At 41.4% G+C, this 144,179-nt stretch overlaps 1 protein-coding gene across 1 annotated transcript; it reads left to right on the forward strand.

Annotated features, from left to right (window-relative positions):
* Positions 1-20,977: 20,977 nt before the first annotated feature.
* On the forward strand, positions 20,978-116,390 carry LOC129782587 (microtubule-associated protein 1B-like). Its single transcript, XM_055792592.1, has 7 exons — positions 20,978-21,813; positions 27,403-27,504; positions 93,014-93,096; positions 97,433-97,573; positions 102,612-108,855; positions 111,096-111,334; positions 112,058-116,390. Exons 1-7 carry the CDS (start codon positions 21,162-21,164, stop codon positions 112,211-112,213), a joined length of 7,617 nt encoding a protein of 2,538 aa, XP_055648567.1. The 5' UTR covers positions 20,978-21,161; the 3' UTR covers positions 112,214-116,390.
* Positions 116,391-144,179: the final 27,789 nt, after the last annotated feature.

Below are 144,179 nucleotides of genomic sequence, written 5' to 3' on the forward strand. Positions count from 1 at the left end.
TCTGTACTATTCCTTAAACGCCTGTGACTGTGGACAAAGGGAATGTGGCTGGGTTCTATTACTTTGTGGCATATGTAAACTTGTATGGTGGGTCTCTGTATATACCTTGCGAACGGGTTTAGGGTGTTTACAGTGTAAATGGAAAGTTAGAGAGAGGAATCCTTTTTGGGAATTGCGAAAAGGGATTAGAGGAGACCACCGGTTTGCCCGAGATCTGTTTGCCCTGTTTGAAGCTACTGAAAACGCGACTCGAGCACAGTGGCAGTAGCGGGTTTGCAGATATTTGGACGGACTCAGGCTACTACGCCAGACTAAAATTATAAGTAGGGAGTGTGGTAAAGGTATTCTTATACCTCGACAATATGCTGTCCCTGCCAAAAAGTGGGGGAAGGCCCAGAATGAGTGGGCAAAGAGAGTGCACAGAAAGTAACGTTTCTGTAAGATTAAACATGGTCAAATAGTGGATTCGGTTTATGGTCTTGATGAATATGTTACCTGTTGGCCAAGGTATTTTTAACATCCTGCCTAGGACAAACATATGGGTGACATGGGCGAATATTACAGGGGTAACAGACTTTTGTTTAGGTTTGCAGCAAGCAGACAATCCCTTTAGAACTTGCTTAATTGGTATTCCCCTGCAAGAGAATGAAACAGATTTTGATGTTTTTTTGAAATGTTAAAACAGTGGATCTGACTTCCAATCAGAAAGGTACATGCCTGAGTCCGAATGGGAAATTTGTTTGGCCTTCTACGCATAATGCAGCGTGGCAGAAAACGGTTATTGAGAATTTGAATCGACCATATCATTTGCCATTGCAGGAGTTAGACCTATTAGGTAGCATTACGCCCGTTAAATACGTTAACATGACTGCAACGGGAATGCCAGAATGCGAGGACACGGTACCACCACTTCAACCTCTAAATGGCCACTGGTTTGGTGAACAGTGGCGATTGTGGCTAGCATGACAAGGTGAATGGGAGTTTGATACAAGGCTTCAAAATTTAACCGGTTCGCCTAATTGGGGTGAACTGAAAGCTGGAGGCTTACATGTAAATGTATCAGGGGGCTATCAGTTGCCACCGGGAGTCTTTTTGATATGTGGAGATAGAGCATGGTCAGGGATTCCTTTGAATCCTGTTGGTGGACCATGTTATTTAGGGTGTTTGACTTTGTTTGCTCCACGTATGAAAGACTTATTGAAAATGACTCCACAATTTCATAGATCACGGAGGGCACTGCACACCATTGATGAAACATGTAATGACCAAGTCGATCTGCAGTCTGTAATAACAAATGTCTTAGCCTCCATATTTATGCCAGGAGCAATCACTGCATTAAACGCTAAGAATATACGAAGGTTAGCGTGTTGGGGAGAGGAGCAATTTAATCTTACATCGCAGATTTTAAGTTAATTATTGCACGACGTAGATAGTGTTAGGCATGCTACATTACAAAATAGAGCTGCAGTACATTTTTTTGTTATTAGCACATGGACACGGCTGTGAGGATTTTGAAGGGATGTGTTGTGTGAACCTTTCTGATCATTCCACATCTATCCACAAGAAGTTGTCACAACTGCAGGGAAACATGAAGCATATTCTTGTTGATAATAATCCCTTTGATGAATGGTTGAGAGGATTGGGCATAACAGGTTGGTTAAAGACGTTATTGATGGAAGGAATACGCTTTTTTATAATCATTATTGTAATGCTTTTAGTTTTTAGCTGTGCTTTTTCTTGTTTAAAGAGAGTAGTTTTTAACATAACCAATCAGGCCTGGCTTGTGCAAAAGAAAAAAGGGGAAATTGTAGAAGAATGGCTGCAGAAGTGTGGCCTTAGAGTCTCTGAAGATCTGCACAATCCAGGCCTGGTATTAGAATAGGCCTCTAATTAGTATTGTACTGAAGTTGCTGTGCTGAAGTTAACAAGAAAGGTAGCCTTGAGCTATTCTTGAATCCTGAGACCAAGTAATTATGTTGTGCCAACAGTCCGTGGCTGTAACAAGATACAGCTGCTGGGAAAGCAGGTGCAGGGCCAAGAAAGATAGGGACCGGTATGGGAAAATAGGGAGTAACAAACTACAAGGCTGAAGCACAGCAACACAATTAGCTACATGGATAGAATGCTTATTTTAGTCATGATAATTAGGGGTGTGAGAACCGCGTGTGTTTAGAGACTACTAACCAATTATATTTCTGCTTTACGAATATGCATGTGTATCGGTTCTATATAAGTAGTGTTAGAATCTAATAAAGTTGAGCAAGATGCATAACTCATATTGAGCATCTTCTTGACTCCGGCGAACCCTTCTTCCAACAGATATTCAGTATCTTCTAGGAATCAATGCCCTTTTGATTTGTCATCAGCTGAGCACCCAAAACTAGCCTTCATTCAAAATTAAATCAGTCACTTTCCATGCACAATGTAACATTTTAACATTATAATATTAAGTTACCACAGTTACTTTTTTAGGCATCTAATCTAATGGCCTGAATTTGAAGGTTCATATTCTTCAGTCCCCATTGCAATGAGCAGAGAGGAAAAGCAGCAGTCTTGCAGAGTGCTGTTCACAGCACCCCAGTTAGGCTCCTGCTCTGAACACCATCTCATCCTCTTCTGACGATACAGGGAGCAGACAGACATTTCCTTCCTTACCTGGAAACCCAAGTTTGGTGTCTTTCTTAGAGAGAATGACTATTCCAAATATTCACAACGCAGTTTTCAAACAGCTTGTAATTGTTATTGTTGGGAAATCCTAATGTTGTTACCGAAATCTCGGAATGAAGAACTTATCGACACCAATGTGATGTAGATAAGCAGACACTTCTTTATTGATGGCCGGGTGCGTGAGCGAGTCCTCTCACGATCAACGCACGCCAGGTCTCAAAATCAGACACCATATATAAAACTTATTCATACATATTCATTAAGTATTCATGAATAACCATGATATTTCCCATAAATCATTAACATATTCTCCTCCTATATCCGATTCTGCGCAGTAGAGCTTAGAAAGGTCCAGAAATGGGTCTGGGGTACGATTTGGGTAGGTGGTATATGAGTTGGTGGTCGCGATCTCCCCCTGCCGGAATTGCCTTTTACTAAAGTTCACAGTTTCTTGGCAGGTAACTACAAGCTGTTCCAGTCGATTCTCCCCAGTTTCCATTAATCTCATATTCTGACATTTCAATACACTTCTACATACAGAAGACTGGTCAAATACAAAAAAACCTTTCAACCCTAAAGTTATTACCTAAGTTTTAACAATGGTTCCAGCCCCTTCTTCTAGCCTTGGTACAGGACATACAGATGATCTCATAGCAGCTTTTACTGTGCAACTATAAGTTTTGCGACGAGCGAGGGGAAGCAAGCAGCCGACTCAATGTGAGTGATAAAGCAAGCTCCGGTTTATTACGGCGCGATTATGTCTTTTATACAATTCCAGTTAATTATGCCTACTAGTCATATGTTGATTGGCTAAGCCCTAAAGGTTACATTTTCATACGACCTCCTACTTGCGGTTTCTGCGGTTAACTTGTCACGTAGCTCAGCTCCGTGCTCTACGTGACTTCCTCAAAGTTAGTTGCTACATCTTCTGCAAGCTCAGCATGACCTTTTCCTTCTGCAAGCTCAGCATGACCTTTTCCTTATCTTCCTTGTCCATTGTCCATTAACTCAGTAATTTTTTCTCTGCGGCCTAGTCTGGTTCACTCCAAACTCATGTCAAATGCTGTGTCACACAGTCCTTCCATGGATCCGTGGCCGTTTTCTCTCATCCATTCTGCAACAAAGTTTCATTAAAAATATTTCTTATCCTTCTATTTTTCAATTTTATAAAATGATTTTATAAAATCAATTAATCAATCAAATAAAGTCAATCAATCTTAACTTATTAACAAATCAATAACATTTCCCCCCTTTGAAAGTGTTGAAAATCATTATTTCAATACTTTCACATTATTCATATATCTTTTGTTTCAACATATTTTGGTGGTGGGCTATATCTTGGTGGACTAGTAGGTACTTCTCTCATAATCATACGATTGACTGCAATCCTATTGGTAAACTGCTTCTTCAAACATACATATACTAACATGATCATCAAAAAGACAATAACAAAAACAAAGTTTTGATTATGGATTGTATCCAAGAGCTCAAGTTCCATCCTAATTTGTTAAAAAATTTTCCAAGCCAATCTTCTGACATATCCTTTTAAATTGTTTCAGTTTCTTTTTCAATTTTCCTAATAGGTCTAGATCATGTTCCACATCCTGAGTGACATTTTGAATGTGGATACAACAGTGGTCCAGTTTATCCTTGAGATATCCACATACTCCATGTTCTTTAAGTAGGAGCATATCTAGTGCCATTCTATTTTATAAAGTCATTCTGGAGGTCGCCTGTAATTGTATGTTCAATTCCTTAAACCCCTTTTTGGTAACGTTTGCTAATTTTTCCACTTGACCAGTTAACTGATAGAGCCATGCTCTGTTTCTGTATAAAGCTGTAAGATTTAAAAGTGATTCAAGTGCCCAACCAGTTTTCACTCCTATAAATGGTTCATTCCAAATATCATCATTTATCTCAGATCTCTTTATTTGTTTCAATTCTAAATTCTCTAAGGTTCCTTTAAATGGTGATTTCTTCCAAATTGGACACAATGTTGACATGCCTAAAATAATTTGTTTCACTTTACCATCTAATGGTAGATAAGTTGTCCAGGTTCCATCACTCAATGCCCAAATTAAATGTCCAGGACTTTGAATAGTAGCTTTTCTGCAACTAAACAAAGTTCCTCTTCTGACTGTAAAAGTGCTGGTTAAATTGAGAGTATTCTTAAGACCTCGACAAAAACAACCATATTTCAAAGCAGCAGCCAACAGAGGAATTCTTTGGATTACTAAGTCTGCGTTACTACAATCATACACTTTTTCACATTTCCACCATGGTACTATTTTATTCTCTTTTTCTCCTAATGAAGTTGTTCTGTCATTGACCCAGGGTAATACTAAAAACACTTTTCCCTCCCATGTAAAACACCAAGGAGTTTTTGCCATATACTAAAAATGGGAATATAAGGTCATAGACCAAACTGAATCCCAAACTATTTCCTTTTCCTGTAGGGTTCAATGCTTTTTCTCACATCTTGTCTCAGTTACCCATACACTGGTGTTTGTTGTAGCCATTTTAGGATAATAACACCATCCCTTGTTCCCTAAATCTCCCTCTAATCCCGGTTTAGCTACAAATCGTCCTTTACATTCCCACATGGTTGAATATACTGGTGATTCTTCTCCAACTTTAACCTTTTACAATTTCCAAATTTTCCTAGGTTCTTGTTTACAATCCATCGTCTCATTTTCATATTCTAATTTGGTCAAATTCATGGTTAAGATTCCCCATGGAATAGATTCACCTACTGCCCTCGGTATTGGTAAACAAGCAGTGATCTGCATGACGTTTTGTAAATTGGCAAATCCTTTAATCAATCCTACCATCAAATTTTCCTCAGCCATTTGTTTGGGAATGTCAATCACTTGTTCTGTTTCTACTTGTCTTTTGTTCCTGTCCACCAAGTCAGCCCATGATCCCACCAACACTACCAACCAAAAAAAATCCAAAAACCAATCATAACCTGATATGCAAAATTAAACATATTTCGAAGTCAATTTTTAAGTCTCTGAGTTACGTTTCACAATCTTCCACGGAATAGGTATTTTCTTCACGGTGCTTTCTTCACTCGAATATAATGTATCCAAGCATCCGATTCTGCAATTCTGATAGCTGTAAAAGTGGTTAACAATATCTGGAAGGTCCTCTCCAGTGCTCCTGCAAAGGTTCGGAGGTCCAGGTCTTCACATAGACATAGTCTCCTGGTTGGAAATCATGCACTGAATTTTCCTGGAATAAAGGTCTATTCCAAATTACTGCACTCCAAATTGCAGCCAAAGTTTTCCTTAGAAAAAGCAAATAGTTATACACATCTTGTTTTCCTTTTACATATATGTTTAGATTTGGTTCTGGAGACTCATATGTTTTTCCATATAATAATTCATAAGGACTGACTGAGGTTCCACTCTTTGACTGTACCCTGATTCATAATAATGCCAATGGAAGCGCCTGAGGCCACTTTAGACTGGTTTCTTGACAAATTTTACTTATTTGTCATTTCAAAGTTTGATTCATCCTTTCCACTTTCCCACTAGATTGTGGCCTCCAAGACGCATGTAAATCCCAATTAATACCCAATACTTTGCTAACACTTTGGACTACTTCAGCAACAAAGTGTGGACCTCTGTCAGAGAAAATTCCAATAGGGACTCCAAATCTCGGAATTATTTCTTGTAATAACCACTTCACCACTTCTTTTGCTTGTGTAGTGTGACAGGGAAGGGCTTCTGGCCATCCTGTAAAAGTATCAACCCCTACCAGGATGTACCAGTACCCATTTTGTCTGGGTAATTCTGAAAAATCTACTTGCCAATAATTTCCAGGTTCTACACCAGATTTCAGTCTACCCATTTGAACCTTTTTCTTAATCATTGGATTATTTTTCAAACATACTTCACACTTTGCAGTTACTATTTTAGCTATTCCCAACATCTTAACTGATACCACTTGTTTTCGTAAGGATGTTACTAAAGCTTCTGCCCCCCCAGTGACATTCTTGGTGCTTTGTTTGAATTATCTCTCTCATTAAAAGAGGTGGAATTAATACCTGTCCATTAGGAGTTATCCACCATCCAGCTAAGTTTTTCTTAGCATTTAATAACTGACCCAATTTGTCATCTTCCTCTAAATATCTCGGTTTTTCCCTAGGAAGGGTTACTGTTTTAGAAGGAATTATTGCCATTTGCAATGCTTGTTTCTTTGCTACCTTTTTTGCTGTTTTATCAGCCAAATTATTTCCAACTATTATTTTTATATTTCCAATCTGATGTGCTTTACAGTGCATGATTGCTACTTGATCCGGCTTTTGAACTGCTTGCAATAATCGTAAAATTTCTGTTTGATGTTTAATGTTTGATCCTTGAGAGGACAATAGCCCCCTCTCTTTCCACAAGGCTCCATGGACATGCACTACCCCAAAGGCATATTTTGAATCTGTCCAGATATTCACTTTCTTTTCTGTACTTAATTCTAAGGCTCGAATCAAAGCAATAAGTTCTGCCTTTTGGGCTGATGTGGTACTATCCAATGCTCCTGCTTCTATAACTGTAGTGTCTGTTGTTACCGCATATCCGGCGTATCTGACTCCTTGTTCCATGAAGCTGCTTCCATCAGTATACAATTCCCAGTCTGGTCGCTCCAATGGTACATCCTTCAGATCCTCACGACTGGAATAAACATACTCGATGGTAGCCAAACAATCATGTTCCAGTTGTCCTTCTTCCTGTATAGAACTTAAAAATACTGCAGGATTTACCAGGTTAGTTGTTTTTAGAATCACATCATCCTGTTCAGTCAATACCACCTGGTACTTCATCATTCGGCTGGGAGACAGCCAATGTCCCCCCTTCTGTTCTAAGACAGTTATCACCATGTGTGGAACATAGACTGTTATTGTTCTTCCCAAAGTCAATTTCCGAGCTTCTTGTATGAGCATCACTGTTGCGGCCACTGCTCAAAGGCAGTTTGGCCACCCTTTACTCACTGTGTCCAGTTGTTTAGAGGAATATCCGACTGGTCGTTTCCAGCTTCTTATCCTCTGGGTTAACACGCCCAGTGCAAGGTGTTGTCTTTCATGTACAAACAGCTGGAAAACTTTGGTTAGATCCGGCAGTCCCAAAGCAGGTGCAGACATTAAGGCACGTTTCAACTCTACAAAAGCCTTTTTTTGTTGTGGGCCCCATACAAAGGGAGAGTTCTTTTGGGCCTCATACAGCGGTTTAGCTATTAGCCCATAGTTCATGATCCAAAGGCGACACCACCCAGTCATTCCCAAAAATGCTCTGAGTTCATGAATATTTCTCGGCTCAGGTATACCACAAATAGCTTCTTTGCGATTTTTTCCTAATTGTCGTTGTCCTTTTAAAATCTCAAAGCCGAGATATATCACAGTCTGGCAGGCTATTTGGGCTTTCTTCCTGGATACCTTATACCCATTTAGTCCCAAGAAATTCAAAAGGTCAATAGTCACCTGTATACAAATAAATCTTTCTTCTATAACAATCAATATATCATCCACATATTGTAAAAATAAATGTCCAGGTCTTGGTTTGTCCTGTTTCCAGATTTCAAATTCCTTTGCTAAATGATTTCCAAAAATAGTTGGACTGTTTTTAAATCCTTGGGGTAATCTAGTCCATGTCAGCTGCATCCCTCGCCCGGTTTGAGGATTTTCCCATTCAAAAGCAAACAGTTTTCTGGTTTCCTTTTCCAAATGTATACAAAAGAAAGCATCTTTTAAATCAAGCACTGTAAACCACTGATAATTCTCCCTCAATGCTGTTAACAGTGTATAAGGGTTTGCTACTACAGGATAAATATCCTTAACTATTTGATTTACTGCTCTCAAGTCTTGTACCAGTCTATATTCACCCGAAGGTTTTCTGACTGGTAAAATAGGAGTATTATACTCAGATTCACATTCTTCCAAAATTTTATACTCCAAAAATTTATCAATCAATTTCTTCAATTCCCATCTCACTTCCGGTTTGATTGGATATTGTTTAATTCTCACTGTTCCTGCGCCTTCCTTCAAATCTATTTTAACAGGTTCTGCTAGTTTCAATTTACCAGGAATATTTGTTTCCCATACAGTAGGGATCACTGCCAAATCCACCTCCGGTGGAATTTCTTGTTCCTTTACTCTTTCTTGTATCATCAGGATTTCTCCTGTTTTTGACTCAGGTATTTTCAAGAAAAGTTCTCCTTCGTCAAAAACAATCTGTGCATTTAATTTGGATAACAAATCTCTTCCTAAGAAGGGTATCGGACATTCTGGTACATACAAAAATTCATGTGTAATTATCTTATTTCCAAATTTCAAATCCAGGGGTGTCAGGAATGGCCTGTTTTTGTTCCAGTTTTTCCTTTACAGGTATTTAATAAAAAAATGTTGCTCCTGTATCCACTCCCAACCTCACAATTTAAACAACATTTTTTTTTCCACTTTCTTATTATCAGCAGTTATAGCCATTACCAAATTATCTCTAATAGTTAGCTTACATTCATCCTGCCAATCCTTTCTTTGTCTTAAGTAAAAAAAACAAATCCACATCTGGCATTTTATTCCATTTCCCTTCTCTTTTACAATACAGCATTAACTGCAAAATAGTGTTATAATTCAGTGTCCCATTCATGGGCCACTTTTCCTGATCATCCAGTATATACAAAGGCCACCAATTATTACAATACTCAAATTATTACAATACTCAATCATCTGGCTCTTTTGCAGATCATCCTGTAAATTTCCCCAATGTGCCAATAAACATCCCCACAAAGAATTTTTCGGGATTTTGTCATTTACAGCAAGATTACCCATGCTTTTACTTTTAAACAACCCAGTTAACTTAGTTGCCATGGTGTAATTACTCACAGTACAATACACAATTATTCAACTCTGTCACTCCGATCCGCGGATCCACACTCCACACTCGCTTTCGTTCTCAATTACACGTCTCACCCTTACAGCCACACTCACACTTTCCCACAGTTACTTTAAACAAACATATAACACAATATTATACCTCTTAATTTTCTTCTTAATACACAAGCTCACAAAACAACAAAGAACACCAAAAACTTCTTCTAACTTCTTGTTAGAGGCACTACCTTAGAGAACACTATAGCATATAGTTTCTCTTGTCTACACTTTTGTCCAACCCTGCAATAGCTTTCGCTTATGTCTTACGGGCAGACGCCTAGGCTTCCACTTCCACAAGGATCCTTTTAGTCCAACCCTGCAATAGCTTTCGCTTATGCCTTACAGGCAGACTCCTAGTCCTACCCTGCGCAGCTCTTTCACCGCGTCTGACAGGTAGACTTACTCAGTGGGACTCCAACCCACTGGTGGGACTCTATCCCACTCTTTCCCATACAATTATTATAGTGCACTTACTTACTACAATTAAAAAAAGAAGTGTCTTACCCAAAAATCCAGGGAACGTCGCGAAGAGCCTTACGGATCGGGGATCGATGGGTGTCCCCGAGAAATCCTCGGTGCCGGCCGGAACCGATCAGGTCCCCGACTCCTCCGGTCTCCTTCAGCGAGGTCCCATCTGGGTTGCCAAAACTGTTACCGAAATCTCGGAATGAAGAATTTATCGACACCAATGTGATGTAGATAAGCAGACACTTCTTTATTGACGGCCGGGTGCGTGAGCGAGTCCTCTCACGATCAACGCACACCAAGTCTCAAAATCAGACACCATATATAAAACTTATTCATACATATTCATTAAATATTCATGCATAATCATAATATTTACCATAAATCATTAACATATTCTCCTTCCATATCCGATTCTGCGCAGTAAAGCTTAAAAAGGTCCAGAAATGGGTCTGGGGTACGATTTGGGTAGGTGGTATATGAGTCGGTGGTCGCGATCTCCCCCTGCCGGAATTACCTTTTACTAAAGTTCACGGTTTCTTGGCAGGTAACTACAAGTTGTTTCAGTCAACTCTCTCCAGTTCCCATTAATCCTACATTCTGACATCTCAATAAACTTTCTATATACAGAAGACTGGTTAGATACAAAGAAACCTTTCAAACCCTAAATTATTACTTAAGTTTCAACAATGATTCCAACCCATTCTTCTGGCCTTAGTACAAGATGTACAAAGGGTCTCATAACTGCTTTTACTAAATAATCATAAATTTCTTCAAAATATATTTTTATCCTCCTATATTTCTATTCTATAAAATAACTCTATAAAATCAAATAATCAAACAAATAAAATCAATCAATCTTAACTTTTTAACAAATCGACAACAATCTCACCTCTAGAAGATAAGGAAACAGTGTGAACAGCAGAGAGTAGCCTATAGGGGACAGCAGCTGGGCATGTGGACAGTAGAGTTTGACCAATAGTAAAGCTTTTAGCAGTGCATGTACAGAGTATTTACTTATAAAAGCTGTAACTAACTAACAATAAAGGTATTTGCTTCAATGTCCTTGCAAAGTCTGTGCCTCGTACACCACACAAGTTGGAGATAGGTTAGATACTCCTGATTAGTCCTTGTACGCTTGTTGCTGGTGCAGTGGTGGATGGACAGGCCAAACCTTCAGTGGCATGATGCAGAGAGGGAGGCAGGGGTCTGCAAGCAATCTTGAGAATTTTCTCCCCAAAGGAGTGGAGTTCAGAGAGAACACAGTAAACTCAGTCTGGAAAATGCTTACTCATGGGAGCATCCCATTAGCTTTCAGACTTGGAGTCAAAGTATGTTGGCACTACTTGAAAAGAAGTTGAAGAGCAGCACGCTGTATAGCAATCCTGTGATGTGATGTGGTGTTCCTGCTTTGGATAAACAGTCCTGTTGATTACAGCAGAGTTTTTTAGTGTGGTCTGTAAGTCCACGGAAATCTGTAGGTGCCCTCTCAGGGGCCATGGAAGGCAGCTCGGAAAATCTAGTCTGTTGTCAATAGGTTTAAATTCTCAGTGTGGTGATCTGCATCTCCACAAGACAGTCCATACATCTGATAAAAGCTGAAATGGCATTAAAATCATAAGGAGCTGTTTGATCAGTCTTACAATCCAGGAGGCAGTTAATGAGTGCAGTATATACTGGTCACCTTTCATAAGTTCCCAGAGGGGAAAATGAGAGCTGTTGCAGGGATCCTGAGAGTCGGGAGCTTGTGGAGGTGCTGACTGCATTGCCAGTGCTCTGCTCCATTGGGGAAGCAAAGGACTGCTGCTGCAAGAAATCATTCTGTTTTTCTGAGGGGATGAAGCGACTCTTTCGGGCAGTGACCACCTTGATTTACCTTTTGTGTGGTCCCTTGTATTTTGCAGGGTTGAGGCAGAAGGGGGATTGTACCAGAATCAACTCTCTCCCCTTTTTTTTTCCCAAATGATGAATTCCCATCCTATATCTGGGACACCGAATCTCCTGAGGAGAGAGCATGGGAAGAGATCAGCTTTAATGTTTGTTTAGATCCCTACTACATCTGTCCAAATCTCTTTCTACAGGTTCTTATCTTTTATTTATGCAATTACTTTCCAAATTCTATTCACAATGCCATAGCCCTCTTGCTATTGATCTCTTTCTTTACTTTTCCCCCAGTGCCCACAGCCTGAGAACAGCTATTATCACAGAAAGATGCACACTATCTGGGCATCTTTATTAGCCAAGCTAAACATGGCTTTTTCTTGATTTCATGTTGTTCTTAGTCAGAAACTTTTCCTTTTTATAATATTTCATAATCGTTAGTGTTTATCCATTTTCTGTGCTGATGGAACATGAGCTTTGCCAGTCAGCAATGCCTTTCAGAGCCAGACCAGCATGCTAGCCACCACTTGACCTTCTGAAAATACAATAGCAAAAAAGCTTATCAACCCTGATCATGCTTGGATCATAAATCCAAACCCCAGACTTCATAGAACTTTTCTGAGAGAGAAAATACCTCTTTGTCTATTTTGTTATAACTTCACCAATGTCCTTTGTATTGTTTCTCCCAGTCTTTTCTTCTTCTGTAAGGGCCCTTTATGAGAAAAGGCTTTGTTCATTGTCTGGATGCCAGGTTGCAGAGTGATTATACCTTAAAATGTAGTGAGGAGACAACTAACACTAAATCTGGCTCTCTGAACTCACCTGCAAATCAATTCTGTAAACACCTGTCTGCAATGAGGAGCATGCCCAAAGCCTCCCACATCTTAAATATCGGGGAAGAAGAGATCTCTTCAGATGAGTATGGGGGGAGTAAACAGCTTGGTGGAGTTTGAGCTGGTTGCAAAGGCGCTTTGTTGCATATAGGTACATTCTGGGGCAGAACTTGGGTGGATAAGCAATTGTATATAACCACCACTTATTTATGCAATAAAGGATCTCACTTGGGGGCCTGTGCCTTCATATGCCATGTTCTTCTATTCATGACTCTTCTCAGTACTTTGAACTGTAAGCTTGTTTTAGCAGTTTTCTTCTAGATACACTTTTACTGATCCTTCTGTCATGGTCTTACTTTTCCATAAAAGTGGCCATGGGCAACTGATTAATACTACCCACTGAGGTGTTTTTAATATCAAAGGGTATTGAGATACTAATTGAACCCGAGGAAAATGCTGTGGTCAAACTAGAAGCCTGAACCTAGAGCTTTGAGATGTAAAATGCAAAGGTAATTAGAGACTCCTCAAAACTTTTAATTGAATGAATTCTCTGAAATTATTTTACTGTTGTTAAAAAAAAGAATGTGTGAATGCAGGAATATAACAATGAACTATTCTGTGGTCCATGCATCATAAGGAATTGTTTGGGTGCTTTTTCTCGATGATGACAAAAGCTACTGTAACTGAACTTACCTAGTGCAAATCCTCCAAAGAAAGCATGCAGTGATTGTGATAAGGATGTCCAAATAAATAATACTGTTCCCTTAATTAGTGAACCTATTTCCTATTAGAATACTGACATATTATGGTTTGTGGAATTGGGATTTTCTCAGTGATATGTGAAAACACAGCTCTGACCATGTGTTGCTAAAATCTGGAGCCTTTGTATTACCCAAAAATGGGGGTTACATTCTGCCTGTGCAATGTAATTCTATGATTTTGCTTGGAAAGGATATATTTCTTCATGTCTTTTCACAAAACTAAGTGCAACTGCAGCATAGTGTGTTTTATCTCTGAAATAGCAGCATTTCAGTGCTGGACAAAATTATTCCTGTATGTAGAAAGTTGTAATTGCAGAATTGCTGGGAGGAGAAAGAGACTTTACATATATCATGTACATCATATGTACAAATACATATTATTGTGCTACATAATGACAATATGATAGCTGCTATCTCAAAAGTGTGTATATAGAGTGATTGAAGTAAAATAAATCAGATCTGGCTAGTTTAAATCTTACCTTCCCTGAGTTTTTGAAGACTACGCTATGACCTTTTAAATGTGGAATTTAAAAAGTTGTTGGAATAAAAAAAAAACACCAAATAAAAAGTTCAAGCTATCTTGTGTAAAACTATGAAATATTTGGAAAAGATCATTAAAATAATGCTCCTTTTCTGCATTTGTGGAGCTATATTTTTGTATTGCAAATCATACTTCTCAGTAACAGCTCTAACATTGTCACTCTACTGCATTTGCAAAGAAGAAAAAAACTTTCCATATTTCAGAAATATGACATCAGGACTCAGGCATTACCCAAACAAGTTTTAATGCAATGTCTGGCAAATGGGATACCTAACAAAAATCAGGACAATTCTTCGGGAGAAATTGTAGAGGACCCTTGCCCATCCCCTGGCATGGTTCCAGCTCCACAAGGGCTCCTGGGGCACTGCCATGGCAGGACCAGTAGAGACTTCCATGGGTGCAAGGCAAATACTGACTGTGACCCCCTGTATATCAGAATGCACAGTGGTGGTCTCTGCCCATTCCCAAAATAGGGACCCTTAAGCAAAATGCTCTGCTTGCTGCTCTTTCTGGGTAGCCCTGCTGCATGCCTTCTACTCAGGCCATTGAATAAATTCTGTAGTGTGACCCTTAGTCAGCAAATCCCAGCCTACTGAAAAATAAAGATGACAAGGAATGACTTATTAAAGAGCAGATAAAGTAGAAAGAAAGAAAAGACAGAGGAAAACCATCCTTAAATCATCTTTACTTTGTATGAGCCTATTGGAGTGCATGGAACAGACAGATAAATAGACAGAAACCAAAGGGAAGCCAAAACCAAGCCAAAATGATACTGCAAAATTGTACTGATAGTAATGTTGCTATTAAGCCACAATAGAAAGTGCAAGAAGATGGAAAGGAAGCAGATGGTCAGTCTTGTAGGTGGTCTGAATGAACAACGCTAGTGTTTTGTTTTGAGAGACATGTAAGAGGAAGTTAACCATTCCTCCTCTCTATTCTGTAAGTGTATCAAGTTCTATGGAAAAAGTACAAGGGTTTTTTTTAGTTGCCATGGTTAAAGAACTGGATTACTGTGGTAGTAAGACTAAAGGGTACATTTGTAGAATGACTAAAACCTGTTTAGGCAATATCAGAGTCACAAATTATTCTCATGGGAATAGGCCATGTTTCATTGTAACTTACTACGCATCCTTAAGTGAAATCCAGAGTCACTGAAAGAGAATTAGAATGAAAGGCCACATCAAGACCCCTGCAGGAATGTAGTTTGCATGCATAAAAAGTCGTGGGCAAGGGCGCAGAATAATGCACTACCCTGGCCGCAGCTACAGATTATGTGAAGTCACTGTGGCCTTGAAGAACTGGGACGTTCCCAGTGCAGGACCATGATCTGCTGGACCTGTGCAGTAGGCAGATCCAGCAGTTCCCCAGTTTTCATGTTCATAAGCCTGTCAGTGCACTCTATGAAATAATGCTTGCCTGGATTTCTTTCTTCCTATTCTCTATGCAGTAGCAATATAGCATTTCTATTGTAGCGTGCTCAAGACAACATGAGAATAGACCCTTGTAAAATAATTAGTTCTAAATCTTACAAAACTAGCAGAGCTAGGCAACCTCTGCAAAGTATTTTAAAGCAGATCTTAAAGCTAGATGAGAATATCATGTAAAATATCTACTTGCTATTGGGTCCCCAGAAGCAGCTTTAGATGATTCAGCCTGGGAGGAAAACCAAAAAACCCACCCTTTTCTCTAGAGCACCTCCATGTGCCTTTGCCAACCAAGTAGCTAGGATACAGCGTGACTGAAAGCTAATAGATATTTTTCTTCTTTGTGCCTGCAGTGAGTTACAAGACTAACACCTGACATACAAGACAGCTGATGGTCTTCCAATGGGGCCACTGATAGGGTGTGCTACAAGGGCAGATGGGTTTCAAGCAGCCTGTGCCTAGGCTGAATGTAGGCTGTATGGTGGCCAACACCACCTTGCAGGAACTCTCAGCTTCTAGCCATCCTGATAATTAAGCATATGATAGTATAAATGTAGCAATTGAAACCCCATGGATTGATTTATCTCCCTCTTGAGTGAGCTCTAAAACTGGCTTGAAAAGAAGCATATGTTCAGCCTCTGCACAGCAGTGCTCCTCAGGCTGGTGTGATAGGAGAGAAATTATATTTTGTCCCTAGAAGCCAAATATAATTCTGTAACTTGTAGTCCTTCAACAAGAATTAAAAAACAATAGAACCCACTGCCTTAAACCCAAACTATATTCCATATCAACAGACCATTACTCTCTCTCTTGTTCAGAAGGGTTCAAAACTGCTCAATGGAAACTCAAAACTACTGCCTGATGTTTCACAGTCTTTTGCCATTAGTTTTGTTGATGATGATGTTTTAATTATACATCCAGCTTTGCAGTACAATGGATATCATTGCTTTCAATGTCTTTATTATCATTTATCACTGATTTCTAAGTGTCATCCCAATTAGAAAACAGGATCTAATTACTTAAAACTGCTCTATTTTCTCTCCAACAGTGGAGAAGAAATATTTTTATTTTCATGTAAAACTATGTGTTTTGCATAACAAATTTCAGGATAAATTTATTCAAAATAATTAATTTCGAATTTGTCTTTTTTTAATAGTCAAGAGGAAATTCCCTTTTTTTATCCATTTCATATTCACTAAAGTGAAAGAAAGTATTTTTCCATTTTCCTCCTTTTTTTACTTCTAACTTTTTTTTCACTGAACAAAAAGGGAGAAATTACTCTGAAAAAAAATATTAACTTTTTCCATTAAAAACTAAAGCAAAATATTGCTTGGTGTTATTTTTATCTCACTTTGAGAAAGTTGAAAGTGAAAGAAAATGCTATTTTTAAAAGCAATAGTGTTGCTTTATTTTTTTAAAAAATATTTAACTCCCCCTTTTCTATGGGGGAAGTGGGAGGAGTAGGAAACAGCAGAAATACCAAATGGAATGGATATTTCACCACAAGCAAAAAAACCCTTTGCTTTTGTTGTTTAAAAATAGCCATTAAAATTGAAGTAATATAATTTAAAATACTTGAAATGAATGTCAGCCAAGTAATTTTTATTTAGCATGTAGTTAAACATAAACCTTGCCATCTTTAAAAAGTAAAGTAGGTATTTCCCCTCTTAAAATGTCTTTCCCTGAGTCTGAGTCCCTTGCTGCTCACTGAGGTACAGCACTCTCATGCTCCTGGCTTTTGCTATATTACTGCTGCAGGAGGAGCTCCTCCAGCAGTGCCAGCTTGAGGATACTTTTGTTAGGGATGAGGATATCTCCCTGTCTAAAAATATGGGGGAAGGGAAGAGGAGTTGTCTTTATGAACCACACGTCTTGGCTCTTGCAGGGATATACAGGGCTCCTGACTAATGTCACGGTCAGTGGCTGCAGAATGACACATCTGCTCTGCTAGGGTCAGGATGACATGCTGATTGGCCCTCTGTGCCTGTGCTGCTGCTGCGTGCTCTGCTGAGTTGTCATAAAGGAGCAACACAAGGAGGTGAGTCTGGGAGGTAAAGGCTGAACCATGTGGGGATGGTAGAGTTGCTGACTGCAGGAAATGAGGAGTCTAGGGCCACATATGAGGGAGTGGGAGTACTGAGAGTAATGATAGGTCACACTGGGAAGACATCAGGTGAGGTACAAAATGGTATTGTATTTGCTATAATATTGGTTGCATATTCTTGACTTCATCATGCTACAGGAACACTTTTTTACTGTGAGAGTGACCAAGCACTGGCACAGGTTGCCCAGAGAGGTTGTGGAGTCTCCCTCCTTGGAGATATTCAAAAGCCATCTAGACATGGTCCTGGGCAACCTGCTCTAAGTGGCCCTGCTTGAGCAGGGGAGTTGGACCAGATGACCTCCAGAGGTCCCTTCCAACCTCAGCTATTATGTGATTCTGTGATCTCTGGTGTAGGATGACAAAGCTTCGTCTCTAAAATGTTATGTCTTATTGCCTTGCCTTATGAAAATCTACTTACTTCATGAACTCACTTCATGACTCATTGTGCAGTCTTCAGATTAACATTTCACTCAGTGAAGACAGACTATGTAAGAACCTTCTGAACCACTTTGCTGTCATTAAAGTTCTTAAATTGGTCTGAAGTAATGCACATGGATATGTATTTCTTTTATGCTAGGAGTGACATCTTGCCTTGGACAAAGGGCCAGCCTAAGGGTTTGTGCATCACTGAAACCTCATTTAAAACTTGAAGATAGGACTTGAATAAAACCTGAGTATTAGTAGGTAACAAATGGCACACACCATCAGGAAGTACGTTCTAGTTTTAGACTTCAAGCACTTTATTTAAAATTTCCTATTTACTTTAAAAAAATACCAGATCTGGAAGAAAAATACAGCTCTATGTGTAATATTTGACTATTTTAAATTGTGGGATACCAATTTGGTATTAAACATACTAAAAGAACAAAACCAAACCAAACCAAAGCAAACAGAAATCCAGACAGTAGTGGGTATCAATCATTGTCTCTTTAAAACAGAAAGACATATTCCATAGTCCATATGTGTTTTGCTATTTTATCGACTGAAGTGGCATATCTATGTGATTTAGCTGCAGCTAGGAAGCTGGTATCACTTTCAAACATTGAGGGTCACGTGACACTGAGTCAGTTTTATACAGCATATCTCCACATTTCACCCAGTAGCGGATCTGTTGATATGCTCCATATTGCAGAATAAAAATGGGTTTCCAGATACAGAAAGATGATGACAAACAAAACTACTGGAGTGAGACTCCAACAGAGCAAGTTATAGTGTCAACACTGACCATGGAGCTGGGAACCTACAGCTTTCTCAGAGACACATCCATGAGGTTAAAGCATCTTTTCTTGTCTGACTTCCATCTCAGATGAAGCAGCATATGCTTGTGAATACATGAGAGCAGAGGTCTGCTTCCCTTAAAGACTGTAGCACAAGACCATTTTCTTCCAAAGGCAGCTTCTTGTCCTTAGGGTTTTAATGTGTGAAATGTCTCCCGTCACAATACAGTTTGACTGTAACAGTTCCCCTTTTATCATACCGTGTTCTAGCTGCATATTCTTATACAGAGCAATATAAAATAGAGGACTACCTCAGCAGGCTATTTCAAGTATATTTGTATTACCTACCTGTATGTAAGCATTTTATTCTTTGACACAATACATTCATTTCACCTTTTACTTTTCAAATCCACAGACAATTTTCCAGTTATGTATGTATTCATTCTTTCTTAAAATAAGTGCTAAAAAGCACATATAATGCATTTTGTATACTGGCATGAGTTACTCAGAGTAATGCATTTAACTTGCTGTGCTTGTAAGGCAAGTAATTTTTTTACCTTTATGTCCGGGAACCACTACCAGTCTATTCTATAACCAGTTAGCAAGTCTCCTTGGAAAGTCCCTTCCACACTCCAGAGACCAGATGCTCTTGTTGGTGATTGAAATAAAGGCATATCCCAAAGCTATGTATTGCAGTGGGAGAAGCCAGAAGCTGGCTTCCTCCAGTGGGCACCATGTGGCAAGTCTTGAGGGTATCTATAATTAGAATACAGACTATTAGGGCGGGGGTCATATATAGGACATGGCCACAGAGGAGTGGACATTATTTCTAGGTAGACATCTATACTATCTCATGGAAACTGCCAGGCTCAGTGAAGAAACGAAACACCAGTCACAGCTGGGCTCAGACAAATGGGGGTACCCAAAGAGCAACACTATACCCATGAATGCCTTGCCAACTTTAGAACCGCTACTAGTTCTTCTGCATCTATGCCATTACATTTGTTCTATTAGCACTGTCAGCTCTAGTGAAGAATGAGCACAACTGCTCTTTATCACTGTGTCATCTCAGCCACCTGACCTGGCTGTAAAAATGTTTGTCTGCAGTCTACAACCTTCAGTGTAATGGCAGCTCAGAAAAATATTCTACTTTGGATGCAACATCCAAATACATCACACTATTAGTTAAGGCTCTAAATGCTGTATTTACACAGAGGAACTATTCATATTAAAACCACTAGGTGCTATAGGCAGATATAACATTATATAATATTAACCAGCACCTACAACAATGGGGTTTCAATCTTTGTAGGTTCCTCTAGATAAATAAGACATGTTAATTAGAGTAAGTCCAGTATGCCCTGAAACAAAATACATATCCTAAGAAAACAGGACTGATGTATTGGTTCATCCAGGCAAGTGCTCTGTGTTTCTCAGGAGCAGGCAGGGAATTTGAGCAGTCAGTACTGGAAGGAGTTGTACACAGAGAAAGTGGGACCAGAGGTTATCTTAAAAAACAGGCTATAAAAGTTTATATCCTTTCCTAGGTCACATTGAAATTTCTCCCACAGCACTTTAGCCATATAAACAAGATGCTTAGTGTAAACCAGTGCCTAGTTTCTGTCAGTAAAGCAAGAGGAACACTTTAAAGAGGTTGATTTATCTCAGACTGCTCTATCCCATTTTAGGGGAGGATAAAACACTTTTAGGAGGTGATTGAATTTCTCTCTTGAGTGGGTCTCTGAGTATTGGGGAGCAGATATCTAACTTTTATGTGGTAATCAAAAGGAAATCAAGCCTTTCTTTTGGTAATTGTAGATGTTTTCTGATACCATTGCTCCCTGGAGTTGCTTGAGCCTGGTCAAAATTAGTTATTTAAAGCCCTTCGAACTTCTGGAGCCTTCAAAGTATGGATTTTAGCAGCTTGTCCAGAAACAGTGCTTTTCTGGGGTAAATCATATATCCACGGGCCTTGAATACGTGCAGAAAACCTATGTTTGAATTATTAAATGAACTGCTTTCAAACAAAAAAAAAAAGGTAACGAATATTTAGATTGCTAGTTCAGAGGGGGGGAAACATGGCTCAAATTTGGCTGCAGTGCTACAGCAAGATGCAGATTGGACTCTTGGCCTTGGATAGTGGAGCTGCTTTTTACATCCAGCATCAGTGGTACAGCTGTAGCCCTGATGCTGGCTTTTCCCAGATGAGCTCACCAGGTTTGCCAAGGTATCACCTGCAGCTCCTCATGGCACAGCCACCATGCTTCAAGGCTGAAACCCTGGGAGGGCCTTGAGGAGCGGGAGATGGCTAAGCCAGCAGAATGAGGCCCTGGGGAAACAAAGGACATGGGCCGACCAAACCAGCAGGGTAAGACAGCAGGAGGGCACAGGAGAAGGGCGTGTGTGAGGGCCGCGGGGGCAGCGCCGGCCGGGGTAGCGCGAGCGGAGAGATCACACCAGCGGTCCAGAGCGCACCCTGAAGCCGCCCTCTCGGCGGCCCTCGGAGCATTGTCGGCCACCAGCGTCCTTCCTGCTTCTGGGGGCCGCTGCGGGGAGGATTTGCCGCAGATGACATCAGCTGTGGATGCTGGAAAAGTGGCTGTGCGGGGATGCGCCGGCTTCCCCTCCTCCTCCTTTTCTTCTTTTTCCTGCTGCTGCTGCTGCTCCTCCTCCTGGTGCTCCTCCTCCTCGCCAGGCCCCTGCCCTGCACCGTCTCCGTATAAAAGGGATGCCGCCTCCTCACCCCCCGCCTCTAGCGGACCCACCATCGAGCTGCCCTTCTTCCCTCCCCAGCGCCCCGGAGCCGCGGGGAGGAGCAGGGCGCCCGCCATGGCCACCGTGGTGGTGGTGGAAGTGGACTCGGAACCATCCTGTAGCATCCTCAACCCTACTTCCCTCTCGCATCGCTTCCTGGACAGCAAATTTTACCTGCTGGTGGTCATCGGCGAGCTGGTGACCGAGGAGCGCCTGCGGCGGGCTATCGCCAACATCGAGCGAGGTGAGGCGGTGGGGAGCGGGGCCACCGCAGGCAGCGCCGCAGCCCCCCGGAGCCCCCACCCCGCCGACGCCTTCCCCTCGGCAGCGGCCGCGGCGGGGCGCCGCGGAGGGCAGGCAGCCGCCCCCCTTTTCTTCCCTTTCCGCGCGGGGCGAGTGGGGGCGCTGTCCGGGCTCGGCCGGCGAGGCGGAGAGCCCGGCCGCCCCTTGCTCATGATCTGGGCGATACAGATACATATACATACATACACACACACACGAGCTGCGATGTTGTGGTTTCTTTTTATTTTACGAGGGGCTAGTCGTCCCGTCTGCGCGCACGCCCCTCCCGCCCCACCGAACTCGGAGCCCCTCCGTCGGGTGGGAGCGCCGGAGAGCCGCCCGCAGCGGTCAGCGGCTGCGGACCGGGCCCCGTGCAGCGTCTGGCGGCGGCGGCTTCCTGCTGTCGCCCGCACAAAGATCCGCAGTCAGCTCGGCGCGTACTGCGCACCGCTGTTCATCCCCAGGAGCGTCTTCCCCGCCGCTAGTAGCGGGGAATGGGGCAAGCCCCCTCCTCACCATTGTTGGTGCGGAGGGGCTGCGGCAGAAGCCGAGCGCCCGCAGCGCCGCTGAGCCCGTCTGCCCGGAGACAGCGGCGGGTGGGCGTGGCGCAGTCCGCACTGCGGTCCCTATGGCAGCCCAGAGCGGACAAAGGGCAGCTGCGTCGCCGAGAAAAACCTGCGTCTGAGGCTGGGGCAGCCGGGCTGGGGGGCGGCTGTTCGGCGTTTCCCTCTGTTCCCCATCAAACCCTTTACCCCCACCGCGAAACCAAACCAGCGGGATTCGAGGCGTTTTCTTTCTCAGTGGCAAAGACTCCCTGAGCAGGAATGCAGCTGTGCCTATTGTGTCTAACTTTCGACAACGAGTCTTTTCTCTTGGCTGGAAAATTTTTCAGGACCTAAGTTTTATATGCATATATATATTTCAATAAAGAAAAAGATATGGGTAATAAGACTAATACCTGAGTGCTCAGCCTCATTATTGTCCAGCTACGGGATGCTATAACCCACTGTTTATTTGTCCTTTTCCTAAGATGGCAATACAGGAAGTTATCACAAGTGAAATGAGTTTTATAAATTCTTGATGTGGTTTCTGATACAATAGATTGCAGTGTACATGGAGAGGGGGGGGAAAAGCATCGTTGCCATAATAGTTGTATGAAGCACAAAGAAAATTATTGCTGGGCCCTATAGCTTGTTAAACTCAATTGATACATGATTTTGTAATATATTTTTGTTCTGGGCTGGGCTGGTGAAAACAGAAACCTGCCGTTGTTAGAAGGGAGAAAAAGACCTTGGAAAGGGGAATTGGTAGCAGCCTTGCCATGTAGGTGTGGTTCAGCAGTCCAGCTAGGACTTAATTCACCTCTATTGTTGTTTTCTCAACTAATGTTGCTTTAGTTGGCTATTTCTCTTGATTCTTTTTTCCTGACTGTTTGTGGTAAAGGGCTGCCTTGTCACAGCTAACTAGCTTCACTGTGACCTGTTCATCTTTATTGCTACCATTGTCTCCTAGGGAGAACAACTGAGACAGATGCTTTGTCATTCAAAGCCTCTTCAGCATTGCGCTTTGCTAATGCTATTTATTTTTTGGTTGCATCATAAGTAAATTGGCTGCATTTAATTAAATTATTAAAATTTATGGAGCAATTAGATAACTTATGCCTTCAAGATATTTGATGTCATCCTTCCTCTGAAGAAATGCTCTTCAGTCTCTTCTTGAAGCTTCTATTGTACAGTTGCTGCTGCATAGCTCTGTTGCTGCTACCTCCTGCCACTAAGCATAACACCCACTTACAGTTTTAGATGTTCAGAGGGAATGCTTTGACCTTTTTATTTATCATTTTGGATTAGAAGTCACCTCACTGCTCCTGGTGTCAGACAATCTGATTAGGATTTTGCCTGCTAGGAAAAAACCTTAGATCAAATTTTGAGGTGCATTGTTCTGGATGAGTATGCTGGGAATCTGAAGCTCGATCTGTACGAGGCAAATATGGGCTTGACTAATCTCCTTCTCATTGAAAAGTATGCTGTGGTTTGGAAAAAATGGATTATTTTAGCATTTATTCTCAACAAAGCCTTAAATGTGTTTAGGGTTCTTGATAACTCTGCCTCACAGTCTTCTCTGGTACATCTCCTAAGTACCATCACTGAAAAGTGTGGATTCATGCGCTAAACTGCAGCACAACATGTCAAAGAAAACATCTGCTGGTAACACATCAGTGGTGTGATGCTATGAAACCTGGTGGAATGCAGAATCATTTCTTAATATATCATGAAGAGGGAATGGTGTGGCAAGCTGCATTTTCAGTAATTACGTTTAGGATGTCACTTTGCTAAGGGAACATCTAACCCACTGTCCACCAAAAAAGGAGAGAGTGAAGCTTCAAGATTTTTCCACTGATTCAGCAGATGCCACTGGGTGTGCCCTGTCTGCCAAGTCCTGTATCTGGTGGCATTGCACTCCTAAGCATGCAGAAAGAAATAGTTCAAGTTCAGTCATACTTCCAGTAGTTACTTCCATGCTGTTAATGATAGATCATTGGATTGACCTTGGATTTTAATTCCAGAATTACCTCTGTTCTACCCAAACCTGATTTGGTTATATAATAAATTATACTACATTATAATGTATATGCATAATTTTTGCATCCAGACTGCTGAATCATGCAGCTGCAGATTTGGGATATTCTATTCAAATCCCAACTTCAGCTTCTAGGACTACTGTGTGCATGGTATGTCTAGGCTTTTTCTGGTTGTTATTTTAATTATTTCACATTGAGTCCTGTATTTTGGATATTGTCTGGATCAGCAGTCTGATTATGCCTAATTAGAATCTTAAACCTACTGCAAATTTGGATTCACGACAAAAGCAGCTAGAGATGGATGCTGGACAGATCTTATCATTAGCAGTATTGCTGAATCATATAGTCCATGTTACTTAATTGACCTCTGGAAAGCTTTGTAGTCTGCCCACACAAGCTTGCTGTCAGAGGCCAGTGAGCTGTTTATCTTCTAGCTTCTTGAAGTTCAGCACTCGTTCATTCAATGCACTTCACCTTTGTGATGAATGTCAGTTTACTAGTCATAGTTTTCATATGTGCTGCACATATGTGGTATTATATCATCTTTACTTTCTTGCTCTCAAATATTCCAACACCTGGATAATGTTAAAGCCTGCTGAGCTATATTTGCCTGCCAAAACTATGCTCTAAAAATGCACCATATGGCCAATCGATTTTTGATAAATTAAAATAAGGAGACTTACAGAAGAGGCTCACTGCTTATGCCTCTGAACAATGATGCATAAAGTGGGAAGTGTAAGTGGCTGGTTATAGTTCAGGGTTTGGTTTTTTTCTCGAGTGGTTATGAAACACACAGGCAATACTGTATTTCCAAATGTATTTAGTTTCAAATGGCATCTACTTAATAGCTGGTACCATATCCCAGTAAGAAGCATGCTCCTGCCTGTCAGAAGGATGCTGACAGGGAAAAGCCCTGGATGAATTCTCCCTGAACATGCTCTTGAAATACAGATGTTCATATTTGCATGGAGAACCTACCTAGAGCTGCAATGCAAGACTAGCAGCACAGATCTGGTTTCTCTGTTCTTCCCCCTCTTTTTCCTCCTCATCCTTAAGCCCTACAACATGGCTTCTTCCAGTTCGAGGCTTGACATTACTGCTACCTTGAAAGAGAATAAAGCATGAGAGGCAGCACTGGCAGTAAAGTTCACAGCCTGAAATCTTGACAGAGTTACCAGCAGAAGTCTTAGTGCAAGTCTCATGGTAAGGGATTGGCCACACGCCTCTTCCAAAAGGTACCAAACCCCAAAGTGATTTAACTCAACATTTTCATGCAAAGATGTGGTCAGACATGTGAGGACAGGCCACTAGACACTTCCTCATCTCCAATCCCTTCTGCATTTGCAAGCTAATTTGTGTAAGTGCAATGATATTCCTTTAGGAAACCACCCCACCCACCCCCAATCACCATAAATGTCAAATCATAGAATGGTTTGGGTTGGAAGGGACCTTAAAGATCATCCAGTTCCAACCCCCCTGCTATGGGCAGGGACCTCCCACTAGACCAGGTTGCTCAAAGCCCTGTCCAACCTGGCCTTGAGCACTTCCAGGGATGGGGCATCCACAACTTCCCAGGGCAACCTGTGCTGGTGTCTCACCACTCTCACAAGTAAAGAATTTCTTCCTAATATCTAATCTAGATCTACCCTTTTTCAGTTTAAATCCATTCCCCCTTGTCCTATCACCACATGCCCTTGTAGAAAGTCCCTCTCCAGCTTTCCTGTAGGCCCCCTTTAGGTATTGGAAGGCTGCTGGAAGGTTTCCCCAGAGCCTTCTCTTTTCCAGGCTGAACAACCTCAACTCTCTCAGCCTGTCTTTCCAGGAGAGGTGTTCCAGCCCTCTCATCCTCTTCATGGCCCTCTGGATTCACTCCAACAGGTCCATGACCTGTTGTTGGGGGCCCCAGAGCTGGATGTAGTACTCCAGGTGGGGTGTCATGAGAGCGGAGGTGGAGAATCACCTCCCTTGACCTGTTGGCTATGCTTCTTTTTGATGCAGTGTGTTGGTGTTAAAAATCACAGCAGTACCTGGACTTACCAGTAGTGCAACTGCCTGATCGTTATTTTCGAATCAAAGCAAGAAAACTATAGAAAAATCTTGCAACATGTTCTACTTTTAATTTGTTTTGGGCTTTTTGTGGTTTTGTATTGTTGTTTTTTTTTAAAATTTAGTCATCAAAATCTTATGGTAGGAAACTATAAATTTGTCTTGGCTGCTATGGTATTTTTTTTTCCTGGTCAGATTTCAATCCTTAAAAATATATTTTGGAATAATACATTTTATGATCATGTACGTGTCAAGCGTCTCACCTTCTAAGTAGCTGGGAGGAAAAATGGTAGGGAATAGTGATGTGATTTTTTTTTTTTTAAAGGTCAAGCATAGCATTTTAAAATCTCAAAACTAGAATTTTGATATTTCATAAATAACAGATCACTTAAATTTTAATTTAAAATATGGGATGCTTCAAAGCTTTTGAATGAAGAAGTCATCAGTTTAATAGTTAGTATTTAAATATTAATTTGGAACATATTATGTGATTCTGTCTTTTTTTCCTTGGACGGACAAATACAATGGTGTTGTAATAGAGCTAATGTATCCCTGGAGTGATTCACTCTTTTCAGTTTTATAAATCAGTGTATTGCTATTTTAAATTCAATTCCAGGGCATCAATAACTTCCCATAACATGACTGCTAGGATGTGGGAACCAGCAGTCCTAAAGCAGAGGCCTTAAAGGATTGTTACCTTTTGGAAAGGCAGATTTCCTCTTGCTTGTGACTGATCCCTGTCCAGAGTGCTTCTTCTGAGTAATCAGCACCTTGCAAAGGATAGCTGCATGGCTTAAAGGGAAAGTAGGCTGATTTTGGAATTTAGAAATATGCAAATAACATTAATGTCAATGGAGAAATAATCAATTAAAACTTCCAGTGTTCATATATCAAGCTAGATGTGTTTTGCATTTTGAATTTTAGGAATCCGATCATGGGACACAAACTTGACTGAATGCAACTTGGATCAAGAACTGAAACTTTTTGTGTCTCGCCATTCAGCTCGATTCTCTCCTGAAATTCGAGGTGAGTTTTTGAAAGTGTTTGGCAGTTTTGTTTTGTATGTATTTTTTAAGAGTAGCATTAATAAATACTTGCAGGTATTGGATGGCCCACTTCCATTTGTGATTCTTTACAATGAATACTTTTTTCTATTTTTAAAAATATGGCTTGAAAATAATAGTTTATTTTAACTTTCTGACAACAGGAAATGTCTGAAACTTTAAAATAATCAGACTTTTAGGTTAGCTTCATGTTTACTTTTATTACCATGATTACTTTGGCAATAGATGTTAGTTTTAGGGCCCCATTAAAATTAAGTGAAACTCTCACTTTTTGACTGAACAGTTTGTTCATGTAGCACCAATCTAGTAGTCCTGGAGACTGAAGCTGTTCCTCACTGTGGTAGGTAGAACACATACAGAAATTAACCTGAAAGGTTAGCTCTACAGTTTGATAGAGTCAGAAATGGTGTCACGGCTGTTGTACGAGTGTGGCTCAAGCCCGTTATTTGTTCCCAAAGGGCTTGGACTCTTTCTTGGTATGAAAAAGCTGAGGAGTGGAGAGTGTACTTTGACTCACAGGAACTTTCTTTGGCTTGTATGAAGATATTAGAATTTTACAGGGCTCATGAGACTAAATCTTCTCTTCTGGTGGCTTTTCAAGCCTGTTAAAGGAAAAATTCACACAGATGTGGGTAATGCTAGGCTTGCTTTAATCACAACTCAGATTTGGGCCACCACCTCAGTGAGTGGCAGAGAACAAAGGGATACAGCACAGTTTATATACACTTATCAAATCATTAGTCAATGTCTGAAGTTTTTAGAAGTTTCCTTTGGTCTTGTCAGTTCTGCAAATCCATCATCTGACCCAGTCCCAGTTGATTCATCTATTCAGTTCCAGTCTCTGCCTCGGTTCCAAGGTCCTCCTCAGATCATGATCTTCCTTCTGCCTGCTTTAACTCACACAATCCTTCAAGCACACTTAGTCTTTGAACAAGCAATTCCTATTCACATATACTACTTTTTTCTAGAAACACATGTGTTTCTGAGAGCACCTGTGTATACAAATTGATCATCTATTGTTTCTCTATTCCCCCACTGATTAACTGGACTGGGTTTTAAACCAGCCTTGGATTAGGGGTATACAAGGGCCGAAGCCAGGTTCTGCCATTTAGCAGCTTCAGCACTTTAGATTTCTTAATTCAAAATACTTTTTTTTTTTTAACAAAGCCTGTCTTTCCTTTAGAGGATTCATAAAGTAAATTAAAAAAAAAAACAACAAAATTTTGTGAAGTGTAAAAACTGATTTTATTCTGAGTGCATGGGAGTCAAGTATTTGGTAATTTTTCTAACATCTCATTACTTTAACACAAATGCTGAGTATGTGTGAAATTAATCTTGGTTTTCATGTAAAAATATATAGCCTTCTCCAAGGAGTATAGGTTGCTTTCATTGGTGAAATTATTGTGGCCATGTGCACATTGACTACTACAACCTAGTATTGATGAATGTTATAAATTCTGGCTTCAGGAACATCTCTTAAGTATGGTGGAAAGAGCTATGAAATGTTGTATCATACTACTGCATCACATTCCTGAGTTTAGTTATACACTGTTGACAAAGAGATCCTGACATCTTGCTAGCATGACATCATTCACCTGATCATCTTGAGTAATATACCAAAATGTCTTGTGTCTTCTTCTTCCTGCAGCACAGATTATAGCAGATTTTGCCATATCTCCCCATATATAGAGAGAGTAAAGCATTGCCAGATTTAAGAAAAAAATATACCTCTATGATTCTTCCCTTGGTTTGTAAAACAACAGAACCAATACAAGAATACTCAGTAGTTCCTGAATTACATAAAGTAAACTCAGGCCTAGAATACATATCTTTCATTTCAATTTAAATATCATGAAGCCAATTCAACTTCTCAGTGATATCAGTTGTCTCATTATACAGAGAGGGTATTCTGATAAGTGAAATTAGCAGAATTTATCTTTAAGTAATGCAATATGCAGTGCAACTTATTTTTAACGTGTATGTGTTTTATTTTTAAATGTCAGGAAAAAAAATCTTGTGCTTCTTGTTTAGCAAAAATATTCCAGTGTGTCTAGTTTTTTGGGGGTTTTTTTTGCTGTCTTGTTTAGATGATACCTCTTGATAGCATTGCATGAATTAAAATAAAGCAAATATTCTGCTTTCATATGATAAATGAAATAAAATTGTGCATCTCTTTTTTCAACAGGAAGATTATAGAATCTTCTAGGAAATTTCTAGGAATTTGGTTGTTTTTTCTTGTTTGTCTAGACTTGCCTATTTTTAGTCTGTCATTGTGTTGAACTGCAGCTTAATTGCATGTGATTGGAATTAATCAACATCTCTATGACAAGCAGTAATGACTGTGTTTTTCAGCACTGCTCAATCTTTAAACAATAAGCTTCTAAAATCTACTTTGAAAGAGTATTAAGGAAGCCTGAAACCAGGAAAGCAGGAACATCCAGGAATAAAACTAGCCCTCTTGACCAGTTTCATTTCTCAAATTTTGTGGAGAAGCTCATTGACACCTTCAGAATCCCACTGCACAAATGAGAGGACAATATTTTAATCTTTCTAGCCTCTGTGATTCTCTAATGCTGAATCTGCATGAGGCTCCTTTGTGTCTTCTCTACTGTTTGATAGGAAAGGAGGGTTTTTTCTTGCCATTTGTTTAAAAAAATTCAGAATGTTTCGTTTCTGTTCAACAAATGTTGAATTTTGAGTGTTTAACTAGGCAAACTGGCAACATTTATACTAAAGAGGATTGTAAGTACATATTCTATTATGGTCCCAAACTCAGAAATTCTCAGGAATTTGGGTAACTAGGTAACCTGTTGTTCAAGGAAAGTATTCATACAAGATGATGGGTTAGTCTGTGGGATTTAGTTAAACAGCCTTTTTTCCATCTTTTAAGACTGAACTCTTTGTGCAACTCAAACATAGGGACAATTTACTCTTGAAGAAGGGTAGAGTCATTTAGTGTGTCTGCACAGCTCCTAGTATAGTGAGGTATGACTACTGACTGAAGCTTTTTTGATTATAATGTTTATTATGGTAATTGCAGTGCCAATTCAGTACATGCTTGTATGCTTCTCAAAGCAGCTTGAGGAATACATGCAGCAGCAATGTGAAGGGTAGGACTCTTTCTCCAAAAGGAAGCTTGGTGGAAACAGGGCCAACCCTGTCTCCATGACATATGCCTGCACTGTTGAAGGGGAGACATGCAAGAGAAGGTCTGTCAAAGCCAAAGTATTCATGTGTTTTCACTTGAGGAATTTGAGGTCTAATCCTTTTCCATGTGTAGCAAATAGTAACGTACATATTGATATTGCAGGGAGCATGATCAGATCTCAACACTCTTTTTGTGCTCTTATCAAGGGATTGGATTGTCATAGTGGTATTTGTGCATTGTATATTCAGCTGCTGGGCAATTTAGGGATGATTTATGATTCCCTGAGAAACAGGATTCAGAATGGAAATTCCAGCAGATGTTTTCTGATACCTTGTAAAGCAACTGAGTTAGGAGACTCCTTAATAATATCAAATCTTGCAGACGTCGTCAGGTGCTGGTGAAAAATGAGTAACAGAGCTTATTAACTGGTTGCCAAGACAACAGGCAGCATGACTTAAAATTGGTACTCCAGCACTTGCCTCTGTTTTCTCTGTCATGTACTGTTGATAACTTCCATCTTATGTTAACCTTACAAGGACAAAAAAATCAAACAAGTTGTAACATGTACAAGCTGAAAAAGGAACTGTGTATCTGGTAGTGAGGCAGACCAAGTGGAGAGTCTTGGAAAGACCTCTGTTGAAATTGCAGCTGTTGCTACCAATCTTATTTTTAAAAAAAAATATGTTTCAACTGCATAAAGCTGAATATCCTGCTTCACAAAAGATGGAGTAAAAGGATTTTGTGTGTCAATGAAGCCATTGAGGGCCCTTCTGCAAGACTCCTACATCTGCCATTTTGTCCCTCAGCTTCCACCTGGGGACACTTTGTCACAGTCCACTCAGTGGACTTGTGTTGGTTTGTTTACTATGATCTCAAAGCGCAAAAAAAATCAAGGTGACCACGCCAAGGGGTTATGCTTCAATCAAACAGCACAATTTTATTGTTTGCCCATAAAGCGGCGTGCGATAGGTAGAAAGACAGAAAGTGAATAAAAGGTAAAGTAAAAAGAAAAGGAAAGAGGATTATAGCTACCACCATGGGTCCAAGGCATCCCTATGGTCCCAGGTCCAAGCAGCATCCTGCCTGTCCTTCCTATCGTCGTGATCCTTGGTGGGGAAGATCTCCAAAATTCGGTTGCTAAGGAGTCATCTTTTATGCCGAGCAACACACGTTGCTCCTCCTCTGGCCCATGGAATGTTGTCAGTCTCCGCCTTCTTGAGCAAGGTTATCACGCTTGTTCTGGTTCATTGTTACGACAACAGTTGTGATTCATCTTCTGGACAGTTGTTATGTGGCCTTATCGTAGTTGTTCCTTCCAGTGCCGGGTATCAGGGAGTGGCATAGTACTCCTTGTACCATGCAGTTCTCCTTCAGGGTCACTGGGTCTCGGTGTCCATGAGGACCACATTGCATCTCCAGGTCTCTGTTAGCAATGTTGAGACAATATCATTCTCTTTAGACCGACTCTTACTCACTTGACTGTTTCACTGGTGTATATTCAGGTCCTTGTATAGATTAAAATCTGGTTTATTTCAATAGCTGTGCAGTAGCTAGTCACCCCAAATCTAAGAAATACTGCTCAAGCAATGCACTGTGGCTGCTTTGTATTTTGTCCTGTTGCTATGAAGAATGTGTATCTGTGGAAGGCATGTTTCCTATCTGAGCAGTACCAAAAGGTCTCTTGTTGCCCATAAGTCAGTGGTCGGTGACTGTACTGGCTTGACTGAGTCTTTCTTTACCTGTGCCCAAGACTTTATTTTCACTAGCCTGCATGTGGCCTGGGAGGACTTTGGCAAAGTGCAAGATGTGTTTAGTGTCTCTGCGACAGCTGCTTGCCTCAGCAGTGGCAGTGGGCTTCCCACCTTCGGGCTCCCTAGAGAAGTTTATTGTTCTTTCAAACTGTCATTACCCCAAAAAGCCTTGGCAGATTTAATTCTGAAAGTTATAAGTTCAAAAGTTGCAATTAAGGATTGTTAGTGTCTTGGAATTTTGGTCATCAATACCCATAACTCCATAGTTTGCCAAAATGATGCATAGTCCCATTGCTTTTGTCAAAGCAAATCTATGCCCAGTTAATATCATGCCTAGTAACTTGCAATGTCAGCTCATGGAGTTGCTGATAAAATCCTCAAGGGCATGATTTTAGTGCTATCTTACTGAAAACTGCAGTTAATCAAAATTTGTCAAGTAAGAGGACATAGGTACTTGAGCAAAACTTATCACTTCCAATGAAAGACACACAAAAAAAGAGCTAAGAAGTCAAGGCCAGATTTCTCAACTAGTATCTAAGCACCATTACTAAGTGCCTAGGAATTAATTCAGCTTAAAGACTCAGTAGTCTGGTATGCACATTTCTGGGCAACATAAATATGATTCTACAGCTATTAGAGACTGTGATAGCTGGAATAGATATTGAGTAGAGTCATTTATCAGCAGTCCTGGCTAACCAGGGAGGTCCCAGCTGACTGGAGGTTAGCAGATATAACACCCATCTGCAAGAAGGGCTGGAAGGAGGAGGATCCAGGGAACTACAGGCCTGTTAGTCTGACCTTGGTGCTGGGGAAGGTTATGCAGCAGATCATCTTGAGTGACATCAGACAGCATGTGCAGGACAACCAGGTGATCAGGCCCAGTAAGCATGGGTTTATGAGAGGCAGGTCCTGCTTGACTAACCTCATCTCCTTCTATGACAAGGTGACCTGCTTAGTGGATGAGGGAAAGGCTGTGGATGTTGTCTACCTGAACCTTAGTAAAGCCTTTGACACCATTTCCCACCACAGTCTCCTGGAGAAACTGGCTGCTCATGGCTTACATGGGCATGTTCTTTGCTGTGTTAAAAACTGGCTGGATGGCCAGGCCCAAAGAGTGATGGTGGATGGAGTTAAATCCAGTTGGCAGCCAGTCACAAGTAGTGTTCCTCAGGGCTCAGTATTGGGGCCAGTTCTGTTTAATATCTTTATCAATGATATGGACAAGGGGATTGAGTGCACCCTCAGTAAGTTTGTAGATGACACCAAGTGGGACAGGAGTGTCGATTTGCTTGAGGGTAGGAAGGCTCTGCAGAGGGATATGGACAGGCTGGATTGATGGGTTGAGGCCTGTTGTATGAGGTTCAACAAGGAGAAGGGCCAGGTCCTGCACTTGGGTCACAACAACCCCATGCAATGCTACAGGCTTGGGGAAGAGTGGCTGGAAAGCTTCCTGGAGGGAAAGGACCTTGGGGTGCTGGATGACGTCCAGCTGAATATGTGCCAGCAGTGTGTCCAGGTAGCCAAGAAGGCCAATAGCATCCTGGCTTGTATCAGAAACAGTGTGGCCAGCAGGACAAGGGAAGTGATTGTCCCCCTGTACTCGGCACTGGTGAGGCCACACCTTGAATACTGCGTTCAAGTTTGGGCCCCTCATTTTAAGAGGGATGTTGAGGTATCGGAGCATGTCCAAGAAGGGCAATGAAGCTGGTGAAGGGTCTAGAGCACAAGTCTTCTGAGGAGTTGCTGAGGGAACTGGGGTTGTTTAGTCTGGAGAAAAGGAGGCTCAGGGGAGACCTTATTGCCCTCTACAGCTACTTGAAAGAAGGTTGTAGACAGGTGGGAGTCAGTCACTTCTCCCAAGTAACAAGTGATAGGATGAGGGGATACAGCCTCAAGTTGTGCCAGGGGAGGTTTAGATTGGATATTAGGAAACATTTCTTCACTGAAAGGGTGGTCAAGCCTTGGAACAGGCTGCCCAGGGAAGTGATTGAGTCACTATCCCTGGAGGTATTTAAAAGATGTCTGTATGTGGTGCTTAGGGACATGGTGGACTTGGCAGTATTAGGTTAAGGGTTGGACTCATTGATCTTAAGTTTCTTTTCCAACCTAAATGATTCTATGACTTTAGCTCGTTATATGTTGGGAGAAGTTAGTTTTAGTTGGCTACCAGACTTTTTTTTGTGTCTTAAAGTATTTCTGTCTTGGCAGAATGAAAATGGATACAGAATAGGACTTGAATAGGGAATTGAGCTGACTTATGCTGCTGTGGCTGTTTGGTGTTCCCGTAGGTTGTTGCTGTGAGCGGTGCAAGGTTGCAGTGACAGGGCTGCGCAGCAGCACAAAGGCAGGGAAGTCTGGGTGTCCTTGCAAGGACAATTGGCAGGGGAGCACATGCGGTGCACTCATCCACTTGCAAGCTTTTATTTTGTTGTAGTTGTGGGATGCTAGGAATTTGGTGGCTCAGGAAGGATTACAGTGCAACAGCCTATAAATTTGGATAGATGAATTGTCAAAGCTCTCCTTTCTTAGTACTAATCAAAATTCCAGAGATGGGATAATAAGTAACTATCTTTTTTCAGATAATAAATTGTTGCGCTTGTGTGATAATAATTCTGGTACTGACTTCCATTTCTGCTTTTTTAGGAATGATCTCAAAGAAAATTAGCATGAATTTACATTTTTGTCAAAACACCAGTACCTGCATGATGCTAAGCTGTTAGTATGAATCAGCAAAATGACTCAGAGGCTATTTTTATATGCCTTGTATCACAAGTGTATACAATGAGTTCAGTTCTCTTAGAATAGCCCATGTTTTACAGGAACAGATTTTTGACCTGTGTGAGGCAGTTATCACAGGCATGGGATTAAGTTAGTGGTAAGTAACAACAGAATTTTAACTCCATTGTGAAATTTGAATCCCCATTCCTCTTTATTTGAAGGATAATTCAGCATACCTAGTTGTATATTCACAAGGGTTACTTTGTTAAGGGTTATTTAAGAAATACTTGCAGACTTATACTTCTTAATTTGTCCCTTACAAGACTCCTCAGTCTTTCTTTGGTAACATTTTGTCTGTGTTGGTTGTCTGAAACTGCAGATGTAAACAATATTTTATTTTTTACCCTTGTCCAGTATCATTTACAGTTGACCTACCTCTCATCTCTTCCATCATGAATTTATAATAAAAGTGTAACTAGAACATAATTGTCATTTTTTTCATCTAGTTTCTGGTTGTCATGGGCAACATTTTTCTCAGATGTCTGTTTTTCTTTTTAAGATTTGTCTTTTTGAATTTCCTGAATTTTCTGTTACTTTCTGGTACTGTTTATCAATGACTTGAGAGAAATATTAAATATTTGTAATTGGACTTTATAATAAAAAAAGACTTGATCCAAAGGCCACTGAAATAACGAGATTGGGCTTTGGATTGAGCCTTAAACATTGGAGGAAATATTATCTAGTATTTTTAAGGTAGAACAAGGACCAAATGTTCACATAAAGAGGGAGAAAGGGAAAATTTTAACTTCTATTTCTTGCATAAAAATGGTGCTTTATTCACAGTGATTTGCCTACCATTGTATTCAGTAATAGGACCAGATCCAGCCTTCACTGGGCAGAAGAGTTTAGACACTCCTTGTCTCTAGACTGAGTGTAATGAGGAACAGATGTTCATCCCTGTTGCCAAATGTAGCATGAGAGGTGCCACTAACTTGTGCCATCAGTCTCACAACAGCATGGGGAGCTCCAGCCATCATCTACCTTGCAGAAACAAATGCAGAAAGCATTGCAAGAGATGCATTAGTGCTACCTCCAGATCCAGGTGCTCCTGTCTGTAGACTGCTGGGAGTATCCTGTAGTACCTCATAGTCCATATGAGTAGGTAGGGAAGATATGCACTTCAGTCAGTAAGTCACAAATAGAAAGCTGGCTAGTTCTGGAAGAGATCCATGCTTTTGCATCAAACCCCCCGGATGGTCCCACCAAAAAGACATGATGGGTACTTTTGGCTTGTAGTCGCTGGTTGCAATCTGTTCCTAGAGTTGAGAAGAAAAGCCAGTGCTCCTGATGACCTGGGTTTGCATGCTGTCTGCGTGGAGTCTGTGTGCATAGACTCATAAATGTAAGGACATGACTTTTCTGGTTTCTGGCTGTTCTACTGGTTGGGATTAGTCTGTTTATGATTCAAACCCAGTTACTGATACAAGACAAAATTAAGATTGGAAAGATACCTTGCTGACATTCTCATTTCATGCTGAACAGGAGTATTAATCTGTTAAGAGGAGCTGTTGCCTTGCTACAGTGGGGGAAACCCATTTACTGGGCTATGCTAATGGGTGTGGGTACTTCACAACCATTTATTGACCGTGATCACAGGAAAGAGGAGATGCAAAGCATTCTGATTTCCTTGAACAGTATAGACTTTTCAGTCCGTTGAATAGTATAATACAATCATGCTTTAAAGCTATACTATTCTGATCTGGGACAGCCTGAGCTGGGGAGGTCTGATGTTACACCTGGAGTGAGATGAAGACTCAAATGAGGTCAAATGCCGCCAATCAGGAAAGTTTATTGAAACAAAGTGTTCATAAGAAAATAGCAATAGGAAAGGGACGAAAGAATAGAAAAGAAGGAAACCTAGCAAGCAGTTGGGATAGAGTTGGAAGAGATAGTCACCACTATGGATCCAGTGGCATCCTGTTGTAGTTTCCTTGTCCATTGGTGGTGGTGGTCTCTGAATCGTGTCCCTTACTGTTCGATGGTGCAGTCTTTTATAAGGTATTTGGAGAGACTGTTTCCTGGACAATGGCATGTACTGCATGTCCATGCATGCTCCCAGTCTTGGCACGCTGGTTCTGAGGGGCACACATGATGGCTGTGTGGTCGTTTGCTATGGACTGTGCATGCTTTGGCAGGTTGAGGTGGTCAGTCATGTCTGGATGTGTCCCCCAATACAACATGACTGTTCTTTGACCCTGGCCGATGTCTGGTTTTGGGTGGCTGTTTGCTCCTTGTCTGGTCCACAATTGCTGAGTTCGGAGCTTTGAGACAGTCAACTCACAATATGGTCTCACACAAACACTTACCTAAAAAGGTGTAGTTTTGACCTCTGGATTGTTTCATGGCCTGCGTGCTCCCTCTGTAATTAGTTTAATCTAAAAGCAAATTCCAGGCCAAGGAATCAGTTTCTTGCAGAGAATCTGGAAGAATCTTAGAGTTTTACTTTGTTTTACAGGTCTCTACTTCTCTTAGTTTCCCACAGCATGTTTTAGATTTGCAGAGTTGATGTTCTTCTCACTTTCAGTCCATTCTGAACTTGATTCTTTTTCCCTGCTGATGTTGGACACAGCTGGGCATCTCTGAAATTACCTGTGTCCTCCTGTGCTTTTCAGGCCTTCCTAAGTACTCTGAGAGTCAAATGAGATTTTTAATACAGTGCCTGCTGCTTTCCAGGGATGTGGTAGTTATTGTGGTGTGTTCAGCCCAGGGCAATGCTCAGTGCTGGCATGGTAACACTTTCTCCCTTCTTGTCTTGACTTGTAGTCACAAAAAAGCAGGGATGACTTTAAAAGAAGGGGCCACTCTAAAAGCTTTTTTTTCACTATCAGAAGTGAAAGAGTAGTGGTGCAAGGCAGCCCTATGTAGAGCTACCCTACCAGCGCCAGATGAGCTGGTACCTCTACCCAGGACAGTGCAGCCCCAGACTTCAGTCCCAGAGAGCAGAATGAACACATTGGTGATGGGGTTTCTGAGAAGACCATCAGGAGGAATTGTCTTTCTCATCACATTGGTATGTAGCTTTGCCACAGCACTGTGTTGACAGGGTCCTACTGCCATGTTTCAGAGACAGCTTTGGTGTCTCTGCAAGGACAAAACATAGATCAAAGACTTTATTCTGTGACACTGACATCTGAAACTATGTTTCCCATTTTTCTGATTTTTGTTATTTCTTCAGCTTATTTTAGAAGTTGTATCCTATTCCCTTCTACTTTCCTAAAATGAGTGAAATGCTGAGTTTTGATATTAAATGTTTTCAAGACTTAGAGAAGCTTGTATTCATCCCAGATGACACTTCCTCTTCTTCCTTTCCCTGTTGCTTTTCGTCCTGCAGTCTTCCTATATGTCACGGTAAGTCAAGGTGATTTAACAGTAAAATGTGAATGGTACCTTGTCAGTACTGTCACTTCCAGGCTTGCTCCCTTTCTTGGAACCATGCTGTAGCTATCAAGAAAGGAATTTTAATTTTAAGAGATGAGTTAAGAAAAAGCTGTGATCAGGGATGTCTGCTCCCAAATTATGTTTTATAGTTGTCTACTACTACTCCTGGCTTCCTTCTGCTATTAAATACTTTGGAGGCTACTTCTGGCACTTCCACTGGGGTTTTTTTTGGTCTTCCTTTTGAGCAGATTCCTGTCTCTCTGTCAGTGATTGTTACTTTGGTCTAAATCTAATCTGGTCATTGCATAAAGTCCTTTCTGAAACACATCAAATATTACTCCCTGTAATATTCTCCCACCAAATATTAGTAATGTATTCCCTACCAAATATTACTCCACATCTGTTACTTGAAAAGATGGGACACTCTCAGAGAATATTGGTTCAGTTTTAGGCCAACTGTTTTTCATTAGATAGTCTAGGTAACCTGGTTGTTGGCTAAGTGTGCACTGGACATCATAAAAATATTTCATCAAGAATTGCAAAAAAAAAATAAAATATTTTCAAACCAGCAGAGATATAGCTTAAGTGGATCTGCCTTTCTGCCTTGCCATAGTGCTATGACAACAGTTATTGCTTTCTAAGTGGAGTTAATAGAACAGATCTTCTCCACTAAGATGACTATTTGTGAGTAAATCATGAATTGGCTGTGTAAAGCTTGGAATCAGGGTTGCTATAGCTGACAGCATAACAGTTTCACTGCCAAGTTTGATGCTTTTGCATATTTTAGTGTCAAAAGCTTAGACACTGGTTATTCTCACCAAATATTTAAAGAAGTCTTGAGATGTTTTTTTTTAGATTCTGTGAAATAAGAGGCATCATAGGAAAGTAAAAGGAATTTCAGGCTTGCAGCTCTATTAATATTTTCTCATTATCTCTGATGTCTTTAAAATTGTTACTATTTTCAAATGTTACACTTTTCTGGTACAAAATTAATGTGTAATAATATTAATCGGGTTCAAAACTCATTCCCAGCAAAGTTTATGCATAAAATTCAGCATCATATCATGAAATTACAACTACTTGATTTAAAAAAAAAAAAAAAAAGTGAAATGAGCAATTAAAAAAAAACACATCAAAACCCACCAAACTAACAACCCTCATCATTTTCTTACCCTTTCCCTTTTTTGGAAATAGCCTGCCATGGAATTATGCGCACTCATGCTTTTTTGCCAGTAGATAGCATTCTCAATGCCCATACTCATTGCTGTGCAGTAAACAAGCACATACTAAAACTGGTATGAATACTTTTTTACTGTTTTTAGGTCATAGTACTTAATGTGATACATATGTTTCTATTTTGCTCTGAGATCTTGCTTGGATTTTATATTTCAGACAATTCAGATCTTTTGACTTTGAAAGACAAATCCCTCAATGTGAAATGAGCTCAGCAAACTTCAGATCTCTCATAGAAGCAGACTATAGCTCAGGCAGGGTGAGAGCTCTCAGTTTGAAGACCACAGATAGTGATAATTTATGAAAATGCTTAACATTATATTAACCATTAACTCTGCAAAGCCAGTAGGGAAAAAAGCAAGACAATTATACATATGGCTATATTTGTGTATAAATTAATGTTGTAGATATATCTGAGGAAATACTTGTTAAATCAGCCTTACAGATAATTTATTCTCTGTATTCTCAGAATGCCTCTAACAGACCTGAGCTTCCCCTTTTTTGAAGCTGCGATATAACCACACCAAGACATATAGTAGTTCCTCCTCTCCCTTGCTGAATTTAGAGTACAGCATGAAATAAAAGACCTGAGACCTAAGCAAGTAGACTCTGACTCACTTGTCAGGTTTAGTATATCTCAGGTTTTTTCCCCTGTCTCAATCTGTGGTATGACTGTCTGTTGGGAATATAGGAATACAGTAGCTTGTAGTTTGACAAAGCATTTCAGTATTGTCTACCTAAAAATACTTGTTTATAGAAGTTAAATCTCATTGTGGCCTTTTGCTTTTATTAGGGATGGAAAAAAAATTCATGGCTTTCTAAGTGACTGTAGAGCAAATGATATATCCTAAATCAAGAGACCTAAAGTTTAGTTCTTAGCTTTGCCCCTCAACTACATAAAGACTGTGACTGTCAAACTCAGATGTTGTGGACAAACTTTGATCTGGATTATTCAGTTGCAGAGATGTAATGACATTTAATTTTTTTTTTTGTCTTGCTTCAGCTTCCCATCAAGGACTGCTCTGCCAATTGTGCTAGTAGGGAATCTAATGTCAGTGATTTATGCAGTGTGGTCTTCAATAGAATTCAAAATGAGGCCACCAACTCTCTTCAAATAAGCCACCAGCCAGATGTCAGAAAGTAATTACTACAGGGATCACTGAACTTGATTTGAAAATAACATAAAAGATGAAAAGCTGAGATTAGTCATTTGCCAATTTGTATAACTCCTTCAGATTTCTGATTTTTAAAAAAAAAAAAAAAAAAGTGAGGACCATTTTATGAAACTGAACACCTACATACATTTTCATGGACAAAACCTTTTGATATACCCCATTATATATTAGGGCAATATTGGAGTGCTGTTGAAGAATTGCAATTTTCTAGCTCCCATCTATAGATAGTTTGAGGGAATTGGTTATAGTTTGTAACAGGGTTCCACATAAAATGAAATGCAGCATTGCTGAGCTGCTGTGGCACCATCTGAAATAAATCCCAGAAATTCTCTTGGATGGTTTCCTTGCTAGTTTGGGTGATGCTGGAGTTGGCTATAAATCAGCTGACTTCCATTAGACCTAAACCCCTGTAGGAAGCTGAGTGTTTGTGCATGGCATAAGCCAAGCTGGTGAAATATTGTCTACTATCTCTAACAAAGATTCAAGTGGGACTGAAATGCTTTTAAGCGTTGCTGCATGTTTGTGGAAATATGTGTGCTTTATGATTACTACAACCTTTTTGCCAGTCCTAAATGCAGAAATACTTAAAGGGTAAAAGTTAAAATGCCATGGGGATATGAAATAAATGACATTTTGATTTCCCCTCAGAGCTTGGATTAGTGACTGACACAACCTTCAAATCCTGGGGGAAGAGAAATGGCAAGGAGGAGTCTTTGGCACCTCTGCTATGCCATCCCCATCTCTGCATGGCTGCTTATCTCATGGCAGAGGGTTAATTAGAAGACTTTAAGGATGAACTTGTGGAAGAGAATTTAAATTCCATCTGTATGAATTATGATCTGGTGGAGTTCATTAGCATGCAGACAGAGCATAAGCACCTCTCTTCCAAAAGGCCTATGGTTTCCAGGCATTTTCACACTCTGAGAGATCTGTTGTGCCTTATGGGCTTGGCCTGCATTTTCATATTAGCACAGTTTAATTAGGCAAGGAGTGATTGCTGTGGCTCCAGAATGATCTACTGATATGATAGATCAATATTTATTACAAAGATTCTTTCAAGTAAATGTCTTTTCTTTTAGATAAGTTTGCTCATTCAGTGGTCCTGGAGCCATTTAAGAAACCATTAAATCCTCTCTGGTGTGGAACAGAATATTAAAAAGATTTAAAACTGAAAGACCATGTATTCTCACTAGTTTCTGCTATGTTCCTATGGCTTGCTATTCTAATTTGATATGTAGGTTTGATAGGAGTTGTATTCAGAGACTGCTTCCCATTCCTTGCAGCAGCATAAGCGTAAGGGGAGAAGTAAAATGGGTCAAAACATTGGCTAAAAATGATCAAGCCCAAACAGAAATATGGAGCTGTAGAGGAGTATACAACTGTTGTGCTGAGAGGAACTTCTGATAGCTTAATTCCATAAATTTATCCTGGTTATCCAAATTTGAAGTGAAAAGCAGGTGTGAAGTGGTCCAGTCTTCTAAACTCATGTGAGTAGCCAGGTTTACAGTGGCTGTTCAGTAAAGGTTATATGAGGAGAACTTGCATGATCAGGTCATTGATCTTTTTTCTTTTTCTTTTTTTTTTTTTTTCCAAAAAATTGATTTTAGTGTTATGTGCAAGGGAAGCAATTTTCCTGTGAGGGAGCATGTTGGAACAATATGCAATATCTGCTTATTTGTGAGGATTCACAAAGGACCCAAAATAAAAGCCGTAAATCAAAAACTTTTCAAAAAAGGCAAGGTGAAAGACTTTCTGATGTCAACTAATAAGAAGAAATTATATAATTTGTATAGAAAACAGACATTTTCCTTTCTAAGTTTTGTGCAGTTTGGATTCATTTACATGGCTGAGTTTGCTATTCATATTATGTATATTCCTTATATGTTACTTTATTTTATATATTTGTATAATTTAATATATTCATATTATTAAATGTGCTCTTTTTAGGTTATTTTGTTTTATGAACTACACAGTAATGTAGCTTTGTAGAAATGTAGCCATCTGAAAAAATGCAGTAAGGACCACAATCACTAATTTAAAAAGTATGCCCAAACTGGCAAATACAGCTGATTTGACTAGTCTGGCATACACAGACCTGCTTTTTCTTTGCTGGAGTCTTCAAATATATACTGAATTTGTAGAAAGAAAAGTCTTATATCTGAAATTGCTTCTGTTGGAAATCAGTCAGAATTTTGTTCTTGATCCCAATGAAGGCAGGATCAGCCCCAACATTATTTATTATTCCTTTTCTCCATAGGTAAGTACTTTTTTCTTAAGTTAAGAAAGAATCTTCTTGTGCATTTGTACTACTATCATCAGGCATAAGTCAGTTGGTTAACATCTAATAAGAGTTCTCATTTTAGTGTCATTTCCTTAGAAAATTAAGTGTGCCAGACTTAAAATGTCTTATGGTTCATATGAAAAAAAAGAAAAAGAATGCCACTGTAAGGCAAGACAGTGGAAGCTTCCAGTGAAAATCTAATAGCAACCTTTACATTTCTTTGTCAACACAAAATATTAAAACTCACAGGATTTCTCTTCCCAAAGAAGAGAAAATATTTTAAATACTGAGTTATTTTAATCTCTGTGTGTGTGGAAAACCCCTATATTATGTACTGTTATAAATTCTGAGTCAATTTTTAGTTTTATATGATTTATTTATGGGGTTAATAAAAGGCAAGTAAACAGCACTGGGTGCTCTGGGAGTCAGGGCACAGGTGTTACATCGGGCGGGCTGGTTTTTATGTTCCTAAGTTAATACATATTCATCACTACTTCTAAGAAAGGCAGGGTTATTACAATTAGTTTCTTGGGCTGAAGGCTCACAGTCTTCCTCCCAGGCTTTGTCCTCCAGTCGTCCTTCAGTTTCCTTTTCTTCCTTATTTGGTAATCTCTTGGCTGGATGTCAGAGACTTGTGTAGCATCCCCTGCAATAGTTAACAGTCATTTTGAAACTCCTTTGTTCTTCTGTCCCCTAGATCCTTGTCCCAATATTTACCTTTTAACCCCTCTATTGACACGAATTGCTGGACCATTTCTTACAGTACCTTACACATTCCCCTGTGTTGTTTTTTCAAGTGATGATGATCCTACAAGTGTACTTGAGTTGTACTCATTTAATACTGGGTGGGTTAAATTTCTCACCAACGCTGACACTTTGTCATTCTAATAAAGTATAATTAATGAGTGACTATAATTACTGATTTAAAGAATCAGTCACCAATATTCGAGTGAGCGGAGGTTATCTTTATTCGGCAGTGCTGGGTGCATGGGGGGTCGCTCCACCAAAGTCATGCACACCAAGGGGATTTTTCAGTCCCCTCTTTATACAAGCAACTCATACCTATTCATTAATTTTCCAGGAAATCGTTTACATATTCATTACAATTCCAGGAACTCATTCACATATCTCACTAAACTAGTGACCATGATTTCAGTCCTTGTCTTTGCCATGTTGTATAAACAACAGGAACTTAGGACCAGATAGCCTTTTTAAAGATGACAAATCCAAGGACTTAGCAATTATTACATCCGTCATGTTAGCAATAAGGGTCCTTGGACGTTTCCCAACTTTTAGATAAACATAAGTACATCATCCTATAGATAAGTGGTACATCATTCATCATTCATTTACACAGTCTGTGTGTAATCAGCAAGATTTCTAAAGGGAGTGTATCACATCTAAAATAACAGTTTCTGCATTGCATAGTCTAATTTCACCTGACATTTTGCCAGCCAGGGCACAAGCTTTCTGCAAGCAGCAGCAGAGTATTTCTGGTCTCATTTAGACAAAGTGATGCCAGAACGGCACAGAGTAACTGCTCAAAGACAAATTTTGGTTTTAAGCAGCAAAGGTGTTTATTTTGTGCAATGTTGGGGAGCTAGCCGGTTCGCACTGGAAAAACTGGCTCCCAAGTTTTCAGTGAAAAGTTAAGTATTTTATACAGTTTTCGTGAAAGCTTACATAACATCTTACATACATATTCATTCGATTTTGACGCCTATTCATTTCATTCACTATAGGTCGCATCTAGGTGGAATAGACCTTTCAATTTTCTTTGTTCAATGATTTCCTGACTTGATGGTCTCCTTATCTCCTTCAGCTGCCCGCTCATCTTTTCTAATTATTCAGAGTACATTCAGTGGAACTTTTTCTAATTATTCAGAGTACATTCCTTTCTCAACACAAACAGAGCATAGCCCAGAGCATTGGAGCATTGTACCAAACTCATTCTGACTAATTTTTTTTTAAAAAAAATCTGCTTTTATAAATCTGCAGTTATAAATCTGCTTTTAATTATGTTAATGAAATACTATATGTTATAAATTGAGACCACAATAGATCATAATCCAATTAAAATTTTTTATTAATTACAGCAAGTAGAATACGAGCAAAGACAGCGCTGGACGGCAGGGGAGTCTGCGCTTCGCCAACTGCCGTACTGAGCAGTTCAAACAGTCCCTTTTTATACTTTTTTTACTTTCGTGTTCATGAAGTAGTGGAGGTGTTGACCCTTCATTCATATGCACAAGCGGCATCCTGGACACCTGGCAGTTATCTTATCTTTCACAAGCGGCATCCTGGACACCTGGCGGTTATCTTATCTTTTGTTGCCTAATCTTTACATTGGACTTAACATAAATCTTAATAAACAATACCCTAGTCCATAGTTTCTTACACTATATCACATAGATCAACCTGCTGTAGATCTTAGATACTTCTTTTATTGGTTTAGTAATTTGTTCTATTCGTTATTCATGAAAAATGCTTTTGATAACCCATATTGATCATACTTGCTAATGAACTGATGCCTACAATTATTGCCCTTAAGGATCTATCTTCAGGACATATAATGTTTTAGTGCAGGGGTCCTGAAAATTTTTAAACAGGGGGCCGGTTCACTGTCCCTCAGACACTGTCAGGGGCCGGACTACAGTTTGGAAAAAAATGAACGAATTCCTATGCACACTGCACATATCTTATTTGTAGTAGTGCACAAAAACCAGGAAAAAGAATGCAATATTTAAAATGAAGAACAATTGTAATCAACAAAAACTAATATTTCAATGTGAACTATGGGCCTGCTTTTGGCTAATGAGATGGTCAATGTTAGGTTCCATATTTGTCACTGCCAGTCGTCACAAGTGATGCAAGTGTTCATCAGTTAGTCTGGATCTGATTGGAGATTTCAGATGTTTCATTTGGGAAAAAGTCTGCTCACAGACATAGGTGCTGCCAAAGATGGTTGCAATTTGGAGTGCATGGTTCCTGAGGTTATGATATGTCTCTGAGGGGAGAGATGCATAGAAATTAGTAAGGCTGCTTGATTTGAATGCATCTTTCAGCGAGTCACAAGTCTGTAGTTCGGCCAATTCCATTTGGTAAATCGGATCAACAGTTTCAATGTCAACAGAAAATGGGTTCCGGAAAAGCTGTATGTCCTGTTCATGGAGACAAAGCTCTTTAATTTGAAACTCCTTTTGCAACATTTTAGTACATCCATACATGTTTTGTTTGGGAATGCAACTGCTGGTTTTTCTGCAGACAGGTTTTGAGTTGTGGGGAGATGGCAGAAGTTTTCCTCCTTTACTTGGTTAATGAGCAGGTCTAATTTGACTTGAAATGCTTTCACATGTGAATATGTATCACAGATGAGCTTCCCCTTTCCTTGAAGCTGGACACTGAAATTGCTGAGTAGCTCTGTTACATCTGTCAGGAACGCAAGGTGCCATTTCCATTCTGCATCTTTGAGCTCTGGTACTTCTTTGTTTTTAGAAAGCACAAAATCATAAACCTGTGGAAGTCAGTCATAAAATCGTTTTAAAACTGTCCCTCGACTCAGCCAACGGACTTCTGTGTGGTACAGAATATCTTCATAGTCAACATTTAGCTCAGACAGAAATTCCTGACACTGTCTGTGGTTTAGTGCACGAGCTCTAATGAAGTTAACACAAGAAACCACAGTTTTCATGACAGAGTCCAGCTTCAGTGATTTACAACACAGGGCTTGTTGGTGGATTGATGCGGTGTATGGCTATTGGATGTGAATGGTTGTGTTTGTCCATCTCTTTGTTAATGCGTGCAACCACTCCTTTCACGGCCCCCACCATGCTAGGAGCACCATCAGTTGTCACACTGAATAGTTTACCCCAGTCCATCTCCAAATCGTTCATAGTTTGGCAAACTTTCTCATAGATATCCTCTCCTGTAGTTGTTCCTTTGATGCTTTTCAGTGCAGCAAGCTCCTCTGTGACTTCAAAAGAATCATTTGTCCACTAATGAAAATTAGAAGTTGTGCAGAATCACGAACATCATTGCTTTTGTCGAATGCCAATGAGAAATAGTAAAGTTTTTTTGAGGAGTTTTGCAACTGCCGATTCAAATTTTCCCCCATTTCTTCAGTCTTTCGTGTAATTGCAGGTCCTGAAAGCCTCACTGTACTAAATAAATCCGTCTTCTCTGGACACATCTCTTTGGCCACAGAAAGAAGGCATTCTTTAACAAATTCTCCCTCTGTGAATGCTCTGCCAGTGCGTGCTATGAGCTTGGCAACTTGATAGCTTGCTCGAAGTGATGATATACTGAGCTGCTTTTGCTTCGCAGAAGTATTTTGCTGAGTTGCCAATCCATGTTTCAGTCTTAATATTTTATCTTTTCTCACTTGTCCGACCAAAGAATCATATTTATCTTTATGTTGTGTTTTGTAGTGTTGACGCAAATTGTATTCCTTTGACACAGACACTGAATTCTGGCATATCAAACAGCTCTTTCTTTGTACTCCGTGAAAAAATAATCAGAAGCCCATTTTTCTTGGTACACCCCGCACTCGGAGTCAATTTTTCTTTTTTTTTGACATGATGGTGCGCGGGCTTCCCACTGGTGCTGGCTTGCTTGTCCTGCCTGGGAGCTGGAGGGAGGGAGGGAGAGACGGGGGAGCCGCCCCCCTCGCTGATGCCGCCGCCCCCCTCCTCAGCCCGGCCGCGCAGTCCGGACAGGGTGGCCAGAAGGGACTGAAGGGGCTTTGCCGCGCCGGGGCTCTGGCGATTCGCCCGAGTTGGCTGGACCTCGAAGTGGCCGACTGAGCTTGCCCGGCAGAGGAGATGCCCGCGCCTCTCGCCTGCCGCGCACCGCAGAGGAGGAGGATAGGTGAAGACACTGATTAATTTAATGAGGGTTATTTTGCCTGTTGCCAAAGTATAGGAGGATGGATGCTGCCACTGGAAAATACTGGAGCATTTAACCTGTGGCTATGTGTTTAGGGGAAAAAAATCAGTGCAGCCATCCTGTTTCAGAAACATTGGTAAGGCAAAATGTTTTCTCCATTATAAAGGCAGTAGGTATTTACTGCTTTGTTCAGATCAATTTATTATGAAACAGCAAGACACCTAGTACGGAGAATCTTAATAATGCCTGGAGGCATTCCATGAAAATTGCTCATTTAAATTTCACTGGATTGCTTTTCTTATTTAAACAACAATAACAATGTAAAGTTAAAGGCAGAGCTCCAATATCTTGTAAGGTTCCTTTCCCAATATTCTCCACCTAATTTTGAAAGATTCATATTTTAATATATGCTTCAGATTTCAAAGTCAGATCAATATTTTAGATGCATACTTTACAGGAATCTTAATTTTTTTTTTCTCCTTATGTGGAAAGCTGAATATTTGTTACTAGTTTTCTTAGTTCAACCAAAGCAGAGTGTTTGTCACCAAAGGCTACAGACCATTCTTTAGGCAAAACCTCTGTCAACACAAGTGACTGAAATAAAATGGATAATTAACACAACTTGTACAGGGTCATGATTTCCATTGCCAATGAAAAGGGGCCCAGCACAACACTTACTATGTGATTGGAAACCAGGCATGTAAAAGTCATACTTTGTCTTTGAGGTGGATATTGCTAATGGAATTGCCTGTGAGAGCTTTCTGCCAGATGATTAATAGATCAGCACTAACACAGTCTTTCAAAGGCTGTAGATACCCTCCTTTAAGGCAGAGGAGTGATATGTTAGTGACCTCAGCTCTTGGGGAAGAACAATAGGGGGTGAGGAATATATCAAGGAGATCAGTGGTAAACAGACTGGATGGCTTTTACTCACTTTCTATGAAACCTCTGGATGTCCCCAATGGCTATAAAAGAATAAAATGGCAGAAATTTACTGTCACTGCATTGTTCACTAATCCATGGGCCAAAAGAATAATTCATTTAATTTGCTTATGTCCAGTTTTCCAATATTTTCATGTTAAAACACCATTAAGAAAAATATTTTTTTGTGGCTGCTGCTAGCAGAAGCTCTGAAGAGAGAGAGGGAGTTTCTGCTTCCTTTTCTGCCCTTCAATGTGCTCTTTCCAGCAAAACGTTCCCAGTCACTTCCTCCTGGGGTTGGAGCTGTGGTTTCCTCAGACCTCCTGTGGTACCTGGTCACATAGCTCTGTATCTCCTGACAAGCTCACGCATTTAATGAGAATCCTAAGATGTGGTTAGTCAGAGACCCCTCAGTTTTCACAGCTACCAGCTGTTTTATTGCTTTCTCAGTGATAAGTACAGATCACGGAAGCCAGAGTTGACCCAGGCATTAAAAACAGGAGCCAAGTTTGCCCAGTACTTTTCTGCATTTTCTGATTGAGCATCATCTAGGTAAGACTGCAAGAAAAGAGCTCCAGAATCACTCTGGATGTTATAGAAAATACTTGGATTCGATTCTTGTGTCAGCTTTGTTTTGAGATAATTTTTAAAACAAGACCATCCCAAAGCACTAGACTTGGCATGTCCATCTACCCTGTAGCCAGCCCTAGAAGAGAATTGAGCTAATGCTGACTGAGAAGAAAAGGAGAAGCAGGTGATAAGAGGGACTAGAGGTAACTTCCTTTTCCTGAGTATTACTCAGACACTCACTGAGCAGGCTTTGCTCCTTACTAGGGAAAATGTTTTGTTGTTTATATCAAACTGCAATGTAACTAATATTGTCTTCATATTACTGTTATTTGCAAAAACAAAACCAAAATATTCTCGTGAATCTAGACCTGAAAAAAGTGTGTTATTTCACTTATATCAGCCCAAGGGAAATCTTGCTATTTCCAAAGTAATACAGATTTTTCCCTGGAGGTAAAACTTAATAGAAATTCAAACCTGGAAACTGCTTTTGTGTTCCCATGAAAAAAAAAAAAAGTGCAGTTACATACTCCATGTTACATGTACTCTTCAAACATCTTTTTCAGGTTAATCAGTACTAAAGGAGAATTCTTATAAAGCTTACATGTTTAAAATTTTACTAGGTGGGTGACTCTTCAATAGTCAGACAACTTGTACAGACAAGTCGTCAGTGTAATATTTGAGGATCGAGATAAATCAGTATTGTGTTTGTTTCTTTATAGTTGGGTTGGTTTGCGGTTTTTTAGGTTATCTCATTCCTTTGGTAACAGTTCCCTTCTACTGTACTAACCTGATAATTAAGGAGAAATTTCAGGAAATCTTGACATGGTCACATACCTCAGAACTTTAAATGGCCATTTTAATAATTAAGAAATCTGCATTTGTTAACAAAGTAATAAAATGCAGAAATAGGTAATAAGTCCCCAAGCAGGAAACCATACATGCTGCTACTAATCTTGCAAAGGAATGCTTACTCTACATAAACAACTGTTTATATAATTTGCATAAACTATGTAAATGCTAAAGTTGACACAAGAGGCTTTGAAAGTCCCTTCCTCCTTAATGAAACATAAAAGATGGAAAGCCAAGCCTTCCCTTTGTGTCTTGTTTAAACAGATTTCCATTCTGAATTTCTGTAGAAAGTAGACTGAGAAAATTGTCATTAATATCAGAGGAACTCAATATAGTACATGTATTACCAAATATGACTAATGAGTGGTGCTACAAGCCATTATATCTACAGATAACTGCTGATGCCACATTGGTCTTATGGCCCATGTAGTTATGTGGACCACAGCATAATGCACACTAATAGAAATGAAGGCATATAGGGGAGTTGATTCCCCCCACAGAGCATCCAGGTGTGCCCTTGTTTTGGATGCAGGAGTCTGGGGCCCTGGGGGCCCACGGTGTGTGCTTATCCTCTTGGAAACCCTTGATACTCCCAGACTGCTGGATCCTTCTCTTGGCAGCTGCTGACCCAGTTCCTTTTCAATGGAGAAGGATCCCCAGTCTGCAGTGTTCTTTTTCAACACTTCCTTAGACTGTCTCATATGTTTCTTAATGTTTCTCCGCTTCCTTTGTGGGTTTCTCATCTAGTTCAACTCTAAGCCTGTCAGCATCAGAAATATATAATTTTCATAAAAGAAAAGACCACCAAATTATTATAAAGGCCAGAACTAGATGATTCACAGGAAATTTTTGAATCTGAGGGAAATAATTTTAAATGAGAGTTTGGGGTTTTTTTCTTTATTTGTAGAAGAAAAAAAAAACATTTTGGGCACTAGAAATGTAACTACAACCCAATGTTTTTGTGAATTTTCAGTACTCATTTAAAAATAGTACAATACTTTTCTTTGCATGCTTTTTTCCTAAGGAAAGCAAATTACAATAGTCAAATTATAAACCACTCAAAAAACTAGCAGCTTATGAAAAGAATGCTGAAAATGTCTTTTTTGTATCTATACTGCTGGGCCATTCCTGTGACAGGTATACTACAAAGGATCTTATACTATCAGATGTCTTCTGAGTCGAAAATATGCCCAGATCCCAGGAGGAAATGAAAGAAAACAATTTTTTGTCATAAAATTACATTATGGTTATATCTGGTTCTGTGAACTTTTGCTAGATTAGATGACTTTGCATATATTGCCATGGATTCAGACATTATCTTACACTCATTCTCTACTCCACACAGAAAGCAGAGATGGCAGCTCATAAGTCTACATGCAAGTCTTACTAAAACTTTTTGATGCATTATATGAAAGGTAGCAATGATTTTTTAGAAGAATTGTGCAATAATATGATAAACAGTGAACACAAGATAACAGTACAAGAAACTCAAGCCTTTTTTCAAGAGAACACTTAAATGAATCCTGATTTGAATATGTGATTAAAAACTATTAATGGAAAGGGAAACTTACATCTCAATATATTTCAGATCTTGCAATGCAAAAATGCATAGTCCCTAATTTTGGGGGGTTTTGTTTTTACATGTCTTCAAACAGGATGGAAGATCAGATTTCTATTCATTTTCAAAGTACTTCTGCTCTGATGTACTAAAATGTTATTCCTTTGTAACTTAAAAACCCTTTTGAGAGGCTCAAGGCTTTGGAGGCCTTGTTGTGTCTTACTAAGTCTAAGTTCCTTTCTGCTCCTCCTCAGACTCAAGTGGCAGTGGCATGATGAGTGGTCATTCTTGATCTTCTGCTGACAGTTGCCCATGTGAGGCATTGAATATGTGGAAAATGCACACTCCAGCTGGAGGCTCTGTTGCCTCCTTTGCAGATTGTCCCTGGGGTTTGGTTGGGACCAGGAGCAATGTGTCCTCACACATCCCTGAACCCATCCAGAACTGTGCTAGGCCTCAAATAGTGGCATGTGGTATCCTAGAGATAGCTGACCAGTACTTTCTTCTCTACAAGGAGATATTTCATACCCCAGAGGGTCTTTTCTTCTGGCTAAACTCATGGTGACAATCAGGCCCATGTTGCTGATGGTAAATTATGTTTTATTTATGCTACAGATAAAATGTGTTTGCATTTCTGAAGTCCCTTGTAGTATTGGTATTTTGAACGTTGTAGCCCTGCTTTAGTACGTAAAAGAACAGATACTGACCATAAGTACGAGACAAAATTATATATTTTCATTGTCCAGAAGTATATGAAAAATACAGAAACAGTGAGAAGTATTTTTAACTATCTCCAGTCTTAAATGTTGTCCAAGGTCTTTTCCTAAGTGCCTTCTTTGGAAAGCTAGTCAGCAGTGAAGATAACTTTCTCACAGTAATGGTAATAGCAATGATACGTAATGTACAAATATAGAAGTATGAAAACTGAAGGTTTGTTTCCTTAAATATTACTAACATTTCCAGTGATTTCATCCCACTTGTTTTATTCTCCCTCAGAATAATACTTATGAATATATTCTTAATCCAAGAAATCCAAGTTATGATTTCTATGAGAAATCTAAATCTCACTTGTTTAACTTCAGGAGTAATAGTTGTGTCAGTGTTTGATCTCACAAGCCAAATACATGCTGATGGGTGAAAATATGTTTCCATTTCAAACAGTTATTTGGAAAATGCTACCTTCGGACTGTTCCCAGTCTAGAAATATAACAGATATCACGGTCCAAGGATTTGAATCAGTGTGCTCCGTTGCAAGGTGCAAGTATATAAACTGAAAGGAAAGCTTAAACTGTCAGAAGGATATTGGATCTCTTTTTCTTATCTCTTTTTGTTATGTTGACAGTAGGCTCAATATGAGTCAGCAGTGTGCCCTGGCAGCCAAGAGGCCAAAATGCATTCTGGGGTGCATCAAACACAGCATAAGCAGCTGGTCAAGAGAGGGGATTATCCTGCTGTATTCAGCATTGCTACAGCCTCACCTTGAATACTGCGTGCAGTTCTGGGCCCCACAATTTAAGGATGTGAAGGCAATTGAATGTGTCCAGAGGAGGGCAACAAAGCTGGTGACAGGGCTGGAAGGCATGTCCTATGAGGAGCAGCTGAGGACTCTGGGTTTGTCTAATTATGAGAAAAGGAGGCTGAGGAGTGACCTCATTGTTCTCTGCAACTTCCTGAGGAGGGGAAGTGGAGAGGGAGGTGCTGAGCTCTTCTCCCTGGGATCCAGTGACAGGGCATGTGGGAACAGTTCATAGCTGTGTCAGGGGAGGTTTAGACTTGATATTAGGAAAAAATTCTATATTGAGAGGCTGGTCAAACACTGGAACAGCCTTCCTAGCGAGGTGATCAATGCCTCAAGCCTGTCAGTGTTTAAGAGGCATTTGGACAAAGCCCTTAATAACAAGCTTTAACTTTTGGTCAGACCTGAGTGGTCAGGCAATTTGGACTGGATGAGTGTTTTAGGTCCCTTCCAACTGCAACTATTCTATTCTATTCTATTCTATTCTATTCTGTTCTATTCTATTCTATTCTATTCTGTTCTATTCATTTCTCAACCCTGTGCAAAATGTTAAATGTGCCTGTTTCTATAAATCAGTTTTCACTTATTTGTAACAGCCAGACAGAAGAGAGCCTCTTCCATTTGTTAAGGTCAGATGGAAAACAAAAGCAAGAAATGGCTTTAATTAAATAAAAAAGAAGGTCGCCTGGGTTGCTTTTAAGTATTATACTGAAACATTCTTTTTTTCATTGTACTGTTTGCTACAGCTCTTAGTCTTCTGATAGATGAACCAGAGTTTATGCTGAGATTGCTGCCGCACGCATATGTCCACAGGAGCTGCTCAGTTACTAAAGATGTTATTGAATAGAATTTCTTAGGCCTATTGCTAAGTGCATGCTAAACACAGAATAACTGTAAATTCACTGTTGCTATGCCATTTTACATTAGGTGGAATTTGAGCCAGGGGGTAGTTTCCATGTAACTTGCAGATGGGATCAAAAGAAACTTCAGGGCCTTGGGACAACTGGTTAAGGGATCAGGAGCACAGGTAGTATTCTCCTCTGTCCTTCCAGTTGCAGGGAATGATGAGGGAAGAAACAGGAAGAGCCAGCAGATCAATACTTGGCTCCAAGCCTGGTGTCACCGGCAGAATTTTGAGGTTTTTTGATCATGGGTCGGTCTACACACCACCAGACTTGCTGGCAACAGATGGGGTACGCCTGTCTCAAAGGGGGAAAAGGATCTTTGCGCAGGAGTTAGTAGGGCTCATTGAAAGAGCTTTAAACTACATTTGAAGGGAGAAAGAGATAAAGCCAGCCCACTAGAGATAAGCCTGGGGGTGGCATGCCAGTGTTTGAGGGACAGTGTGCTAGCGAGGTCCTTCAGTCTGCTTCATGATATGCTGAGTGCAAAAATCGGACTTTCCGAGCCCCCTTGCTTTCTAGCACTCCTTGCTGAAGCGGGAGGCTAGGTGTGGCTGGGCCAGGATTCCAAGATAAAACTCAATGACAGTAGTTTTTAAGCAGGTATTCTTTATTTGTGGTGCCGGGTGCATAGGGGATCGCTCCTCCTAGTATGCACACCCAAGCTCTGGTTCTCACTATTTTTATGCTACAATCTAATACATATGCATAACATTTCCTGGAAAACTAATACATATTCAAACTATTTCCCCAAAATGTTTTACATATTTTTCTGCCTCCTTGTGCATGCGTGCTGCCACCTTGAGGGTCTCCTCAGAGGATCTTCTGATGAAGACTCGAAGTCTTTGTCTGCATAAACTTTCAACCCGGGGTCTCTTGCACATGCGCAGTTCATTTCTACTGATTTAAAAACTTCTTATCCTACCGTTCTGGAACACACCATCCTGTTCTCTAGTTACAGAAAACCTATATCTTCCTTTTCAGTGCTTATTTACTGTTGTCCAAGGTTATTTATGACATACCCTTATGGTTCTACATCCCCTAATCTAAACTCCCAGACCACATATATGTAGCAACTAATTATTTCCCTACATTCTACATATGTTAGCACATTGTATAAAGTTTAGGGAACCCCTGCCAACTCACCAAAGTTGACCAGTCTCTTATTCTTTTAACCCTTGCATATCAGAAACACGTGAAATATCTTTATACTAATACATGCAGAATGAGAAATAAGCAAGAAGAGCTAGAAGCTTTGGCCCAGTCCCAGAGCCATGACATCATTGGCATAAGTGAAACCTGGTAGGATGAGTTCTGTGCCTGGTATGTCATGATGGACAGTTATAGAGTGTTCAAGAGGCATAGTCAAGGCAGGTGAGGTGGGGTATGTGTGTGTTTGGTGGTGCTGTATGTAAGGGAGGGGCTGGATTGTATGGTGCTTGCAGTTGGTGACAACACAGTTGAGAGCCTCTGGGTAAGGATGAAGGGGAAAGCAAATAAAGTGGATGTTGTTGTGGGAGTCTACTATCAACCACCCAGCCAGGATGATGACACTGATGAATTGTTCTACAAGAAATTAAGGGATATCTGTAGATCAGCTGCCCTTGTCCTTATGGGTGATTTTAACTTCCCATATGTCAACTGGGAGTATCACACAGGAGACACAGACAGGTCCAGGACATTCCTGAAACACGTTGAAGATAACTTCTCACCAAGGCAACTCCAGTGCAGGTGCATTCCTCACTGTAGCAGAGAATCACAAAGTACAGGGGGCTTTCCTGAACCAGGGAAACCCAGGGGAGTGCAGAGACCCACCAGGAGCTGGCAGCTCACATGAGAGGGGCTGATAAGGTGTGGGGAGGGCCAGGACTAATGGCAGCCACCCCCTACTCCTACAATAGGCAGCCCTAGGGAGTGCTGCTACCATGATAGGCAAACAGGGTGTGGTGCATTAGCCAGGGTGTGGCACAGTGCAGCAGTTCACAGGGAAGGCGCCTCTTGGAAGGAGGGACATTCCACTGACTGAGTGAAGAGACTTGAAGCCCACATAACCCAGCAACCAGGTACTGTTCTGTGACCATCTGCACAGGTCAAGGGCACTCATCCTACCTGACCCTCAAGACAGAATGCTAGGCACTTGTATGAGAGCCAAGGCTGCAGCTCTGACTGGGGGGTCTGTACCATCTACCCTGGCAGTGGCTGCAGTGCAGACCTCAGGCTGCAGGAAGTGCCCAGACCTTTTTCCTGGGGCAGGGACAGGCAGCAGACCAGACTGCAAAAGGTTTGCCTAGGTGGAGGACTTCCCACGGCAGGTGGCTGAGCTGCAGGAGGTGGTGAGAAGGCTGCGTAGCATCAGGGAGGCTGAGAAGGAGTTAGATAGCTGGTTCCAAGCACAGTCTACAGTGGACCCAACAGCCCACAACTGCGGCGAATGAAGAGACGGGACACAGCTTGATGCAAGCAAATGTCAATTTATTGTACAGAAGCACGAGTTTTTATACACTTTCAGAAGCTGCGCGTTTTAAACAGATTGGTTCTTGAAGCTAAGCATTGCATACTAGGCAATCCCTGATTGGTGGTTAACTACCAGCAATTAACAGCAAGGTGTTGCCTTTCCTTGGCGCCATCCTTGGCGCCATCCGTCTCCCACTCCCCTGTGCTCTGCAAACATGCCTCATCATGTTAATTGTTGTCTAGACAAGCTCAAGCACATTCCCCTCAGCTAACTGATTGCCACGCATGGTCCTAGTTTCCAGCCCGCTCCTGCACACAACCAGCCAGCCAAAAACTCCCCCACCAGCACACACAGAAGGGAGGGGGGCCAATAATGCAGAATGGAAGCTTGTGACAGCAAGGACCTGCAGGAGGAAGAGACTTTCCTCGAAGCCTGAGGTGCCCTTGCAGAACCACTTCACTGATCTTCAGAATGAAGAGGAACGACCCATCACATCAGGAGAGACATTGGAGCTGAGGAAGGCAGCCCCATCTGCTCCCGATATAACAACCAGCACAACTAAGGAAAGGTGACAGGTAATAGTAGTAGACGACTCTCTTCTGAGAGGTACGGAGGCACCCATTTGCCAACCTGATGTGCTCTCTAGAGAGGTGTGCTGCATACTGGGGGCTTGTATCAGGGATGTCACTGAGAGACTACCGAGCCTTGTACAGTCCACTGACTTAGTTGCTGCTGTTGTTTCACGTGGGCACCAGTGATACAGCTAGGAGTAGTCTGAGGAGTATCAAGAAAGATTACAGAGTCCTGGGAGCAGCAGTAAGGGACTCTGGTGCGCAGGTGTTTTTTTCATTAGTCCTCCCCATCAAAGGGAAGGGGTTTGAAAGGGCCAGTCAAATCCTGCGAATCAACAACTGGTTAGAGGACTGGTACCACAGACAACGATTCGGCTACTTATACCATGGGACTCGCTTTGAGAAACCCAGTCTACTGAGGGCTGATGGGGTCCATCTGTCAGAGAAGGGGAAGAGCAACTTTGGTCATAGGCTTGCCAAGCTGGTGAAGAGGGCTTTAAAATCAGGTTGCCAGGGGAGGGGAACCTGAATCCATTCCACACCTACCAGTTTGGTGCCAGTGCCAGCAAGAGATCCCAGAGCCTGGACAGGGATCATGGGTCAGTAGGAGAGCACCTGAAGAGCAGCACAAAGGAATTCCAGCCACTCCAGCCAGTAAATCAGCTTCATCAGGGCCCGACTTAAATGCCTCTATGCAAACGCATGTAGCATGGAGAATAGATATGAGGAGTTAGACACTTGCACATGCCTGTAGGGCTATGATCTTATCGGCATCACAGAGATGTGGTGGAATGGAAGGATGTAAGCTCTTTAGAAAGGACAGGCAGGGGAGAAGAGGAGGGGGTGTCACCCTCTATGTCAGTGACCAGCTGGAGTGCATGGAGCTCCATCTGGGGATGGATGAGGAGCCAACTGAGAGCTTATGGGACAGGATTAAAGGGAGTGCAGGGACAAGTGACATTATAGTGGGGGTCTGATACAGGCTGCCCAACCAGGAAGACCGAGCGGATGAGGCCCTTTATAGACAGATAGGAGCAGCCTCACATTCACAAGCCCTGGTCCTCATGGGGGACTTCAACCACCCTGATATCTGTTGGAGGGACAACACAGCAGGGCATAAGTAATCCAGGAGGTTCCTGGAATGCATTGATGATAGATTCCTTCTCCAAGTGGCAGAGGAACTAACGAGGAGAGATGCCATGCTGAACCTTGTTCTCACCAACAAGGAGGGGCTGGTGGGGAATGTGAAACTCAAGGGCAGCCTTGGCTGCAGTGACCATGACATGGTGGAGTTCAAGATCCTTAGAACAATGAGGATGGTATGTAGCAAGATCACCACCCTGGACTTCAGGAGAGCAGACTTTGGCCTCTTCACGGATCTGCTTGGTAGAGTACCATGGTGTCATGGTTTAACCTGATTGACATGCATAATCTTTCCACATATCCCGCAGTTCATTCAGAGATAGGGATCGAGAGGTTACCTCTTGTTCATCTTCTGTGGAGTGGCTGGAAGACAATGGACATATTGTGAGCAATCCAGACTGAGCGGCCTCATTGTAACAGCAGGCTGCAGCTGTTTTGAAGGACATATGCAAGGCCAAGAAAGACAAAGAAACTGTGTACTGGCAGAGAGATAAGAAAGTTGGACTATTAAGGAAGTGCGTACGTGGGAAAGAGATAAAGGAGTTGGACTGAAAAATAAGAAAACAGAATGTCGAAACAGAATGTAGGCGAGGAGCATGGATACCACGCCGTGGCAAATCATAGAGTGCAGGAGAGTGAATAGACAAGCAGCTTTTGCCTATCAGCGAATAAGAATCAATGTGTGTGCGTTGTGCTAGAGTATAAATTACTGTGCATCCCTTAATAAAGTGGCACTAACTTGATCACATTGGTCGTGTAAGTTGTGTCTGAGCCTTCCGCATCAAGTGGCGCCCTAACAGGGACCCTCTTGTCAATGCTTACTGGAGCAAAGAGATGACTCAGAGGGGGCAGAAGAAGCCAGCCGTAGCAGGCACTGCCCCGGTGCCTGGAAGATGCGCGCGCACAACCATCAGAATCTCGCCCTGATCAGGTGAGCGGTCAGGGAGGAGATGGGGTCCACGCTAAGCAAAGAAGAAGCAGCAGTGGTTAAGCTCCTCCAACATATCCTCTCTAAGAGAGGGTTATCTTATGATGAGGGAAGCCTGAGAAAGTTGCTGTCATGGGCTCGATAGCTAGGACTGATCCCCTTAGTGAGCACGGCTTTTGAGTTAACGACTTGGGATAAGATTGGTGCAGCACTGTGGGAAGACATTAGTTTAGGCTCCAAAGAGCGTGCAAAATTCTCCACAATGTGGAGGTTGATTTTAGAGACTTTGAAAGAAATGAAAGTGGTCAGCAGACGATTGTATGATGCTGCCGTAGAGGGGAACTCTGCGTCAGGAATGCATTTAGAACCTTGGTGGCAAATTCTGACTACTCTTTGCCAAGTGTGGACTAATTCTACTAACGGTGCTAAACCAGAGGAGGCTGTAAATTCCACTGACAGCACGACTCTTCTCAACACACTGTGAAGAATGGCAACTCCATCCACACCTCCTCTGCCCCCAAAGCTTCTGTCACTGATTGCAGCGACCCTCACAACACAGGACCAAGCGCAGGAACAGGACAACTCAGACAATGATTCCACTGACATTGAGAAAACTTTTGATCCAGGTCCTATAGATCCAGAAAAGGAGCTAGACCTTTTTCCTGCCTCCCCCGATGCATTGACTGTATTTTGGGGGAGGATGAAAGGGGGTCTGAGGGATTGGTGGCAGGAATGCAAGTGGGAAGCGCTTAAGCAAGGGGATTTGGGAGTCACTATGGCATGTTCAGTATTTTGTCAGACAAATCAACCTCGAGAGTAGCAACCTGTGCTATACGAGGCTGTTAAAGAGTTAAGAAAAGCAGTGTAGGAAGGGAGGATTCATAGTACCTTTGCTATGTCCCTTCTTGAAGTGATGGCAGAGCCTTATACACTCACACCACATGATTGGAAGTCATTGCTTCGTATGGTACTAATTCCGACGCAGTATATGATGTGGTTATCTGACTTTTGTGAGCTACGTGTAGTGGCCTTGACTGAAAACCTTAATCAGGGAATTGCTGTTAACTATGAGCAGTTGGCTGGAGCAATTAACTGTGCCGATTCTGTGACTCAGGCAAGGTATCCCAGGGACAACTATTTGCAAATGAAGGGGATGGCTATTAAGGCAGTCAGGATGCCGGAGTCTGAGCGAGCCTCTAGTGAGTCCTTCACCACAGTCTTGCAGGGTCCTAGAGAGTCATATACTAACTTCAGAATATTTTGCAACAACAAGTCGAGCATGAGGAAGCTCAAGGGTTGCTTTTAAAACAACTAGCTGTGATAATGCCAATGAAAATTGTAAATGGGCAATTTTCACAATCGCAACCCCAACATGTGTCAAATGATTGTAACACAGAACTCACAGCAGACTGTAACTCTCAGGTTGAGTTCTGGAATGCAGCATAACACATTTTTGCTTCTCTAATCTCTTCTGTAGGAATAGTACACGCTCTTAACTTGCTTAGTAAATTAGGCTGCTAGCTTGCTAAACAAAGTAATACTACAAATACTATTTTTTTTTCCTGGCTTATTAACAGATGTTGATTATGTTGCTACAGAACCGAGTTGCTATTGATTTTTATTATTAACACAGGGACAGGGGTGTGAAGACTTTGATAGGATGTGTTATGTGAAACTGAGTGACCACTGTGAATTAATTTACAAAAGCATACAAATCTTAAAAGCCTTAAACAAAGATCTGCAGCAGAACCAGGGGCAGGTTGCCTTTGGTCTCTTCTCACGGCTGGGAAACTTTGTGCCGTGGATCAAAAGTATTACAGGATGTATTATACTTACTTTAACCACCTTATTAATTTTTGCCTTATATATCCCATGCCTTTTTTCTCCCTCTATTCAGCATTTAGTTAATTGTAACATAAAACAGGTCATGGTCACTGAACTACACACAACATTTGCCTCGTCGCAATTAACAAGCAAAAAAGAGGATAGAGAATGTCTGAAGAGAGATATAGGAGAAGAAGATGGAGAATATTTAACCTAACAAGAGATGAGAGAACAGCTAGGTATTGTGAAGGATAGTACGAAAGATGAACATGGTTATCTAGTGGTAAATAGGTGTCTGCATGCTTGTAGTGATATATAGCTATGTAACTGCATGAATGATTTCTGCCCTGTTCCTGGTGGTGCACGCAGCTGCGGTTTGTGTCCGGGCTCAGAGATGTAAATATGGGCTTCTCTGTTACGGTAAAGTGTCTCTGGTTGCATTAAAAAAAAAATAAACAAAAAAACCCCAAAAAAAACAAAAGGAGGGAATTGTAGAATTGTACGGAACAGAGACAGTGGGTTGTTTTGACATTGATAATGTGCAGCTTTGGCCTTGCTTTGATGATGTGCAGCTGAGAACCTGCAGCAAAGAGTTAAATAACTTTGAGGGAGCATGAGAAGAAACTAAGATGAGACAGAAACAAAGGAGGAATGTGATCTCACCTCTAGAAGATAAGGAAACAGCACGAACAGTAGAGAGTAGCCTATAGTGAACAGCGCTAAGGAAAGTGTTGTATGAATTTGACTGTTTACTCAAACTCTATTCATAAGCATCTTGCTGACTTAAGAAAAAAGGTACAGGCCATAAAGACTGAGAACAGTTTAACGGACAGGCTACAGAGTTTAGGAATTACTGGATAGTTAAAGGATTTGTTTTTACACGGGATAAAGGTATTAATTGTCATTGTAATATTTTTAATGACATTGGGCTGTGTATGGAATTACTTTATGAGAATTATGAACCAAATGATAAAAGGGGTCTGGATCGCTCAAAAACAAAAAGGGGGATTTTGTGGAGTGGCTGGATGAGAACGGACATATTATGAGCAATCCAGACCGAGTGGCCTCGTAACAGCAGGCCGCAGCTGTTGTGAAGGACATATGCAAGGCCAAGAGACAAAGAAACTGTGTACTGGCAGAGAGATAAGAAAGTTGGACCAAAGAGGGTCTCCCATGTAGAGTCAGCCAAGTCACGACAATCACTCCAATATGGCTACATGCTGTGCTCACTTTATTAAACAAACAGGTCATATTTATAACTTAAACCGACCGCTCACACGACTTTACACACAGGTGATTGGATAAATGTTTCTGGTCACGCGGGCATCCGTGTCGCTGATTGGTGAGCATGCTGCAGGCACCTGATCAGAGTGTGCCGATGAGAGTGTGTTGATTTCGCGGTTCCCAGGACTTGCTGTGCACCTGGCTTCTTGTTTGGGCATAGCTTGTCTTCTTTCTCATCCTGCTTGTTCCCAGGACAATTTAAAGCTGCTCTGCAGCTTTAACTAACAGGCCTGGGTTGTCCAACCTGGACAATGGTAACATATGTCCTCGGTCCTTTAAAAATCCCTCTACATATCCCATTTTTTCATTTTGGACAACTCATGTCTTTTTCACAATAGATGTTAAACCTTTCTTCAAACAAGAAAATAAACAACTAAAAACTAAAAACATTACAACAATAATTATAACAAAGCGTATTCCTTCCATCAATAACGTCTTTAACCAACCTTTTATCCCCAGTCCTCTCAACCATTCATCAAAAGGATTATCATCAGCAAGAATATGCTTCATGTTTCCCTGCAGTTGTGACAACTTCTTGTGCATCGATATGGAATGATCGGAAAGGTTCATACAACACATCCCTTCAAAATCCTCACAACCGTGTCCATGTGCTAATAACAAAAAATCTATTGCAGCTCTATTTTGTATCGTAGCATGCCTAACACTATCTACATCAAGCAATAACGAACTTAAAATCTGCGATGTAAGATTAAATTGTTTCTCTCCCCAGCCCGCTAACCTTCGTATATTCTTAACATTTAATGCTGCCATTGCCCCCGGCATAAATATGGACGCTAGATGTAGATCGACTCGGTCATTACATGTTTCATCAAAGGTGCGCTGTGCCCTCCGTTACCTATGAGATTGTTGAGTCATTTTTAATAAGTCTTTCATACGTGGAGCAAACAAAGTCAAACACCCTAAATAACATGGTCCACCGACAGGATACAAAGGAACCCCTGGCCATGCTCTGTCCCCACATATCAAAAAGACTCCCGGTGGCAACTGATAACCCCCTGATACATCTATATGGAAACCCCCGGTTTTCAATTCACCCCAAATGGGTGAACTGGTTAGATTTTGAAACCCTGTATAAAACCCCCGTTCACTTTGACATGTTAGCCATAACTGCCATGGGTCACCAAACCAAATTACTCCAGTGCCATTCACAGGCTGAACTGGTGATGACATGTGGGTACAGTCTGCCATACCAGTTGCAGTAACATTAACACATTCAACAGGTACAACGCTAGCCAATAGGTCTAACTCCTGCCAAGGTAAATGATGTGGCCGATTTAAATTCTCAATAACCGTCTTCTGCCACGCTGCATAACGCATAGAAGGACAAACATATTGCCCATTTGGACTCATACATGTACCATTCTGATTGGAAGTCAGATCCACTGCTTTAACATTCCAAAAACCATCAAAATTTTTCTCATTCTCTTGCAGGGGAATACCAATTAAACAAGTTCTAAAGGGGTTGTCTGTCTGTTGCAGACTTAAACAAAAGTCTGTTACTCCCGTGATATTTGCCCATGTCACCCATATGTTTGTCCTAGGCAAGATGTCAAAAATATTTTGGCCAATGGGAAAAAAATTCATCAAGACCGTAAACCAAGTCCACCACTCAAACATGTTTAATCTTACAATTTCCACAATTTTTTCTCTCTCTCTCTTTTTTTTTTTTTTTTTTTTTTTTTTTTTACATTCCACCCCACAAATCTGTGCTTTCACAGATTCTGATGATGTATGCTGTCTCCAATCAGCATGGTATTACACTAGTCGTATGCTTTCTCTTGCTTCATGCCCAGTTACTAATCAAACACATACACTCTTTACACCATTTACATTTAAGCTTTGGCTTACAGAACCGTTTTACCCCACATAGCATACATTGGCATAATACCCACAGTTTACATCCCTTACAACATAGACAGTTTATTCCGTCTGCTCGCTCTGAGTCTTCTCTTCCGTCTTCTGATCTTGACATACAGGTCGCACAAACTTGCTAGGGACCCATATAGGTCCTTTATCTGTGGAGATACAAAAATAGCCTCTACCGATAAAGAACACCGGATTAGGTCCTTCCCATACACCTGAAGCCATATTTTTATACAGAACATTCAAACCAGGAACTGTAATTGTTTGGTTCCCTTGCGCTGTTTGGTGATGTATAACAACAGGTGGTCCCTCTCTATCCTCCGTAAGGGAAAGATAGTTTAAGGTAAACAACACCTTAGTCAACCCTTTAGTTACATCTATGTCCTGCCATACTTTCTGTCTCTGAAGATAATCCTTCAGGGTACAGTTTGCCCTTTCAACAACTGCTTGCCCTGTTGGGGAGTGAGGAATCCCTTTAACGTTTTTAATTCCCCAAGTTGTCATAGACCTAGCGACTCGTTGATTACTATACGCTGGACCATTGTCTGTTTTTATTTCTACAGGTACTCCCATGACAGCAAAACAAGACATTAAGTGTCTCTCCACATGTAATGCCTTTTCACGGGTTTGTGCAGTGGCCCATATAAAATGAGAATAGGTGTCAATTGTGACATGCACATACTTAAGCTTCCCAAAGTCAGGTACATGTGTTACATCCATTTGCCAAACCTGAAGTGCCTTCAGACCTTTTGGGTTAGTGCCCACCCCTAAACCAGGTCCATGATGACTACATTGAGGACAGGAGCGGACAATACCCTTTGCATCTGCTATAGTTATTTGATACTGTCAATGTAAAGACTTTGCATTCTGATGAAACGTCTCATGGCTGTTACGAGCTTCTTCAAACTTATTTGTTGGAGGAGTTATTGCCAGACAGCTGACTGCTTCACCAGCTCTAGCATTACCTTCGCCCAAACCAACGGTCCACTGATGACTTCTAATATGCATAATACAAAATTCACGTTTTCTCTGTCGAAGAGTACTACGCAGTTGTATAAACATTTAGCCAAGATGTTGGTTCTTTGTCTCTCTCAACAAGGCATCTTCAATATGCTGTACTACACCATCTATGTACAATGAGTCTGATACTATGTTTACAGGTGTATTGTTCCAGCTTCCCAATGCCCAACACACTGCTTTCAGTTCTAAGGTTTGAAGGTTGTCCCGTGCTTCACCAGTGATGACTTGTTTCTGCCACTGATTATCGGATTGCCAAACACACGCAGCCTTCTTCATCTTTCGTCCTGCATCTGTAAACACCGTTGGCCCTTCAGCTGGTCTTTTTGAGCATAACGGTCTCGCAATCCACTGGTAATGTTCTAACATCTTCCAGAGAGGTCCTTTTGGCCGGTTGTTGTGTACAACACCTGTATAACCCATCAAGGCTTCCTGTATGGCTGATGAATGTCTCAGGAACCATTCATAATCATCACCACGGACTGGAATACTGATATCTGCTGGTTCAATCCCATCAGTTTCAAGAATCCTGTCTCTTCCTTTTCTCACCAAGGCTGCTACTGCTTCAGGGCGACTTAAAATACAATGTCTGGGTTGCAATGGCAAAAACAACCACTCTATAATGATCGCCGTATTTTCCCCATTTTTCTTTTGCCATTGCAAAATAAGGGCAAAAGGTGAAGTGGCAACATTACAAACCAAAAAAGATAACGGATGGTTCGCCATTTGGTGACCACACCAGCTAGTCTGAATCCTGCGGGACACAACTTCTAGGGCAGCCCGCTGTTCTGGTGAACAAGTTCGAGGACTGTTGGCTTTGGTGCCATGCAACCAGGATTGGAATGGTTGCAAATCATCGTTAGTGAGGCCAACTATATTACAAACCCACTGCAGGTCTCCTAAAAGCCTTTGAGCATCATGCAGATTAGTTATTTGTGTATTAAGAGTTACCTTCTGGGGTTGGATTTAAAAGAAACAGTCTTTCAAGTCTATCACAACAATTTGCCAGTTCTGAGGGATCATCTTAGGAGTTGGAAGACCAGGTTGCAATGCTCCCATCGCTAAAATCTGATCATTAACCTTCCATAAATCATGTCCCAGTTATCTGCATCAAGATTATTAACCACTACTGGACAGGCTAACAAGCTGGTCACCTGCCAGTCACCTTCCAAAATAGCATCGCGAACAACACCGGACCAACGCTTTAGAACTGGATCTTTTCTCGAGTTCAGCATCGGAGGGGTAGTTGGGCTAACAGGAGGAACTGCAGGTTTTGAAGTAGTAGGCAGGTTCATTTCAACTCACTTTTCCAGTTTTCTTAATTTACCTATTACCTCCTGTAAGGATTTCTCTGTATTGTTATCACAAAGCTTCTCCCCGCCTTCCTCCTCAAATCCGTCCAATGATGTTTCAGGAAGAGGAGAATAGGACATCGGATGGCGCTTTTGCCCCCCCTGATTTGATTTACGAGCTGTAGCCACCCTCCTTTTTGGTCTTGCTCCACCCACAGCTTCGATTGGTGTAGCATGACTCGTTGCTCCTCCTTCCTGGGGAGGCTCAACAGCCTCTTCCGGTTTCGGTTCAGTTACAACAGACCCCTGAGGAGTAATTTCCGGTTTGTCTGCTGTCTTATCTAAAAACTCCTGTACTGTTGAGCACGCAGAGGCTGACATACCCTTCATAGGACGAGTATGCCCAACTCCGAAAAATGTAGCCAAGAAAGAAGGCTTAGGTGAATCACCCTTCTGCTCTATTGGCTTTTCTACCACATCTCCTCCCAACGATTCTATAGCTGCTGCCACTACTTTTTTTTCCGCCTTCATAGTTTCCAGAGTGTTAATTATAGACCGCCATGTAGCTCCTAACACTTTAGCTTCTTTTCCTTCTTTGCCTTCCTCGATCGTAGTACCCCAGAGGCAATTTCCCACTTCTCTCCATTCCGTAATACTAAACAATAACGCGGGCTCGAGGATCTTATTCTTTTTTCAAGCCCAGCGAACTAAAGCCTCCACTTCTGTTTCTTTAGTGCTCTCACCTCTCTTAAAGAGGGTACTAGTTAAGAGCTTAATTGCCGTGTCTAATTCCATCGTGGTCTTCCTGAGTGCTCTCCCCTATCACAGAGAGGGTATTGGCAGAGAGCCCTGCTGCGTTTTATTTGTCGCAGTCTTCGTTAGTGCCCTCCCCTCTCTCAGAGAGGATATCAGTGGAGAGCCCTGCCGCAATTTATTCGTTGTGGTCTTATTTCCAGCGGGGGTGTTATCTGCAGCTCTATACCGAACTCTGGACTCCGATTTTTGCCTTCCAGGTTCTGCCCACCTCCGACCTCCAGCTCTTTAATCGGACAACTTCCCTTCGGGTCCGATGCACAGAGACTTCTGCATTTAAGCGAACAGCATTTAAGCTAAACCGCATTTAAGCGACTAAATGGGTCCGTGTTCAGGCACCAGATGAAGAGGGTCCCCCGTGGAGAGTCAGCCAAGTCATGAAAATCACACCAATATGGCTACATGCCGTGCTCACTTTATTAAACAAATAGGTCATATTTATAACTTAAACCAACCGCTCACACAACTTTACACACAGGTGATTGGATAAATGTTTCTGGTCACGCGGGCGTCTGTGTCGCTGATTGGTGAGCATGCTGCAGGCACCTGATCAGAGTGTGCCGATGAGAGTGTGTTGATTTCGCGGTTCCCAGGACTTGCTGTGCACCTGGCTTCTTGTTTGGGCATAGCTTGTTTTCTTTCTCACCCTGCTTGTTCCCAGGACAATTTAAAGTTGCTCTGCAGCTTCAACTAACAGGCCTGGGTGTTCCAACCTGGATAATGGTAACATATGTCCTCGGTCCTTTAAAAATCCCTCTACATTGGACTATTAAGGAAGTGTGTACGTGGGAAAGAGATAAAGGAGTTGGACTGAAAAATAAGAAAATAGAATGTCAAAACAGAACGTAGGTGAGGAGCATGGATACCATGCCGTGACCAATCATAAGAGTGCAGGAGAGTGAATAGACAAGCAACTTTAGCCTATTAGCAAATAAGAAGTAGTGCGTGTGCTTTGTGCTAGAGTATAAATTTCTGTGCATCCATTAATAAAGTGGCACTAACTTGATCACACTGGTTGTGTAAGTTGTGTCTGAGCCTTCTGCGTCAGCCTTCTTCATCCTGATCCTGTGATGGGCCTTCATCCTCCTTTACCAAATGAGTTACTTTCCATTTTCATCTCTACTTATCTACAGGGGCTACTGACACTGACACAGGCTGGTCTTCTGCATCACTCATTTTTGGGGCCAAGGTAGCTGCAGTGCCCACCACAGGGGTTGGAATAGCTTCAGTGCCTGCCATGGGGGCTGGAGCAGCTTTTGTTTCCACCACGGAGGTTAGAGTAGTTACAATTAGTCGCTTTAAGCTCCACCATGTCCAGGAGGTGAAAACCACATTCAGTATTCCTAGCAATAGGGTCAGGACTTGCTCTATGGTGCTTCCAACAGACCAAAGAAAGCCGGTTGATATTCAAGGATCACCTCCTCCAAGCTCAGGAGTGATGTGTCAGGCAAAAATGCCAGGAGGCCCGCATGGACTAACAAGGAGCTCCTGGACAAATTCAAACACAGAAAGGAAGCCTATAGAGGGTGGAAGCATGGACAGGTAGTCTTGGAGGAATACAAAGAAACTGTCCGAGCATCCAGGGACTGGGTTAGAAAAGCTAAAGCCCTGACAGAATTAAATCTGGCAGGGATGTCAGGGTAACAAGAAAATCTTCTGTAGTTATGTCAGTGTTAGAAGGAAAGCAAAGGAAATGTGGCCCCTCTCCAGAAGGGAAGGCAGCAAAGGCAGGGACTGGGAGAACAAAGAACTGCCCACCATAGGAAATCAGGTTCAAGACCATCTAAGGAATCTGAAGCATCACAAGTCCATGGGACCTGATGAGATGCATCCATGGGTCCTGAGGGAACTGGCAGATGACGTGGCTAAGCCACTATCCATCACATTTGAGAAGTCATGACAGTCCAGTTAAGTTCCCACTGACTGGGAAAGGGGAAACATAGCCTCCGTTTTTAAAAATGGAAATAAGGAAGACCCAAGGAACTACAGGCCAGACAGTCTCACCTCTGTGCCCAGCAAGATCATGGAGCAGATCCTCCTGGAAACTATGCTAAGGCACATGGAAAATAAGGAGGTGATTGGTGACAGCCAACATGGCTTCGCTAAGGGCAAGTTGTGCTTGACAAATTTGGTAGCCTTCTACAATGGGGTTACAGCGCTGACAGATGAGGGAAGAGCAACTGATGTCGTCTACCTGGACTTGTACAAAGCATTTACACTGTCCTGCACAACATCCTTGTCTCTAAACTGGAGAGACATGGATTTGACAGGTGGACCACTTGGTGGATAAGAAATTGGCTGGATGGTCACACTCCAAGAGTTGCAGTCCATGGCTCAATGTCCAAGTGAAGATCAATGATGAGTGGTGTTCCTCAGGGGTCAGTAATGGGAACGGCGCTGTTCAACATCTTTGTTCAGCCTGTGAAGCAGAGGCTTCCTCTATCTAAAGGATGCCTACAGGAAAGCTGGAGAGGGACTTTTTACAAGGGCATGTAGCGATAGGACAAGAGGGAACGGCTTTAAACTAAAAGAGGGTAGCTTTAGATTAGATATTAGGAAGAAATTCTTTACTGTGAGGGTGGTGAGACACCAGCACAGGTTGCCCATAGGTGTGGATGCCCCATCCCTGGAAGCGTTCAAGGCCAGGTTGGACAGGGCTTTGAGCAACCTGGTCTAGTGGGAAGTGTCCCTGCCCATAGCCAGGAGGGTTGGAACTAGATGATTTTAAAGGTCCCTTCCAACCCAAACCATTCTATGATTCTTGGTGCAGGTACTAATGAAGCCAACTAGAAAATATGCCCTCCTGGATTTCTTATCTATCTGTAAACAGAGAGGGACTCATGGGTGAAGTGGTGATTGGTGGCTGTCTTGGTCACAGTTACCACAAAGTAGTTGTTTCATATCGTTGGCAATAGGAGAAAAACTGCCAGCAAAACTGTCCCTGGATATGGGAAGAACCGACTTTGGGCAGCCAAAGGAGCTATTAGCAAGATCCCCTGGGAATCTGCTTTTGAAGGTATTGGGGTCCCTGAATGCCGGTCACTTTTTAAGAACCATCTCTTCAGAGTGCAGGAACAGTCAATTCCAAAATGTCAGTAGTCAAGCAAGCGAGGAAGACAGTCAGCTTGGCTGAGCAGGGATCTTCTAGAATTTAGTCAGAAAAGGAAAGTGTATGGACATTTGAAGCAAGGACAGGCAACACAGGAGGACTATAGAGATGCTGTTTGCCACTGTAGGGAGAAAATTATTGTGATCAAAGCTTAGAGTTCAAGCTGGCCAGCACTGTGAAGGGTAACAAAAAGGGCTTTTTAAAATATGCTAACAACAAAATGAGGATCAGAGATAACATTGGTCTATTGCATTATGAGGTTGGTCACCTCACAAATAGGGGCATAGATAAAGCGGAGACATTTAATGCCTTCTTCGCCTGTCTTTAACACCAATTATGAGCCCTGGGACCCCTGGAGCCCTGTGTTGGAAGACTGTGACTGAGGAGATGATGAACTCCCAGCCAACTGAACTTGTTCAAGACTTGCTGCTCCAGCTGGATGCATGTAAGTCTATGGGGCCTGATAGGATTCATCCCAGGGTACTAAAAGAGCTGGCTAATGTCATCACAGGACCTCTCTCCATTATTTTTCAACAGTCCTGGGAGTCTGGAGAGCTCCCAGTTGACTGAAAGCTGGCACATGCTGTCCCAATTTTCAAGAAGGGTAAGAAAGGAAGATCCTGGTAATTACAGGCCTGTCAGTCTTACTTCAGTGCCTGATAAAATTATGGAAAAGGTTATTCTGAGAGTTATTAAAAAACACTCAAGAGACAGTGCAGTCATTGGTCATAGCCGGCATGGGTTCACGAGGGGAAAGTCCTGCTTAACCAACTTAATTTCCTTTTGTGACAAGGTCACCCATCTAGTTGACCAAGGGAAGCCAGTAGATGTGGGTTTTTTGGATTTTAGCAAAGCTTTTGATACTGTCTCTCACAGTATCCTTCTGGACAAGATGTCCAGCACACAACTAGATAAGTCTATAATACATTGGGTGAGGAATTGGCTGATGGGTTGAACTCAGAGAGTTGTAGTAAATGGGATTACATCAGTCTGGCAGCCAGCCACCAGTGGGGTTCCACAGGGCTCAGTTTTATGGCCAGTTCTCTTCAATGTTTTTATAAATTATCTGGATGCAGGAATCAAATGTACATTAAGGAAGTTTGCCAATGATACTAAACTAGGAGGAGCTGTGGAGTCCCTTGAGGGTAGAGAGGCCTTACAGATAGATCTGGATAGACTAGACTAGACAAGAGCAAGCGCTGGATTCTGCATCTGGGATGGTGTAATCCTGGGTATATGTACAAATTGGGGGACAAGAGGCTGGAGAGCAGCCCCGTGGAAAGAGCTCTGGGGGTTTGGGAAGATGGCAAGTTGAATATGAGTCAGCAGTGTCCCCAGGCAGCCAAAAGGGCCAGCCATGTCCTGCAGTGCATCAAGCACAGCATAGCTAGGCAGGTGAGGGAGGCGATTGTCCTACTCTGCACTGCTCTGGTGCAGTCCCACCTCAAATACTGAGTGCAGCCTTGGGCACCTCAATATAAGAAGGACATCAAACTGTTAGGGTGTATCCAGAGGAAGGTGACCAAGATGGTGAAAGGTCTTAAGAACAAGACTTATGAGGAGCGGCTGAGGTCACTTGGCTTGTTCAAATAGATGTTGCTTTATTTGAAGTGCATCTGTGGAACAAAATGTGTGACAACTTTATTAACAGCACCCAGGAATTCATCACAAAAAAATGACAATTAGCCAGGGAGATACTAGTACATGGAATACAAACTACTTCTAGGTAGGTATTTGGTTGTGACACACAAACTATTCTGCAAGATGCCAAGGGATGCTTTGTGTCTAGCTGAGTCACCACAGCTGCAAGTGCATCCTGATATCTACAAAAAGATGAGATATGTCCCTGCAGGATCTAGGATCTAGCTATCCTTTGAACATTCCTCATCCCAGGCTGGAAGGCAGAATAGTAACCCTGATTCTGTCACTGCTTTGCAAAGATGATTTGTTTGGGTCTACCAGAACTCGGGGGGGGGGGGGGGGGGGGGGCGGGAAGGAAGAAGACGAGTTGGAGGAGTACTAGTGCCTAAATATTCACGCTGAGGGTACACTGAGGAAACCAGAGGTCCATTAAGAAACAAAGTACTCTTGTTATTAGTGTCCCAGCCATCAGCTTAAGAGGTCTGATGTCATAGCCACAGACTCAGTATGGCTATTTCAAATCCCAGTGCTCCCCCAGTGCCCTGCTCCCCAGGGAATAGTTTTTTTACCAGAAATGTTCTTTAGTACTCAGAGGCAATGATGTATATCCTTTGGAGGTACAGCGCAGCATGGATGACAGTGGGGAGAACAAACTGGATTAAATGACATTCAAGGCTGTTATGAGAATCATGACTGAATGCTGTCTTTGCAGTTGGAGTGGCTGGAGTGGTTAGTTGTGGTAAAGATGGGAGAGTGCTCCTTCATTCTGCTCCCTGCAAAAGATCTGCCCACTTGTGGATGTGCTAGCACAGTAGGAAAACCTTGCAGTTGTGGTACCATGTCACAATGAAGCATTTAAACTGGGGTTGTGTTCAACCATTGTTATAGAAAACATCCACAGAGTTTTCATAAGTATGTTGCAGCTTCTGACTTTGCTCCCTTTTTTATTTCCCCTTAGAATCTTGATTTACAACACCACCTGCAGTTACTTCTTATATCTCACACTATCCTCCAAAATAAGTTTCCAAATTCTGGATCAGTGTGAGTGAGAAATTACCTAAAGGACATGAGACTAGGGCTGAGACAGGTAGTGATCTGTGAATTTCAAAACAAACTTCCAGCTAGCAAATGCAGAGTTTTACAGCATGTGAAACATTTGGTAGAGCAGCAGAAGACACTTGGGGGAAGAAAAGAAGAGGAAGAGTTATGAAGCCTCAATTTCTTTTCTATTACACTGGTTTTGGAATCATATCTTAATGTGTTTAAGCTGGGCAACAGAGGTGATTACCTATTGAAAACTAGGTTACCATCAGTTATAGAAAAATTTCCTTTTAAAATTAGTTTTTGACATATAAATACTCTTGATCTCACCTGAAAAGGTATTCAACATTAGGGACTGTGCAATCTTATCAAGTTTTCCATGTTTCAGTACTTCAGCAGCTGAGTCGGATTAATAAAAGGCATTTGTTTTCTATGCAGAACTTCAATTTATTTTGTAGTTCATTTCCATTCATTCTGTTTGGAATGCAAATAATGGCAGAAACAGTAGGTCAACAGATGCAGCTGTGAAATATGATACTCACTCCAAATTTCTCAGGTATAAAGCAAGCAAGTGCTTCCAAGAGCTAGGAGAGTGAGCTGGAAGGAGCACTAAAAGGAAACCAAAATGATAATTTTGAGCTCTATAACTAAAAATAAAGATTACAAAGTTGGTCAAAGATTTTAGCTAAGCATATTTTAATGGAAAATACACTTTCATCAAAATTCACGTTCTGCTAAAGTGTCTTTTTTATTTTTCCTTAGATAAAGTCTTTTTCATGTCTTGGTTTAACCCAGTAGGCAGCTAAAAAACACACAGCTGCTCGCTCACTCCCCTCCCCCCCACCAAGTGGGATAGGGGAGAGAATGGGGGGGGGAAGTAAAATTCATGGGTTGAGATAAAGACACTTTAATAGGACAGAAAAGGAAGGGAAAATAATAATAATAACAACAACAATAATAATAAAAGAATCAGAATATACAAAACAAGTGATGCACAATGCAATTGCTCACCACCTGCCAACTGATGCTCAGTCAGTTCCCAAGCAGTAGCCCCTGGCCAGCTTTCCTCTTAGTTTACTGAGCATGACATCATATGGTCTGGAATATCCTTTTGGCCAGTTTGGGTCAGCTGCCCTGGCTTTATCTTCTAGCTTCCTGTGCATCCCAGCCTACTCTCGGGTGGGGTGGGGTGAAAAGCTGAAAAGTCCTTAACTTAGTGTAAACACTGCCTAGCAACAACTAAAGCATCAGTGTGTTATCAACATTATTCTCATCCTAAATCCAAAACACAGCACTATACCAGCTACTGGGAAGAAAATTAACTCCCAGCCAAAACCAGGACAATATATAAGCAAAATGTGTCAAATCTTATCTTCCTTTTGCTGCCCCCACAATTTCCAAATTGACCATGGTATAAAATTTCCATTCCATGTAAAAAATATTACCAGAAAAGCATTGCTTTCCAGTCAGTGTAAGATTGACATTATTAGGGACATATTTGTACAAAGTCATTCTTTCCCCCACTCTGTTCAGGGAGGGAGGTGAAGGAGGACTCAGGTCTGCACAGCTGAGGTATGGGCACGCACTTAGGTCATAAGCAATAGTGAGAGCTAGGACCTGATGTGCTGATACTGCTCATGTCCACTCCCCTAGGGAACCTGCAATCAGTGGATGTCCTGGATGTCTACATTGCCTTGACTCACCTAATACACGCTGGGTTCATGGGCAGCATGTGCTGCCCTTGTGTTTCTTATTTATATTGCACATCTGTGTTGGTTCACATACTTCTCAGAAGACAGAAAGGAGACAAGGGATGAGTGGAGAAAGATGAAAGTTTTGATAACTGATTAGCACTAAAGTTTTCAACATTTTGTGATGCTGGTGGTGCAAAGGAAATAAAATTCCATGGTGTCAAGTGAGGGACCCACTACAGCCTCGTAGTAAGGTGAGCGTGCCAAACCTTCCCAGGGAATCTGGTTTCTTACCACTTTCCTATTTCCTTCCAAGTCACCAGGAGCTGCAGGTAGCCAGCACTGCCATGGATTTGGCCAGTGAAGACAGATCCTTACAAGCCACCAGACTCTGCCTGACTGGCGATTCCTCTGGTGGGTGTTCAGACCTTGGGGATTCAGTTTACAAACAGAAAGAGGCAAACACTGGAATACATTCTTCAGAACCAGAATTAAGACCTTTCTCTAGAATTTATTGCCATAAAACCTTTGTAGATGTACTGCAGTTCAAAATTGAAATGGACATATTAGCTAATATATTATCTGATGCTAAGATGGGCAATTAATATTTTTCTTGGAGATTAAAATGACATAAAGGAAGGCACTATAGGGACTGTGATTATGTACATGGATATAGAATAGCATGTATATCAAGTCTGACAATTGTGGGGTGATAAGTGCTCAGATATTTGCAGTGGATATGGAAGATGTGAGCATATTAATGTTGGCATAGATCAATTTTCAGAAATGAGAATGAAGTACCATCTCATAGGTATGTTAATATATAAGATTGTTAATATATAGAAGTCATCAAGTGGGAGAAAAGAAATTCTGATGTAAGATGCATAGAACTGTATCAGTGTAATTAAAACTTCAATTCAGACCTACTAATTCATAGAATCATAGAACAGTTTGGGTTGGGAGGGACCTTTAAAGGTCATCTAGTTCAACCTGCCTGCAATGAGCAGTGACATCTTCGACTAGATCAGGTTGCTCAGAGCCCCATCCAACCTGACCTTGAATGTTTCCAGAGATGGGGCATCTACCACCTCTCTGGGCAACCTGTTCCAGTGTTTCACCACCCTCATCATAAAAAATTTCTTCCTTATATCTAGTCTAAATCTAGCCTCTTAGTGTTAAACCATTAGCCCTTGTCCTATCACTACAGGCCCTACAAAAAAGGTCTTTCTCCATCTTTCTTATAAGCCCCTTTAAGTATTGAAAGGCCACAGTAAGGTCTCCTTGGGGCCTTCTTTTCTCCAGGTTGAAGAACCCCAACTCTCTCAGCCTTTCTTCATAGGGGAGGTGCTCCAGCCCTCTGATCATTGTTCTGGCCCTCCTCTGGACCCACTCCAACAGGTCCATGTCTTTCCTGTGCTGAGGCCTTCAGAGCTGGACACAGTACTGAAGGTGGTCTTCTGGGCTACAAGTGCACGTTGCTGGGTCATGTCCAACTTTTCATCCACCAGTACCCCCAAATCCTTTTCTTCAGGGCTGCTCTCAATCCATAATGGAGCATAACTGATTTTATGCTCATGAATACATCCTTCTCCAAACATAGTTTGCATACACAGCTCATGTGGCTTGAAAAATGACCCATACTCTGAAGATATAAATTAGCCCTTAATATTTTTAGAGGACTGTCTGGTATGACATAATTGAATGTTATAAAATGTTTCTGAGAGTTTCATACATTAAATGAAATGTCACAATGCCAACTGAATTCTCAGTATCCCATAGCAGATAATAAAAGTGATTTATAGCATTCAAGGGAGAGTAGCAGGGGACATTTTATAAATATATTAAAATAACAGCAAATATGCTGTGGTCTGACGATACATCTATGAAATATAAGTCCACATGCTTTGACATGAGGGAACAGCAGAGATGTGTTTACAGTTGCATATCAAGATTTAATATTCACTAACAGCAAATAGATTAAATCTCTGTACAGTGAGAACTGTGCCAAAGAACTTGTGTTTTTAATTTTATAGCAACTGAGCCAAGGACAGTTTGTAAATAAATTTTCCAATTTTCTTGGGATTCTTTGATTATTTTTCTATTCTTTGGTATATGAAAGAGAAAATATTTCCCTCAATTGTAACTATCATGAGGGTTTTACTGTTGAACATATGAAATATTATTGTCAGGGTCTAATATTAATACCAGACAATATCTGTGCCTAGAATTTGATTGGACTATACCCCATGTTTCGTTGTCTTCTAAATTAAAAGAAAAGCATATGTACTGTCTCACAATATTTGAGGAAAACGGAAAGGGCGACCTGTTGGAAACCCTGGTGTCTTGCTGAGGCCTTCAAGTTGGGATGCTAGGGAGGGGGCCAGAGACATTGTTTTGAAATCTAAATCTGATTTATTCCTATGCTGTTGGTCATTACTTAAAGCACTGGAATGCATGGCTTTGACTCACCAGGATTTTCCTGAAAGTGATGGGGAAGCATGTTTACTGACCTCAGCAAATCTCTGATGCTTACACACAGCTAAGCCCGGTGCCCATCATTGCAGCCCTGAGAGGATGAGTCCTAAAACTGGGATCTAATCTCCCTGTGGATTTCTGATGAACTATGCAGAGGTTGTGACAAGGCCCTCTCATGTCTGGGTGATATCTGTTGTCCTCGAGGGTGACCTTGGTTTGTTTCTAAAACCCTCAAGCCTAGCAGATCAGTAAATGCATCTTCTGGTTCTCTCCTTTAACTGGATAGATACGAGCAACTTTAGGATATATACTCCTCAGTCAGTAGGGATAACTACAAACATATATGTTTTTCTTTTTATGTTTCTTAGCTATATGAAAAGAATAAATAACCTCTGTATGTAAAGATACAATTGCATACCCCATGCCTACCAGAAGTCATATCCAGTTCTTTCTTAAGCATTCATAAAAAATGAATGAATTGTTGTCCAATGACCTATTAAAAATTGAGTAGCAACATATGGGATAGCCTGCACTATTAGGCTTGTGTCGGTAACCAATAGCTCTTTTTATAATCACTGGGTATTTATTTTTTCCAGGTGCTTATAAAACAGTCTCAAAGGCTATTTCAGTGTTGAGTCATGCCAGTTCTGTTTCAAATAAGGAAGGTACACATTTCTCAGGATTGGGTGAGGTTTTCATCAGTCTAGATTGGACTGCGTGGTAATGAGGAATGTGGTATACGGAGCACATCCTGCATCACTGTGTAGGCTACAAGTTGAATAAGAGTCTCATTTTTATGTATGAGCTGGAAAAAAAAACCAACAAACAGAAACAAACAGCAAACTAGCTATTCTTTGAAAAGGATGTCTTCAGAAGTTACCCTAAGAAATGCGAGTAAAATAGAATGCTTTTTTTTCTTATGAGAACAAAGTGAAATCTTGCTCTGTGCAAAGGTGATATTGCCTTGCTTTGTGCCGCATGTGCAGACCTAATGCCGCATGTGCAGACCTAATGCATGCTGTTTGCAGTAAGGCAGATGTGGTTTAAGAGGCACATTTAGTCTGAATTTCTACAGCACTTGACTGTTTTAATGGTACTGAACTTTTGCACTTGACTTTTTTAATTTACTTTGTAGATATACATTCTTAGACAACACACAGCATTACACCATCATGTCTGAATTGGGAAAATTTTTTTTCTTTTGATTTTTCCAGTGGTTTTTTTCAAGCCATCTTGGAATGGGCCTTCTTTTGGGGCTACAGCTAAGAGCCTCCAGACTTGAGGACTCCTGTAGCATGTTTCCAGGGGCAATCAGTGCACAGAGATAATGGCAAAGCCTGGAGACTGCTGGGGAGAGGATCCAGAGAGATGGAGGTATGGTGGGTTGACCTTTCCTGGATGCCAGGTGCCCACCAGGGCACTCTATCACTCCCCTCCTCAGCAGAACAAGGGGGAAAAAATAAGATGAAAAGAAATTTTTTGGTCAAGATAAAGGCAGATTAATAAAGCAATAGCAAAGGTCATGCACGTGGAAGCAAAGGAAAACCAAAGATGTTATTCTCTACTTCCCGTCAGCAGGTGATGTTTGGCCACTTCCCAGGAAGCAGGGCTTCAGTACACATAGTGGTTGCTCCAGAAGACAAAAGTTGTAAATAACAAATGCCCTCCCTTCCTCCTCCTTTCTCTTAGCTTTTTATATCTGAGCAGATGTCATATGGTATGGAATATACCTTCGGTCACTTTGGGTCAGCTGTCCTGGCTATGTCCCTTCCCAAGATCTTGCCCACCCCCAGCCTACTGGTGACGTGGGGGGAAGGTTGGAGAGACAGCCTTGATACTGTGGGAACGATGCTCAGCAGTAGCCAAAGCACTGGTGTGTTATCACCACCTTTCTAGCTACCAATACAAGCACAGCACTATGAGGGCTGCTATGGGGCTCAGCCAGACCCAATACAGGAGGGACCACTTCTATAAAAGAGAATGTGGGCTGGCTCTCTTTGAAAATCCAAACTGTTCTAGATCTTCTGATTTAAACAACCTTTAAATCTCTAAGATCTACCCAGTATTGCTCAAGAGCTACCACTTTAGATAAATTATCAGTGTGAATCATTATGAAATTCTAAAGTGGAATATGGATACAACACATTTTTAAATTATACAAAATAATAATACCACACATTTATTTCTTCAGTGTTTCCACTTTAATTGGAGCCCTCATTTCCCTATTTCCATATCAACACATCAGCTCCTTTAATAATATTCTGTCAGCACATCTCTAGATTTAAATTTGACACATTTGTAAGTGCATCTTCCTCTCTAATTAGCTTTAAAATCTTATCTTGGCCATCCATTGCTGAAGGCTAATTGGTGTCAATTGCCAAAAGTAATTAGAAAGATGAAATTTCTTTAAAAAGTTGGTGATCATCATTCTTCCTGGTTGTACCCTAAAGCATTTCAACTGGATGCAAGCCAGAGGAAGTAATTCTAATACTTAGCCTAGCGCGAATGAGTCTCTTACTTAAGTTTACATTTTGTAAATTTCTAGGTTTCAGACAGAAAAACAGGGGTTGCCAATGTTAAATTTTTTTCATGACATGATGAAATTTGTATGATGAAATTTGCTTTAATTACTCAGTTGATGGCTGAAAATGGTTGATTAGTGATTGGTAGCCTTTCTGTTCAAATCTTCAGTAAAACTGTGATTTGTGGGCTAGGTCACTCACTGGTGTAAGTCAGCATGATTCTGCTGATTGGTATGCACTAAGTCAACCTAGTTAAAATATTTCCATATATATTTAAGAATAGTATGGATAGCCTCTATAGACAAGACAATACTGACTGGCAAAAGAGACATTTCCTATGGTTTTCAGTGTACTCTTTTTCTCCTTTACAGATGTCTTTATTTTCTCAGATTGCTCTCTTGAAGAGTACTTAAAATCACCCCTTGCAGCAATTTTACTTTTATGAAGTACTAGGTGAAGCTGATCATATGGTAACTCAAGAAGACCAGCCTATGTGAAGATTGCATTTGCCATGACCCTGAAAGGGGAACTGCCACAAAAATCAGTGAGAGATTAGCATAACACTCATTGACAGACTTGGCACTTTGCATCTCTAATACTGAATTTGCTTCAAGGGTCCCAAGATTTAATCACTGTTCCTATCAACCCCCTTTGACCATGTAATAATATATTCCATGACTGACACAGCATTCAGAACTTGAAATCCATTACCTACTGAACCACCCATAGTAATTTTACTATCACTCACCATTATGCAAGTCAACTTTGGTACCATAGATGTTGTTTCATGACAGTTCTGTAGTTCTTTATATTCATTAAATCAAGTTGTCTCCAGCCTCTAGCCACTTCTGCCTACTTAAAGGTTTTCTTTCCAGTACTGGTTTTTAAACTCTTGCCTCTAAAAATGTATGTGAAACTGATGCAAGGCACACATATTTGTATGCAAGCAGGCATGCATTCATTCAAATTCTTACATTAATTGTTAGATACTTATTACTTGACCTTTGCACACATACACAAATGCTAATTCTGAAAGCAGAAATAAAGGAAGGTTCAGCAGATGTACACATGAACTCAAATACCACTTTGAATCTCATGGACATTTGAACCTTTACCACAAATTCAGAGGCAGAAATGTGCAAAAATAAGAAGAGAGTGTTGGGGAATTTTTATTGTACCCTTTGAGAAGAATTAAACATACGTTTGTACTTATATATATATATATGTAAGAACACTACATTGGGCAGGATCCTACCACCATAAGCAGTTCTACAAGGAGTCTGCAAAGATGCATCACAAGCTGATGCCTTATATCCTTTTGCACCAGCACCAATCCAGTGAGCAGTTGCATGGGGCACCTCAGCCTGGCACTGGAACCATCCCCCCACCCAGCTCTGCTGCCCAAAGGCAGCCTCTGAGCTTGGCCCCTGAGCACTCCCATTTCAAGATGGCTACAAGACAATGCTTCAGCTCTTCCTTATCTCATCACCAAGGGAAACTTCACTCCTTTGCAGGGAGTCCTGCTGTCTCTGGTATCCCTGCTTCCATCCAGTTTAACAGCTTCTGCAGGTGGGCCTTCTTGCCCTCCTTGCCAGATCATTCCTTGGTCACAAACTACCACTGCTGAGCAGTTAGAATTTTAATTTCCTCTTCAAAGGGAAGGCGCTGTTTTCATCCAAAATATGAACAATAAGTGACACTACTGAAATTGGGCAATCATTTAAGCACCCACAGACTGAAGCTATTTCAGTTTTATTTTGGATGAAAGCAGTGTCACTAATCCCAACTGAAACACAGCAGACACAATTGCCATTCATTTGGAGAGATAAAATTGAAAATTTACCAATATTTTTCTACAAACCAAGGACAGTTAAGATTCTACACTGAGGTTTTGCAACTGAGTCCAAATACTCACATCATAGTGCCTAACCCTTAAGCAGCAAAGAACTTTTAGAACAAACTTTAAATAAACTCTAATCTTGACAAGTGAGCATTCCCAATCAAAATTGGGGCTGTTAACCAGGACCTCCACCAGGGGCTTTCAGCTGTCATCTGTGGGCTACTCCTGGGAAAGTCGAATAAGAAAAGCAAGGCCGTACATGCATACATGTGACATTTCCCCAGGGAAATGCCCCTCCAGCACAAAGCAGCAACAAGTGAAAGCAGGTCTGGCTCTGCAGAGTGGCCTGCAAGCCCATTTCCAGCTCACTACCTAATATCCCGCATCATTTCACCCTTACTTTCACAAAGGTCCTTGCTACACCTTCTCTTCTGATTTGCCTCACTGCTCAAAACATCCATGGAAAAAAATATGTGTGATGCTGGACTGGCTTTGACTGGGGTAGAGCTAAATTTCTTCACAGTAGCTGGTATAGGGCTACGTTTTGGATTTGTACTGGAAACAGTGTTGATAACACAGGGTTGTTTTAGTTACTGCTCAGCTGTGCTTACACAGTGTCAAGGCCTTCTCTGCTCCTCACGTCGCCCTACCAGCAAGTAGGCTGGGGGTGCACAAGAAGTCAGGAGGGGACACAGCTGGGACAGCTGACCCCGACTGACCAAAGGGCTATTCCACACCATATGGCATCACGCTCAGCATATAAAGCTGGGGGAAGAAGAAGGAAGGAGGGATGTTTGGAGTGATGGCGTTGGTCTTCCCACACCACTGTTACATGTGATGGAGCCCTGCTTTCCTGGTGACGGCTGAACACTTGCCTGCCGATGGGCAGCAGTGAATGAATTCCTTGCTTTGCTTTGCTTGCACGCACAGCTTTTGCTTTCCTTATTAAACTATCTTTATCTCAACCCACATGGTTTCTCAATTTTACTCTTCTGATTCTCTTCCCATCCCACCTGGGGGGAGTGAGCGAGTGGCTTCACGGGGCTTAGTTGCTGGCTGGAGTTCAACCATGACAGATGCCTTTCACTGTCCCTGGCAGCATGGAGATGAAAGATGTCCTTTCTCAGCAAGAAACCCTGCTGCTACAATTTCAAGTCAGTGGGGCAAAACAGAGGCTGACAAGCTTAAAACTCTTTCCCATAGAAACTTTTCCAGTTCTTCTTTCAGAGTTGTTGTTGTGGTTTAACCCCGGCCGGCAACCAAGCACCAGGCAGCTGCTTGCTTACTCCCCCCCACCCAGAGGGATGGGAAGAAGGATTGGAAAGGAATGTAAACCTCGAGGGTTGAGATAAGAGCAATTTAATAGGGAAAGCAAAAGCAAGCAAAGCAAAGCAAATCAAGGAATTCATTCATCACTGAAACCAGGACAGTTGTGCTAACTGAAATGCTGCTTTTCCAGCTTTGTTCGTGGGCTTGCATCCAACGTTTACATTGCATTATCAGTATCTGCTCTACATTGTTTCTACCACAGTGTTTCAGATAGTGTACATTTTCATTTTATAGCTCTCCTGCTTCCCTTTAACTTATGACCTTTATTGAAAATGAATGTATTTGTCTGTGTACTGTCAGGCAAAAGGGTTGAATCACAGGGGCTTGGCATCTGTGAAATGCTTTGCAATCCGCTGCAGCTGTATCAGGAAAGCAGTGATGGAAAACCATAAACTGCCTGAGCTTAGAAGTTTATTCTGGAGGATCCCAACTTTCCTTTGGAAGTCCAAGCACACTTCAAACCCTCACCAAAATAAAAACAAAGGCCTATTGGAAACAGACATTTTGATGCTCCCCTAATGGATTTCATTATTGACTTTTCAGTCTTTTCAAAGCATTGCTGTCCTTTTCTTCATACCTTTACTGCTCATGCAACTCGCAGTCCTCCTTAGTGGAGCCTAGGTGCTTGCACAAAGCATTTCAGAAGCCAAAAAGGGACTGGGTGAATTCCAGAACTCAGCAGTGTTTGGCAGCGGGGACCTGACAGCAGTGCCGGGACATCACATGTTACAAAACAGAGGAAAAAAGCCATTTTGCCTTTATTTCAACAATTCACTAAAACCTAACCACTCATGTTCTTACAACATCTGCATTGTTTCCCAGCAGCTTAAAGGATGCTCTCAGTTTAAGAAATGCATATTCAGCATGCATCTTTATGTTCACAGTAGAGCAGGGTGAGCTCTGCACCAGTGCCCCTGACAAGGGGAAGGTTTTAGCATGCTTGCCAGCAGGAGGATGGGATAGGTATGAGACTGCTTGTGTATGTATGCTGTTGCTGCAGGTATGCCCCTAACAAAAATCTCTTCACACCCAGACTTGGAGCTAAGCAAGCCCTACCTGAGAGTGCCTTTTAGGAGACTGTGCAGTTTCCCAGGGTTTTAGGTGGAAACTGACACTGTATTAAGTAATTTGTGGAGGGCGACCACAGGTAAAACCAATCTTCTGCCTGCTGTCCTCCACCCCACTGGTAATGCTCTTCTGTGTGCAGTGGCAAGGCCAGTGTGCAGTTGCTTGCATTGGAGGCCACTGCTGGATATCTTCACTCCTCTGGGTGCAGCAGAAAGGAAACCCCATGGCAGCTTCCCCTAAATGGGCACAGACTTCAGAGTGGCAAAGGGCTGAAACATGAAAAAAGAGCAATGAGATCAGCAGAGCAGGCCTTTGCTTATTTACCTGGCTACTGAGCTGGTGCTTATGTTCTCCTGCTAGCTATTGACAACTCATACAAGTTCTAATGGCCTTGGCACCAGTCAGAAAAACAATAGCATCTTTACCGAACCTGAAGGCTTGGAGTTGGAGGGCTTTGAGATTCAGATGTGTCTGGAACATGTTTCTGAAAACATAAAAAATAATTATAAAAAAGTAATCAACAACCACAGTGAAGAAATTGACGGTGGCGTTTATGTGTGGTCCATACAACTGAGAGTTAAGGTTACATCCCAGTAAAACCTGCAATTCATGCTTACCAGAGTTTATTGGAGGCTCAGAGCAACACCATTTCATCAAGATTAAGCTGGGGTAGGGGCATGTCACTTTATTCCACGCCCTTGATAAGAGATATACAGAATTTGGATGCCCATCATTAGGGCTATGAAAGGAAGAGGAAAAAATTGAAAATTAAACCACTGCTCAACCATTTGTTGATCACACACCATTGTGCAAGCAACTCCATCTGGTATGAGATACCATGGAGAGGGCTACCATACATAATCACGACTCCTATACTGGAGTATTCCCTCATTGTAGTGCATTTATTTTTATGGCTTCAATATGGTATGATGTTGAAACAAAATAATTGAACTCAAAAATGTACAGAGCCCTCAGGACTCTCCTAGCTGTTTATGTGAGTTCTCATTTGCCTCACCAGGTTATCTCCGACAATGTCTGATCTAAAACAAACACCACCAAAAAAAAGGCCCCAGTAAAGCCCCATAATAGACTATTATGATCTAATCTGCCTTAAAGGGTCATGTATTCTTACCTCTCAGAACCTGAGATGCAGCCACAAGGAAGAAAGGCAGTCTGGTGGAGACCGAGACAAGTCACCTAGATTGGCCTATTGGCAGAGGACTGAGATCTCAGAAGTCGACAGGATTTCTAAAATGTGTAAACTGCATGTTTATGTGGAAAATTCATCCTCAGAGCTCACCTGTGCTATTTAGGGCCAATGCTAGTCTTCCATTAGAAAACCACACAGGTTGTTTGAATTTCCCCTTCAGTCTTCAGAAAGGAGGTATTGTCCCTTCACCCTTTCTGCCAGAATCATCACATCACACCACACCATCTACTTCCTCTGCAGATAGGTTATTCTGAATTTAATTTGTGTGGGAATGGCATTGATGGGGAGGGAGTGAGTGCTTGTGTCCATCCAGGGTGGCGGGAACGGCTGATGGGAACCCTGCTGTTGGGTAGCTTGTTGCCTACAGCATACACCTCCATGGGCTGGTGTTGCACAAGCATACCTAGTAAGGAGATGGGTATCAGTAGTGATCCTTGGTTAAACAATACATAAAGCAGGGCTTGCTTTCTTTCCTTTGCTATTCATTTATATTTTGTGGACTTGTGATGGTTCGTTAACTATGATCTCGAAGCGCAAAAATCAAGGCAACCACGCCAAGGGGTTATGCTTCAATTAAACAGCACAATTTTATTGTTTGCCCGTAAAGCGGCGTGCAATAGGTAGAAAGACAGAAAGTGAATAAAAGGTAAAGTAAAAAGAAAAGGAAAGAGGATTATAGCTACCACCACGGGTCCAAGGCATCCCTATGGTCCCAGGTCCAGGCAGCGTCCCGCCGGTCCTTCTGATCGTCGTGATCCTTGGTGGGGAAGATCTCCAAAGTTCAGTTGCTAAGAAGGCATCTTTTTATGCCAAGCAACACACCTTGCTCCTCCTCTGGTCCATGGACTGCCGCCAGTCTCCGCCCTCTCGAGCCAGGTTATCTTGCCCCAGAGGCGGGTAGCTTCAGACCAGGAGGTGTGTTTTTGTATTGTTTTCTGGTTCGTTGTTATGACCACGGTTTTGATCCATCTTCTGGACAGCTGTTATGCGGCCTTATTCAATCCCAGGTGGCAGGGAACGGCATAGTACTCGTCGTACCGTGCAGTTCTCTTTCCCAGGGTCTTGGTGTCCACGAGGACCGCATTCCATCTCCAGGTCTCTGTTGGCAATGTTGAGACAATATTGTTCTCTTTAGACCAACTCTTACAGTAAGTTAGAAACTTGTTCAGTCAATTCTCTAGAAAATGTTACTGACACCATCCTGATCTCAATAATTCTACCATTAAATGTCATCAATATTTAGTTGAGTAAGTGAGCAATGGGATTCTATAGTCGTGGGAACTAGGATGATGCACATGGAAATCACCCTTTAAGCTGTCACGTGGTGTTTACTTCTCTCTATTGGACTGATTCTGAATTAAGCAGCTGCCAAGCCTCCTTAATTAAATCTGTTTTTAATTTGAAGCTTTACTTAATAAAATCGAGGATGAGCAGATACTTAGATTCCTTCCAAACAGGATAAACATTTATTTCCAGAAGTCTTTAGATAGGATTTTGACCTACTTTCCAGAAACTAGAAGGGGGTAAAAATCTAGCTACCCAACCACTTCTGTGCAACCTGGAAATTTATTCCTTTCTTCCTCTGACATGTCACAAAAAAAAATCTGTCCAATGTGTAGAGATATGCTGTAAAAAACTGGTAGAGTTAATTTAAAGCAACCCCAGATCTTCTATGCAAGTCTCAGATTCTCCCACTTCATCTGTAGTTTATTAAGTCGCAGTCTCTCACCAGTTTGTGAAATGCTGTTGCTGCTTTCTGCCCCCACACTGTGATACTTCATTGCTGTTTGATAAAAATCTTCCTGTGGAAGACTTTCCTTCATTCCAGCTGAGATCTGAGTATCAACCTGAGCAGTAAGTCTGTGTTGCTCTTACAAAATTGTCAACAGTTTTAATAAATGAGGGTTGGTGGTTTTCGTTTCAAGCAGTTGACATAGGACCATGTTACTGATGCCAGCAAGTAGAGACCTTTCTGAAGTTTTACAAGGGATGGGAGTACTCGTTGTGACTCACACCCTACCAGTGCTGGGTCCCCACCCTGTAAAATAAGCAGTAACACTTGTTGATGCCAAGGAGTCGAAGAGGGAGGCAGTCATACAAGCAGCTCTAAACAGGCACATGTATGTGGTGCAGACCGCTACACTTTCCTCTGGAAATCAATCTCAAGTTGCATTGAACCATGCAACCACTGAAGCTGGGTGTCTGGCCCACAGGAGCATAGGATGTAAGAAACCACCATCAGTGCTGGTCAGCAAGGATTGCAACTCCACAGGTCAAATTCCTCCCAGCTACAGAGATACACGACTTGGAGCAGCTTCAGTAAAGTCCAAAGTCGATGCTTTGAGTCAGGTGGACACTATGTATCTTTGTCTAATTTTGCATGCGAGTAATTGCATTTCTTTTCTATGTTTTATCTGTTAATATCTAATCATATAGGAGGCTTAGTCTGGCCTGAAGCAAAATGTGTGTTCTTTGTCACCAACTATTTTTGTTTGCTTTTAAACAAGAATAATTGCAGGCTGTGGCATATTTTGTGATCTCTTGTTGGAGTCTCAAACAGTTGGATCATTTTGTAGTGAAATTAGGCTTCATCTCCAAAGTATATTTATTGTTCCTCGCTCTGCAGCTCAAATGCCTAATTTTGTCCTCTCTCCCTTTTTTGGTCACTACATAAACGACATGTTTGTATTGATCTAAAAAGCTATCATGAATTTTCCAGGTTCAGATTCAAGTTGCAGTAACCAGAAAAGGTAGATTACTCTAAAATGCAATATTGTCAAGAATGAATAAATCTTGCTTTCTGAACTGAAGAGGGTTGTCACTGCTACCCCCTTTCCACCTCCCTCTTCAGAGGAAAACAGGACATCTCACCGCACAGGAGGAATGGTCACAAAACAAGTCCTCAGAGCACCTGCCAGTGTTGCTTCTTCCCATGGCAGCAGCATCCACACTCCGGCTACTAGACTCGGCATAGTTGCAAGAACAACTAGGCTTGGCAAGTTAATTCAAGTAGCACTGTGAGAGCATTTCAGGCTTACCAGTCATCTTGCTGCCTTATTAGTACTGAGGTGTACCAGGCCTACATCAATCATTTGTTGGATTACCTTTAGCATTTTCCTTTTTATTAGGGTTGAGTGTTAAAATTTAATGATGCATGCCAGTGTTTTCTAATTTAATTCCCACAAAAAGATTTTTTTTTCCTTGCAAATATCCTTCAGACATCAAGAACAACAGAGTGCAATTTCGATTTTTGTCCTCTTCCTGCGTATTTGTCATTATAAAAATCACTACCGTGGACATCTGGTCACAACAAAATCTTGTTTCAAGACAGCTCGTCATAGAAATTTCATCCCATGCAGCATTTATTCCAGGGCTTGGATCTATTTGCAACAAGTGGAGATGAAGTTTCACTACAGTTACTACAGCTACTACAGTTCTGCTTTTCACCATACAGAGGATTCACATAAAGATGTTTCTTACGTGGTCATTGTAGCCAAAGTATCCTGGATAACTGGAAAATGATAAAGAAATTGATGGCCTTACAGAGAGATTGGACAGGGTGAAATCACTGATTCAGGTGTCTGAACTCTACTGTTTCCTTTGACTTACAGTTAGAATATTCTGATGGGTTTTTTTAAGGAATGAATAAGCTTATTTCAGGTCTTTTTGCTTTAACCTGCTATTTTAAGCCTCAGTTTTCTTTCTAGTCCCTATGTTAAGTTTAAAATACTATTTGTCTGTTTTTAAGTTTTCTATTAAATTGAGAATTGCTCATTAAAAACATGACAGATGCACCTTTCAAATCTATTCATTTCGGGGGGGGGGAATCAGTAGCAGCTTTAGCACTAGGAAAAAAAGAATCACAAAATCATGGAGGCTGGCTGGCACCTCTGGACATCCTCTAGTCCCACCCCCCTGCTCAAGCAGGGTCAGGTACAGAAGGTTGCCCTAGAGCATGTCCAGCTGGTTTTTGAATATGTCCAACAACAGAGAACAATATTGTTTCATTATTAATAAAGATAGCCAGAGTTATACTACTTCCTTGCTAATTCAGTGTGTAAACAATTTTTTAAAGCATTATAGGCTGAGACAAATGTCTCATTAAAAATTTGGGAACTCCCTCATTTGATACCAGGATATTTCCAGCTACTGCATCTTTCCATCTAATCCAAGAGAAATACTTCTGCTTTCTTCTGTGAGAGAAGACAATTTTCCAATGCCAAAAATTAACTATTCTTGTGGACTGAGTATGATAACAACCTGCATGATGCAAATGCATTGGAAGTAGTTTCTTATAATAATGGGTACTTCTTTAATACTGGATGTATCAGAGTTTCTTATAATACTCAGGGAAAAGAGCTTTGGGACATATCTTTGGGTACCTGTACCTGCAGGCTGGTCCTATATGCCACTTCCTACACTCCCATTGATGGGCCAGCCACAACATTTGGTTCTATATTTCATAGAATCATAGAATCATAAAATGGTTTGGGTTGGAAGGGACCTTCAAAGGTCATCTAGTCCAAGCCCTCTGCCTTGGGCAGGGACATTTTCAACTAGATCAGGTTGCTCAGAGCCCCATCCAACCTGACCTTGAATGTTTCCAGGGATGGGGCAGCATGGAAACAAGTGAGATCTCATTGGAAACAAGCACTTGTACTTGCAAAATAAAGCATGAAAGATGTGAAAACACAGTGGGTGAGGCATTATCTGGTATGGAAAGAAGCAGACCCTAGACCTAGGGAAAATGTGAGGGTTTAGTCACCAGTGCTCCTCCTCTAAACATTAGAAATGTGTAGATGTCATTATCATAGCCAGGATCAAATAGCAAGAGAAAAATTAGTCCAGTCTACTACTTGCCTGAGCACCAGTAGATGACAGAGCACTGTGCTGTGCAGGGTGAGATCAGGGAGGAAACAAGTCAGAAAACCCAGCTCCCTACAGGCACAAAAAAATGCTGAAGCGGCAGCTTGATCCCATGTAGTGGAGAGCACAGGGTTACAGAATAGAAATGAGTCACAAAAGTAAGGCCCATCACTGATTTTGTCTCCTGGGAAGACTTGGTTCGTTAATATCTAATAACTGTTAATATCTAATCATATAGGAGGCTTCGTCTGGCCTTAAGCAAAGTGTGTGTTCTTTGTCACCAACTATTAAGTGAGAAATTTGTGGCAGCTGAAGGGCAATAATTTCTTTTGTTTCCTTCTCAATGCTAAAGACTAGATTCAATAAACTCTGCCTAATGTCTTCATCTGAGGTAAACCTGAAGAATAACTGAAATATCAGATCACAGGGCATCTTCTGAAAGGAAACAGAGCCATCTGGATGTTTTATTGAATATAGTCTTATATATGCATTCCTGTTAGGCAAGGAAGCAGAGCTATTAAATTGAATTACAAAGGGTAATGCCAGAACTAAATGCTGCAGAAGGAGACTTGCCCTCCTCTCCTTTCATAATATAGTCCAGGGGTCCTCAAACTACGGCCCACGGGCCGGATACGGCCCCCCAGGGTCCTCAATCCGGCCCCCGGTATTTACAGAACACCACCCCCCCACCCACCCCCTGCCGGAGGTTGGAGGGGGGGAAAACCAAGCAGCCGCAGATGACTGCCTGCCACTTCATCCGCGTGCCGGCCCCTTGTTTAAAAAGTTTGAGGACCCCTGATATAGTCTGTCTCCTTTCAAGTAAGTACAGCAAAAAGAATATGTGTTAAGAAAACTAGGTTTCTTCAAATGAATTAGATTATTATCCACAACTCTCTAGACATTTTCATGTACAGCAGAGTAAACTACAACTCCATTTCTCATTTTGCCTGAGAACATTTTTTTTTTCCTTCTCCTTCATTTTCTATCATTTGATTAAAACCTCTTATACTTCCTGGGGCCCACTGCCTGAGGGACAGCCTGCTGGAGAAAGGGCTTGGGGCAGCAGTGAGCCTGGCCTGAGGCCAGGACAGTGTGGGAAAGGCTGGCTACCCACCCTCCCAGACTGCCTCCATGCCACTCGTGTTTTCAGGAATGCAGAGCTCTTTTCACCATTGCAGTTCTCGTCCTTGTCTCTTTACAGGGGAATTTTTCTAAGTTGGCAAATAGGTGACTTGTTCTGTGTTGTTCATACTTCCTTTTAAGCTTAATGAATTATTTTAATTGGTTAATGTTACAGTTTTCTCAGAAGGGACAGTTCTTCTGTTTTTTGGACTAATTACCAGTCAGGATTTCTGAATGACAATACAGCTGCTAATTAATCTCACTGTAGTTCTTACAGAAAGAGATGCTGATAAGAACTTGCTAATTGCCATAGGAAATAACCTGGAGTCCTGTTGTGTTTTTCTGGTAACCACTCCCAGTCAGATCACTATTAAATACAGAGAACAGACTAACTACTAAATATGAAAGCCAGTGGACTGTGAGGCTGCTCCAAAATTGCCCAGACATTATTCATTCAGGAACTAGCTGTATTTTGTACATCTGTTCACTCCTGTTGCCAAACATTGATTGCTATAGTTTTTGTAAGCAGGAAAAAGATGAACCAGGGCAGCATGGCAAGTGTTCAACCATCCCAATAGGGAATTTCTCACAGTCACAGTGTTAATCAATATTAGCAGAAAGCTGAATGGAGAGTTTTGGCAGGGCAGGTCCCAGCTTTTACCTGGTCCATTTGGTGCAGCTGTGGACCTGTGGTCTGTGTGGGGTGCTGCCTTGCTTGAGAGCGCTCCCACAGTGTGTGACAGGGAGCATGTGTGTGCTGTGCAGGATGGTGCTGCTGGTGGTGGGGAGCAGGGACATCCTTGGGCTCCTTTGCTTGTCTCACAGATTGTACTTGTTAGCCATGATGGGCAGTGCTGGCATATGGCCCAAATATTCACTTTGCTGCTTGCAGGGGAAATTTGCAGCTCATGCTGACTTTCCTCCTGCTGTGGCTAAGCTACCAATAGCTCCTGGAAAAACTCATTTAAAACCACCTAGGCATGTTAAAGGACTGTGTAACATCAGCTATATCTGTGGTGTAGATATGTCCATGAAAATCCAGGGCCAGATGCTCAGCTGGTGACAGTTACTCCAGTCCTTGATCCACACCAGCTCAGAAAGACCAAGGTGAGTAACAGGGACTCCTCCTGCCAGGTGGAAGGGACAGGTCCCAGTTCTGTTGCTAGTTTGTTTTTATTACCTTGAACATTCTGGAGTGGTGTTTCTGGCCCATAGGACCACATGGCATGGGTATTTCTGAAGACATGAGCCAGCACAGTAGTTGCTGTGGCTGGTGTGTGCTGTCCTGTGTAACCAAAGGGCTGTCATACAGTGGAACATATAACTCGTTTAGGGAAAGCACTGTTTTAAACCATGCTGGTTGAATTTAATGTCTTTTTTTTTTTCTCTCTGTGCTTGCAGGTCAGAAGATTCTTCACCACAGAAGTGATGTCTTAGAAACTGTAGTCCTAATCAATCCCTCAGATGAAGCAGTTAGTACTGAGGTATGTCAGTCGGGAATACTTCACTGGATAGGTCATAAAAGCTCCATTAAGTGGACAGGTTGAGAGCAGCTCCTAATAGTGGACAAAAGGACATGTTAGGAGCAAATATCATCAAAAACATTAGCCATCCCTTGATTTTCTTCCTGGTTTCCCAGACTCCTGATAAAGCATCAAAGGCATAGGATGGAATCACACCACTTATCCCAGCATTCATTCCCTCATAACACACCAAATTCCCTTCTTAATGAAATGAAGGCAGCTGTGGTGAAACTGCATCTGCTTTTCTTCTGCTCTTCCATTGTTTGGTAGCTCTCGATGCCTATTTTACATATTTAAAAGTGCCTGAAAAGAAATGAGGTGCCCTGAGATAAATTTAGGTCTTCAAGAAGAATTACCATCAACGTGGTGGTGACTCTAGGTTGATCTATGTGATCTGTCCTTCAAAAAGCACGTGACGTGATCAATGGACTCTGGAGAGTGTCCCAGAAGAGCACTGCCAATTCCTCATGAACTCCCTAGAGTAAAGAACTGAGCATGTAGTTCAAAGACAAAATTGACAGATTTAGCTAGTGAGACTGAAGGTTGTAAAAAATAGGGATAATTACATTGCTAGCCAGTGCTGGGAAGCACTCACGTAGTACAAGTTCTTTTAGTAAATTAAGTGGCTCTGCTTGCAGTACTTTGTGGAAAATCTATTTTGTTACCAACCTTAAGTGATATTAAACACAAACAGGAGGAAACACCAAAACAAATGAAATTTCTGAGGTTTAAAAAGTTTTTAAAAGTAAGTAACCTTAGTTAATGGCAGCTCATGCACTAAAAAAATGTGTGAAAAGCTCTTACATTGTGTTAGAGGTACTTGGTAAGGAGGAGCAAGGGTGTCAGCTGGGTAGCAACTCTTAGGGTTGTCTTTACACTCAAGCTTTCAGAGTAAAAAGCTATAAAGAATGGGGGAGGGGAAGATCTGAAGGAACTGCCAAAAGTAGGGAAATGCTGCTTCTGTCAATTTCCTCTCACTAGACTGTGAGAGGCAATCTTTTTTTCACTTTCATCTTGCCAGGCTGGTCACAACCAAAAGTTACAAACTGAGATTTACCTTGGCTGGCTAAGCAAGACTCTCACTGGACAGAAACCAGAACAAGATTATAAGAAAGAGGCAGAAGAATTAAATCAGAGGTTGGAATAGACATGCTTTGTCCATTATGGCAAATAGAAAACTTAGTTCTACATATCAAGAGATTTCCAGGTTGCATCTGGGGAGACAGTGATACACCATGGAGCTCTGACTTTCACTAAAAGAGGAAATTTCATCTATCAGTTCAGGAAGAACAACGGCAAAAGATATTAAAACAAATTCTTGCTAATCTGGCTGGTAACAGCCATACTGGTGGTAGTCTGAGCATAGTTCTGCTCAAAACTCCTATCGTGTTCTGTCAGATCCCAAATACCTCCCAAAAGAGAGAAGCCCAAAGGGAGAGGGACTGGACTTGCCCAAAGAAAACAAGTTTCTGAAAACCCCATGAGCAGTTACTTCCTTCTTAAGAAGGTCCCACTACATTGCTTGAACACTCCTGCATCTGTACCTTAAATCTTTGGAACTGCTGAGCTGCTTACACTCCTGTCTTAGTTCACACTCTGTCTTTAACTCCATTTTGACTGAGGCTGTCTTGCTGTTCACTTTCTTCAAACAATTTGGGACTTCAGCCAAGGGTAAAACTGAACAGAATCATCACCTTGCAATATTTCTGTAGTGGTCTTGAAATCAGCAGACAAAATTTTGGCAGCCACTCAGAAAGCCTTGATTATACTCAGACACAGAATTTATGTGTTCCTTGAAGTTTTCATGTGTATCATGCATTATGCTCTGTAATCTGCAAGCATTTATTTACTTTTTTTCCTGTCATAGTTTTCTAGCTCTGCAGAACCTATTTCACCATCAATTAATAAAACAGATTGAAGGGGAATTATGTGACAGTTTCATATCAGTGATTCACAAGTCAGGAAATTTTATTGTTAGAAAACTTGGTGAGTTTATACATAAGTTGACAGACTGCCCAGAACTGCTGCCAACAATGAGAGAAAACATAGAAGAGTAAGCTAGTTCTTTTATGATTTTAATACAACTAAACCAGATAAGATTTCATCCAAACATCATACAGCCAGTTTCACGTTTCTATATTTTTGTCTGAAATAAAAATGAATACACTTGATCCAGCTGAATATTGCTGAATTTATCATTTAGTGCAATTAGTGACAGACCAGCATTAGTCCTGCATTTACTGAAAGGAACTTTCTGCTGCTCAAAGTCAAGGCCACTTATTTAATAAAATAACAATGAAGATGTGGTAGAGTTGGGATCTTCTTTCAGATAAATACTCTTCAGTGGTTCTTTTCTAATCGTACTGAAAACATGAGTTGTTCAGCAGAGATTTAGGTCAAGTCTTCCTGGCTCAACCTCCCTGGCATGAGCGGGAATTGTTTAGAACAACTGATTGCTTAACAATTAATATAAAAATTTGAAAGAATGGCTTGCTAGGACAGCTGAGGTGATTATGTCATTTCCATGGAGATGGAGTTTGGATGAAATATCTACATGTGGAGTAGTTCCATATGGAGTCTGCTCATTTAGTTTAATACATGGATAGCCTTATTCTGGGATCACTATTCTGGTTTAACTTAATTCCCCTGAACAGAGGAATTAGTGCACTTGAAATTCATTCTTAACCTTAATTTGAATTGATTTTTCAGTGTTGGACAAGATTTTTGAAATATTTTTGTATTGAATCTGGCTGGGTTGATTAACTTTCCCCATAGCAGCCCTCATAGTGCTGTGCTTTCTTTTTGTAGCTAGAAAAGTGGTGATAACACACCAGTGTTTTGGCTACTGCTGAGCAGCGCTTGCACAGCATCAAGGCTGTCTCTCCAACCTTCCCTCCACCTCACCAATAGGCTGGGAGTGGACAAGAGGTTAGGAGGGGACATAGCCAGGACCCAAAGTGACCAAAGGGGTATTCCATACCATATGATATCATGCTCAACAATAAAAGCTAAGATAAAGGAGAAGGAGGGAGGGCATTTGTTATTACAGTGTTTATCTTCTGGAGCAACTGCTATGCGTACTGAGACCCTGCTTCCCAAGAAGTGGCTGGACATCACCTGCTGATGGGAAGTAGAGAATTAATCTTTTTTTGTTTTCCTTTGCTTCTACACATGGCCTTTGCTTTTGCTTTATTAAACTGCCTTTATCTCAACCCATGAGTTTTTTAATCTTATTTTCTTCCCCCTGTCCTGCTGAGGAGGGGAGTGATAGAGTGCCTTGGTGAGCACCTGGCGGCCAGCCAAGGTCAACCCACCACATTTGCAAAAAGTTTACTGAACATTACAGAATCTTAAAAATATTTTGTTTAGTTTTGTTCTTCAGTTTAAGTTGAATTCAACCAACAGGAGTATACTGAATATATGGATTTTTCTTAGCATGTCTCCCCTGAAGAGGAAACAGGAATTATTACTAGCTGTAGTAAGGGTCAAGTAAAGTAATGTGGATCTAGTTTAAAATAGGTAACAGTTATTTCAAAATGCAGAAGTTTATTTCTCAGTAACAAGCTCCTTTGAGCCATCAGATATCTACATAATTTATTACTGTGTATTGAAAAAGGTCTTGGGCTGGCATGCTTAAAAATGTTATTGTGTCCATAGTGACATCATGAGATGTAAATGGTGCACATGCCTGTATCTGAGTGCTTGATTATGATTATGGTGAAACAGAAACATCCTTTAACTTTGTAGATGATTCAACAGAATGACAGTCTGCCATTTTTACATTTGATTTGTGGCTGTTACCTTTTAGTGACATTTTTGCAACTGAATGGCAAGTAATGCTGTACACTGGGAAAAGAAGATCATCCGTCTAAAAAGTCTGACTCATGTAGTTGTCCCTCATTAGCATGTGAGACACAGTTGGCCAAGGCTGTACTGATACAGTGCTATTAAAATTCAACAAGAATTATACAAGGAATGTATTTGTTCATTGAAAATATTATTTTTTCATTCAAATTTTTTTCTCTTCTACTCCTTGCTCTTTTTTCCCCCATATCATTAGTTAGGTTTATTCATCAGACTTTCTCTTTAATTGCTTCTTGTGCCTCCTTTTTTCCCTTTTGCTCCTTTCTTGTTCTCTTTTGTAAACAGCACTATAACTTGAAAATGTTTTGACAGTTCTGGGAGACTCTGGTGTAAAATATGTTTTAAATTAGACAAAGTAAACTGTATGTTCTCAGAGGAATGTGCAAACATGTGGTAACTCGCATTATTGATGTGTTTCTCTCTTTCACTCTAGGTGCGCTTAATGATAACAGATGCCGCAAGACACAAGCTCCTTATACTAACTGGACAGTGCTTTGAAAACACAGGAGAACTCATTCTTCAGTCAGGAACCTTTTCATTCCAGAACTTCATTGAGATCTTCACGGATCAAGAGGTGTGTTCAGAAATGTGTCTTCCATACATTGTCATGTGATGGCACAGGTTTTTAGAAAACTAAAAATGGTCCTCTGTGTTGTTAGAGTTAGCCAACAACTAATTCTGATGCTCTTTACTCTTCATTATAGACTTTCTTTCAAGACATTTATTTAATTTACATTTGATGTAAATTGCTTAACAAAAAAATTACATTTTTATTTGGAGAATTGAATTGTAACTTCAAGAAATAGAAAACCAAGGAACACTTTGACAATGGAAGGAGATACTGTTGTGTTTAAAATATATAGCTTGTTTATTGAAGGTGCACATACAAAGCAGTCAAATTGACTTTGAAATCAGGTTCTTGCCTGGTGGCAGCTAATAGGTGACATTAAATAAGACAGAGGCTATCTGTTGGAATGGCTGTAGTTTTTTGCATCTACCTGCTTGGCTACTTTACTTTAGTGTTTAAAATTTTGCTAGCGAAATCTGTAAAGTTTGTGATTTTTACATACCAAAAATATAAGAATGAAGTATACCAATATTTAATGTTGTTTCTTTCATGACTTGTTATTTTTATGTCTAGCTTAATGTACTGTGTCTGAAAACTCCCATAGGGCCAGGACCCATTGTAAATAAGCTGTTAATTTGGCAACTTTTTAAAATATATATTTAAATAAATCATGTGGCTGCACCCCTAGACATTTAGTTTCCAAAATTAATTAGGAGCATTTCAGGGGAGTAAGATTTGAAAGTTCAGCACTGAAAAAGTGAAGTTTGCATGAGCTCCAGTATCCATTTGGGGACAAAATTTTTAGCAGGGCCTGTAGTGGTAGTACAAGCAGTAATGGTTTTCAAACTAAAGGAGGGTAGATTCAGACTAGATATAGGGAAGACATTTTTTACAATGAGGGTGGTGAAACACTGGAACAAGTTACCCAGAGAGGTGGTAGATGCCCCATCCCTGGAAACATTCAAGATCGGGTTGGATGGGGCTCTGAGCAACCTGATCTAGTTGGAAATGCTCATTGCAGGAAGGTTGGACTAGATGACCTTTAAAGGTCCCTTCCATCCCAAACCATTCTATGATTCTATGAACCTTTTCTCAAAGCTTCTTTGTTCAACATATTGGGTTGGGGAAAGAACTGGATTCCTGCTCTCTGAAACACATGTGATGCCTAAAAATTACTTTGGGAGATGGTACAGCTCGAGACAGAACCACGCTTCATCCTGTTCCTCCCTTTGCTGTTCACATGGGAAACTTAAACTACAGATTAGTTGGACATGGCATGGGGCCAGCCGAGGGCTGTGGTTTTGTGCATGAACTCAGAATTATGAGCTTTTTATCATGCATGCAGCTGCAAAAGAACCTGAAAAACAGAAACCATGAATGTGCTTGGCAAGCAGTATTACTGGCATCCATAAAGCCACAAATCCAAAGCTGATTGGCTCTAGTAACCATTGCGTTAGTGTATAAGGTGTTCACTTGAGCAATAAAATGATTCTGATTGAGCACAGATTGGGGTCCATGAAATCATTCACCACAAGTTACTGTGAGTTCGCAGTTACTTTTCTGTGAAATTACAAACCTGATCTCCTTGCATCACTGGCTAATTAGTGACACAATTACTTTATGACTACATGCAAAACTAGGGCCAAATCCTACTGTTACAGTTAGGAAGCCAAACCATGGCTAGAAAGCAGAGCAGTGGTGGTTGGCTATGAGTTACAGCTGCTGAGGGATTGCCACAGTGGTGGGCGTGCAGGGTGTACTCCCATGCTCTTTGAGTAAAGCTCACTTGACTTCTCTCTGCTCTGGCAGCATGCTCACGAGTATTGCTGTTTTAAAGTGCTGGCTTCCAGCTTATTGTCTCTGAAATCTTGGGCTCCCAGTGCTTCTAAAATATTTCACAAAAGCAAAGAAAGACCATATTTGCCATAATGCAGTCTGTGTATGTAACATTTTTTAAAGGGTCCCATTAATGGGAAATTTTTAGGTGGCCTACAAATTGGAAAAAGGATTAGAAAAAAATTCAGTCTTTAATAATACTGATAGACCTTGGGCTGCCCAGTCCTCTGTATTGGAAAACCATGAGTGTGGGAACAATGACTTCCCATTTGTGGACACTGAAATTGTAAAGGATTGACTGTATCAGTTGAATGTTCATAAGTCCATGGGGCCGGATGGGATTCATCCCAGCGTACTGGAGCTTCTGGATGTTATAGCAGGATCCATCTTGATCCTTTACCAAAGGTCTTGGGAGTCTGGGGAGGTCCCTGCTGACTGAATGCTAGCCAGTGTTATTCCAGTTTACAAGAAGGGTGTGAGGGAAGACCGAGGAAACTACAGACCTGTTAGTCTAACCGCCGTACCTGGAAAAATTTATATCCTTCAAAGTCACCTGCCTAGTGGATGAAGGGAAGAGTAGTGAATGGAGTTTTTCTGGATTTTAGTAAGGCTTTTCATACTGTCCCTCACAGCATACTTTTGGACAAGTTGTCCAACTGTGGGATGAGCAGGTACACACTGCACTGGGTGGAGAACTGGCCAAACAGCAGGGCTCAAAGGGTTGTAGTGAATGAGGCTACACCTGGCTGGTGACAGGTCACCAGTGGTGTTCCTCAGCATTCAATTCTAGTACCATTTCTGTTCAATGTATTTATTAATGATCTGGATGCAGGAATGGAATGCACCGTTAGTAAATTTGCTGACAATACCAAACTGGGAGGTGCTGTTGACTCTGTTGAGGGACAAGAATCCTTGCAGAGATATCTAAATAGATTGGAGAATTAGGCAATCATCAATGGCATGAAATTTAACAATTCCATATGCCAAATACTGAAAGAAAGATAGAAAATATATATTTTCTGCTTTATTTAGGTATTGGCTGGATTATTTTTGTTTAGATAACAGCCACTGTATCTTTGTTACATTTTATTTTTGGCAAATGCTGAAAATAAATTATGTAATACAAAGAAAGGAGGCGACACATACACACACAGAAGCCCACAGAGATCTACTGCAATCAAACATCATTAATTTTTTATATATCAATTTCTTCTTCTGACTCTGCTTGTGGTCCAAGGCTTTCAAATTAATCAGCTGTAGCCTAATTTATATCATCTTTATAAAAACTGTTCCTATAGCTTGAACTAACAATTGAGTCTCTGCAAAGAAGTTGTGGTATTTTGCATGATCCTTTGTGGGCATATTTTGCACTGACATTTTATGTCTGAATTATTTCTTTAAAGTTCACATAATTTGGTGGTCTCTTTGTTAAGAGCAAATAGAAGAGAAATGGGCTACATTTAACCTAAATTCCTGTTAAAAAAAAAAAGTCAAATGAAAGTATCCGTGGAACTAGGAGAAGGTATAAACTATATCATACTTTTTCATGTTTGGGACCACAAAATATTGGTTTTTACTTCAGACTGGAAGAGAACAACAGCTCTTTTACTATGGCATAGTACATTTGTTTTCTGTGCCTATATTTCAGTAGCTGTTTTTGGTACTAGCATATTATCACAAACTGTCAAAATTAATGGAGTTATTCTAGATTTTCACTTTTGTAGTCCATGAGTTTAAAATCAAAATAAGGACATGACCATTGTTAACCTTAACACTTTTTTCTGGCTCTTTCTTTAGCTCTGAGTTTATATTTTGATTTTTATATATATGTATATCAAAAACTTTATAAATATATCATATATTGCATAATATGTTATAATATATATTTATATATTTATTTGTTGTGGTTTAACCCCAGCCATCAACTAAGCCCTACACAGACACTTGCTCACTTCCCCTTCCAGTGGGATGAGGGAGAGAATTGGAAGGGTAAAAGCAAGAAAACTCGTGGCTTGAGATAAAAGACAGTTTAATAGGGAAAGCAAAAGCCATGCACCCAAGCAAAGCAAATCAAGAAATTCATTCACTACTGCCCATCATCAGGCAGGTGTTCAGCCATCGCCAGGAAAGCAGGGCTCCATCATGAGTAATCGTGACTTGGGAAGACAAATGCCATTACTCTGAATGTCATCCCCCCCTTCCTTCCTTCCTTCTTCCCCCAGCTTTTATTGCTGAGCCTGATGTCATATGGTCTGGAATAGCCCTTTGGTCAGTTGGGGTCAGCTGTCCCAACTGTGTCCCCTCCTAACTTCTTGTGCATCCCCAGTCTACTCACTGGTGGGGTGGGGTGTGAAGCAGAAAAGGCCTTGACACTGTGTAAGCACAGCTGAGCAGTAACTAAAACATCCCTGTGTTATCAACACTTTCCAGCACAAATCCAAAATATAGTCCCATACTAGCTACTGTGAAGAAATTTAACTCTATCCCAGCCAAAACCAGCACAATAGAACATAGATAAATATATATACCTCAATCTCACAAATACAAAACTTGAAACTGTTTGGATTTTTGATGCAATAAATCATTTCTTTGTATTCTGGAAAACTATCCTGCAGTCTGGGAGTCAGGAGCCAGCCTGCAAAAAGAGCTGTAGTAATACTGGTGTTATGGAATACATCCTGTGTGAGGAAAGGGTCAGGAATACAGCTGCCCCAGGAGGATGCTGACTACCTCTGGGCTGCAGTTATTCTCTGCCTGCTAAACAGATGTGCTGTTTCCCTTATATATTTGGCTGGCTCTTCTGGATGGGCAGGGGCAGCAGGGAGACTCATGAGTCAATGGCAGACATAGTTGCAGCTCTGTCAGCATTAGCCTTGTAGTCCTCATCCCCTCTATAAAAGCTTGTACTGTCCTCCTATAAAGGGTGGAGGAGGGAAGGGAGAAACTTGAGGTACTTTCCTCCTTTGGGCAATGTGGAAGGGACCTTTCCTCATAAGCTGCCCCTTTGTATTAAAAAAAAAAAAAAATACAGTAGTAAAATAATTGTGCTAACACGTTCCTTTAGCTTCTAGGATGGGTACTCAATAGTGCAGAAGCAAATGAAAAAGGTTTTATCTATCTGATCAGAAAATATTATGTTCTGACATTAATTGCCATTAAAAAAAATAATTTACATGCATCTTCTTGTGTTTTTGTTTTGCAACCCTAGATTGGTGAATTATTGAGCACCACACACCCTGCCAACAAAGCCAGCTTAACTCTTTTCTGCCCTGAGGAGGGAGATTGGAAAAATTCCAACCTTGACAGACACAACCTTCAAGAATTTATTAACATTAAACTCAACTCAGCTTCCATGCTGCCTGAAATGGAAGGACTCTCTGAATTCACAGAGTATCTGTCAGAATCAGTAGAAGTGCCATCACCCTTTGACATTTTGGAACCTCCAACTTCAAGCGGCTTCCTGAAACTCTCCAAACCCTGCTGTTATATTTTCCCAGGTGGAAGAGGAGACTCTGCGTTGTTTGCAGTGAATGGATTCAACATGCTTATCAATGGAGGATCTGAAAGAAATTCTTGCTTTTGGAAACTTATCCGGCACTTGGACAGGGTAGATTCCATTCTACTCACTCACATCGGAGATGATAACCTGCCAGGAATAAATAGCATGCTTCAGCGAAAGATAGCTGAATTAGAAGAGGAACAGTCCCAAGGATCTACTACCAACAGTGACTGGATGAAAAATCTGATCTCACCCGATTTAGGAGTTGTATTCCTTAATGTACCTGAGAACCTGAAGAACATGGATCCTAACTTTAGAGTTAAAAGGAGCATAGAAGAAGCTTGTTTTACTCTCCAATATTTAAATAAATTGTCTATGAAACCAGAACCTCTTTTCAGAAATGTAGGAAATACCATTGACCCCATCATTTTATTTCAGAAAATGGGAGTTGGCAAACTTGAGATGTATGTGCTTAATCCTGTCAAAAATAGCAAAGAGATGCAATATTTTATGCAACAGTGGAGTGGTACTAACAAAGATAAAGCTGAATTCCTGCTACCCAATGGCCAAGAACTAGACATTCCATTATCCTATTTCACCTCTGTCTCATCCCTGATTGTGTGGCATCCAGCGAATCCCGCAGAAAAAATAATACGAGTTCTGTTTCCTGGAAACAGCACCCAATATAACATTCTAGAAGGACTAGAAAAACTCAAACACTTAGACTTCCTTAAACAACCAATGGTTACACAAAAAGATCTAACTGGCAACACTGCTAGTCCAGCTGTGAAACAAACAAAGTTGAAACAACGAACAGACAGCAAGGAGAGTCTGAAGCCTGCTGCAAAGACATCAAGCAAGCCTGTTAGAACAGAACCTAAAGAAGAAACACCAGAGCCGGCAAAGCCTAGTCCAGGACCAGAAAAGCTTCATAAATTGGAAAGCAAAGAAAAAGTTCCAGTTAAAAAAGAGAAAACAGCAAAAGTGGAGACCAAACCTATAGTGGCAGAAAAAGATGTAACAAATAAAGAAGAACAATTAGTAAAATCTGAAACTCCTGAAAAACAATCTACAGATGTAAAACCAAAAGTGGCAAAGGAGAAGCCAGTGAAAAAGGAAGTCAAAACAAAACCTGAAGAAAAGAAAGAGGTTTTTAAAAAAGAGGAGAAAACACCCATCAAAAAAGAGGAGAAACCCAAAAAAGAAGAGATCAAGCAAGAAGTTAAAAAAGAGGTGAAAAAGGAAGAGAAGAAGGAAACTAAGAAGGAAGTAAAGAAAGACTCTCCACCAAAGGAAGTAAAGAAAGAAGGTAAAAAAGAAGAGAAGAAGGAAATTAAGAAGGAAGAAAAAGGAGCCAAAAAGGACATCAGAAAGGTTCCTAAAGAAACAAAGAAGACAGCTGCTCCTTCAACTGAAGTAAAAAAGCCAGCAGCAAAGCCCAAATCACAAAAGAAGGAGGAACCTGTTAAAAAAGAAGCAGTACCTGCTGGAAAACCAAAGGAAAAAGGAAAAGTTAAGACTGTGAAGAAGGAGATCAAAGTTAGTGGAGTGCAAGCTGCCCTTGCAGCAGTTGGAGCCACTGCCACAACTCTAGCAGCTGCAGAAATTACAGCTAGTGGAAAAGAACTTGAAGCGGAGCGATCCCTTATGTCTTCACCAGAGGATTTAACAAAGGATTTTGAGGAATTAAAAGCTGAAGAAGTAGAAACAATAAAAGAAACAAAACCTCAAGCTGCACTTATAGAGGATGAACTGAAACTCACTGGCACAGAACAAAAAGAGGCCTTTGAAGTCCAAAAAGAAAAATTAGATAATGAAGGACCTGCTGAGTCCTCTGATGAAGGTATAACTACCACAGAGGCTGAGGGAGAGTGTGAACAAACACCAGAAGAATTGGAACCTGTGGAAAAGCACAGGGTTGATGACAACGAAAAGTTTGAAGATGAGGGAACTGGCTTGGAAGAATCATATGAAGCAGGAGATTATGAGGAAAAGGCAGAAACAGAAGAAGCTGAAGAACCAGGTGAAGATGAGGAAGTAAAGACACCACTAGACACCACAAAACCATATATGGAGGAAGCAAGAAAAATGGAAGAGAGTTCAGAAGAAATAATGGCTGAAGTAGATGCTAACATTAAAGCTGAAAAATATATTGAAAAGGCAGATGATGTGGCATCAGATGAACAGGCTAAGGAAGACAGGGAAGAAGCAGTAGAAAAGGTAAAAACTGAAGAGACTGAAGAGGAGGAAGACAAAACAGAAGACAGAGATGAAGAGGAGACTGAAAAATTAGAAGCTGAAGAAGATTATGTGATGGCTGTGGTAGACAAAGCTGCAGAAGCTGGTAAAGTTGAAGATAAATATGGCCTACTCATAATTACACCAACAAAAAACTCAGAGCCTCAGTGTCCAGCAGTTGAACTGGCCTCTTCTATCCATAAGGAAACATTACCTGGTGGTTCAGAAAGTGAAGCCACTGTTTCTGATGAAGATACAGAAGATCAACCTGAGGAATTCACTGTTACTTCAGGTTATACACATTCTACCATTGAAATATCCAGTGAACCAACTCCAATGGATGAAATGTCTACGCCCCGAGATGTCATGAGTGATGAAACTAACAATGGGGAAAGTGAGTCACCTTCTCAAGAGTATATGAACATTACCAAGTATGAGACATCACTGTACTCTCAAGAATTTGCTAGACCTAAAATTTCTCCACTTTCAGATGCTTTTAATGGATTATCAGAAGGATCCAAAACAGAGGCCACAGAAGGTAAAGACTATAATGCCTCAGCTTCTACCATCTCACCACCTTCTTCATTAGAGGAAGACAAATTCTGCAAATCTGCATTCCAAGATGCATATTGGCAAAAGGGAAGTGAAATCCAAGGCACTGCCAAATTAGAAATTGAAGAACCCTATCCAGAAGATGGTGGAGAACGTAGCCCAGTCAAGAGTCCAGCTGAGAGTTTGTCCCCTCCATCACCCATTGCCAGAACACCACTGAGTGAACGTAGTGTGAATTTTTTGCTCACTCCCAATGAGATTAAGGTCTCGGCTGAGCCTGTCCCCATTGCTACATTGCCTGATGTACAACAAGAAGTTTCTGAAGAGCACTGTGCAAGCCCTGAAGATAAAATGTTAGAAGTAGCATCTCCCTCTCAGTCTGCTGCTGGTAGTGCTGGCCACACACCTTATTATCAGTCTCCCACTGATGAAAAATCCAGTCAGCTTCCCTCTGAAACCAGTGAAAAGTCAACAGAAACTCCTTTTAGCTTTGAACTCAGTGAAGTCAAAGATGAGTCTGCAAAACCCAGAATAAGCCCTATGGATGAGCCTGTGCCAGATTCAGAATCTCCTATTGAAAAGGTTCTCTCACCTCTACGGAGCTCACCACTGATAGGTCCAGAGACAACTTATGATACATTTTTGAGTGCTGATATAAAGTCTCCCACCAAAGATTATGGAAGTCCTTCTGGGGGAAAACCTGAAAAAGAAAAATCACCTGTTCAGATGAGCCCAGCTTCTGAAGCCAGCTCTGTGGGCCTTTTCCATGAAAAACAAGATGAAAAAAACATGGAGTTTATGGTAATTAAGGAAGGCTTCAGCCTAGAAAGGAAAACAGAGGATAAAGAACCCAGCAGCTCCCAGTCTTCACTGGTCATGGATGAGCGAAAAATAGCAGAACTCTCACCTAATCAAATAGATATTGGTCTGTTTGGTTCCTTAAAAGACGACACCAAAATGTCAATTTCTGAAGGTACTGTTTCTGACAAGTCTGCAACTCCAGTTGATGAGGTTGTAGCAGAAGACACCTATTCCCATATAGAAGGAGTAGTTTCTGTCTCTACAGCATCTGTTGCTACTAGTTCATTTCCAGAACCAACTACTGATGATGTTTCTCCTTCTTTGCATGCTGAGGTTGGATCTCCCCACTCTACTGAAGTTGATGATTCCCTTTCAGTGTCAGTTGTACAAACACCAACAACATTTCAGGAAACAGACATGTCTCCATCTAAGGAAGAGTGCCCAAGGCCTATGTCAATTTCTCCACCAGATTTCTCACCTAAAACCGCAAAATCAAGAACCCCGGTGCACAATCACAGATCTCCTGAGCAGTCAATTATGTCGGTAGAATTTGGTGAGGAGTCCCTCAAGCAGTCTTTAGCAATGGACTTTAGCAGGCAATCTCCAGAATATCCTACCATAGGCACTAGTATGCACCACATATCTGTAAATGGACCAACAGAAGTAGATTATAGCCCTTCAGAAATACATCAGCCTATTTTTGCACAGATTTCCCCTGTGGAACAGTCATCTTACTCTCAGGAGAAGGATATTTCTGAAATTATTTCAGTTTCTCAAACCGAAGCTTCATCCTCAACTTCATCAGCTCATACACCTTCCCAGTTAACTTCACCACTGCCAGAAGAAACTTTTTCAGGTGCTGTTCAACCCAGAGATATGTCACTACATTCTTCTTTTACCTCAGAAAAGGTGCAGAGCCTAGGACAAAAGATGTCACCAAAGTCTGACCTATCTCCATTAACTCCAAGGGAATCTTCTCTGTACTCTCCTAGTTTTCCAGATTCACCTCCCGGAATCACAGAAGCACTATCAGCTAGTCACAAATCTCTGTTGTCACTGCAAGTGTCCTCTGTCAAAGCATTTGGTTACCAAGAGCCCCTAACAAAGCACAGTCCAGAACCTTTAATCAGCCCGGAAAAAGAATATTCAGAGAAAATCAGCAGATCACCAGAAGAACTTAGTTATTCTTACAAGGCCACAGGGAAAACTACTAGGTCACCAGAGGTGATTAGCTACTCCTATAAGGCAGTTGCAAAATCTAGATCACCTGAGGCCACAGATTATTCTTATGAGATGACCAGGAAAACCATGAGGTCACCAGGAGTCACAGATTATTCCTATGAGATAACTGGAAAAACCACCAAATCACTTGAGGTCACAGATTATTCCTATGAGAGAATTAGGAAAGCTACCAGATCACCCAATGCTATGGATCACTCCTATGAGACAACAGGGAAAGCCACCAGCTCACCTGAAGCCACAGATTACTCATTTGAGACAACTGGGAAAACTACCAGGTCATCTGAAGCTACTAGCTATCCCTATGAAGAAAGTGCACATTTTACTCCAGGAAAATCATTAGCAGAATACTGTCAAGATGTTGACTTATGCTTTGTGTCCTCCTGTGAATATAAACATCCTAAAACTGAACTTTCACCCTCATTTATCAACCCAAATCCCCTTGAGTGGTTTGCAAGTGAAGAACAGTTTCAAGATCAAGAGAAGCCATTAACTCAATCCGGAGGAGCCCAGCCACCTTCTGGGGGAAAGCAGCAAGGGCGGCAGTGTGACGAAACCCCTCCCACATCCATGAGTGAGTCTGCCCCATCTCAGACTGATTCAGATGTTCCCCCTGAGACTGAGGAATGCCCTTCCATCACTGCAGATGCTAACATTGACTCAGAAGATGAGTCAGAAACCATTCCGACAGACAAGACAATTGCGTACAAACAAATTGACCCGCCACCTGTCCCAATGCAGGATCACAGCCCTTCCCCTAGGCACCCTGATGTCTCTATGGTTGATCCAGAGACTTTGCCTACCGATCAGAATTTGGGTAAATCTTTGAAGAAGGACCTTAAAGAAAAGACAAAGACAAAAAAACAGGGTATTAAAACCAAGTCATCTTCTCCTGTTAAAAGAAGTGATGGTAAATCAAAACAAGTGGCTTCACCAAAGCCAGCTGTAAAAGAATCTTTAGACAAAATTTCCAAAACAGCTTCTCCAAAAAAGAAGGAGTCTGTGGAGAAGGCAACCAAAAATATCTCTTATCCAGAAGTAAAGTCTCAAGTCGAAGAGAAAGATAAGGACACCAAGAATACAGCAAATACAACGTTCAAGTCAGCAAAGACTGCAACCACAGGTAAAGACAGATAGGAGTTCCCTAATTATAAGATTTTCTTAATTGTTGAAGTGAAGTTAGGTTGTCTTTATATCATCTGAGAATGTAGTTTGTAGCAAACCCCCAAAGAAAGTCCATGTTTTAAATATAAATCTAGTGTGTTGGGGCCACATTTAAATGAATGAATCTGAGAAACTTGATGTGTCAGTTTGCTAAGATGTAAAGAATTAGAGAGTATGTCCAATATAAAGAACTTAATACTAGCTGTCTGTACTGTTAACCAGTAGAATTAAAAGTACCACTTTTGTAGGTGAAATGAAATCAGTAGTAAAATGAATCACTTTATTCACTGTAAGAATCATGTAGGCACAATGCTCTTAACATAAAATAATGCAATTTAATATTGTAAGAGGCAAAGGTACTATCAGACATTCAGTGCTTTTATTACTTTGCTGGATTAATTTTAAAAAGAGTGTTTTAAAAAATATTTAAAAGTAATAAATACTTTTAAAGTAAGAGCACTTTCAGTGAGCTGAGCATGTATAGCACATAATCCAGTTAAAGTCATATGCCATCAGTGATGACTAAACATACAGAAAATTAATGTCATTTTGAATTACTCTTGTGCATTCTAAGTAATAATAAAATATGAATTAGATTACTGAAGGAGGTATTGTGCTAATATGTTGTTTCTGGCAGATCTTGTTAGAGAGTATTTTGAGGCTACTTTGATTTTGCTGTTTTCAGGATTGATGTTCTAGTGAAAGCTTTTTACAAGGATCAAGTCTAGGATTCAGTACAAGCAAACCAGCATTCAACTATCTGTAGCTTCCCCATTTTAAGCAGTCCACTGTTCCTTTCTTACACCACCATTAGCATGTCTCTGTTAGTAGATGCTTTTCAAAGCAGTACAGTTCCTCATGCTGTAAATTTCTCCAGCACTTTAGCTTTATATTGACTTCTTCTTCCTTGAAGCATACTTTTCAGGTATATGCTAGAGCTGAAGACAAGGCTCTATTTGATAACGACATTTAAGTGTAAAATGTAATGTCTAATATTTTATCCAATGTTGGTATCCACAACTCAGAAAGATATATCACAGATTTTTTATGATGAAAGATGATAAAAGATTTTGTAACATACCCAATAGTTAAAAACACTCTAATTCAGGAAATCTTATCATATTATGATGTTTATTTGACATATTGCCCTATGATGAACAGCAAGTCACACTAGATAACTTTATGGACTTTCCTGGCTTTACATTATCTGATCCTAAATAAAGTGTATTGCTCAGATAATTTAGTTTACCAAACTTCATCCTCTTTCATCATGAGAAGGCAAATAAAACATAAATGGTGATCATCTGGATACAATTACTGGTTGAGTCCTTGTCAGGTCAGTTCAGACCATGATCCAGTGTGTAGCAAAATAAGCTTTTTTTGGTAGTATTTTTAATGTGTTTAAACTTTGAACTTCCTTTTGGCTGAACCTCTTCATAGAACAGATACTACACTATGTATCACAGCAAAAACATGCTTCCCTTTACTTTTTGTGATAAGTGGCTAGTTTGTGTATGCAAATAAGGATCCAGCAGGTAAACAAACACTTGTTCTCAGTTTCCTGAAGTAATTGCTTTAGGAATTTTAGGTTTTCCTAAGTTCCTCTTTGCCCCTCTTTCTGCTCACATGTAGTAGCTTCCTGATGCACCTGTAAAACAGTCTGAGCATATCAACAGCTACTATGTCTTGGTATGTGCTGATACCTCAAATCTCAGGACCACTTCTGCATGGCTTCCTGTGTGACCCTAGCTTTTATAATCATGTATACCTGACACTTTCAAAAAGCTATACTTCTTAACTTAGTAAATAATACTGCCATTTATTGAATGGTAATTCAGTAATCACAGCCCTGTGTAGTAATTGTTGGATAATAGTAGTATATTACTGGGAAAAGTTCAGTCAAATGTTGATTATGTGGTAGTGAGTTTTTATTGTATTATATACTTAGTTACCTTTATTCCATTATTTTCCTCCCAGTACAATCATAACTGGCATACAACAAAGCTGGAATGTGTCATTAGATGTAGGAGGGTAATGCCATAAGTGTTTCAGGGGACATAGTACTACAACTGTAGCTATGTAATGCTTAACCAACACGAGCAATTTTAAGAATATAATCTCAGCAGTTATAATGGTAATTAATAAATGCATGTTTTAAAACAGCCTGTGATACATTCTTTTGATGTTTGATTTCCAAAGGACCTGGAAATAATAAGTCAGCAAAATCTATAGCGGTGCCTCCAGGACCTCCAGTGTATTTGGATCTGGTATACATTCCCAACCACAGCAATAGCAAGAATGTTGATGTTGAGTTTTTCAAGAGAGTGCGGTCATCCTACTATGTGGTGAGCGGGAATGATTCTGCAGCCGAGGAGCCAAGCAGGGCTGTTCTGGACTCCCTACTGGAGGGCAAGGCCCAGTGGGAGAGTAACATGCAGGTAAACTCTTCACTAGTATTTCTACCTGGAAATTTAATCTTCTCTGGGAAGCAACTACAGGAAGCCAGAACGCCTCTGGAGTGGACAGTGGCTGCTGGGGACAGGAGTTCCCAACCTGGGCACATTGTGATGTGAGAGGACACCCAAGGGAAGCACAGAGCTGCACCATACTCATCTGCTCCCCCATTTCTGGCCCTTATGATCTGTCTCTGGAGAATAAACCAGTTGGGAACTGGTTTACAGGGCCATTTGTCTATTTCATCTTGTTGCTATACCATATATGATCCATGTTTGGAAACCTTGCAATTTGTAAGTAGGAAAGAAAAGTAAATGTTTCATGGTTTATATGGTAATCACATACACTTGTAAACTTCATGTGCCTTTCCAACATGATAAATAAGTAAACAAAATATTTGGCCATAATCTGAAGAGCTATCGGTGTAAACTATAGACTGCTACTTCTCAGGAAAATTACATCTCAGCATCTTAAAGAACCAAGGTTTTATTTTCATAAACGGTCTTTTTGATTACAGTTATTTTATCTTATCAACATGTTTATTTATTTCCTTTTATCCATCCATTTATTTAAGTATTTATTGCATGAAGATCCATTCTTTCTAAAAGGGAGTCATACTTGTTGGCCAAGACCTCTTACAAAGACATTTTTCTTATAATTTTTTTCTGTTGTCCGTACCTCAGGAGTTCTCCTATTTTGTGTTGCAGGTGACCTTAATCCCAACCCATGACTCAGAAGTGATGAGGGAATGGTACCAAGAGACCCATGAGAAACAGCAGGACCTCAACATCATGGTTTTAGCAAGCAGCAGCACTGTTGTTATGCAAGATGAATCTTTTCCCGCATGCAAGATTGAACTGTAAGAACAAGACCATGCACCACAAGATTTAACCTTTGTTTCCAGAAATTCTTCAGTTTTAAAACACCTTTTCTAAAAATTCAACCCATCTAGTTCAACTGCTGAACTGTATACCTGCAAAATGCTATACTGTATCATGGTGATGCAAGTCTAATATTTTTCAGTCTTTTCTGATTGCTAAAGGAAATAAGTGTTCCCATAGTAGGTTTCAAATTACTGCGAAAATACAGATCCAGTTTCATCTCCGATGAACGTTTGGAAACCATGTACTAGCAACCCCAACTGACTTCTGCCAGGTAGAGGCATTTGCCCTCTAAAGAAACACAGAGAGAGAAAGAGAGAGGGGGATAGGAGGAGAAAGTAATAAATAGTTAGATCTCCAATAGTCTCATGGCAATAAATAGCTGTATTGCTTACTGCAATTTGTTTATGCACTCACATGAAAAGGTTTCTAAATTTGTATCAATCATCTAAGCTATCATAAAGGAGGTCCTTACTTTACAGAATTAAGTTAGCTAGAAAATAAGCAGTAGAATGTGGCTAGGAAGGGATGTACAACCTAAACACTCATTAGCAGATTTCCACTTTCATTTGAACTCCGCATACTGACATACCATAACAATTGTAGGCCAAATATGCACATGGTCTGAAACCCATTCAGAATTCTAAAACCTTTCTTTCATCATGCAGAATTGTTGGTATAAGGCATGCTCCCAGTAAAAATCCACTCACTCCAGTCAGAACTGACCAGTCCACATGCTTAAACACCCATGTCCACTGTCAATTAATTGAAGCAAAATACCAAAGCAGTTGGGAGTACATACAGTAGACAATTTGCCTTAGAAAGTGACTTGAATGTACAAAGAAAATCGATGCACTTATTTTTTAATGTTGAGACAGAAAATTTATAAAACATCTGTGCAGGACCATAGTTACACCAGTAAAGAAGTGTGAGTGTGCATGTGTGGTACTAGAAGCTTATCTGACTGGTCAAACACCTTGGTGCTATGAATTACATATCTTAGTTCCGTGAACAATTCATTGATGCACCAGGACAGATCAACAAGGCAAGATCATTTTTTGGAAAGCTTCTTTTGTACTGTGGAAGCAAGATTGAAGTGGTGTCCAGTATCAGAGTTACAAAACTTAGTGAAACATTCAGGATGATGAAAAAGGTCTGTACAGTATTCAACCTTCCTTTGTCTTACCTTATTTGTTTAATTTAAGAGTAAATATGGGAAAAAATGTACAGGAACTTTTTAATTATTTTAGTGCTGTATAAACTTTTAATAGATTTTTAACAAGTTTTCATTTACAGGAAAATGCAAAGAAAGGTGAAGGCAATATTTTTAGTAATTTTGTAAGATTAATAAGGTTGTTTAAGGTTCCAGTGAGAATGGATATTGACTTAAGATTTATTAAAAATACTCAACTGCCAATACCTTTTTGGGGGTGGGGGAGGGCCACCCTGATGGTAAAATTAACCTATTGATGATGACAGAAAATGGGATTTGAAATTTTGATTGCCTAATATTTACAAGGGTGTAGCCTACATTCTCAATCCTCACAAGAACTTGAAAAAAAAGATAGAATAAGCAATAAGCTAAAATAAGTTCCTTTCCTTTATCCTTGCCTTCCTTTCCTTTCCTTTCCTTTCCTTTCCTTTCCTTTCCTTTCCTTTCCTTTCCTTTCCCCCTTCCTTCTCTAGATTGCTTGCAGCAGAACAGCATGTAGAACAGTTCCATTATTTAAGACAGTTTGGATTTTTTAGTCTCAGAACTTTTATCCCAATAAAAAAATCTTGTTACATTATAGAAGGTTTGCAAATCTGAATTTAAATAAGGTGTAAAGGCCTCCAAAATGAAGATATGTGCTGGTCTGTTTGATTCACCATTATGGCCAGTATTAGGTTTCACAATATAGTGAACTATGACCTCATTTTATTTTCTTTACTTATAATTTATTTCAATTTTACATTGTTAGGATATTTTTGTGTAATAGATATATGTTTACACTCCTAATTTTTATGGGGGGGGTGGTTATGCTGCTTTAGGGCCCTTTAAATGTGGGCTCCTGTGGCCTATTTAATGCTGTGAATTACTGTTTGTCAATTGTGTGGGGGGGGTATTTATTTTTAATGTCTTCTTTTTTTAGGTATGTCTAGCAATGCTGTTTTATTTATGTTTATGCTATACCTTTTTAAGTCGTTAAGAATAACTTAGAATGACTATGGCAGAAAAGGCAGATGGAAATGTATTGTGAAAACAAGCGTGTTTGCTGGGCTCATAATCATGCACTTAAAATTGCTTTTGTAATACATAATCTTCAAAGTTATAGGCAAAATATTTTGCAGAACAGTTGTACTATTTCTACAACTGTCTACTTATAGGTCAGTCTTCATACTTTTTGAGTGGGTGGGAACAGATTTTCTGATGATATCTGAAATGGTTTGTACCTCTGCTTTGGTAGAAAATCTAAGTATGGCAGTGGTCTTGAGACTAATGTCACTTATGCCACTTTTGTGAATCAGGAGCAATTTCACTACAGTCAGGGAAGTTACAGTCATTTGGTCCTACTGTAAATGAGATCAGAATTAAACGTTAAATCTCCCCAAGTAAATTTGTGACAGCTCAAGTATTTGTTTTACTTTAAAAATAATAATAATTAGGCAGTTACAGCCAATCTTAAAATGTTCATTCATTTTTTGCTGCTACAAGAATATTAAAAACCCAGTCTGGCTATCCTGAGGTATTGTAAAGCCTGTTCTATCCATTCCCTTTTCAATGGTAATCATGCCTGTGTGTAACAAAGCATGAACTCCTCCATTAGCTCCTCATGCCCTTAATGTCTTTCTTGCCTGTGGAACTAATCTAACTATACTAATCTTAATACTACACAATTAGCTTAGTAACAGTCATCAAAACATACCGCATACATTAACGATGAGTGCTGTTGATCAGCATAGATTTCTAGGAGCATGGTTTGTTATTGATTATTTATAAAGATTCAACAGGACACTCAAATGATGGTATTACCCATAACAGCATCCCCAGTCATGATCTTTATGCTATTACTATATTGCTTCATAAAATTCAATGAAGAATTAACTTTAGAGATCACACCCCACTCCTGAACTTGGACAGGGCCTCTCTTGCATGTCTTTTCAATGCCCTGTGGTGGGCCTGACTTCATTGACCTCTACTTTTCACCCCATCTTTCATAGAATCCACTTTTGATTTTTTTATTATCTTACATAATGTGGTGAGTGGAGCTAACTGTGTATATGAATGGGTTCATATGAATTTTATGAGAGTTCTGGTACTCATTTACTAAGATTTAATGAATTTATTAATTGAATTTTCAATCCCTCCCACCACAAGCAAGTCAGCTCCAAAGAGCACTTACTGTGCATTTAGGACATTTCTGTCATATGCTTCTTTTTGTTCATCTGTTGCAAGAGGTTACTTGCTCAGTAATGATGTTTTGAGGGGAAATAGTAATTTTGTTGGTCTGGATTTATTAGCAAGAGAAAAAGTATAATGTTTACACTTGTAAGAAACTGTAAGCTTTCATCTTTTCACTTAATTGAACAAAACACTAAAAGCAACTAGGGGTAAGAATTTCTTAGAATGCAATTATATTATTCACTTGGCTTAAAAATGTTTGCTATTTAAAATAAAAAAAGTATTTGTTGTGACTTTACAAAAAATCTAAAAAAAATAAGTAACTAAATAAAACAATGCCATAAAAATATTGAAATAAAAAAAAAAAGAAGCTTCTCTGCACTAGACTAGCTAGGAGCTCCAGATGGCAGAGCTACCTCTTCAAGACTGGGCTGTGATCACAACTGTAAAAGAGGAAATCTGAAATATGCTTTCATGCATTTGCATGCAGCCATCATCTTCCAAACTATGGAAAGAAATAGTCTTGTTGCTGGCTGAGAAGCATCTCACACACCTCCTCTCTCTTGTTCTGAATGGTGTTTGTGTCAGTCTGCAGCTGTGTATGGTATTATGTCTTATAATCCTGCATCACTTCTATCCAGTCATATCTAATATAGAAAACTAGTTTCCAGTGAAAGTAATATGTAGTGCTTTTATGATATTTGTGTGCAATGTCCCCTCTTCCATTGAGGATATTTGATGTAAAGGAAACAAACTCAGTTCCACAATAAAATACAAAAGTGGTGTTGACATTTTTTGTCTTTGCCTATGTACATATTTGTAAGTTTTCCCTTTCCTTCAGTGATGATTACCTGAATATCATACAATCATAGAAATATTTAGGTTGGAAAAGACCTTTGAGATCATTGAGTCCAACTGTTAACCCAGGACTGCCAAGTCCTTTACTAAACCATGTCACTAAACACTGCATCTACATGTTTTTTAAACACCTCCAGGGATGGTGATTCCACCACCTCCCTGGGCAGCCTGTTCCAATGCTTCACCACCCTTTCAGTGAAGAAATTTTTCCTAATATTCAGTCTAAACCTCCCCTGGTGTAACTTGAGGCTGTTTCCTCTTGTCCTGTTGCTAGTTATCTGGGAGAAGAGACCTACCCTCCTTTCAAGTAGTTGTAGAGATCGATAAGGTCCCCTCTGAAGCCCTGAATATGGGCTTTTTCCTCAAAAGATCAACGACTATTTAAATGCTAGATAAGAACCAATCTTTATTTAGAAACTTAAAAATAAATGCTGAAGATTACTTTTATCTCTTGTGGTGTAAAACATTACCATGATCACAGAATGGTTAGGGTTGGAAGGGACCTCTGGAGATCACCTAGCCCAACCCCCTGCTAAAGCAGGTTCACCTAGAGCAAGTTGCACGGAATCGGCTCTGTGTGGGTTTTGAATGTCTCTAGAGAAGGCAACTCCACAACCTCTCTGGGCAGCCTGTAACCGTGGCTTCCTTTTGTTCTCATTTCTGTATCCCTCAGCAGCATGAGAAAACACCTCATTTTCAGTAAGTACACGTTCAAGGAGCTGTATCAGAAATGATACCCAATAAAGCTAGATCGCCGAGGCGGGCAGTTCCGGTGCCGACTGGATCGGCAGCAGAGTGCTCTAGCGCGGTGCACGGGGGGGAGGGGGAGGAAAGGGGAAGGTTCACAAACCGGGGAAAACTCAGGGGGAGCCGAGAGCCGTCCGGAGCCCGTAGCTCGCGCCACAGCGGCTGACGAAACCTAGGCGGGGCCAGGAGCAACGGCGGCCAAGACCCCCCATGTATGAAAGAAGCCGCTGGGGAGCGTTAGCGACCATGGCGTGGCGTGGCAGCTAGGGTGCTGTAGCTCTGCCGCCTCGATCTAGGAGCAATGATTTCCACCCAGCAGAAGGCTATTGCGGCGAATGAAGAGACGGGACGTAGCTTGATGCAAGCAAAATGTCGATTTATTGTACTCAATCACGAGTTTATATATGTTTTCAGAAGCTGCGCGCTTTAAACAGATTGTTTCTTTAAGCTAAGCATTACATACTAGGCAATCCCTGACTGGTTAACTACAAACAAAGGACACTTTGTTATAAATTGAGACCACAACGGATCATAATCCAATTAAAATTTTATTAATTATAGCAAGTAGAATATGAGCAAAAACAGCGCTGGACGACAGGGGAGTCTGCGCTCCACCAACTGCCGTCCTGAGCAGTTCAAACAGTCCCTTTTTATACATCTTTACTCCCGTGTTCATGAGGTAGTGGAGGTACTCTGCGCATGCTTCAGTTGTTGTTAGGGGGTCGTTTTCTGCCTTCTGGTGGTCGTTGAGGCCGAAGTAAGAAGTCTTCCTCCTTTGTCCCATAGTTGACCCCTCACTCATATGTCCTTATATGGGGTAGTTTGTCCTGTTTCTGTCGGTTCCTGGACATCTGGTGGTTATCTTATCTTGCACAAGCGGTATCTTGTGGCTGTTTATATCTTTTGCTGTCTGACCTTTACATTGGGCCTAACATAAATCTTTATAAACAATACCCTAGTCCATAGTTTCTCACACTGTCTGACCTTTACATTGGGCTTAACATAAATCTTAATAAACAATACCCTAGTCCATAGTTTCTCACAATCCCCCCTTTTTCTTTTTATCCTATTATTGTTTATTAGACGCTACTTTCATTCTTGGCACTGCGAACAAACCTTTTTCCACAATCCCAACATTTATCATAACACTCACAAGGTAATACCTCACAATTACAATAGGCATAGTTCTCACGTGGCATAACGCATTCGCAACAATCTTCATCCTCATTAATAGATACAGTCTTATATTTTGCCCCAGACCTCGTAGTTAAAATAAGCAATTTAGCTATGTCAAACCGTTCTTTAATAAAATGTAAAATATAGCGTAATATACAAGGCCCAAATATCAGTCCTAGAATCAACATAATAAGTGGTCCTTTTTCACAAGGTATTGGTACTAAATTACAAAGTTTCACTACAAATTCAGGTGGCCCTGGGTTGCTAAAAGTGGCTATTGTTTTCGTTCCTTCCCAAGATATTAGTTCCCACTTAAATGGTTCATGTGGGTTTCCCCCTTTTGCTTGGGTTATTATCAATAGCACAATTAATGGTATACCAGGAAAAAGGGTGTTTGTTAATTTTGTTAATTTAAGTATATTCTTACCAGTCCTGGGGAAGTTCGGCCATGGCTGCTTTTGCATCCCATTTTTCTGGCTCTTTTCTCCACGGTTTGTTTCTCCTCTGCCTCGCCCGTCGACTCGGTTGCTTCGAGCCACGGGGTGTACCATCTTCTCGGCAGCAAGGGAATTCTTCAGGAGAATAGCTGTTCCGGGCTTTTTGCCTGTTTACATAGGCTTCCTACTTCGCAGCTTTAATTAATGGGGCCAAGCAAGATACGGTTAGTACTTCCCTCCTGCACTTTATAGCCAAGATTTCAGTTACAAAGGGGACTGGTTCGGTGGAGTGGTAACAATAATATTGAGGGTTTATTCCTTTGGCAAAAATTTCCCACCACTCATGGGATTCTCGAATAATTTCTTGTTTAGACTCTAATTGTTTTAATTTCCACTCCGTAAGAGTTCTTTGGATTTTCCAACACTGTGTGCAAACTCCTATTGGAGGGTATCCATATTCACAGTGTGTCCACCATTTATTCTGGCATACCTTACACCTGAAACAAGCAAATGGATAACAATTGCAGTTCAAATTATTACATCTAATTCATATATCTAGATTGCATACATTATTTGCATCAGCATATCTTCTTATACTTGATATTGTGTGGTTGCATAAGTTTAGCAATTTCCTTCAACACACTTTGTACGCTTCCATATATAATAGATAAAAAAAGAAATAATTATAGCAAATATAAACAACAATACACACTTTATACCGAAAGGTAATGCAGCAAAATAATCAAATAAAGTCTCTATCATTACGTTATCTTTTCAGGGTTATCTTGGTGTCACCTGGAGTACTGATTACTTTCCAGTGGGGTCTCATCACTGGGCCTTTAATGCGACTAGCATGAGTCCATCCACGCTCAGCAGTCCGGACAGCCGTTTCTGTTGTAAGCAGAACAAGATAAGGTCCCTCCCAATTGGGTTTTAGGGTTTCTTCTTTCCACGTTTTAACCAATACCCAGTCCCCAGGTTTAAGATTATGAATTTTTAAGTCCAACGGTGGTCGTTGTACAATCAGTCCATGTTCCCAAAGCTTGTTACGATGTTCTGCTAATTGTGAAACATATTTATTAATCACACGGTCTCGAATTAAAACATTTGTTTGTGGACTTTCAATTCTATAGGACATTCCATACACCATTTCAAACGCTGATATTCCTACATCTGCTCGGGGTCTGGTTCTGAGAATTAATAGCGCCATGGGTAGGCACTTAATCCATGATAATTTGGTTTCTATCATTAATTTAGTCAAAATAGTTTTGATTTCTCCATTCATCCTTTCAACTTTTCCCGAACTTTGTGGATGCCATGGCGTATGGTATTCCCACTTAATACCCAAGCTTTCTGTTAGATCTCTAACAATTTTTGACACAAAGTGTGTTCCTCTGTCCGAGTCGATTACTTCAGGTACTCCATATCGAGGTATAATGTGTTCAAGTAACACTTTAGTAACTTGGTTAGCAGTTGCCTTGGAGGTAGGAAAAGCCTCAACATAATGTGTTAAATGATCCACCATTACTAATAAATATTTGTAACGCCCTACCCTGGGTAGTTCAGTAAAATCCACTTGTATGTGTGAGAAAGGTCTGTATGCTGGGGAACGTCCTCCAAGAGGCTTTTGTCTCATGTTGTTTCGATTAACCTTTTTACAGGTCTCGCAGGCTGCCGTGACTGTCTTTGCTATGTTATATACGCCTATACAGGCAAACTGTTGATTGAAATGATCAACTAACGCCTGGGTTCCCCAGTGTGTTTTACTATGTATTTTTGAAAATATTTCAAGTGCTATGCCCTTCGGCAAAACTTCTCTCCCATCTGGCAATATGTACTTATCATCCTGTTCCTTAGCTCCCATTTGTTCTAGTTTTTCCTTTTCTGCAGACTCAAATCTCAAATTTTTACTAACAGGTATTTGTTGTATAGTTAAAATCATACTATAATTGCCTGCCACTCGTTTTGCTTCTGTATCAGCTGCATTATTTCCCCTAACTTGGTAACTTGTACCTCGCTGGTGTCCCTTTATATGTACAACTGCTATTTTATTCGGCATTTTTAATGCCTCCAGAACTCGCCGAATTAATTCCGGGTATATCAGTTCTTTTCCCTGTGAGTTAACGAATCCTCTTTCTTCCCATATTTTCCCAAAAGTGTGCACTACTCCGAACGCATAGCGTGAGTCTGTATGTATAGTTCCATCCTTTCCCTTCAGTGACACTAATGCTTTCCACAATGCATACAGCTCACAGGCTTGAGCCGACCAGCTGGCACTCAGGGGGCCTGATTCTATTGTCTTAAATTCTCTTTTTTCCAACTTAACGATGGCATATCCGGACAATCGTTTACCTTCCACTATTCGTGATGACCCATCTATAAATAATACTTCTCCAAATTGTAGTTCTTCTTCTTCTAAGTCTGGCCTAATGCGTGTCTGCTGTTCAATTGTTTGAAAACAATTGTGCAATAGTTCATTACCTTCTCCTGGGTACAAAAATTCAGCGGGGTTAACTGCTCCAATAGTTTTTAAAGATAGTTTAGGGGATTCTATAAGTATTCCCTCATACTTTAATAATCGGCTATCTGTAAGCCATTTTTCTGCTTTTTGTTGTAACACTCCCCTGATATTATGAGGCGCATATAAGACAACTTCTCCATTAAAGGTAATGCGATTCGTTTCCTCAAGTAATAAGGCAGCAGCAACAATGATTTGTAAACAACTCGGCCAACCCCTGCTCACAGGGTCCAACAGCTTTGATAAGTATGCCACCGGTTTCTTTTGTCCGGCCCATTCCTGAGTTAATACTCCGAATGCCGTTCCTTCATATATGTTAACAAATAAATGGAATGGCCGCTTTAAATCTGGTAGGCTTAAAACCGGTGCTTGGCTTAGCTCCCTTTTGAGACTGGCAAACTGCTCTTGATCCTGAGGGGTCCACTTGGGCATTTTGTCTTTAGACAGTTGTTCATATAAGAATTTAACTTTAAAGCTGTAGTTCTCTATCCATTGCCTACAATACCCAAATAGCCCTAATGCCTGCCGAATTTGCCTCTTAGTGACAGGCATAGGTAATTCCAGAATTCCTTTAATGCGCTCTGGATCCAATATCTTCTTGCCGTTAAACAAATAATGCCCCAAATATTTCACTTTTTCCTCCACAAATTGTAACTTTTCTTGTGATACCCGTAGTCCCTTTTGTGCAAGAAAGTTTAGGAGTCGAATGCTTTCTTTTCTTACATCCTCCTTATTATTTCCTGCTATGAGCAGATCATCTACATACTGTAACAGCACGTTTCCTGTTTGTACTTGGTATTCTTTTAAGAGCTCTTCCAGGGCCTGTCCAAACAGATTAGGGGACTCAGTGAACCCTTGAGGAAGCACGGTCCATCTCAATTGCTGTTTACGGCCTGTCTCTATGTCTTCCCATTCAAAGGCAAAATAATCACGGCATTCTTCTGCCAGTGGACAGGCCCAAAAGGCATCCTTTAAATCAGCCACACTATACCAGGAGTTATGGGGTCCTAGCTTGCTTAGCAGTGTGTATGGATTTGCTACTACAGGGAACCGGGTGATAGTTCTTTTGTTTATTTCCCTTAGATCATGTACGAGCCGATATTTCCCATTTGGTTTCTTCACAGGCAGAATGGGGGTGTTAAAGGGTGACATACAAGGCTCTAAGATTCCTTGTGCTAACAATCGATCGATTTCTGGTTTTAATCCCCTCCGTCCTTCTAGGGATATGGGATATTGCCTTACCCTCACAGGTATGTGGGGTTCGGAAATTTGGATTTTAATCGGTGGGATTTCCAGTCTACTAATTGTGTCCGGAGAGTACCAGACATCGGGGTTAATTTGTTTTTGATCATCCACGGTCAAAGGATAAGCAGACACTGTTAGCTCTTGATTTTTTACTTTAATTTCTAATTGCAATTCAACAATTAAATCTCGTCCTAACAGATTAAATTCTGCTTCAGGGACGAGCAAGAGTTCACCCATTCCAAATTTATTTTCAGTTTCGAATACCACATTTTTGATTTTGCTTACTTTAAAGGGTTCTCCTTTTGCCCCAATTACTTGTACTTTTTCAGGGGAAACTTTACATCCCTCAGGTATTTGCTTAATAGTTGATTTCTCAGCCCCAGTGTCTACTAAAAAGGTGAACTCTTGTTTATGGGGACCTATTTTTAATTTTATCAAGGGCTCATGATGACTCCGGTCCCCTAAGATATAGAGCCCCTGACTCTCCTATTCCGTTTTCAATATTTCCTCATCCCTGATCCTTTCTCTGCAATTCTGTTTTATATGTCCCCTTTTTCCACAGTAAAAACAACATCTCTGTTCCTTCTTTACTACTACGTTCCCTTGTTTCATTCCAGCAGATCTGTGTTCACCAGTTCGCCCTTTGCGATCCTCTCTGACTGCTGCTACCATCATTTTTACTTGTCGCTTGCTGCTCTCTTCTTCCCGCCTTACGTAGACTTTCTGAGCTTCCCTCAAAAATTCATCCAACCCTCTATTCTGCCAGTCTTCTAACTTTTCAATCTTCTTTCTGATATCTTCCCATGATTTTGCCACAAACTGAGTTTTGAGGAGCGCTTGCCCTAAAGGGTCGTCTGGATTTACCCCAGAGTACAGCTGAAGGGCTTTCCTCAGTCGTTCCAGCCACTCAGTAGGGCTTTCATCTTTCTTTTGCATTTCATTAAATGCTTTATTGATATTCTGGCCACGGGGTACTGCTTCCCTAATCCCCTGGATTACTATAGTTCTCAGGTCCTGCATATGAGTTCTATGCACTGGATCCTGATTATCCCAATTAGGTCTTTGGAGTGGCCATTTAATATCTGCTTGGGGTCCCTGGGCATGCTGAGCATCCCACAGTCTCATTCCTGCTCGTCTAATCATATCTCTTTCCTCGGTAGTAAATAATTGACCAAGGATAGATTGCATTTCATCCCAAGTATAAAGGTTTGGTCCCAAAAATTGATTTAATCTTTCTGCCACTCCGAGTGGGTCTTCAATTAAGTTTCCCATCTCGGTTCTTTTAAAATCTCGTAGGTCAGCCGAGTTTAGGGGTACGGAAATATATCCGATCACAGGTTGAGGTCCCCCCATGGGTATTTCCCTTAGGGGGTACATTTGAGCTGCCCCTTTCTGACTTCTAGTTATGCGTCTAGGAAGAGGGGGAGACCCTTGTTCCGACTCTGGTGGGGGAGTGGGCGCTCTGGGGACCTCTGCGGGAGCAGGAGGAGGAATGTAAGGAGGGGGGGTTAGAAGGGTTTCGTCCAACTCTTCCTGCTTTTTCTTTTGTTTAGTTTTCATTTCATTCAGTGGGTAAAGTCTAGCTCCCGGTCTTTCTAGCCACACTTCCGCATATCGACTCTCCTCCGGGTTAAGGGGTTTTTTATTATTAACCCAGAGGTTTAATTGCTGTCTTACCCAATCTTCTTCTGACCCATAGACTGGCCAAAAGACATTTTTAGAAATTTTCTTCCCTCCCCATATCTTAGTACAATATTCTATCATCTTCTGCTTATCTTTCCCTAGGGTTCCAGGGAAATATCTCCAATTGTCTAAGACATATGCCAGAGGGGTATTCTTAGGTACAGTGGGTACCCTTCCCATGGGAGTCGAAGGCTTGCTGCCCTTCGCCCCCATCTTCTGGAATATCCACAAACATACACTCACTCGCTCCCCTTGTTCCTGGCCCAGTCCCTCGCGGGAGATGGGAAACGCAGTACTTAAGAGTCCGCACTCGCTTGGTTCAGTATATCGAACCTCTCATTCGTTATATCCCAGGAAACCCAATCCCGCCCGAACGGCAAACCCGCGAACAAATTCACAATATACTTACGCGTCCTGCGTCTTCGTCCGGACTCCCGTGCACAGAATTTTTATGGGATTTTACCAGTTTCTCCTTTGCTCATTATTCTAGAATTTAGGTTCGTCGGTAAGGTTGGAGTAAGCTGTTGGTCGCGGGGCCGCGAAATGTCGCGGGGCGCCTCCCCGGAGGACCAAAGCCCACCGTTCCTTATCCGAGTCACAGCACCAGAAATTGTTATAAATTGAGACCACAACGGATCATAATCCAATTAAAATTTTATTAATTATAGCAAGTAGAATATGAGCAAAAACAGCGCTGGACGACAGGGGAGTCTGCGCTCCACCAACTGCCGTCCTGAGCAGTTCAAACAGTCCCTTTTTATACATCTTTACTCCCGTGTTCATGAGGTAGTGGAGGTACTCTGCACATGCTTCAGTTGTTGTTAGGGGGTCGTTTTCTGCCTTCTGGTGGTCGTTGAGGCCGAAGTAAGAAGTCTTCCTCCTTTGTCCCATAGTTGACCCCTCACTCATATGTCCTTATATGGGGTAGTTTGTCCTGTTTCTGTCGGTTCCTGGACATCTGGTGGTTATCTTATCTTGCACAAGCGGTATCTTGTGGCTGTTTATATCTTTTGCTGTCTGACCTTTACATTGGGCCTAACATAAATCTTTATAAACAATACCCTAGTCCATAGTTTCTCACAACTTTAAGTAAGTTTTTACAGTCATCAATTAACAGCAAGGTGTTACTTCTCCTTGGCGCCATCTGTTCCTCATTCCCTTATCTTTTCTCGGCATGACTCATCCGGTTGATTGTTATCTCTTCACATTCCTTGTCCTCCTTTGTGGTCTACAAGCTCGGGCACATTCAGCTAACTGATTGTTACTTATGGTTCTGATTTACAGGCCCCCTCCTGCAGGCTATGTCCACTCTAACTCTGCACCCACCGGGACTGATTCAGCTGCCCAGACATAGGTCCAGTGGGAACATGCTGCTACCCAGGTGCCAGGCTGCAGGCTTTGCTCTGCTCATATGCCAGTACCAGACAGCACTAGTGAGCACACCTGTGGAAAGCACACCCGGGTAGAGCAATTCCTCTGCTTAGTGACAGAGCTTCAGGAGGAGGTGACTAGGCTGAGGAGTATCAGGGAGTACAAGAGAGATACTGGAATTGCACTCTACCTTCCCTGAAGACAGGCCCAACAGGCAGACAGGACACATGATACAAAGGTTTCCCTATCCTCTCTCTGACGTACGGAATTAGACTCTATAACTCGAAAGTTATAAAGTAGGTATGTTTAAGTAGGTATGTTTATTGCGCGCAGATGCACGGGGGATCGCTCCTCCACAAGCGTGCATGCCCAAAGTGATGAACCATCTCACATTTATACAATAAAACAAATGAATATTCAATTAACGCCTATACATATTCGTTACCTAAACCCACTTACTCTGGCTTCGTATGTTAATTAGCTTATCAGTCCTGTGCCTGGAATGTGGTGGTCTTGCAGGTTTGTAGGTGATTCATGTTCTTGTGACAATCCGATCTTCTTCAGCAAGGAGACTTAGCACTCCCTCCCTCTAGATAGCATTGGAATATCTCTCATCCTTTTCTCATCCTTTTTTAAAATAGCCCCTTTGTTAGGGGAAGAAGGGCAGGCGTCTCCTCAAAACTGTAGTCGTCTCCTCAAGGCTGTGTGCCTATGTGACCAGACACCGCACCCATGACTAGTCACCATACCCGCATTCCTTGAGCGGACATATACAATCACAATCGATGTCCATTGTCCCCATTTCACACTATTTCTCCATATCAGGTGGCTAAGGCAGCTGGATAAAACCAAAGTAATTCAAATTGCGAAACAGGAAATGGAAGGAGTAAGCCCTGTGAAAAATCGCCCTTGGGTTGTATATTAAAACATTGGAGGGATATCGTAGGACAGGGTGGTACCGAAAATAGAAGGAAATTGGATAAATATTGTAATCAGTGGCGGCCTTTGTATAAATTGGAGAGTGATGTGAAATGGCCTCAGGAGGGAGGAACGTTAGATTATAACACTCTCCTGCAATTAATGTTGTTTCTGAGAAGAGAAGGAAAATTGGACAAAGTATCATATGCAGACATGTTCTTCGTCCTCCAGGACAAACCTGAGTGGCAAAAGGACTGTGGATTAGTACCTCCTTGGGATCCTATGGTACTAGCACTAGAAAGAGTGAGGGATTAACATCACCTGATCTTTGATTATGGCTCTAGAAAAGGATAGGAAAAAAACCTAAGACCTAAACTAGAAAGATGTTCCTGTTGAAATTTTTGTGTTTAAAAGCTCAGGTTCCGGTTCCTTCTGTGGAGCAACCAGAATGAAACATGTTAAAGATATAAAAACTTGTACTGATGTATGTAAAACCTGAGGCGTGTGTGTGTGTGTGTGGAGAATCAGAGACCTTGTGAAAGTGTTGAAGTATTGGGGTGAGTCTGTACAAACCCCCGTACCCCCTCGAAGGTGCGACTGAATCATGCTGGGATGCATGGCAGGAGGTTTTCTGTTTGCCTGCAAAGGCATGATATGTAAGAACACAGAATTAAAGCAACAAGTAGCAGATTTGCATTCAGAGTAAGAAAGAGTTAAAACAGAAGTGCTGTTGCAGAGGCAGGCTTGTGTAACCTGCAGAGCAGGAAGAGCATCTCCTGCCCCGAACCCTTCTGCTGGTGAGGAGGAGGGGGTTGCTGTTGCTGACAATTGAGCAGAAGGACTTGACAATGTCACCCCAATTGCTGCAGCATTTGCAGTGCAACAGGACCGGTAACGGCCCCTTTAGGGCAGGGAATGGGTATGAGGTGGAATTTTAGTGAATACAAAACCAACTTATTTGTTAAACTTCAGTAAAAAAAAAAAAAAAAAAAATAAAAAAAATTGTTACAGTTGTGGGAGCTGCTGGCCACCAGGAAAACATCCTGAAACCTTTAAAGTACAAACTAAGAAAACAAATAAGAAGGCCAAATTCACCAAAATCTTTGTTGGGATGAGATTTATTAGAACATCTAGACGTTTAAAGAAGGAGAAATGAAACTAAAAGTTAAAAATGATCAAGTAATTGAAATATTGAGCTTATCATTAATTCAACAGAAAAGAGGAAAAGAGGACCTCCCTGAAGTAAAAGAAATTTTTAACCAGGTGTATCTGAAAATAAATTCCAGGAAAGGTGAAAAATGCTTTACCTGTTACAGTAAAATGATAAGGGGGAGGCTTGCTCAGTTCAGATAAAAACAATATCCCTTGGTCAGCAAGGCTGTGGGGGATATTGGCAGAAAAAGTGAAATAAAATACACTCTGTAGTAGATCTACTCATGTAAATCTGTGTGTTTTGCCATGACAGTGACTTGTTATGGGATGTGCAGATGAAACTCTGCATTGACAACGAAGTACAAGGAATAAGGTTGGTCAGGTGCCTCCTACCATAGTCAAGGGCAAGACTGGGTTGGCCTCGGTGTTTGCCACCAAGAAGAATCTTGAGCTCCGCTGTTGGCTGCAACCCAGTAGGCGTTGAGCGGTGGGAACATATGCCATGCCAGACCTTGGTGTGAGGAATGGCCCCCTCTGTTATAAGAGGGTCATCCAGGAAGGAAGAACATAAGATGACACACTGGGGCACTGATTTGGAAATTGGAAACCGCCTGGCCAACCATGAGGCCAGACGAGTAACAGAGGAGGTAGGAAAAGAGGAATTATCCTTAATACCAGACGATAAAATCCAAACTGTAAGTACAGATCAGGAGCCAAACTATTCTAAAGAAAACTTAAAGGTAATTCAGGACATGAATGATAAAATAAAAATAAATAAGTGGACTTATTTAAGGGATGGTCGTATTATGGTACCATCCAATTTAATATGGACCACAGCCCTATATTTAATAAGAAGCATTGGGGAGCTGATACTTTATATAAAAGTCTAAATCAGAAATTGATTGGGGAAAACTTGTCTACTGTAATAAAACGGGTGACTCAGCAATGTGAAATGTGTTTACACAATAATCCCAATACAGCAAATAAAATAAAACTAGGGAACTTTAGTGGATGAAATTATCCAGGACAACAGTGGCAAGCTGATTTTCCAAACTCCCAAGAAAAGGGGGGTACCAATATTTATTAGTTATGTCTGATATGTTTTCAGGTTGGCCAAAAACCTTTCCTTGTAGAACAAATAAAGCAAGAGAGGTAACAAAGGGATTGTTAAATGAGATTATCCCCTGCTTTGGGGTTCCAGCAACAATCTCTTCCAATAGAGACTCACACTTTTGTGCCAAAATAGTACAACAAGTGAGTACAGTATTGGGCATAGATTGGCAATTACATACTCCTTATTACTTCAGTGTTCTGTTTGGTGCTGTCGAAGAATGATCAGAGAGCATAATGATAGTTTTTAGAACAGGGGGGATTGAATAATGAGCTACGTACCATGAGTGATGAATGGTACACTACTTTTTTAGAAAATGATGTGCTTATATATAATTATCCAAAGTTGGGAGGTGTTCAAGGATGCTTATTGTCAACATGATGAATACACCAAGACCCTTAAGTGTCAGCACCACGGATGTACTAGACACAAGGTCCTTGGATTCGTTGTCTTTATAAGGGCCATCTGGTCCTAAGTTTCTGTTGTGTATATAATGCTACCTAAACAAGGAATTTGAATCATGCTCATTAGTCTATCGAGGAACAGAGTCTGCGCAGAAACAAAAAAGTAAAAAAGGTTCACTGGAGGAAGACTCCTGATCTTCATCCTGAAGACCCCCAGACGACCACTCCTCAAAGACATTGCGCAGGAGCGAAATATATAAATGAATTCCCGGAATTGTAATGAATATGTAAATGATTTCCTGATGGAAACCATAATTGGTGGGATACTCTCTTTGGCTGGTCACCTTCTGCAACAGGAATTCTTAACGCTTGAATATGTAAATGATTTCCTGATGGAAACCATAATTGGTGGGATACTCTCTTTGGCTGGTCACCTTCTGCAACAGGAATTCTTAACGCTATGGTACACCCCATTGTGATCTTATTGATCAGTATAGGAATTTCCTTAATACTAACCATTATGTTATATTTGTGGGTTTGGAGAATGTTTAAAAGGGTAACACTTATGTATGATGCTTTATATCATTCGGGAAGACTGCTTAAGTAAAAGAATTTACTTAGTTTGATAGAAAAGGGGGGATTGATATGGAGAAATAGTGTGAAATAGGGACAATGGACATCGATTGTGATTGTATGTGTCCGCTCAAGGAATGCGGGTATGGTGACTAGTCATGGGTGCGGTGTCTGGTCACATAGGCACACAGCCTTGAGGAGACGACTACAGTTTTGAGGAGACGCCTGCCCTTCTTCCCCTAACAAAGGGGCTATTTTAAAAAAGGATGAGAAAAGGATGAGAGATATTCCAATGCTATCTAGAGGGAGGGAGTGCTAAGTCTCCTTGCTGAAGAAGATCGGATTGTCACAAGAACATGAATCACCTACAAACCTGCAAGACCACCACATTCCAGGCACAGGACTGATAAGCTAATTAACATACGAAGCCAGAGTAAGTGGGTTTAGGTAACGAATATGTATAGGCGTTAATTGAATATTCATTTGTTTTATTGTATAAATGTGAGATGGTTCATCACTTTGGGCATGCACGCTTGTGGAGGAGCGATCCCCTGTGCATCTGAGCGCAATAAACATACCTACTTTATAACTTTCGAGTTATAGAGTTTAATTCTGTACGTCAGTACCAGTGGAGGTAAAGGATGGAGATCCATGTGGCAGCAAAGACACAAGGGTTATTGATGTCTTAGAAACCACAGAAGCACCTGAGAACAGTCACATAGGAATTAGGGCTTCTCACCCTGTGGTGGGTTGACCTTGGCTGGATGCCAGGTGCCCACCAAGTCACTATATCACTTTCCTCCTCAGCAGAAAATTGTGTGTATGTGGGGGAGAATAAGATGAAAAAAATCCTTGTGGGTCAAGATAAAGGGAGTTTAATGAAAACAATAGTAAAAGGTCACACGCACAGAAGTGAAGGGAAACAAAAGATGTTATTCTCTACTTTCCATCAGCAGGTGATGACCAGCCACTTCCCAGGAAGCAGGGCTTCAGTACGTGTAGTGGCTGCTCCAGAAGACAAATGTCATAAATAATGAATGCCCCCCTTTCCTCCTCCTTTTTCTTAGCTTTTTATATCTGAGCAGACATTATATGGTATGGAATATACCTTTGGTCACTTTGGGTCAGCTGTCCTGGCTAAGTCCCCTCCCAAGATCTTGCCCACCCCCAGCCTACTGGTGACGTGGGGGGAAGTTTGGAGAGACAGTCTTGATACTGTGGGAGCAATGCTCAGCAGTAGCCAAAGCACTGGTGTGTTATCACCACCTTTCTAGCTACCAATACAAGCACAGCAGTATGTGGGCTTCTGTTAGGCTCAGCCAGACCCAATACACCCCAAAAAAAGTGGTGAGTTCAACAGCCCAACTAAAGTTAATCTACACCAGTGTGCAGCACAGGCAACAAAAAGGATGAGCTGAAAGCCATTGTTCAGCTAGAAAACTATGATATAGTTGCAGTCATGGAAACATTGAATCATAGAACGGTTTGGATTGGAAGGAACCTTAAAGATCATCTAGTTCAAACACCCCCGCCATGGGCAAGGACACCTCCCACTAGAAAGTTTACTCAAAACCCCATCCAACCTGACCTTGAACACTTCCAGGGATGGGGTATCCACAGTTTCCCTGTGCAACCTGTTCCAGTCTCACCACCCTCACAGTAAAGAATTTCTTCCTAATATATAATCTAAATCTACCCTCTTTCAGTTTAAAACCATTCTCCCTTGTCCTATCACTACATACCCTTGTAAAATGTCCCTCTCCAGCTTTCTTGTTGGCCCTTTTTAGGTACTGGGAGGCTCCTAGTTCTCCCCAGAGCCTTCTCTTCTCCACTCTGGACAACCCCAACTCTCTCAGCCTGTCTTCATAGGAGATATATTCCATCCCTCTGATCATCTTCGTGGCCCTCCTCTGGACCTGCTTCAACAGATCCATGTCCTTCTTATGTTGGGGGCCTGTCCTGGTTTCAGCTGGGATAGAGTTAGTTTTCTTCTTAGTAGCTAGTACAGTGCTGTTTTGGATTTGGTGTGAGAACAATGTTGATAGCACACTGATGTTTTTAGTTGTTGCTAGGTGATGTTTATACTAAATCAAGGACTTTTCAGTTTCTCGGGCCCTGTCAGCTAGAGGGATGGAGAGGCACAGGAAATTGGGAGGGGGGACAGCCAGGACAGGTGACCCAAACTAGTCAAAGAGGTATTCTATATCATGGGATGTAATGCTGATTACATAAACTGGGGGAAGAAGAAGGAAGGGGGGGACATATGGCATTATGGCGTTTGTTTTCCCAAGTAACCGTTATGCGTGATGGAGCCCTGCTTTCTTGAAGATGGCCGAACAGCTGCCTGCCCATGGGAAGTAGTGAATTAATTCCTTGCTTTGCTTTGCTTGCATGCATGGCTTTTGCTTTAGCTATTAAATTGTTCTTATATCAACCCTAGAGTTTTACATTCCTTTCTGATTCTCCTCCCCATCCCCCTGGGCGAGGGGGAGTGATCAAGTGGCTGCATGGTGCTTGGTTGCTGGCCAGGGTTGAACCACCACAGGGCCCCAGAGCTGAACACACTACTCCAGGTAGGGTCTCACCAGAGCAGAGGGGGAGAATCCCCTCCCTCGACCTGCTGTCCACGCTTCTTTTGATGCAGCCCAGGATGTAGTTGACTTTCTGGGCTGCAAGTGCACATTGCCAACACATGTGGAGCTTCTCATCCACCAACACCCCCAAGTCTTTCTCCTTAGGGCTATTCTAAATCCACTCTCTGCCTAGCCTGTATTTGTGCTTGGGATTGCCCCAACCCATATGCAGGAGCTTACACTTGCCCTTGTTGAACTTCATGAGATTCACACGGGCCCATGTCTCAAGCCTGTCAAGGTCCCTCTGGATGGCATCCCTCCCGTCCAGCATGTTGATCACACCACACAACTTGGTGCCATTTGCAAACTTGCTGAGGGTGGACTCAATCCCAGTGTCCATGTTGCCAACAAGGATATTGAACAGCACCAGTCCCAGTACAGAGGAATGCCCCTCATCACTGGTCTCCACTTGGACATTGAGCCATTGACCACAACTCTTTGAGTGTGAACATCCAGCCAATTCCTTATCCACTGAGTCGTCCATCCATCAAATCCATGTCTCTCCAGTTTAGAGACAAGGATGTCATGGGAGACAGTGTCAAATGCTTTGCACAAGTCCAGATAGATGTCTCCTTTGATGACAAGGTGACCCTCTGATGACGGAAAGACTGTGGATGTTGTCTACCTGGACCTTACTAAAGCCTTTGACACCATCTCCCACAGCATTCTCCTGGAAAAACTAGCTACTCATGGCTTGGACAGGCACACTCTTTGCTGGGCAAAAAACCTGGCTGGATGGCTGAACTCAAAGAGTGGTGGTGAATGCAGTTATATCCAGCTGGCAACTGGTCACAAGTGGTGTTCCCCAGGGCTCAGTATTGGGGCCAGTTCTGTTTAATATCTTTATCAATGATTTGGACAAGGGGATTGAGTGCACCCTCAGTAAGTTTGCAGTTAACACCACGTTGGGGGGGTGTTGATCTCCTTGAGGGTAGGAAGGCTCTGCAGAGGGATCTGGACAGGCTGGATTGATAGGCCAAGGGTAATGGTATGAGGTTCAACGAGGGCAAGTACTGGGTCCTGCACTTGAGTCACTGTAGGGAACAGAAGTAGTGGGTTGGTTGACATTGATAATGTGCAGCTGTGGCCTTGCTTTGACTATGTGCAGCTGTAATCCTGCAGCAAAGAGGTAAATAACTTTGAGGGAGTATGAGAAGAAACCCGGGTGAGACAGAAACAAAGGAGGAATGTGATCTCACCTCTAGAAGATAAGGAAACAGCATGAACAGCAGAGAGTAGCCTATAGTGAACAGCAGCTGGGCATGTGGACAGTAGAGTTTGACCAATAACAAAACTTTTGGCAGCACATATACAGAGTATTTACTTATAAAAGCTGTAACTAACTAACAATAAAGGTCTTTGCTTCACCATCCTTGCAAAGTCCATGCCTTGTATGCCACAGGTCACAACAACTCCATACAATGCTACAGGCTTGGAGAAGAGTGGCTGGAAAGCTGCCTGGGAGAAAAATGACCTGTTGCTGTTGGTTGACAGCCAGATGAATGTGAGCCAGCAGTCTGCCTAGGTTGCCAAGAAAACCAATAGCATCCTGGCTTGTATGAGAAATAGTGTGGCCAGCAGGACTAGGGACGCAATCGTCCCCCTGTACTTGGCACTGGTGAGGCTGCACCTCAAATACTGTGTTGAAGTTTGGGCCCCACACTACAAGACAGATATTGAGGTGCTGGAGCATATCCAGAGAAGGGCAACGAAGCTGGTGAAGGGTCTAGAGCACAAGTCTGATGAGGAGTGGCTGAGGGAACTGGGGTTGTTTAGTCTGGAGAAAAGGAATATCAGGGTCGACCTTATTGCTCTCTACAACTTCTTGATAGGAGGCTGTAGCGAGCTGGGTGTTGGTCTCTTTTCTGATGTAACAAGAGGTACGATGATAAGAAACAGCCTCAAGTTGTGCCGGGGAGGTTTAGATTGGATATTAGGAAAAAATTCTTCACTGAAAGGGTTGCAAAGCCTTGGAACAGGCTGTCTAGAGAAGTGGTTGAGTCACCATCCCTGGAGTATTTAAAAGACGTGCAGAGGTGGCAGTTAGGGATATGGTTTAGTGGTGGACTTGGCAGTGCTAGGTTAGCGGTTGGACTCAGTGATCTTAAGGGTCTTTTCCAACCTAAATGATTCTATGATTGTATGAAATTGAGCTCACCCTGGTTTGGAAAAGAGGTATTTTCCAAAGCTGTTGCAGTTTAACCAGAGTGCACGACTTGTCTCCAATGGACATAGACCCTTCTTTACTGCCATTGCCCAGTAATCCTGGTGAGAGGGCACGGGACATTTGGGAGGAGCTGGGCTCTCAGTTTAGCTTTTTTCTTTATAAACAGCAAACTTGTGCTCTACTCCTGCTAAAGGGACTCTGTAAAAGCAGGCTTTCTGCCTTTGTAGTTATTCTTGACACTGTGATGCCTGCTGTAGCGAGGTGCAACAGTCAAGGCTTTTGGTTTTCTCCTTGATGAACAGTGAGCCAGTGGGAGATGGTAATTTTGTGAAAGTAGATAAAGGCTGGGGCAGCATGGAGCAAGGAGTGCTCACTCCCAGGAGAAGCAGTAGCCCTATGGAATTTCCTTTGTCCTCAGACAGCAGTCCTTTGGGGCCTTATTCCAAAGATGTAATTATAGCAACAGTTACCATGTATATTAGAGCAGAATAGGCTTGAAAGTTTCTTTCCTAGTTCATTTAAGGGAGGAATTGCCAGGATTTGCAACAAACAAGATATACTGAAAGCTAAATTTTGTCTTAACAATCTAATGTGCTTGTCAATGGGGCTCTAATGTTATTTCTGTGCCTGGGGTACCTGCAATTTAGAATAGTTTGGGTGGACTTGAGTTTATCAGAAAGTTTTAAGAGCACCAACAGAGTTAGTACTATGCAATTGCTAGCTGAATTCAGTAACAACTTTGTAATTACTGAAAGGTGTTATATATTTCTATGAGGACATTGACCCAGAGTAGATTACACAGTTTTCTATCACATTTATTATCTTAAATTACTCCTGAATTAATGCTTTGTGACTAATTCTTGGCCTATAATTCATTCTCAACAGTTTTATTTAGAAATAGTCGCTATCCCAGGTTCAGGTTGGCACTTCTGTCAGTAGCTTCTCTTCTGCAGTGGAAGAACCTTGTCCTCATATTAACATTTCCTATAATTATATCTTGGGGAAGTTAAATTTAACTTTAATTTCCACAAATGTGCTCAAATATTCACTAGAAATACATTTTTCAAGGTTCAGTTATAGTTTTTACATAAACAGCCCCAGTAAAACCAGCAATAGTACTTGCAGAATCAGATGCTGTTCAGTGGAACAGATCTTGTATCCCTTGAAGTCAGTGGTGCAACTCTTTTTGTACATATGACTCCAGCTTTCTGAGGAGGTGGGGGAAGAAAGGACACTTGATAACCTGTCCCCAGGCTGTCTTCTACCTGTCTTGGCAGCACAGCAATGGCTGCTCAGGTCAGAAACCCCCTTGCACCAGTCAACCTTCATCTGCAGCTGGGGTAGGTCACGGTCCTGGTCCCACAGTTTTAGGCTGACCAGAGAGTACAGCCAGGGAGTCAGATAGGAGAGGCTACAGGGGCAGGTGCTCAAAGCTGCAGGAAGAGACTCTATACCAGCGCTGTGCATAGAACACAGGGTCTGACCAGGCCCGAGTGCATCTAGTAACCTTATTTTGACAAGGTTGGGTGTTACCATAGATACAGTCCATCTGTGCAAGGCTTTGGGCAACTTTTATTTGAGTTGCAAGGCAATAAATATGTAATTTTCTTCTTGTGAATAATGGGTAATGAACTTCAGTGCTTCACTGGAAGTGTTCTGCCAGTGACACTTGTGGGAGGAAGAGTTATACATTTGCTTACTGTCCTGGTTTCAGCTGGGATGGAGTTAATTATCTTCTTAAGAGCCAGTAGGTGCTGTGTTTTGTCTCTGATGTGAGAACAATGTTGATAACACGCTGATGTTTTTAGTTGTTGCTGGGTGATGTTTACACTAAGCCAAGGACTTTTCAGTTTCTCAGGCCCTGCCAGCAAGAAGGCTGGAGGGGCACAGGAAATTGGGAGGGGACACAGCCAGGCCAGCTGACCCAAACTACCCAAAGAAGTATTCCATACCATGGGATGTCATGCTTGGTATATATACCTGGGGGGTTGGCCGGGGCAGACAGATCATTGCTCAGGGACTGGGCATCGGTTGGCAGGTGGTGAGCAGTTGCATTGTGTATCATGTTTCTTCCTTTCCCTCTGAATTTTATTCTTCCCCCCCTCCCTCCTTTTCATTATAACTGTTATTGTCATAATTGTTATTATTGTTCTTTCATTTTTATTCTATTTCAATTATTAAATTGTTTTTATCTCAAACCTTGAGTTTTACATTCCTTTCCGATTCTCCTCCTTACCCCTCTGGGTGAGGGGGCAGTGAGCAAGTGGCTGCATGGTACTTAATTACCAGCTAAGGTTAAACCATGACACTTACCTAATCAGCAACATATTTTTAGTCTGCCATGGATTTGAGTTGAGAAACTGCTTTTAGAATTAAAAGAAAGAGCTTTAACCCTTAAAGTGCTGGCATTTCTCCTAACAGCAGCCAAATTCATGCCAACATACCAAGCAGGCTTTGCATTTCTACTGGTTTCTGTTTCTTTTGACTAGTATTGTCAAGAGAAGTGTCTCTCCCACACCTGGGTAAACATGGGGAAGCTGTTAACACTGCCAAACATGTGCAAGTCTAGTTATACTTGTACCATAAGTGTTAGTGCAGACAGGTATTATTTAGACTGGTAGTCACCTTGTTTGCATGCACAACTCTGTAACTGTGCATGCAAATGCATTGCTTCTAGCACTGGAAGATTTCCTGTGCCTTTAGCTATACAGATACCAGGATAATGACTAGGGAACTTGTTCAAAAACTTTCACTAAGAAAGATACACTCCTGTGATTTAGAAATATACTGACAAGGGAGAAACTGCAATAGCTTTAATCCAAATCACAGCTGTAGTCACAAAAGAAAACAGGATGTGAAGGAACATTTCTAGGAGAGGTGATCCAAAAAAAGGAGATAATGTTACTACCAAGAAAGATTTTGGTCTGTCCCTTCCAGAAAATATTTTGATAGTCCCATCCATGTGTAGAAAGGTCTAGGCAGCTGTCTGTAATGTTGCAGCAAGAAACACCAACATTTAAAAAAGTTTGAGAATGTCCTAGTGAGTAAGTGCTAACTGGGTTGTGAGCTTGCATCAAATGAGTACCAGGGCACAGGACTAGATGAACCCAGAAGCTTTTTGTGTTTGTAGAGCATACAAATATTTTTTTATATATGCATGTATATACAAATCCACATTCTTGCCTTAGCATCAGATCTCACGTTTAAGCAGCAGCAGATCAAAAGCTACTGTATGGCATCTGTGCCCCAGTTCTAAATGCAGCTGGCTGCCTCATAGAAGGTGATGGCTATCACAGGACTGCATGCAAAGCTGTGGACAGAGAGCTGCATCCAGCGACCTGAAACCTCAGGGCACCTGAGTGCTAGGTGCCCCAGTCTGCAGAGCTGGGAGCGCATTGCTGTCTGAGATTGGGGGGGGGGAGGGGCAAAAATACATGGTCATCCTCCTTGGAGAGGTGGAAGAAATAAATGTGAAATGAAGGGGATCAAGGGGGAGGTCAAAGAGGAAGCAGGGAAAGCTGGTAAAGGGGATTGCTGGCAAGCTCAAGAAGGTGCATATAGGCTTGTGGGAAATGTGAGAATTTTCTAGGTGATAAAACACTGTTTTGGCAGAAGATGGTTGCTATCAAGCGAGATGGTGGCAAGACCTGGGGTTGGGAAAAGCAGGCAAGATTGGAGGCTGCTGTACCATGGAGAAATACTTGGCTGAGACATGAAGGAGAGGGAAGACCCCAGTCCTGTTTAATATCTTTATCAATGATTTGGACCAGGGGATTGAGTGCACCCTCAGTAAGTTTGCAGATGACATCACGTTGGGGGAGTGTTGATCTGCTTGAGGGTAGGAAGGCTCTGTAGAGGGATCTGGACGGGCTGGACTGATAGGCCAAGGGTAATGGTATGAGGTTCAACGACGGCAAGTACCGGGTCCTGCACTTGGGTCACAACAACCCCATGCAATGCTACAGGCTTGGGGAACAGTGGCTGGAAAGCTGCCTGGTGGAAAAATGACCTGTTGCTGTTGGTTGACAGCCAGCTAAATGTGAGCCAGCAATGTGCCCAGGTGCCCAAGAAGGCAAATAGCATCCTGGCTTGTATGAGAAATAGTTTTACCAGCAGGACTAAAGAAGTGATCACCTCCCTGTACTCAGCACTCATGAGGCTGCACCTCAAATACTGTGTTGAAGTTTCGGCCCCACACTACAAGAAAGACATAGGTGCTGGAGCATGTCCAGAGAAGGGCAACGAAAGTGGTGAAGGGTCTAGAGAACAAGACTTCTGAGGAGTGGCTGAGGGAACTGGGGTTGTTTATTCAGGAGAAAAGGAGGCTGAGGGAAAACCTTATTGTTCTCTACAACTACCTGAAGGGTAGTTGTCAGTCTCTTTTCCCATGTAATAAGCAATAGAACACGAGGAAACAGCCTCAAGTTACACCAGGGGGGATTTAGATTGGATATTAGGCAAATTTATTTCACCAAAAGGGTGGTCAAGCATTGGAACAGGCTTCCCAGGGAGGTGGTGTAATCACCGTCCCTAGAAGTGTTCAAAAAACATATAGATGTGGCACTTAGGGACATGGTTTAGTGATGGACTTGGCAGTGCTAGGTTAACAGCTGGACTTGATCTTAAAGGTGTTTTCCAACCTAGATGATTCTATGAATCCAAGAGGGACCCTGTTTTGGGGCTGGTCCAGCTGGTGGAAGTGTCAGAAATGGTTTCATGCTCAGGCTAATACTGAGGGGACAGTGTGGTGGGTTGACCTGGCTGCATGCCAGGTGCCCACCATGTGTGGAAATGAAGGAAACCAAAAAATGGTATTCTCTACTTCCCATCAGCAGGTGATGACCAGCCACTTCCCAGGAAGAGCAGGGCTTCAGTACGTGTAGTGGTTGCTCCAGAATACAAACGTCATAAATAATGAATGCCCCCCTTTCCTCCTCCTTTTTCTTAGCTTTTTATATCTGAGCAGACATTATATGGTATGGAATATACCTTTGGTCACTTTGGGTCAGCTGTCCTGGCTAAGTCCCCTCCCAAGATCTTGCCCACCCCCAGCCTACTGGTGACATGGGGGGAAGTTTGGAGAGACAGTCTTGATACTGTGGGAGCGATGCTCAGCAGTAGCCAAAGCACTGGTGTGTTATCGCCACCTTTCTAGCTACCAATGCAAACACAGTACTGTGAGGGCTGCTATGGGGAAAATTAACTCCATCCCAGCCAGACCCAATACATACAGAGATACAAGAGGACTTGGCAAAACTTTTGGCTCCTTAAGCCACAAATGTTCCGGGGCCACTGCCCTAGGTCTTGGGTTTGATGTCCTTCATCTGACACCAGGAATCTGCTTTGCTGCCTGCAAAGCATTTGGCAGGGAAACCCCCCTCTCGCAAGGTCAGGGTGGACAGATGGAGGAGATTTGAGCTGAATGCAGAGTATCTGGTTTACCTTGGTGCAGGAAAAATCTTTCCTGAAGGACAAAAATGCACAGAACTTGTTCTCCGCCATTCATTTAAAGCCTATGCCTGAGTGAAAGGTTGTATCTATGGTGTTTGAGTTTCGGCTTCAGGCTGGGCTCAGAGCATAACAAACCCAAAATGCTTGGAGTCAAACAAGTTAGCAACTTGTAATATAAATTAATAAGTTTCTCAGGGCTTAGAGCAGGATTATTTTTTTTTCTATTGCTAAAATAGTTAATTCTAAATAAATGGAAAGGGGGGTTACTTGTGAGAGAAGTGAAGCATGTTCTGTGAGAGAGTGGGGGATATAGCAGCTGGCAGTTTGCTGGAGCTCAATTAGCATTAGCAGCCTGGCATATCTACTGAGCAGGGTGAGGGAGGGTGGAGGTAGGGCCAGAAACAGGCTCCTTGTGCTGCCAAGAAACATATGCTAAAAAGAAACAAGGAGAAATGTGGCAGTGCCCACTGTGGCCTAGCGAAACAGTGTCTCATAAGCAACAGGATCAACAGCTGTAGTGGCTAGAGGCCAGCAAGGAGGGTCTTAAATTATGGTGGGGTAGAGAAGATCCTCGGAGGTGGTGCCTGTAGTAAGAAGCTGAGAAAGAAATTGGAAGCTGCAGGAGTAATTGAGAACCTTTGGAGGAACAACCCATGTCCTGCCTGATGTTACCGAAATCTCGGAATGAAGAACTTATCGACACCAATGTGATGCAGATAAGCAGACACTTCTTTATTGACGGCCGGGTGCGTGAGTGAGTCTCCTCACGATCAACGAACACCAAGCTTCAGAATCATACACCATATATAGAACTTATTCATATATATTCATTAAATATTCATGCATAATCATAATATTTCCCAAAAATCATTAACATACCCTCCTCCCATATCTGATTCTGTGCAGTAAAGGTTGGAAAAGTCTAGAAATGGGTCTGGGGTACGATTTGGGTAGGTGGTTGTCGCGATCTCCCCCTGCTGGAATTACCTTTTACTAAAGTTCACGGTTTCTTGGCAGGTAACTACAAGCTGTTCCAGTCGACTCTTCACAGTTCCCATTAATCTCATATTCTGACATTTCAATACACTTTCTACATACAGAAGACTAGTCAAATACAAAGAAATCTGTAAAACCCCAAATCCGTTACCTGAGTTTTAAACAACGATTCTAACCCATTCTTCTGACCTTGGTACAGGACAGTACAAAGGATTTCATAGCAGCTTTTACTGTGCAACTATAAGATTCATTAAAATATATTTCTTATCCCTCTATATTTCTATTAAAAATGATTTTATAAAATCAAATAAAGTCAACTAATTCTAACTTATTAGCAAATCTGTAACATTTCCCCCCTTTGAAAGTGTTGAAAATTATTATTTCAATACTTTCACATTATTTACATAACATTTGTTTCAGCATCTTTTGGTGGTGGACTATGTCTTGCTGGAATAGTTGGTACTTCTCTCATGATCATACAATTGACTGCAATTCTATTGGTAAACTGTTTCTTCAAACAAGCATATACTAGCATGATCATCAGAAAGACAATTAGTAACAGAAACAAAGTTTTGATTATGGATTGTATCCAAGAGCTCACATTCCATCCCAGTTTGCTAAAAATTTTCCCCAGCCAGTCTTCTGACATATCTTCTCAAATTGATTCTGTATCTTTTTCAATTTTACCTAATAGGTCCAGATCATGTTCCATGTGGATAACTGGCTAGCTGAAAAGGGTCACATAGACATAGTCCAGCTGGCTAGACAAAAATGCACATCGCTCTCAGCTTATCTGAAGTAAAGCAAAATACACTGTCTTTGGCTGTCCTTGTTACACATTAACAGGAAGATTTTGGTGGGAAAAGAATGTTGCAGGTGGGAACAGATAACTACAGAAGAGAAACTAGGGGCGGACTTGGTATTTAGGCAACTAACCAATAATGAGCTTAACTTTTGTAATATGTATGAGCTAATTATAACAAGGTATAAAAGGTGACTGTAAGAGACAATAAATGAAGTCTGCTGATCACTCATATTGAGTGACTGTGTCTTCCCTCCGTCGCGACAAATGGCGCCCGAACAGGGACCCTAGAGAGGGCTGAACCTGCGAGCCACAGTTCGACGGAGATTCGGGTACCGGTCCTGAAAGCAGCGCAGGAGGCGGAAGGGCACAGTCCCCGCGCCCGGGAGCACCTGCAGAGGGTCCCGCCGGCCACGCGTCGCCGAAGTCTCGCAAAGGCTGCAACAGCGCTGATGAAGGTATGGAGAGACAAGCGACGTACGATTCGCTCATATGCTTTTTAGAAAAGCGGAGCGTTCAGGACATAGATTGTAAAAAGGAATTACTCGGGTTATTAGCGTATGGGATAGCATCCGGGACCCCCGCGGCAGCGGCGAGCGGCGGGGCGCAGCCCGGCAGGCCCCTTCCCGGCCGCGGTTTCTCTCCAAGGCGGCACCCTCCCGCTCCGATCGGCGCCATGGCGATGCAAGCGGCCAAGCGAGCTAACATCTGGCTGCCCCCAGAGGTCAATCGGGTCCTTTATATTCGGAACCTGCCGTATAAAACCACAGCGGAGGAAATGTATGATATTTTTGGGAAATACGGACCTATTCGACACATCAGAGTTGGAAACACTCCTGAAACAAGAGGAACAGCTTAAGCTTCTCAAGGAAAAATACGGACTTGATTACAAACTCACCAAAACAAACAAACAAAGTGCTTCAGATGTCACCTAGAAGAAATGGGTTTCTGCTTTGAACTAGCAAACATCTCTGTGTTTAAAAAGAAGCCTTTTTGCCTTGATGGAGATAATTTATTCTGTATTCTGGATTTATGCTGTATTCTGGATCTGGAAATTGGTTTGGACTAGGAGGCTGGCTTAAAGGCATTTTGCAAACGGGTTATTATTTTTGATCATTATTGTAATAATAGGTTTTTGATCGAAACCAGCCAAAATTATTTGTAAGCATTAGGCATATCTGAAGAGAATGCCTTTATTTGAATCAGCAGTTAAGGTGTAGTTTAGTCTGATGCTGTGGTTTTATCTGCTTCTGGTGAATTTTTGAAGTGATGAAACCAGAGATACTAAGAGTTATGAGGTAGTAAGGTAATAATCTAAGTAAGGGTGCTGTCTTTTATGTCTACAAGTGCAATATGCTTTTATGTAGCAGAGAGAAACTTTGACAATAATGTTGCTTGAGCGAGATGTGCATGTGACAACTTGGGAAAAGGGATATCACATCTGGAGTGCAACAGTGTTTCTACGTCTGGCAGAGTGAAATCTTTCAAGACCTGAGTTTAGACAGTCTAAAATAAATTGTTAGTATTCAGAAAACCCATCTTAAGCCTCTTTTGCTTACATAGTGTTATGGAAGTCAACTGCTATTGTAGAGAATTAATGATTTTTTAATACATATTAACAAATACTACTATTTTAACTTGAGGCAGTTGAGTGAGAAATACTCACGTGTAGCATTTGAGGGAATGTCAGCATAAATCGCACTTACAGTAAGACTGCATTTTTAATTACTGTACTCGTTAAGATTCGATGATGCCATAAGGCTAAGGCCTTTTATCACAGATTGGTTCTGAACTAAAAGGTGTGTGCACATGTAGATATGCACATTTGTGTTATTTTCCTTAATTGGCTACAAAATAATATAATTAGGTTGGGGACTAGATCTTGGGAATTTGTCTATTATACTTCTGTTTGTTAAGGAACGTGCATAACATACAGCACCCATGTAGGCTTAGCTTGTGGCATAGTTGTCAAATTTAGCATATACATTCAGACAGATAAGCAACGTACTCTTCTTGTGTGTATCACCTACAAGCCATTATGGCTTAGTGTGTAAATCTGTATGTAACTATTGAAAAATCCACTTATGAATGTATATAGCTCAGAACTAATTTTTTCCCTTTGTTAATTCTTTGATATCAATGAGGTATTCTTCAGAAAATGTATGGACTGGTTGGTTGCATAAGGGCAGTTGTTATTTGGACAGAAAATTGTTAATGGTCAGGGATTTTCCACTAAAATATTTGCAAATATTCCTAGTCAAACATCAGATTGGTTTCTTTTTGGGTTTTGAGCTTGCATTAGTCCATGTTCAGAACTTTAAAAT

The sequence above is a fragment of the Falco peregrinus genome, chromosome W (genome assembly GCF_023634155.1).
Source record: "Falco peregrinus isolate bFalPer1 chromosome W, bFalPer1.pri, whole genome shotgun sequence".
In the NCBI taxonomy this organism is placed as follows: domain Eukaryota; kingdom Metazoa; phylum Chordata; class Aves; order Falconiformes; family Falconidae; genus Falco; species Falco peregrinus.

Coding starts and splice junctions, on each gene's coding strand:
- LOC129782587 (XM_055792592.1), top strand. CDS start 21,162: ATGGGCCGACCAAACCAGCAGGGTAAGACAGCAGGAGGGCACAGGAGA. Junction 97,574..102,611: donor AGATCTTCACGGATCAAGAG/GTGTGTTCAGAA, acceptor TTGCAACCCTAG/ATTGGTGAATTATTGAGCAC. Junction 108,856..111,095: donor AGCAAAGACTGCAACCACAG/GTAAAGACAGAT, acceptor TGATTTCCAAAG/GACCTGGAAATAATAAGTCA.